The 144,179-nt window shown below is 49.0% G+C and overlaps 1 non-coding gene across 1 annotated transcript; it reads right to left on the reverse strand.

Moving 5' to 3' along the window:
- Window positions 1–33,160: 33,160 nt before the first annotated feature.
- TRNAE-UUC (transfer RNA glutamic acid (anticodon UUC)) lies at window positions 33,161–33,232 on the reverse strand. The gene has a single exon. It is a non-coding gene; the product is annotated as a tRNA-Glu (tRNA).
- Between the last annotated feature and the right edge of the window lie 110,947 nt (window positions 33,233–144,179).

Consider the following 144,179-nt stretch of genomic DNA (forward strand, 5'->3'; position numbering starts at 1 on the left):
GCCCGCCCACCTTCCTTATCCTTCAAAAACTACCTCAGATGCCTCCTCCACCACGAATCCTGTCTTGTCCTGCCCCTGGTAGAATTCATCACTCCGTCACCTCTGACTTCAACACATGCATATGTTTCCACCCAGCAGATCCTATTTTTAGGAATGTATCCCATAGAAACAAACGCTCCCCAGTACAAGGACATGTATTCCGAGATATTCATCACAGTGCTCGTCATGGTTGATTACAGTTGACCCCAGACTCTGAAAACAACCTATTGAAAATGCAGCAGATGCACACTATGAGCTGTTGGACAGCTAGTTCAGGATGTTGAGTGGGATCTCGATCTGTTGATCCAGAAAACGTCCATAGTATATTGAGGACTGAGAAAGCACAGTGCAGAGTAATTTATGTAGTAAAATCGTATTTTGGGGGGAACCCCGCCCCCTGCCCAGATCCTTACGAAGAGAGGTCAGGAAATCCCTATCAGTGTGTCTGAGTTTGGATGTGAGTCTGGGAGTGTGTAGGAAGTTGCGGAAGGATACACGTTTTATTCAGCTGTTCACTGGGAGTGGAGCAGGGAGGGGGGGAAGGAGACAGGGAGTAGGGGGTGAACACTGGAGCAGACGTGGAAAGGAGGGAGGTGTGGCGGAATATTGGGAGAGGATTGTGGACAGAGTCCACCTGTGTGTGAAAACGGACATGATCACGGAGACGCACCCTGTTGGTTAGGGTGTGGCTGGGTTGACCATCTATCTGTACCTTGACTTATGCAGTTATTGTGATAGAGTTTCAGTAATAAAGGTAATGAGTAAACAAAGAAACTGATAAATAATTAGAGGCGCCTTGGTAGGGACCCTCAGGACCCACATGACAGGCACAGTTGGTGTTGAGGGGTTTCCCAAGTCAGTGTTACGGAGGGGGAAGGTTTTCAGGCCCCTGGGGAGCTGGGAACAGAGGTGCCGTCGGCCCCTCCGAACCTGTGAGTTCAGCCAACCTTGGATAGAACCCGTGGATGTGGAGGACGGTCTGCAGAAATTTGAGCATGCTGGGATTCTGCGGAGGGTCCTGGAACAAATGCCCCGAAGATACAGAGGGATGTCTGTATCGGAACCCTCGAACACCAGGAGGCCAGCCCCCTCTGCAGGGACAGGGTTTGAGGACTCTGCCCTTTTTTGCCTGGGGTGGGGTTGGGGGCAGGGGCGGGGGAGGCCTGAGGTAGTTGAGGTGTCCTTGGGCTGCCTGTCTCCTTCTGGGCGGGGTGGGCAGCCAGCCAGCGAAAGGCCACATGCAAGGGGAACTTCAGGTGGGACAACAGTAGGTTTCAACCTATGACACGTGTGTGCTGACCTGTGGGGCCATGGTTACCAAACGGGGGTGTTGTCCCCTAAGAGGTGACGTCGGTGGCACAGCGATGGGCTATGTGCTACTGGTGTTCAGTGGGTGGAGGCTGGGGACACCAGGTGACCACAATACACAGGCCAGGCCCACACCCTGCAGAACTGTCTTGCATCTTGCATCAGTTTCAAAGGTTCCACTGGATGTTCGTGTGAAAAAACGCTATTTACAATGCTCTGGGTCCCCAGAGGAGAATCCATTCTACGTGGAAGCAATAATAATGCTTTTCGTATTGTTTTAACTTTGGGTTTGTTTGTTTGTTTGTTTATTTATTTATTTATTTATTTATGGTTGTGTTGGGTCTTCGTTTCTGTGCAAGGGCTTTCTCTAGTTGAGGCAAGCGGGGGCCACTCTTCATCGCGTTGCGCGGGCCTCTCACTGTCGCGGCCTCTCTTGTTGCGGAGCACAGGCTCCAGACGCACAGGCTCAGTAGTTGTGGCTCACGGGCCTAGTTGCTCCGCGGCATGTGGGATCTTCCCAGACCAGGGCTCGAACCCGTGTCCCCTGCATTGGCAGGCGGATTCTTAACCACTGTGCCACCAGGGAAGTCCTGCATTGTTTTAATATCCCCGAGTTTCCCGGGACAGCAACCATGGTGTAAATCAAGGGAGGCTTGTACTCGTTTCGCTGAGAAAGTTTGCCGGCGGTGGTTCATCCCTTTGAAGCACCACATCCCTCGCTCCGACATTTCAGATGTTAACGCTGCGCGCTAGATCCCAGTCTGCATTTACCGCTTCCTCGGTTCTTCTAGCGTGGTCATGCCAGAGCATTTGCATGTTGAAATATGCATTGCTTTATTGCAAATTACTGTACATAAATTACTTTTCTTATAGTTCTTTTTATATTACAGTTAGGGCATTAAGTTGAATTTTTAAAAAACATGTAGGTAAGGTTATATTATCTATGAATTTCGTTTCAAAATACCAATGTGGAAATTATAAAATATTTGTTTAAAAAAGGTGACATGGGGGCTGAGAGACTTGAGACCCACATTTTGAAAAATCAGCAAGTCTTCTCTTTCCCCAGGGAAGCTGCAGCCTCATTTAGAGACAATTTGGAGCTTTTTGTTAAATTTAGCTAGATTTTTTTTAACCACAGAAGAGGATCTTTTCTTTCCTTCCTATCCATCAAGGCTTCCTTTGCCAAGATCCCCCTTCATGAGTCAGCTGGAGACCAATGTAATTCTGATCCTTACATCCCTGGGAATCCTCCTCCTGGAATTGCCTCGACCAGGACAAGCAGGGCTGTTGGGCTCCAGTTTGCTGCGGACACGGCTGAGCCTTCTGCCAAAGTTAGGCCACTGCCCGGTGGGCAAATAATTTGTTCCTCTGTATGAGACACATCAATAATCAACAAACAAACACATTAAAAAAAAAAAAAAAAAAGCAGAAAGCTTAGTCATGCAAATCAGGGCGGAGGAGGGAGGGTAAAGAAAAGGACCTCATTCTTATTCTGCAGCTTCAGCAGGGCCCTGGCCCATCCGCCGGCTTCTATTAAAGCACTGGGCCCAGGACAGCCAACGCGCTGGCAAACTAATGCACAGTAATGAAGGGTTGTCCCAATTGGAGTAAACACCACCCGTTCCCAGGACACCGAGAAGCAGAAAATGAACCAGAGGTTAACTGGGTCATTGGCTGCGGCACAATGTGGGTCATTCTAGATGTAATTTAGTTCCCTTCAACTGGAGGCTCCAATACAGCCACCGGTTCTCACAGCGGGGACGGTGACTTAGCAGCAAGCCGAGGTCTCTTGGATACCAGGCCTGGAGCCGTTGCTGTGATTCATGGTGCCCCTGACATCACTGGGTGTTTTTGTGATGCAAAGTGACATGTTGTCTAAACACACAAGGGGCCCAGTGAGTCTCTGCGGTGCTTGCTGTATGGGTGTGCCCACCAGCGGGACACGCGGACGCACACAGGACTGAATGAGTAACTCGGTGTCTTTACAGTGTCTCCCACTCCTGTGAGCCGTGGTCCTATCACTGTTCCCGAGAGCGTCTCATACAAAGGTGCTCTTTAGCTGCGTGAATATTTGAGAAATTGCAGGGATAAAGTTAAACAAATCCATGTGTCATATTATGCCTTATGCATGTGTTCTGCCTTTACATCTTGTTTGGAAGGTATAAAAGCCAAACAGAGAACAAGAGGCTCAAACAGCCTGATTTCACATGGGCGGAACCAGAAGGGGATTAAAAGGGAGGGAACCCCCGTGTCAGTGTCACTGCCACCGGCACAGGGAAGCCCGTCACAGGCTGCTACCTGAGTCAGGAAATTTGGAGGCAGGTATTTGCAGTGACAGTCACACTTCCTGCGCCTCATTCTGAGATGCCCCAACCAGACGGTGGAGGCCTGATGAGGAAAGACCCAGCCTGGGCTGAGGCGGGCGGCTTAGGCGGCCTGGGCTTCCCCCAGGGTCATCAGAGGCATGTCCTCTACGTCCCCCACTCCCTCCCCGTCCACGCAGCCAGCCCTCCCTGCCCCACGTGGGAGTGTTCTCTGCCTGGAAAATATGCTTGAAGACACAGAGATGCTTCCAGAAGCGCAGGCCCTGAGGTCGAAGAGCAGGTTGGGGGGGCTGTCCACCCTTCCCCCCTCCTTCTCCTGGACTCACTGCCCTTCCTTCTGTGCCACTTACATGCCAGGTTCATCCCCACGCAGGGCCTTTGTCCTGGCCGTTCGTCCTGCTGGGAGGCTGTCCCTCGGCGAGCCCCTCCCGACCACCCTGCCCACAGCAGCCCCCTTCCCACTTGAGTGTGAGCTCCAAGGAGGCAGGAGCCTGCCTGTCCTAAGCCCTGTGTGCCCAGCACCTCCAGCTGCCCCTGGCACGGGGCTCTGCCCAGCAAGTGACTGGGGACGACCCAGTGGGTGAGCCTGGCCTCCGAAGTCCTGGGCTCACATCCCGGCCTGGCGGTTTACTGACCACGCGACTGTGGTCAGCGGTCCGCCACAGTCCTCCTCTCTGGGTCCAGGTTTCCTCCTCTGTGAGATGGGGCTGGTGCCAGAGTACTCACCTCTCACAACAGTTGCGAGGCTCAGAGACCTACATCAAAGTGCTCTGCCACTCAGAGAGCTACAGGAATGGACAGGACTGCATCACAGTTATTGCTCACACCGGATGGGGTCAGGGCTTAGGAAGAGCCCAGGGCTGCCCCCCCGGGAGTGCTGTGTGCACTGACCGTTGTTCAATTCTGAGTGCTCTCTCCCTAGCTACATGGATGAGTGCTTCCTGACTCTGGGCCAGGTTCTGTTCTGAATGTTTCACATAAATTAATTCACTTAATGCTCATAGCCATAACCACCTGTGGTTGTTATCATCTCCATTCTACAGATAAGGAAACTGAGGCACAGAGAGGCTAGGTTACCTTCCTGTGGTCACACAGCAGCCAGTGGTGGAGACCTGGCTTCCACGTAAGTGCGGCCCCAGCTGGAAGCAGACAAAGAAGGGGCTTGACCCTCTACAGGATATTTGTTTTAATTTCCCTTGCGCTGGGCCAGGCTTAGGTGGTCCTGTGGTGAGATCATCTATCTTGCCAAAGGCTTCTGAGCAGGATGCCTTCTGCCCCTCGATGTCCCTGCTCCCTTCTTTTATAGGGACAAAACCTCAGATTCTTACCTGGACACAGGGCTGCCCAGAACAGTCCCTCGGCTTGGGGTGGCGAGGGTCCAAGTTCTGGCCAATGGGATGAAAGAGAAACACCGGGTCTGAATTCCAGGCTGTGCCCCTCACAGTGAATCTTCCCCGTCTTTCTCTTCCCCTCCCCGCTGGCTGAAAGGTAGACCTGGTGCTGAGCCATCTTGGCCGTTGGCCTGAGAGCACCAGCCCAGGAAGATGTGACAACAAGATGTGACCATCTTGTGACCACAAAAGTGTGACCACTTTTAGTTTTGTTCAATTATAAAACTAACATGCAAGTAAATGACTGTAAAAAACCGCCCAGCAGAGCATGGTGTAAAGGAAAAGTGAAATTCTTCCTTTCCCAAAGGCTGTTTACTTCCTTATAACTTCTGCTGTTTCGGGGCTGTCTGGCGGTTATTACCACTATTCTAGATGATACCTATGCCGATTTCTAGGGTTGCCATCGCTAGATGATATACATTGGCTCTCCTGCTATGAAAAATGGAAATTTCCGTTCCTTTGTGGCAGCTCACCTTTCTTTCAGCATCCTGAGATGTATTAAGTGCACTTTTATTCTAAGTTCTTCTGTTGACCAACTTTACAACCTCGGTAAATGGAAACCCCCCCTCTCCCCTTCCATTAAGCTTAGACGCGAGGACCATGTGCCCACAGCTCCTGGCGGAGAAACTGGCATCTCCACGCAGTTCTTGGTCTTTCCTCAAATCCTCCCTCCGTGCCCCGCCCCCACCATTGTCGGCTACATGTTACTTTTAAGTCACCCAGGTTTATAAAATGCACACAACACAGGGTGTCTCTGTGCTCTGACCACGGGCTCCACGAAGGGAGAACCAGAAAGTGCATCGATGGGGCCAGGATCATCTGGGTGTGGGGCTCCCACTCACCTCCCTCCCTCCACTGCGAGCCTGGAGAGGTTGGGGCCGTGCTGTCGGTCACTTCCCCATCTCCAGGGCCATTGCAGCCCAGCAGCAGCTCAGTAAATACCTGCGGAAGGAGTGGGAGGACACAGGAGGGGTTTAGAGAAGTGAAGGAGGTCATGTCAGGGGCACCATGTAAAGGCGCCCACGTTTGACCACTCTGACCTTCAAAGTCCATTTGCTGTAAGTAAAGCCTGGCGCACAGAACTTGGCCCTTGGAGGCCCCAGAAACATGAACACCCCTGCTTCTCACTCTCACCTGGGCTGTGAAGTGACCAGGGGCCTCAGATTGGCTTGGACATAAACACGCTGCCTCCTGAGAGCTGTTAGGATGCGACCATCTTTCTCCCAACAGGAGGCAAGAACCACCCGTGAACTGTTGGCAGAAGTGCCTTTGGGTGGAAACATCCTCATGGCTGCACCCTCCTTGTGTCCTCTGTGCTCAGGACGACGGCACCAGTCCTACGGAGGGAGGGCAGGGGAGCAGGAGATGAAGAACAGGAGGAGGAGGGATGTTTACCACCAGGAGGTGGGTCTGTGAGCCCAGCTTGTCTGATCTGAGTCAGTCCCAGGACTTTTGCTGGAATACTGGGAAAGAGGCCTTTCTTTTTACTGTCCTTGCTGGACCAGTGGGATGGGACTCTGTTGCGCTGGGGCATCTTTGCCCCCTCATGAGAAACATGTGACCAAGAATGGAGCTGACCCAGGAGGAAGGGACCTGAAGGATGGGAGAGCCCACTTCCCGATGAAGTCATTTCGCCCCAGGACCCAGCCGCGCCTGCAGCCTGGTAGCGCTGGACCATGCCGTTTCTGCAGTGAGTAGATTTTTATTTCAGCTCATGTCAGTTTGCACGGTGTTCTGTCCCTTGTGATCCAGAGTCTTGGCTGACACACCTCAGCCCCCCTTTTAGTCTCAGAGATTTCTAGAGCTTTTGGGGTCTTTTGTGGGGAAGCCCAGGCTGGCAGAAGGAGGTTCCTGTGTGTCCTGTATTCTCGGGAAACCTCTGACCTGAGTCCAGACTGAGATGGCCTTGGAGGCTCTCATCAGCTTGCGGCCTGGTGCCAGGCCCCATGGGCACCTGAACCGGCCCTGAACCAAAGGTGAATGAGGGGCCCGCCTGGCAGGAGGCTGGCGACCCCCAGGCTGAGGATGCGGGATGAGAGCTGGGAGTCTGGACGGGCCAGGCAGGCAGACAGAAGGACAAGATCTAGAGAACAAGGCCAGGAATGACCCCGAGGATGGAGTCCTGTGCCATCCTCCACGGTAGCCACTGGCCACTTGTGGCTATTTAAGTTCATATGACTAAAACTAAGTAAATTAAAAAATTCAGCTCCTAAGTCACACTGGCCACATTTCAAGTGCCCTTAGTCACACGTGATGAATGGTCACATATTGGACAGCACGGATATGCGGCATTTTCATCTTCACAGAAAGCTCTCAGGGACAGCGCTGGCCAGACAGAGCAGGTGTGAGTCCAGCAAGTGATCAGGTTGGAAGGAGGTGCCAGGCAAGAAGGAAATGGGAAATAAACACCAGAGCTTTGACCAAAGGTCCACGCTCACCCACTCATGTGTTCACTCCTTCTGTCAGTCGTCTGAGTCATCCCACACTCGCTGAGCTCCTTCTGGGTACCGACCGCTGCCGTGGGCTCCAGGGAAACGAGAGAGAAGGAGGCAGATGCAGCCCGACCCCAGGGAGCTTGTGTTCTAGTCTGGGAGGCGGACAATAGAGAAAGAGGTAAATAAATCAACACCCAAGACAATTGGAGAAAATAACAAATGCCACAAGCAGAGAGAGCAGGTAATATAACAGTCGCGGGGTCTGCAGGGGGAGGGCCAGGCCTTAGTTCAGGGCAACATGTCATCTTTGGGCGACCCTAAATTACAGGGCCTGGAATAAGGTGAGGCCGCCCAAAGGGGAGGAGTGTGCTGCTCTAGGGACCCCTTGCTGCCAGGCTGGGAGAGGCCTGGGGCCCGTGGAGCGCCGAGTTCTACAATTAGAACGTGGACCCCGCCCCAAGGCCTGAAGTGGACAGGGGCCCCCAGAAAGCAGAGAAGCAGCGACCGCAGAAGCGGCCACGGGCCGTCAGCCGAGGTCATTCCGTGGACAGAAACAGAGGGGCTGTTAGGAGCAAGCCCACCCAGCCTCGGCCGGGACCTGACACGCGCAGTTTGTGCGGGTCGGTCCTTGAGGCAAGTCCCAGAGGCGTTTGCATCTCTCCTGTTGGCAGCCCTGCAGGGGACCATGTCTGGGCTCTCAGCTCATTTTGCCCCTTCAAGGAGGCAGCGGCTTCCACTTAACAAAGAGACAACCAAGACCCCTGCTCCTCGGAGCTCTGCAGACGGAGCTGCCCCGTCATCGCTGCCTTTTTAATCCCCAGAAATAGAGCTTTGGTGGTGGCGCGGGGGGAGCTGAGAGACCCGGGGAAGGGACGGGGCAGAGCCCTGGCTGCTGGGATGCAGGGAGGGGCCCCACGGAGCAGCTGCGACCGCAGCGCCTGACCTCCCGGCACAGGGGTCCGAGGTAGGCTTGCTCGCTCACAAACCTCAAAAATCAAGGTGCCTACAATTCCCTCTTCAAGTAAGAACACTCCATTTCTGCACACAGAGGGCACGATGATATTATTTAGGTTTTAAAACAGACCCGAGTGTGTTCTCCCGGCAAGAAGTGGGCAGAGCCAACCCCAGTTACGGTTCCCTGACAGTTCCCTGAATTCAGCCAATGGATGACTCCACGTGGCAGAGGGCAAGCGTCGCAGAGGAAAAGACTGAGCAGGTGTAAATGTCCTCCTGGTTTCTGGGCAGACTGGAAGTTTCCCAAGCGGCCAGGGAAGTCCCTGCCCCAAACGGACTCTTTTCCTGCAGGATTCTCTCGGTGACAAGGGACAGAGACCTGACTCGGGTGGCTCAGGCCGAGGGCATCAACAGGCTGGTGCACGGTGCTTGGTCTTCAGGCAGAGCCGGGTCTGCGTGTCACACGCCGCACCCTGGACTCAGCTGAGTGTCCCTGACCCCCACCATGGCGCTGGCTCCTGCCAGGCTCCGCTGGGGCCTGGGGCCTGCAGGCCCCATGCGGCTCCAACACAGGTCCTGCCCCGCACTCGCTCAGGTTCAAGTCCAGGGACAAGAGCAGGTGCCACGAGAGCCCCAAGTCACTGACTGGCCAGCTTAGGTCCCATCACTGAGCCCCCCGCTGGCCAGGCCTGGGGTCCTGCATCAGCCCACCCCAAACACGCGGACTGAGGTGAGAAGGCGAATTCTCAAATCATGATCAGGTCTGTTCATTCAAGAAGGGGAAGGGGACGCTGGAGGATGCACGGGGGACGCTCTCTCCACGAAGGGAACGTGCAGGTGTCCCACTTCCAGAGAGTCTTGAAGGATTCAGATGGCGGGCGCAGAAGAAGTTTCCCTAATTCTGGGTTTATTTTTGAAAGCTTCGGCTGACCTGGGAATTTATGCCTGTGAAGGGGGTCGCCGGGTGTCCCGTAATGCTGCATTCTGTCTCCATCCTAGGACAAGTGAGTCTGGGGATCCCCACTGCCGTGAACGCAGTTCCCAGGTGAGCGGACCTCAGGGCCGCGGTTCTCGAGGGCCAGCTGTGACCACTTCCAGCCAGGACTGAGCTCGGCTCTAACCCACCAGTTCCAGTGGCTTAACCCAGGGTGACTGGCCTGTTTCCGGCTCAGTGAGGCCAGGGGTAGGCGGTCCGGGCCTCGTGCAGGGCTGCACGATACACGAAGCGCGTCTCCTTCCGCCGTTCTGCTTCCCCCCTCGGCTTGTTCCTCTGCTGCAGGGTCCCTGTGGCTGGAGATGCCGCCGCTCCTCAGCCTCTTGTCTGCCCCCCGCCAGGAGGGAAGGAGGGGCGGCGAGAGGAGGAAGAGGCTGAACCGGGGCAGCCGTGCTTTCCCAGGGTCCCCAGCGGCCGCCGGCCTCCACCTCCGGGTGAGAACGGGGTCACACGGGCACAGCGGCTGGGGGGCTGGACAAGGCTTGGGGAGCGCGTGGCCATCAGGGTCCTGTTAGTGAGAAAGAAGGGCCCTGGATGCACACCTGGCGGTGTCGGTACAGTCCAGTTAACTGGCGAAAAGGGCTTGCATTTGTGTGCAGCTGTTTTCAATCAAAGGTACATCACTTGCATCTTCGCAAACACACAGTCCTGCTCTAGAGAAATGAAGACGCCCAGACCATGTGATTCTGCCTGCAGACGTTCCACCTGGCCTCTGAGTCACCCGTTCACCATCATGTGGCTCAAATTCAACAGAAATTTCCCAAATCTCCGCCCTCCGTGGGGAGCGTTTCTCTGCCCGGCGCAGGTCACCCCAACTCCCGGTCACCCCGGCAGGCGGAGCCTCGCTGTCCCCCCTCTGCAGACAGGCCGCCGAGGCATGAACAACGTCCCCCCGGCCAGAGCCTGGGATTGTCCTCCAGCAGCTCTGGCCTGGATGCCGTCCCGGAGATAAATCACATCTCTTTAAAAAGCTGCAGCGGCCCATTATTTCTGCTTGCAAATACCCCTGGATCTTCACTTGAGAGCTGGGTGACAGGCCCCGGCTGTCGTGCTCAGCTCTGCATAAAATCGCCGTCAGCCGGTGGACTCTGTGATGCACAAGCTGCTAGCTTCAGATGGAGGGTGAGTAAAATCCCTTCCGGGCGGGCGGGGCTTGGTCGAAGGTTCCAGAGTCCTGTCTGCGGAAGGAGCGGGAACGTGTACAGTCACAGCTCAGGCCTGGGGGAAATGCCCTGTTCCCACGAGTTAACGTGGGGAGGAGCCAAAATGACAGAACGGAGATTCCTGTTGTGCGTTTTGCAGTATCGTGCAATTCTTCCCCAAGTAAACAGCAATCACATAATAAACTGAGTACAATTAAACAATTATTATGGATATTTCAATCAGAATATGACGAACCGCCACGTACCCATCACCCAGATTCCGCAATTACTGGGACCCGCCCCACCCCCTCCAGCTCTTCCCCTCTTTCCCGCAACGTATTGAAAGCAAATCCCGGACGTCATGTGGATGTTTTCTAACATGGCTGCAACTTCCTCATCACCTCTGACGTTCAAGTCCCTCCAGTTGTCTCACAGATGCCGTTTTCTCATTGCTTTTCCAGAATCAGGATTCAAACAAGGGCTGCCAGGCATGTGGTGAGGTCTGTAAAGTCTCTTGGTTGACGTGACCCGCTTCCTTCAGTTGACTTTTCATGCCCTTCCCTTGCCGATTCCAGGATCGGTGGTCCCGTGGGTGCCCCCCTTTCTGGATTTGTCTGTCTGCTGCCTCTCGTGTCACACATCCGAATTCCCTCCACCCGGAAGGAGAAGTGGCTGCCACTGGGGTCAGGTTTCAACTAAACCCAGCCTGGGGGGTGGGAGCAACGGAGCCAGCTTCAAGCAATTGCTTGAGAAAGTGAATGTGTGTGATGTAAGAACATTTCACGGGTTATTGTTGAACTAGCAAAGCGGGTGTTTGCTCCCAGGCATCACCAGCTCGTTTGACATCAGCTCTGTTCCCGGTTGAGTTGCATGAATTAGCTGCCTGCCTTTCCCAGGTGAGACGTGGATTAGGACTCCTTGTCTAGCTTGGCCTCTAGTCCCCTCTTTAACCCACAGTTTATTTCCTGTAGAGCAGTTTCACCCTCTTTATCAATCTTGTTTTTTCTCACTTATTTGAAGGTTCTCTCTCTGAGGCCAAGGACCAGGTCAGGGCTGTCTTGCAGGACCTAGAACAGTGCCTGGCATGATATTTGCTCAGAAAATAATAAACAGGGACTTCCCTGGTGGTCCAGTGGTTAAGGCTCCATGCTTCCACTGCAGGGGGCATGGGTTCAATCCCTGGTTGGGGGACTCAGATCCCACATGCCACATGGCATGGCCAAAAAAAAAAAAAAAAGAAAATAATGAACAAATGAATGAAACAGAAGCCTCACGTACTGAGCCCTCAAAGGGCATCTGGGTCCTTGGCTGTTTGTATTTCTCTTGTGGTTAAATCCCAAATGGCCCCGGAAGAATCTTTATTTTCTTTCTATCCCTTTCTCACCACTGCCTACCTGAGGAGATGTTCTCAGGACTGATGAAATCACCGAGGGCTGAGTAGCAAAGTCTTTCCCCGGGCCTTGTGTTTGATTCCTGCCTCACCTGTGTATCAGACCAAGGAAAGGCAGCTTTATCTTCTGATTGAACCAGTTTCCTAGGGCAGCTGTAACCACCTCAGTGCCTGAGAGAAAAGAAAGCATTTCCTTTTCCCAACCTCAGCAAAGCTGCAGCCTCTCGCCTGGTTCTGGCTTCTTTGTCCCCAAGTGCTGCACAGTGACCACGCCCCACAGAATCCAATTTGGGGTCTGCCTCTCACGGTCACCAAGAGAGTAAACGTCAGTCCACGTGTCCCTGCCTTAGGAGAAATTAGGAGGGAGGCCATTACCAAAACAAACAGATGACAGCAACAGAAACAAGCTCTGGGCTGACACCCTCCTATTTCCTCGGGGATTGAGGGTCCTCAGATGTGTGTCAGGAGCTGTGACCCATCACTGGGGAGAGAAGGATCTGGAACCAGCTCTTCCCTCTGCCTGCAACACCCTGTCTCCACAAACCCCAGGCAGCCCCCTCCCCTCCTTCCAGCTTCAGCTCAGATGTCACCTCATCAGCCAGGCCCTCCCTGGCCTCCTGGCCAAACTGGAACCCACCCCTGCGCCCCCTCTCCTGTTATTCTGCATCGTCGTCTCCATGGCATCGACCTGCATCGGGTGCGGTGCCTGTTCCCCCTGTGATCTGTCACCGTCCCTCGTCCTGCCACAGTGTCAGCTCCACGGGACCAGGGCCACCTGCTCTGCTCAGGGCTGAGTCCCCAGTGCTCAGAGTGGGCACCAGGCGCACGCGTGCTGCGTGTTTGGGTGAATGAATGAATGAGATCGTGTGCTCACAGCAGGGCCACACTGCTCCCAGGGGGGCAAACTTGGTTTTTGGGCATGATAGGATCTTACTCTCTTTATATAAACACACAGATGTACCTACAGTACATAAACCATTGTCTAGTATTTCTGTGGTATTAAACTTGCATGAGGGGCAATTGAGAAAAAAATGTCTGAAGTGGCTCCTTAGGGGGTGATAATGAAATAGAGCTTGAGAAACACTGAATTAAAGGAAAATCAGTTGAAACTGCAACCTTTTCCTCCCACATTTTGCCAAAGCCCTGGTAGGAACTCGGAAGGCAAATCAAGATAAGTGAAAGTATGTAAAATAGTCATGGGCATTTTCCTGGTGGGGAAAAGAATAGAAGGAGGGCCTCGTTGCTTTGGGGAAACATTTTTTTTTTTCCTGCCAAGGGACAGACTTACAAAGGATGAAATTTACATTTTCCTGAAGCCTCTAATTTTCTCATTTATCATTTGTCAGAGCCCGAGGCCCTTCCACAGCATGTGGAATGTTTGCACACATCTAATGATCCCTTCTACCAAACAACGTCACAGTCACTGGGAGAAATTCGATACAGTTGCTGAGGCTGCTAATTTCATCCATGAATGCCACACTGTGTTGTCCTCGCAGGTGGGATCTTGGGGCGTCTCCTACCACCCTGAGCTCTGCGGCTCTTGACGAACCTGTTTCCCCCGAGCTCCGGCTCCTGTAAGACAAGGGAACCGTGGAAACCTTCCCGCAGCCCGTTCCTGAGAACGTGAGCAGAGCGGATTGCATGAGGGTGGATGTGGACCAGGGCTTCGGGAGTGAGGCCGGGGCTTCTGAACTCCTGAGCCCGCTTGCTGGATTCACCCAATGGGGACCTTCACGGAGGGGCTTTAGCCAGCCAGAGGGAAGGCAGAGCGGCTGGTGCCTCTGGCCCTAGGAGAGGTCTCCGGGCGCCAGGGAGGGCTTCCCCAGGGTCCCTGAGAACCCTCTTCCCTTTCCTCACCATCAGCTCACCCCAAGCTGCTGACGAAACACCAGCCTCTTCAGAGAAATTCAGTTCGACCCTCAGGGCAGTGGTTCCCGGGTTCCAGCTGCCCCTGTGGCACTGTCCCCACTTTACAGGTGAAGGACAGCCATGTATCATTTCCGGCGACACGCAGACGACGGAATGAAATGTTCACTGTGGCTGGAAAAGCAGTGTCTCGCCCTCAGCAAGCGTGACTTTCTGGGCAGGACGGGTCTTTGCGGTGGAGGCTGTCCTGAGCGTTGTGGGATGTTTAGCAGCATCCCTGACCTCTACCCGTGAGATCCCAGTAGCCTCCCTCCCTTAGTTGTGACAACCAAGAGTGTTTCCAGAAATTGCCCAATACGCCCTGAGGGCAACATCACCCCTGGCTGGAATCTCTGCTCTGAAGGTCTGGGCCCCGCCCGTGCCTGTGATTCCAGGCAGCATCATGGCCTAGTGACGATGCATCAGGCGGAGCCTGAACTGGTGGATCGCATCCTCCAGAAGCCGCAGCAGGTGTAATGAGCAGACGCCTGTCGTTTACCGCCTTGGTTGTGTGGGGGACGCCACGGGGACTCGTGCAAACCGGCAGCCCAGGGCCTGTTCCAGGCCAGCTCTCCACTGACTCAGAGCTCCTGAGGACTGGCCTCCTCTGAATTATTATAAAGCTATTAAAAACTAAAATCACTGATGGCGCAGAACTGACTCTACCTCTTCTTAATAGACTCACTAGCAAATTACAATAAAAATAACCTGGGGCTTATGAAGCTATTAGTAAAATGGGCCATTTACTGCTGAAACAATACAGTACATGTTACTGTACTGTTTCAGCATCAACATCTGAGATGAGGTCCATGGGAAAAGGTGACCAGAGATGCCACTGAGACAGTTAATTGGCCAAGATGTGTCACTCACCGAGTTGAAAGCAAAGTCACAACTACGGGTCTAACGTTGACCTAGGAATCCCTTGCAGAAGAGGCAGGAGTGGTCTACTGCAGTGCTGACTGTCCCCTGGGGTCAGAGCAGGCCTGTCCCCGCCCAACAGGCTGAGGCACGGGGAGAGCAGGGGGGCAGCCGTCTCTCTTCAAGCCAGTGCTGCCGGGACTGAGTCTGGAACCCCAGCGGAGGGACCAAGTCATTCACTCTAATGACTGGATTTCAGCATCATAAACCAGCAGGAGGGCCGATCCAGTGCAGCTCAGCGCAAGTGGCATAAAAACATCCGGCAGCTGCTTAGCAGGGATGCACGGATGTTTGTTTTCTCCTCCTGAGAACTGCCTCTCTGCCTCCTCAAAACAGCGTTCCTGCATTTCCTTTGTCAGCCTGGGGGTGGGTCCCTGGGCTGGAGGCCAGCTTTGGGCCCCTGCATGTGTCACAGTCCTGCTGCCCCTGGTCGGTAATCCTGGGGGTAAATCCCGAGTCTTCCCCCGGTCAGGAAACACACCCGAGACCTGGTTACACAAGATGCAGGAGGAACTCTGAGCAGAGATGAAATCTGGGGATCGTCCACGTTGTCATTCGTCATCCTGTCTCAGCAAGTTTGTTTTCAGAGAGTAACTTGACAGCCCTTTCAGAATTTGGAGCAGCTCAACGTCATGTGCCCTAGAGGGAGGTATTAATGGATGAGGCGTCAGCCCTGTGGTTCATTTAATTAAAATCACTTGTTCCTGCAATACTTACAGGTTAAACACTCATCCTGCAATTGCTGCGCCCAGAGCAGGTCTGGAGGGGGTCCTGGGCTCTCTCTGCAGGAGCTGTTTCACACTTGGGCTCCCCACATACTCGGGACACATGGTGCTTCAAGTCTCCGTGTTCACGCTTGCACGTGAGTGTGTTGTGCGCTGGGCGAGGATTCACAGGTACGTGCCGGCGGGGGGGTGCTGGCAGGGGGGTGGGCGGCGGGCGGTCTGGGAGGGTGCAGCGGCCCGAGTTCATGTGGTTCTCAACTCCAAGCCCTGAGGCTGGGAGACGATAAAGTTCCTTCTCTGCCATCGAGCAGAGCTCAAAGCCAGGCCCACGGACTTGGTCGTTCAGCTTTCCAATCCTTCCCTGTCCGGATTGGCAGAGAGAATTCCGTTCATGGAGGCGGCACGAGGAAGTCCGTTTGTGGCCCCAGGTCAAGCTGCCTTGTCCAAATCCGCCTCGGGAGAGACACCATGTGTCCTCGTCCCCCATGCGACCCTCGCATCTCTCCTTCTGGCTTCTGGACCAGGCGCGGGGGAGGCACGTGATTCCTTAGCGTCCACAGATCGCAACACACATTTTAAAAAGTTAAACACGATTCCCAGGTTCTTCTTAGAAGAGTTATTTATGTGATCAGTCCGAGTACAGTCTAGTGAGTGTCCGTGGTCTTCACAATGTGGGTGGTGGGATCTGGGAGGAGAGGCGTCTTATAGAGACAGTCCTCGTTGGGGAGGCGGAGACCCGGGGCGGCGGGAGCCCATCTCTGGGGCAGGAGAGCCTTTCTGGCGGGGCTGGGGGGAGCCACCGCTGCCTGGCTGGCTCCGCTCCCCGTCCCGGGTGGGATGTGGGGTCCTTGGGGACGTCAGTCAGGGGAGGGCAGCCCCCGAGCGGCAGGACAGAGGAACAGAGGCTGCACCACAGCTGAGCTTGACCCTCCCGTTCTCCGAGAGGCCCTTGCAGGCAGAGGTCTAAACACCCGCCTGCAGACGGAGAGAGGGAGGCACTCAGTGTAGAAAGAAACCCCTTGGAAATGTTGTCTGTGAAACTCAGCCTTTGTTGCAGAAATGCGTCCAGGCCTGAGCTAAACATGGCCACTCCTGGGCCCTGGGAGAGCCTGGCCCCGGCCCAGCGTCTGTCCTTCACTGAACAGAGTGGGCCGTGCCCAGATGGCGGAATAAGAGGCCACAGGGGAGGGCTTCCCTGGTGGCGCAGTGGTTGAGAATCCGCCTGCCAATGCAGGGGACACGGGTTCGAGCCCTGGTCTGGGAAGATCCCACATGCCGCGGATCAACTAGGCCCGTGAGCCACAACTACTGAGCCTGCGCGTCTGGAGCCTGTGCTCCGCAACAAGAGAGGCCGCGATAGTGAGAGGCCCGCGCACCGCGATGGAGAGTGGCCCCCGCTTGCCGCAACTGGAGAAAGCCCTCGCACAGAAACGAAGACCCAACACAGCCAAAAATAATAAATAAATAAACAAATAAATTAAAAAAAAAAAAAAAGATGATGCATTTTTCTCCTTAGATGCAGAGCCAGGGCCAGAGCAGCTTGTGAAAGAGGAAAAGACAACTTGTGAAAAGTCATTCACGGATAATTCCATAAAAGGGACAATTCAGTATTAAGCTCTCAGGCTGAAAGTTCAAGCTTTCATATTAAATCAAAATGAGCTTCAAAATATATGAGCTGGTTTCATAGAACAAAGAGCCTTACTGATATGTCAATTTTAAACTGGAGATGTCCAATATTCCACCATTCTTCTGTCTGCTACGAGCAAGTAGGAGAGGGAAGTGTCCCCGATGAGGCAGACGCCCCACTAGCGACTCTGAGGAGCCCCCTGTCTCCTCCATCCTCTCTCAGTGGAGACACAAGAGCCAGAGGCTTGTTTCTGCCTCAGTGGAGCTTCTGTTCTTGGGTGGAGCTCAGAGCCTCGTCGGTCTGCCCCCAAACAGACACTCTCTTATATTGAACTAGAAAATAAGAAGAACACCCCGAGATGCTCCATTTTAAAAAACAAATTTGCACCAGATTATTTAGAGTTTCCCGTGGCCCAGTGATTTGTGGACTGAAAAGTCAGGTCCAGCAGGCACCTGCACCCTGTGCTGGGCTTGCACTTGAGAAGCAGCCCCGGGTGATGTCCTGGGGGAGAACCCGGTGCCCAGGTGTGGCTCCTAGGTGGCCACAAGCATTTTCACACCCACCTTCCCCTCTGCTAACAGAGCCCTGAGAGTACCTGGGATTTATGTCCAGTGTGGGCTTCGGTTTTCCTTCTTCCTCATTCGGAACTTAAATTATCTCAAGAATGACTCAAGATTCCTAACTAAGGATGTTCACGGCCTTGTTAGTTATACTAACCCCAAACAAAAAAGATAAAGGAAATGCAAAAACCAACCTTACAGTCCAGCAATAGAGGAATCACTGTACATCTATGTGATGGAATATTTCATAGCTATTAACATTGATGTCTCTAAAGATGATTTTATGGTGCAGAGAAATGTATACAATATACTGTGAGGTAAGTCAAGGCAGGATCTGAAGACTGCATATTCAAACTAAATTCTAAATTTATAAACCAAGTAGACTGTATGTGCAGTAAATACTGGAGTTGAGTTCTATTTTATTTTATAAAAATAGTTTCTATTTTTATTATTTTATAAACTTTCTATTACCTTTTATATCAGAAAATAAAAGGACATCATCAAAAATAAAGGTATGATAAAGGCATAGAGCAGGCTTGAGCCATAATATGTCACTGTCTTTTCAGCTGGAACATTTTGAAATCGTGCTGTAATGATTAGTCAAATCCATTTCACCTGCCTTCACTAATCCAGGTCATTTTAAGACTGGCATGTCCTCCAAGCAGCATGTATCCTAAACAGTAAGATGTTTGCCTGCGTCGTTTTCCAGGAACTTGGAGTCAGCTCTGCATATTTTAAGCTGAGCTTGTTAAGACTGGATAAGACCACTGATCCACCAACTGGGCATGCGCCAATGTCCGTGCTCCGTGACCTTTTTTTAAAAATAATTTATTTATTTATTTATTTTTGGCTGCGTTGGGTCTTCGTTGCTGCGCGCGGGCTTTCTCTAGTTGTGGCGAGAGGGGGCTACTCTTTGTTGCAGTGAGAGGGCTTCTCATTACGGTGGCTTCGGAGCACAGGCTCTAGGCACACAGGCTTCTGTAGTTGTGGCGCACGGGCTCAGTAGTTGTGGCGCACGGTCTTAGTTGCTCCGCGGCATGTGGGATCTTCCCAGACCAAGGCTCGAACCCGTGTCCCCTGCATTGGCAGGCAGATTCTTAACCACTGCGCTACCAGGGAAGTCCCTCCATGACCTTTTGGTGTCAGAGGGCTGAAAACTCCACCCTCAGGTGGTGCAGAGACCGGTAGCTTAGTTACACCTGCACAGAATGATAATTACTGCACCTTTTTCCAGTCACCTTTCCCCACGCTCCCCACGCTCAGATCGCCCTCCTGCTTTATTCATTACCCCATAAATACCTCAAGCTCCTAGCCTTTGGGGAGGCAGATTTGAGATTTGTTCTCCTGTCTCTGTGCTTGACTGCCTTGTGACTGAACTCTTTTTGCTGCAGACCTCAGTGTCTTAGCATTTTGGCTTGCTGTGCATCGCGCAAAACGAACCTGTGTCGATAATAATTTTTTTTAGCCCCACAAACTGTCCCTTCCCCCTGGCAAGCCGCCAGGGCAGGGACCCTGTCTCCTTTCTGTCTTGGTGGTGCCGGGAACATAATCAGGGCTCAGTAAATAATTGATAATCACTAAGACCCCAAAAGGAGCCCATTCTCTTCCCCTGGGTGGTTTGTTAACCTTTCAAGGCATTCTCTTAAGTGCATTTCATTTCTTTTTAATTTTTCTCCAACTTAAATGGATGGAAACGAAAGTCAGGAGAGAGCTGCTGGCTTGCTGAGAGCCGGAAAAGAGAAAAATAAATGAATGAGAGCAGTCACTGCAGGGCCCCGCGTGGAGCCTGAACCGCAGGCAACTGCAGGGCTAAATGTCCCTTCTCAGGAGGGGGACGGGCCTTTCATGCCCTTCCCCACACAAGGGAAGCCACCTTCTAATTTCCTTTTTGAAAACGAGAGTTTTTTGCCCAGCAGTTCTCCGAGGCTCTATGATCTAAGAATCAATAAAGAAGTGGGTGATGTAGGAAACACCGTTCAAAATCAACAGGAGAAAGAGGGACCTGTGAAATTAGAGGGAAGGGCTCTGCCTCTGAGTCACTTACTAATAGGTATTTACTGAGCACCCGTCCCTGCTGGGCGCTGCTCTGGGTGCCGGGACAGGGCAGGGAACCAGACAAAGTCCCCACTCTCACGGAGGTCACTTCCTAGTCTGGAGGACAAGCAATAGCCATTGGACCAACCATTGTATGACATGTAGGGAGGTGACAGTTGCTGGTCAGGAAATAGAACTGATGGACAAAGTCGTATAAGTGGGCAGGGACGGCCACTCGGAGGAGGTGAGCAAGCCCTGGGAAGAGCACCCCAAGCAGAGGGAACAGCAGGTGCAAAGGGCCTGAGGCGGGAGAGACCTTGGTGGTCCTTGGTGAGGAGCAGCAAGGAGGCAGTGCAGCTGGAGCTGTGAAAGGGGGGGGTGAGGGCAGAGGAGCGGGGGCATCACGTCCACCCCACCCTGCAGGGCCCCGCAGGCGGGAGGGGGTCCCGAGTGAGGCAGAGAGGGACTCATGCCCCTGTCTCAGGTGGGCAGGCTTAGTGGAGAGCTGTGGTTCTCGGGGTGTCATTCCAAGGTTAGCAGCATCAGCCTCCCGGGACCCTGTTAGAATTGCCAATTCTCACGCATCACCCCAGACCCGCTGAATCAGAACCTCTGAGCTGGGACCGGCATCGGAGTTTTAACAAGCCCTCCATGGGGTCCAGAGTCTCGCTAGAGTCTGAGAAGCCCCAGTAGTGCTGGACCCGTGGCTCCAGTCTTCCCCCAGGAGACCAGGGGAGTTAGTGTTGAACCGCAGGAGGGGCCGAGGGTCACCCGTGAGCAGGATGGAAAATGGTCCCAGGAAAACAGTCAGGCGGAGGCTGCGCATTTGCTTGTCCTGAAACCTCCTTTAGGGGTTTCTCGGGTGGGAAGTGATGCTCTGGGTGGGGGGGCCTGATTAGAGCTTCTTAGTGACAGAAACTTGGAAAATCAACACAGAGCGACCCCCTGCCCAGGGCTGAGGGGCAGGACAGTGAGGAGGGTGGAGCCCAGGCACGTCCTGTGGGACCCCTGTCATCACTCCCCCGGCCCAGGGCCATGTCCCCACCCCTCCATCCTCGGTCTCTCAGCTTGGACCCCCCTGAGCCCTGCCATGTACCGGGTGTGGGCAACGCAGTGGGGAAGGGGCCCCGTCCCCTGGGCTTGTCCACAACGGAGCGTGACCCAGGGTGATGGTCCGGAGGCCCCAGGATGGTGTCCCCAACCTTGAGGAGCCCGGGAAGGGATCCCTGAGGAGGTGACATCTGAGCTGAGACCTGAGGGATGAGTAGCGATGAGCTGGGGACTTCAGGGGCTCTGGGACAGGAAATAAAGACCCAATCAAAGGAGCCATTGTCCGGGGTCAGAAGTTCCAATGCAGGAGGTGCCGGCTTGGGTTTCTGGGCAGCTTGGGGCCCAGGACCAGCTTCCCAGCCTCGCCTTCAGTTTCCACCTCCTGGTCACAGACTCAGCCTCAGCCTCAGGCACGGGGCATCCCGTGGGACCCTCTCACCAGGAAGGGGGACCTGCATGGGTGAACCAGTGGAAAACCCACATCTGCCATGACCCTGCGGTAATGACAGCCACCACAGCTGTCCCCTCTGTGCTCCAGACACAGCTCTCAACAGCTCTGGACATGCACTGTCTCACTACAAATTAGTCCAAGTGCCGGGTTATGGGAGATCAGGAAACCAAGGGACAGAACGTTTCTATGTCCTGTGCATGTTCACAGGGGGCAGAGCCGGCTTTGTCCCGAGGGCTCTGAAGCCAGGGGTAGTGATCATCCCAAGATTCTCACACCAGGACCCCAGTCTCCTTGAGTGAACTTGCAGGAAATGAAGGCGTTTCCCACCTTCACCTGCGTCCAACGCTACCTCATCTTCTACTTAGCCTTTATTAAATTAGAGTTGCCTAGTGGATGTGCTACTTTGCTGCATCATCCCTACGGTGATCAGATCTGCGTGTGTCTCAGAGTCTAGCAGGATCCTCAATCCTCCAGCAGGGACTCGTCATTATTTGCCTCATTTAATGGAATCGCATTATATTTCTTGGCACACTTCATCACACCTAACAGTGTTTTGCACAGACTAGTTGTTTAACAAATGCTTGCAGAATGACCACATGACCAATCCATTAGTTCCCTTTTAATTGAGCACTTACCTTTGTCCCTACAAGTGCATAAAATGAAATGACTGCAAAAGAGCTTTTATTTCCATACAACCATTATCCCAATTAAATGCTTCTCTAAGCTTCGGAGAGCAAGATAATTTGGTTCTTTTGATTTTAAGCTCAGATCTTTTCAGTTTTGATCAATGCAGGTCTGGAAACCTATGAAATTTGTCATGGGGTGGCTGCGAAAATGTGATGCTGGTGGCCAATCAAAAATTTCGTAAGGAGATTTGTACGCTTTAGAAATGATGGCAAGTTCTGGAATGGGACTCAACAGAGTCAGTTTTAGGGAATTTGTTTCAGGGAACTAACTGAAGAGCAGGCAGCCGAGCAGCCAACTTGGATGTTACACCCAAGAGACAAGCTCGCCTTGATGAATGGTGCAGAGCTCGGCAAGTGCCAAGTTCCCATCCCAGAGGGGCCGCCTATTTTCTGGCAATCGGCAGCTCTATCTGTTAGCTCCCCATGTGCTGTGGGACAAGGAAGAAAATTGTCTTCAGCCCTCAGAGAATATGGCAGTTGTCCTCTTGATTTCCACACGGTCCTGTTTCTAAGTGATCTTTTGGGATTCATCAGTGGTGAGATTCTAATCACACGCTGCTTTGATCTGAAACGAGGACTCTGTGGGAAATAGAGCTGAGGCAGGCGAAGACGGGGGATCACTTCTTCCCCGAGCCCGTTCTCCAAAGACGATGCCTTTGTGACAGTGTTTTGAAGGTGATATGTTGATGTGAGTGCAGGAAAGGCAGTGATGAAAGGGCTTTAGAGAGGGCAGCGTGAAATAAGCATCCCTGGCATCGTGCTAGAGATGGAGGTGACAGCTTTCTGTGTGCTCACTCATTCACCAGCCTCCAAAGGTGCAGGCACTACCCTGACCTCCCCCAGCTCACTCAGCCTCCGTTAGAATCAACCTGTGCCTCTGGATCTGATATAAACCAGAGCGAAAGACTGGGAGAATTCATGGCCCTTGCAGAGGAGGAAGATTTAGGGCTGTGAGAAACCCCTCCCCTCTGTCTTCAGTGATGGGTGTGGTTAACATCACAGCCCCTGCGGTGACTTCCAGAGCCCAAGCTCAGGACTCCATACCTCAGTCACTCGAGCTGCTTCTGAGCCAGGGTTTCGTCTCTCCTGCTGGGGGGCGGTGGGGGGCCGGGTGTGGGGTGCAGCACACCTACACTGTCCCAGGGCAGGCACTGAGAGGACCAGAAGAACTGCTCCTGCAAATCGCTCTGCAAAATCAACGACCAAGACATAGGTCTTTGAAGTGGGACCAATGCCATTCCTGCATCACCGAGAAACTTTTTAGCTGTCGCACCTCTGCACCCGAGAGATCAGCCAATGCTGATGAAGGCTTGTGGCCGTCTCATTCCGCACCAGGTGACAGCCATGCTCTAAAGCCAGCCTCACACTCATGTGGAAGGGGCAGCTGAGTTTTAGGTTTCAAAATCTCTCATTAAGGGGCTTAGTACTGTCCACTGATTGACGAGGGAATAAACAAATGTGGTATATCCATTCAATATAATATTCAGCCATGAAAAGGAATGAAGTGTTACAACATACATTAATCCTGAAAACATTACGCTAGGTGAAAGAAGCAAGTCAAAAAAGGCCACACATAGCGTGATTTCATATCCAGAATAGGTTTGTTCATAGAGACAGACAACAGATCAGTGGTTGCCAGGGGCTGGGGGGGCAGGAGATGGGAATAAGAAATGGTCTCGAATGGGTATGGGGTTTCTTTCTGGGGTGATTTAAATGTTCTGGAATGAAATAGAGGTGGTGGTTGTGCAACTTTGGGAAAATACTAAAAGTCATCAAACGTTACACCTTAAAATGATGAATTTTATGGTGTATGAATTCTACCTCAATTAAAAAAAATTACATGAGAAAAAGTAATCTAATGGCCCACAGTCAAGGCAGATATATTAAGTTAAAACAGAGGAAAAAAAGTCCCAGTTTCAGGCACTCATTGAAAAATGGTAAAATTGTAGAATGCAGGCCCGGGTTCTTCCAGAGCAAGTGGGCTGGAGCTGAGTGGCAAGTTCTCCTTTAGAGGGGGCCCGGGCCCCCCAGTTTGCCTCAGTCCCCTCCCCTCTCTGTGTTCATTTGTTCATGTTGTCACCTGGTCCCTGAGGGCACTGAGTTTCATGGGGTAACCATGTTGGAGGGCTCCAGCTGTACCACCGACATGGTACTCCATGGGAGCAGGGCCCATGGAGCTGTCCAAAAGGTGGTTACCCCTACTTTCTACCCTTCCTTGTCCCACCCCTAGAATCTCTTACAACAGTGCACACAGGCGGTCCGAGGACAGCCAGGAAGACCCAGCGATGGGGCCAGCCTGGATCTGTGTCCAGCTGGGGGGAAACCTATTTGTACTTTCTTCTCTTCCTTCCCTGCCTCATTCTCCTTTCCCCTCCCTCCTGCATCCTGGGATTGCCCTCCCCTATGCTTTAGCACATAAACTTTTTCCTCATCTCTGTTTCCTGGGAAAGTTGGGCTAAGACAATCATTACTAAGACAGTTATTATTGTTGGTTATTATTGTTGTTACAAGCAGACCTCGGAGATATTGTGGGTTTGGTTCCAGACCACCCTCAATAAAGTGAACGTTGCAATAAAGCGAGTCACATGAGTTTTTTGGTTTCCCAGTGCTTATAAAACTTGTGTTTACACTATATTGTAGTGTATTAAGTGTGCAATAGCATTATGTCTAAAAATAAGTACATACCTTAATTAGAAACTACTTTATTGCTAAAAAATGCCAGCCATCATCTGAGCTTTCAGCAAGTCGTAATCTTTTCCCTGGTGGAGGGTTTGAAATATTATGAGAATTACCAAAATGTGACACAGAGACAGGATGTAGCAATGCTCTTGGAAAAATGGTGCCAATAGACTTGCTCTACGCAGCGTTGCCACAAAACTTCAGTTAGTAAAAAAAAAATGCAATATCTGAGATGCACAGTAAAAAGAGGTATGCCTGTATTAACCAGGACCTTCTGTCTACACTGAAGCGGCATGATCGAAGAGACTCTAGCCCTGAAGTTTGGTGCATAGCCACGGTTTATTGGAAACAGCCCTGGACTGAGATTCAGAGGATGGGCAAGAGGTTCCTGTTTCTCCACTTAGTGGCTGTCTGTTTTGAAGGATGAATAAAGGTGATCTCACCAAGTGGCTCCGACTCTGGGATGCAGCCAGGGTTCTGGGGGTTTCACACCCTGCACCTGCATCACGACTCCTCTGTGAACCCCACTCCCCAGACCTCAAGATTCCTTCAGCTGTTCTTTGCTATAACCCAAGGGATGGATGCTAATCTTCCCATTTGTTTGATGGGAAGACTGAGCTCCAGGGACAGGAGAAAGCTTGAGCTGACCCCAAGCGGGGGCTGAGCTGCAGGTCCTGAGCACCAGGACGTCTGCAATCATCCGCTGCCTCCGTGCCCACCTGACCACTGGGCCAGTCCTTGTCCCCATCTGTGGGGAGGACCCCTGACAGGCCGAGGAAGACCCCAGGTCCAGATTTCAGCAGGTCCCTGGAGCAGTCAGAGCCACACCAGGGCACTAAATGTGGCTCACGTTAATCCCTCCGGAGCTGGAGCTCTGAGTCCCAGCACATCAGCCGTAGGAGAAATCAATACCCATCGCCTTCAGGACTTGAGTGACTAATATGTTTTTGAAGAGGCCTTGGGCTCGGCTGACTTTTGGCCCTCTCCCCGCTCCTCTCCACCGCACAATCATCTCTTCATAATCCAGTCAAGACTGGAGAAGATGGAGAGAGAAGCAGCGAGCATTTTTCTCTCTGATTGGGCTGCCTGGCCGTGACCCACTTCAGAAAGGCAGCATCTCCCCCTTTCTAGAGTGTTGACTTGAGAGAAATATCCACAGGTTGAGACATTTGCTCAGATGCCCCCAACTTTCAGTTTGGACAGGATTTTTTTTAAAATTTTTATTTATTTATTTATTTATGGCTGTGTTGGGTCTTCGTTTCTGTGCGAGGGCTTTCTCTAGTTGCAGAGAGCGGGGGCCACTCTTCATCGCAGTGCGCGGGCCTCTCACTGTCGCGGCCTCTCTTGTTGCGGAGCACAGGCTCCAGACGCGCAGGCTCAGTAGTTGTGGCTCACGGGCCCAGTTGCTCTGTGGCATGTGGGATCTTCCCAGACCAGGGCTCGAACCCGTGTCCCCTGCATTGGCAGGCAGACTCTCAACCACTGCGCCACCAGGAAAGCCCTGCATTCACGTATTATTGATTGCAGTCGACTAGGTGACTTTTGAGCAAATATGTACCACTTGGGGCGCTGCTGGCTTCTGCAGACTCGGGCTCCCGCCTTGTGCTGAGTTCCCTGGATCAGACAAGAGTCTCCGTGACTGATGGTCTTCAGGGCTCTGGTCCAACACTTTCTATTGGTCACAGCGCCGGCAGGAAAGAGAGGCTCGCTCTGGGGGGCTTCAAACAGAATTAAGGGAACTCTTCAGGGATGGAGGCACCAGGGAACAGCGGGAGAGGGGAGCTGCCTGTGCCCCTGGGTCTGACGGGGCGAGAGGAGAGAGGAGAGTGCTTGGGGAGCCCAGGGAGAGCTGGGCAGGGGACGGGCTGCCCACAGGGGCTACAGCTACTCTGGGCACAGCAGGTAGCCTGTGGGCAAGGGACATGGGACCTCCCTCTCCTCCTGCCCTCACCTCCAGCGTGCCTCCCACAGGCCGACCCTGACCAAACCCTAGAGGGCAGGGAGCTCAGGAGAGGGAGCTCTCAGGGGCCAGTTCCCAGGATACAGCATCACTGGGCCGGGAAGAGAAGAGGGGGGCCTGGGCGGAGGGCAGGGAAGATGCAGAGCGACCCGCTCATAGGACCTGTGAGTCTTCCCACATCTTGTGTTCTGGGGCCCCAACCCGCCGCCAGGAGTCCAGACAACAGTGTCCCTTCCAGGCCCACCCGGGCCTTGGGACCCAGCAGGGGAGATGGGGGCAGGCTTTGGGGAGCCTGGGAAAGCAGGTGGTGCTTTAAGAGGGAGATTTCAGGTGGTCTGGAGGTTAGTGAACAGGGCGGTGGGAAGAGGAGGGCAGTGATGTAGGAATGTTGACTTGGAAGCACGCTCAGCACCAACCAAACATGCGTCATTCTATGGTTCTCCTTTTTCTTTACTAATTTTCTCGGTCAGCTTACATCCTCTTGTTGCCAGGTCTGTACAGTATAAATGAAGGAGTTGGCAACTGCCTAGTTTACCCATGCCCACTGCCCGACAGCTCTTCTGGCCTCAGAGCTTCCCTTTGGAGCCTGGAATTTCTGCTCAGATCAATTCAGGATGGAGACATGTCTAAGAGCCTCTGTGTGTGTGTGTGTGTTTGTAGGGCCTCCAAATGTTCATATTGAAAGATTACTCCACTTTTTCCTGTACTTGAGACTACAAATCATTTCAGACTGTTAGGGACAGGGCCTTTTCAAGCAGCTGTGTATGCCCAGGCACAAATTGAGAGCCCGGCTCAAGTTTATATTCAGGTCACTCTTGGCTTCGACAGGAAACATACATCATATTTCACTCCTGGGTCTCATGCCTGAAAGTCATGTCAGCTTCTGAGAAAATATAACCCCTGTGCAAGGGAACATTACGATTCCGCCTGAAATGAAGACTTTTCCTCCTTTAAAACTCTTGCAGCCCACATGGAGGTCTGTCTTCTCGGGCTTTCTAGAATCGTTCATTAAGTTGTCGGCCAGAACTGACTGAGGACTTCTTATTCTTGGATTCAAGAGGCGGTAGATGCTTCTAAGACCATCACACATTAGACCCTGAAGTCGTAGCATCTGTGGTCCAGCTGGGGAAGCAAGGATACTTCATTAAAACACAGTTCACAATGGAAGCACTTTTCTGGAGGTCAGGCTCCGGGAAGCTGCATTTTTATGTTCCTCTGGCACAGGGACAACAGACACACACACATCCTTCTTGTAGATTTTAAAATCTCATCTTCATCTAAATCTTGTGGGTTCCCTGAAGAGAGAGGTTTCTCCTGTGTTTCTTTCATAACCCCTGAAATGTTCCCCGGACACTTATTAAATATTTCTTGACTCATTGAGATTCTGACAGGTGGCCAGAAAGACTCCCTTTCTCTGTCACCAGGAAAAGCTACAAAAGAAGAATCATTCTCAGAGAGCATCAGAGATTTGTTTGACCAGCAGGATTTGTTGTTTTTAGTCTCTTAGGGGATATGCTGAAAGTTGCTTTTCTACTGGTTCCAGAGCCCATATCTCTGCCTGGAGAGCTGAAAATTGGGCCATTTCTATACCAGTGACTCAGCACTGAAAAAGTTATCAGTCTCAGGTTTAAAATTAAGTGCAAAACGCAAAAGAGGCACTTCCACAGAGGGGGAAGGTAAGCAGTAAGCACATTTTGCAACATAAAAAAAAAAACAAAAACATTTTGGAATGTCAATCTGGAAATCTGGAAATGGGAGGCAAAAGCTGCGAATTTGGGGGTAGAAAATATTTTATAGCTTAAAACCCTTTAGGAATATTTTATCAAAAGATCCATTCCCTGTGATGTTATTTTGGGTAACTTTTATAACCAGCTGACACGCTTCCATTTAGCATTTTCCTGACTTGAAAAATCACAGCAGTCTAATTACAGCCTCTCACAAAAAGTGTAGTGGGTCTGTGAACAGCACCTAATGGATATGTTCATGTCTACACCCATCTCTGTCTTGTCTCAGATGATCAGGGTGAAAATGTTCCTGAGTTCTTTATTTTGGGAGCAAGGAGCGAGAAGATGGGAATGGAGTGGGCTGGGGAATATCCTCTCTCTCCTTGATCGTTTTCTTCTTGGGTCACCAGTGTAGGGGAAGGTCACTGGACACTGCCTGGCCCAAGGGAGATGGTTTGTGAACCTGGCTGACCTGCTTTGAGGTAGAAGGGTTGAGAAAACCGAGATGACCTGTAGTTTGTCCCATTGATGGCAAGAGCAAACCCTCCTGGTAAGGTGCCCACCGCCCAGGGCTTTTGTTTATTTGTGGTGGGAGGGACCAGTCTGGAGCCAGCTTCCAGGAAGGGCAGATGAGGAAAGGCCCATTTTCCAAGTAAGAAGTTATATTAACCAGTTTTTACCACTTCAGTGATGTGTAATGCACCAGCTCAAAATTCAGTGACTTATAAACCTTTATTTTCACACTCAAGGGTGTTCAGTGTTGACTGCGGTCTGGCTGATCTTGGCCAGCCTTGTCTGGTCATCTGTAGCTCAGGCTGCTGACCAGCTGGGCTTGGCTACAGGCAATGGGATGGTCTCAAGTCAGCCTCATCTGTCTGTTGCTCTGGGACTCTGGCCGTAAGAGGAGCCCCTGCCTGGACACGCTCATATGTGGAAGGGCAGAGTACAGGAGGCCACTGCAAGTCATGCAGATGTAGAACCTCTGCTCAGTCATGGGCTACATGAAGTCTGCCCACATGGGCCAAAGCAAGTTACACAGCCCAACTCAAAGCGAGTAGGTGGGGGATGTCCGCCCTACTCACGTGGGAAGACACTGCAGAGGTATTGGGTTGGCCAAAAAGTTCCTTCAGTTTTTCAGTAAAAATAAAAGACACATTTTTAAATTTTCACCAAGAACTTTATTGAACAACGTATTCAACATTTTGTTCTACTACCTTCTGCCATTTTCCAGGCAACTTCATAATTCCATCTTCCCAAAACTTTTTATCTTTTTGAGCAAAGAACTGTTCCAGGTGTCTTTTACAGTCTTCCAGGGAACTGACTTTTTTTCCACTAAGAGAATTTTGTAAAGGCTGAAATAAATGAAAATCCAAAGGTGCAATGGCTGGTGAATACGGCGGATGAATCAGAACTTCCCAGCCAAGCTGTAACAGTTTTTGCCTGGTCATCAGAGATACACGCGGTCTTGCAGTATCCTGATGGAAGATTATGCATTTTCTGTTAACTAATTCTGGATGCTTTTTGTCGAGTGCTGCTTTCAGTTGGTCTAATTGGGAGCAGTGCTTGTTGGAATTGTTTGGTTTTCCAGAAGGAGCTCATAATAGAGGACTCCATTCCAATCCCACCATGTACACAACATCACCTTCTTTGGATGAAGACTGGCCTTTGGTGTGGTTGGTGGTTGTTCATTTCGCTCGCCCCACTATCTCTTCCATTTCACATTGTTGTACAGTATCCACTTTTCATCACCCGTCACCATTTGTTTTAAAAAAGGAACATTTTCAGGACTTTCCTGGTGGTCCAGTGGTTAAGACTTCACCTTCCAGTGCAAGGGGTGCCGGTTGCATCCCTGGTTGGGGAGCTAAGATCCCACATGCCTTGCAGCAAAACATAGAACAGAAGCAATATGGTAACAAATTCAATAAAGACTTTAAAAATGGCCCACATCAAAAAAATCTTTAAAAAAAAAGATGTGAAAGAACTTTATAAAAAATAAAAATAAAAATGAAACATTTTTGTTACGTTTAAGTAGAGAATCACATGTGGAAATATGATCAAGAAGGTTTTTTGCACTTATCTTATGTGGAACCAAACAACAAAGCGATTTCATATATCCAAGCTGGTGCAAATGTTTTTCTACGCTTGATTTGGATATTTTGCGTATGTCGACGATCTCCCACGTGGTATAACATTGATTGCTCTCAGTTAATGTCTTGATTTGATTGCTATCAACTTCAACTGGTCTACCAGACCATGGGGCATCGTCCAGAGAGAAATCTCCAGCACGAAACTTTGAAACCCACTTCTGACATGTCTGATCAGTCACAGCAACTTCTCCATACACTGCACAAATCTTTTTTTTTTGCGTTTCAGTTGCGTTTTTACCTTTCTTGAAATAATAAATCATAATATGCCGAAAATGTTGCTTTTTTCTTCCATCTTCAATATTAAAATGTTACACAAAAATTCACCAGTTTTGATAAGTTTTCTTTTTAATGCACGCTGATGTGACAGCTGTCAAAATACAGTCTAACAAAATCATTTCAGATGAAGTTAAAGACAACTAAGCGCTACTAGAGCCATCTTACGGAAAAAAACGAGTGAACATATTGGCCAACCCAATATATGGGAGAAGGTGTCCGTGTGTAACCCTATTACAGAGGTATGCAGGATTGGAACCAATTATTGGATAAATCACAGAACCGCTCCCTCCCCCCACCTTAGTGTACCTTTAATTAGGTAACCCAAATAACCTCATAACTGACCCACTTCAGTGCTGACATCCCGGATGGTTCTCATTGCACTGAGGCAGTAGGTTCTCCCAGACAGCAACGCCTGAGACATCCGTTAAGGAGAATCCAACCTGGGAAGTGACTGCCATATTGGAATTTTAGGGCTCATCTGGGTTCAGGTGTTTCTGGCTAGTTGAGTTTCTAGAGTTAAGATTTTAAGTGATTACTCAAGAATGACTCAATAGAGTTAAAATTATAATCAGATTTCCTAAGGAGTCAAATTAAAATACGAAGTGAATATTTTGTCATAAAAATGTTTATGCCTAATAACCGTTTTTTTTCAACCAGTGTTTCTTTATGGATATTACTTATCCACTGTGACTTGGGAGATAACTTTAAGTATTATTTGGATAGGTTTTTTTAAAGATATGTATTTATCCTTACAGTTACCTTCAATTTATAGCAAGGGATGGTCGGTTTTCCTTTTAGAGGTGTGACATCAAGTCTTCTGTGTTTTTGTTTTTTTTTTTAAATTAATTTATTTATTTATTTTTGGCTGTGTTGGGTCTTCGTTGCTGTGCGAGGGCTTTCTCTAGTTGCGGCGAGCGGGGGCCGCTCTTCATCGCGGTGCGCGGGCCTCTCACAATCACGGCCTCTCTTGTTGCGGAGCACAGGCTCCAGATGCGCAAGCTCAGTAGTGGTGGCTCACGGGCCTAGTTGCTCCGCGGCATGTGTGATCTTCCCGGACCAGGGCTTGATACCGTGTCCCCTGCATTGGCAGGCAGATTCTCAACCACTGCGCCACCAGGGAAGCCCAAGTTTTCTGTTTGAATACATTTATTTATGCAAAAAAAGTGAGTCAAAAGAAATAAGCAAATCATAGTGTAAGTGGGATGTGGATAAGCCAACAAGTCTGAGGAAGTTTTGGAAACTCCTTCCTAACTCTCTACAAATGCAGCGTGGATTTAGACGACAAATACCCCCTCACCATGATACTGGTTATTGCTTTGTTTCTAGAAGCAGCCACACGATTCAAGCAGTTCCTTCTGTCCTCTTGGTCTTGCTCCATCATCCTCTTTACGGGTCTCCATGGTGACCATAAGAGTCCCTCAGACCATGCCATCGCTTTGTCCTAGGTCCTCTCTGGCAGCTAAGTGCTGGGCCATGTTCTCAGCACTGGAGATTCAGTCATGTGTCTGCTTCCAACAGCTGCACCCCCTTCTTTCTGGCTAACAGAATCCAAGGTTGCTAGATAAAATTCGGGGCCATGCGGTATTTGGTACCTACTTCGAGGAAAACTATGCATTGTTTAACTGGGTGGGCATCCTGTACTTTTATTTACTAATTCTGGCTGCCCAAACAGAGCCCCTTCCGACGTGACCACGTAGGCAGTGGATTGTTAATGGTCTGTACTCTGGAGTCAGTGTTCTGAGTTCAAGGCGAGGCAATACGACCCACCAGCTGGTCACACGGGTGCTCTGAGCTTCAGTTTTCTCCTGTTTGTGCTTGAAGTAGAAGATACTAGTATCTTCCTTGGAGGGTGTTGGAAGGAATAAGTGGGTTGATACCTCATATGCCCTTAGAAGAGTTTCTGGACACAGAGTCAATGCCCAGAATGATGTTGGGTTTTTTGGTCGGGGAACATGTTCTTTTCCTAAATTGAAGTATAGTTGATTTACAACATTGTGTTATTTTCAGGTGTACAGCAAAGTGATTCAGTTATATATACATATATTCTTTTTCAGATTCTTTTCCCTTATAGATTATTATAAGATACTGAGAGTAGTTCCCTGTGCTATACAGTAGGTCCTTGTTGGTTCTCTATTTTATAGATATATATATATAGTGTGTGTATGTGTTAATCCCAAACTCCTAATTTATCCCTCCCCCTAACATGATGTTGTTGGTTCAGGTTTCCTGATGTAGAGACCAGGCAGCATCCGCTCAACCTACAGTGCCATTTGGTGGCTCTATGAGAACCCAATCAGCATGGGGACACTCTGTCCTGTGCCTCACCTGTCCACCTGGTGAGCTTTGGGAGTCTTTGTGTCCTGGGTGCCCTCATACTACTGCTAACTTGTGACATAACCAATTTTTTTCTTGGCCGTGCTGTGAGGCTTGCAGGATCTTAGTTCCCCGACCAGGGATTGAACCCGGGCCTCAGCAGTGAAAATGCTGAGTCCTAACCACTGGACCACCAGGGAATTCCCTCACATACTCATTTTAAAAATAGTTTCTCCTAAGTAAGATCAAGTAAATCAATCAGAGGCTTTCTTTCAAATGACTTCTAGATCATTGAAGATTTTTTAAGCGTGCTTAAACTGTTCTATTGAGCTAAAAATTTGCAGGTTACCTCTTTTAGGAAAGGGAGGGAAAGCAGAGGCTGAGAATAGCCCTGAGTAAATGGTGAATACTTTGAAATAAACCAGCTCTGTGTTTGACCTCCAGTTTTGAACTGTACGTGTTCAACGTAGATGGGGGTAAAGTGAATCAACAGCAGAGAAAGCAAATTCTAACTCCCGGGGGATTTCTTTGTAAGGGGGCCACTCAGATGTGGTGCAGCTTGAGTCAAACCAGACCCTGCTGCATGGTGACGAAGCCAAATCAGGAAGAGGGAGCAATTTTTTACCTCCCTTTTACACATGCAGATGCATCAGAAAATTGAGGAAGAATTAAAAGATCATTAAAAAGCTCTTCCAAATGATGTGAGGTTCAGGGAATGCAGGCAGCCAGGAATGGGAGAGATTTAAAAAGTGCAAGACAAAGTCGTCTTGTGGAAGAAAGCGGTGGATATGTTTAGGTGGAAATTTTCTCCTGGGGGAGTTTGCTTTTCTCCCAAAGACGATCACACATTCTAACTGAAGCAAGTTCAATGTAAAACTCATGTCTATCTGAACTAAACTTCATCAGATAAGCCTGGAGGGCCCCTAGTTGCTTGAGGAATGAAGCTACGGATAGCATCTTCGCTTGGGTTTCCCCCATAAGCAGAGCTGGAGATGAAAGCTTGTAGGCAGGCAGGTTACTTAGGGAAGTGATTTGCGGACTGGAAAGAGTGAAGTGGGAAAAGAGGAAAAGCCAATCTTAGGATGCAAAACTGATTGCCATGTGTGGTAGTTTTAAAACATGACTGCACGTTTTTGGATGCTCCTCCCATGAGAGGTGGGTCTATTGTCCCTAAACTTGAATCTGAGGGCTGGTTTTGCTCTGTTACTTCCAAGGCTGGGTCATAAAAGGCCACGTGGGAACTGGTGATTATCTCTTCTCCTTCCATCCTGCGGCACAGCTCTTAAACAGCAAAGCCTTAAGCCTTCAAAAGTTCAAGTCCGGATACTTTTTCTGCAGTACAATGATCTTGAGCCATCAGAGTGTTCCATGCCCTTGGCCACAGAGATTGGATAAAGGATAAACACATGATTCAGTAAGACTCATTTCTGGGACTTCTGTTGAAACTGTGGGTAGAAAATCATTTTTCTCCCAGGGCTGCTGAGGGTGTGAATAGGTGCTAGGAAAGAAGAGTCTGCCAGAGAATGGGGCCTACAGAGGGAAAAGCAGAGCCAAGAGGTGGAAGGGGATCACTTCCTGATACCATTATTTGAGTACCTTGATCTAGCCATGCCTGAAGCTGTTGCCTTTGTACTTTTAAATGACGTGAGCTAATAACCCCTCCTCCCTGTTTTTATTTTTTTATTTTTTTTCCTTTTTTTAGTAATTTTTATCTGGATTCTGTCAGCTGCAATCAGGATAGTCTGACTCTTTCAAGACCAACTTAGTAAAGATCTGAGAAGTGCTGAGAGATGCTGACCTACTGGTTGGGCACTTCAACTACAAGACCCCTCAGAGGGCATCCTCTCTGGTCATCCCAAAATGTTCCCTTTTAGTGAGGGCTGATATAGTTTCTCATCTTAATGTTCTCACTGCAGCAAGATTCAGTTTGGGTCCTGGCATGCTGGACGTGCCCCCGATGCCATGGAAATCCAGCAGAGGCTTCCTGTGAAAATGGAGACTTCACAGGCTGACCCAAGGCTAAAATTCATTGCTCTTTATCATTTATCTTTTCCTATAAGACAAAGAAACACAATATGTGTAATTAATGTTTGGCAGAAAAAGATACATAAAATTAAAATTAACTTCTTGGAAACTTAAAAGTGAGTATTGTTTTGTCTGGACTTCCTTTTTACAGTCCAAATGTTTCCTTCTCATTCATTATGGAATCAAAAATGAACTCTAGTTCAGTTTTTAAATTCCTTCCTAAATATTGCTTTTAATTCCCTGATGGTCCCATGTCTAGTCAAGACATCTGAACATGATGCATTCAAGGTTTACAGTGATGCTTTAAATATTTTCTTAAGAAGTATTTTCATTTTGGCAAGATCCAGAATCCATAAACACATAATGTTCCGCATTCTCTTACTGTTTACATATTTCCTTAAAAAACAGAGACTTTCCTTCTGTTTCAGAGTTATGTTCATGTCCTTTCTTATTTGCCTCATAGTTCACAGCCATGAAACAAAACTGTGCTTTTAAAAAAGAATAATTCCTATCACCTTCCTCAGCAACCTCTAACAAATCTATTATATTATGAAATCTCTTTTTTTCTCGAAGGAACAAAATGGGTCTTGAAAATGCATACTGTTATGTGCATATCAGAGGGGAGGAATGCCTTCCAGCATTTCTATCTTTCCATCCAGGGCTGTTAGGAAGCAGAGTTGTGAGACCCAGTGTTGCAACCTTCCTGCAAGAGAAAGATGTAAGGCAGGGTCTCAGAAGAGGGTAGAAAAATGACTTCTTCACTGAAGCTGGGGCTCTGCTCAAAGCGAACAATGATGGTTCAGCGCTTTGTGTAAGTGTCCATGTGTAATAATCAAGGAAGCCCTACAGCATTCTCCATAATGCACTTTTTTGGTTGTAATTCCTTTTTGCCAGGGAACGTGTACAATGACTCCACAGCAAGGAGGCCTGAGGTTCTTACACACAGGCTGACTTTGGCTCCTGGATGATGGCGGGATGCATCTTGAGGACCAGCTGCCTGTGGCTGTGAGGAAGGATGCACCGCCAGAAGCAGCGTCCATCCTCCGCAGCTCTGACCCCGAGGCTGCAGGGCGGGCGGCTGCCTGGGGACAAGGGGGCGCGGCACCCGAGGGGGCAGCATGGGTCTCACCTGTGGGACTCCGTCCAGAAGTTGGACTCAGCCAGGAAAGCCAGTCCCGCTCAACTTGCAAACCCTCTACATCCAGGTCAGGTCCTCTGAAGACCAAGGCCAACCAGGAATGAAACCTCTGTTTTTCCAGAACATGAAACAGCTGAGTCCTCCAGGCCGCCTCTTTGGCGAGACGGGGGCGGGTAGACGGGGAGGTGCTGGGTTCCCATCCTGCTCCCCAGGCCACTGTCCGCCCGGGGAGGTCCTCCACATCCGGGCTTTCCTTCCCTGCCGGGAGCAGGGCCGAGGGCAGCTCCTCCGTCATGGGTCCTGGCAGGGCTGCCCCGGCTACAGGGCCCAGCTCCGCAAACAGCACAGGGCAGGGCCGTGCGGTCTGAGATGTGCTTACGCTGGCGATTATTATGACCAGAGGGGAGTTTCTGGTACTGATCTGAGGATGTTACCAATGTCCCCAAAAGGGAAATACAGACAAAGTTTGGGTTCATAGAAGGATATTTGTTTGCCCAAAACCCAACACGAAGCAGCACTAACGTCTCAGAAATTTAAACGAGCAAAACTGGCTGAATGTTTGGTGCCCGGTCAGCAGAGCATTTGAACAGACCCGAGGATCTTGGATTCCCATCCTGATGTCGAACAGCCTATTTCTCCTTTCTCACGTTTCCCTCCTTCCATCTTCCCTCCCTCCCTCTTTTCCTCTTCCTTTCTTTCAAATTGCCCTGAAAACATGCCTTATTGTATGAAATGAAGGCCCCGCGTCTTCTGAGAAGTAGAAGAGCCAGACAAATGAGAAATGTGTCCTTCATGAAGCCGAGCATCTGATATCTTGACATTTTCCTGCGGTTAAATTCATTCCCAGTTTGTAGCACAGGCTCCTGGAGGAGGCTGGTTGAGGAAGCGGCCTCGTTCAAGTCCAGTGGCAGCCGTGAAGCGCTCTGTTAGGACTGACCATCAGGGCTCCTCCGGCGGTGGTTTGGGGTCATGGAGGATGTGGGAGCGAAGCTCTTAGAAGGATCACGGGCCCCTCAGGGTTCCCTCTGTGAGGCCGGGCGGGGCTCTTTCCAGGCTGCCCTGGGCGCCGGGCTTCCTGCTGCCCCCCTGTCTGGGCCGGGTCCGTCCTCAGGCCGAGGTCGGTGCTGGTGACCTGTGCAGGGGTCCCTGTGTTCACAACCCTGCAGCTCCCGTGGCCCTGAGGGGGCTCCCCCAGCTGCTTGGGAGGCAGAGGCTCTCAGGCTCTCAGATCTGGCAAGTTCTCAGCGAAGCTCAGATGACCCAGTGCCCCCTTCTCAGTAAGTGACGCCTCCAAACGCCAGTCACTCGGGCCGGTGACCACCCACGTGTAGTCCTGGGGTTCCCCCTCTTTTTCCAGCTACAGTGAATGCACTAAATTCAAACATGTGCTGGTCTGTCCGCCCCTCTCCCCGCCCTGCTCTCACCTGAGTCAGCACCTCCCTCCTCCTGGGGTCACGGCAGTTGCCCCCCACAGTCCTCCTGCCCCCTCCTCTCTCCACCCCAAAATCTACCCTCTGCTCGCACCCAAAGGGAGAGTGAGCTATGTAAACACAAAGGAGACCCTGAGTAAATGTTGCAGTGACTTCCCACTGCACCCGGGAGAAAGGAGACCCCACCCCTCACTGGTCCCACAAGGCCCAGCTCCATTCCTGCAGTTTCCCCTGAACTCTGTCCCCCACTGCCCCCCTCACTCCCTTCATTCCAGCCCCACTGGCCTCCTGCTCCTCCTCCAGATCCCAGAGCCTTCCTGCCTCAGGGCCTTTGCACGTGCTGCCCCTCTTCTGGAATGCTCCTCCCCAGCTGCTCCTCCTCAGCTCTCCCCATGACCTTCCATTCTCTGCTCAGGGAACAACCCTGTTGCACCGTCTAAAGAAGTGTCTGCATCCCTGCGTCACGTCCTATCCCCTGCACAGAACTTGTCACCATCTGAACTTGATTTACTCATTTTATATCTTCTACGGTCATTTGCACCCACAGGAATGTCACCCACAGGAGAGAAGGAACATTGTCTGCTTGCTGTTGGATTCCTGCCCTAAGAACTGGCCCAACCACACAGTAAGTTCTTGATGTGCATTTGTTGAGTAACTGGATGAGTGAAAAGAATCAGAGAATGGACGCTTAAGAATTCTAAACTAAATATTTAAATCAGAGAACGTTCTAGTCAGACGGGGCCCTTGGAAATTGTTTAGTCAAACTCATTCGTTTTGTGGGCGGGTAAACGGAGGCTCAGGAGGAAAGGGGGTTTACTCACATATGAGGCTGAGGCTCCTGCGGTACTAGGAGGGGGACCCGCTTAGCGTGGTGTGTTTCGGGGTGATGGGTGGCTGTGGAAGCTTCTACCCTTTGACGCATTGCCGAGGAAAGCAGGGACAGAAGGCGCAGACATGCCAGAGGCTAAGTGACTCAGAGCAGCGGCTCAGAGGAGACAGAGCCGGCGGTGGGGCGGGCAGGGCCCTGGAAAGACTTCCCAAGGACGAGGAGGTCTGACGGGCGTGAAGAGCAGAGAACCCCCGAATTTGACGTCACCTCACGGGAGGGCCTGAGGCAAGAACTGGGTGAGGCAGATCCCTCAGGAATTGAACCTGGGGACAGAAACGTTACTGACTGCCTGTCACAGCCAGAAGGTCTTTAAAATGCTCATCAGATCAGGTGCTCCCTGCTGAGAACCTTGTGGAGGCTTCAGGATGAGTTTCTCAGGTCTGCCTTAATGAATTACCGCAAACTGGGTGGCTTCAGACAGTGGTAACCGGTGTCTCCCAGGTTAGGAGCCCGAAATCTGGAATCAAGGTGGGTGTGTCGGCTCCTGCTGGGGGCTCCGGGAGCATCCGTCCCGCCTCCCTCCCAGCTTCCGATGGCTCCCGGCAGCCCTGGCCTGCCTTGGCCGGGAGCTGCATGCCTCCCGTCTCTGCCTCATGGTCACATGAAGTTCTCCCTGCGCGTCTTCCCATGGCCTCGTACAAGGATGCTCGTCAGCGTATATTTAGGGCCCGTGCTGAGCCGGCGGGACCTCATCTTAACTGATTACACTTGCAAGCGCTGTCTTTCCAAAGAAGGTCACATTCGGAGGTTCCGGGGGGACGTGAATATTGGGGGGAGAGGTTACTCAGCCCCAGTACAGCTCCCCGTTGCTCCCACATTAAGACCCCTCCCCTCCCCAGACCGCGAGCCCGTGCAGGCTGCTGGTTAGAGCGAGGGCGCGGGGCGGGGCTTCCCGGGAGCGCGCGGCCCGGTCGGTCACCACCCCGACGTGCTCGTGCTCGGTGCGTCCTGGTTCCCAGCTCTTCAAAGGCCTCCCAACGATGCGGGGTGGCCAGGGGACCCGCTTTGGCCAATGGGGCCCTTGTGGGCTCGATGCAGTGAGAGGCTGTGAGTGCATTTGTGAGGTCTGGCTTGGTTCTTGGCTTCCGGAAGGTCCTGCCCCAGGGAACTTCCATTCTAAGGCGGGTGAGGGCTTTGCAGGACTGACTTGACCCTGGTCCCCAGCCTGAGGTCCAGCCCAGTAGCTCAGTGATCCTCAGCAGAGACGCCCAAAGGAGCCCAGCTCGGATCAGCTGAACCCAGAAGGCCTGCAGCCCTGTGAACTGAGATGTGGGGAGTCACTGAGTTTGGGGGTTTAGTTGTGGATCATTATTGGGACAATGGCTGAGAAATACAGACACGGGACACTGGGCACTGGGCTCATAGCAGTCAGGTGGTTGTGGAGAGTCAACGAGCTCCTGTGTGTGAAGCGGCTCCTGGTGAATATCAATGAGCATCAGCTGTGTTATCATCGCGAGGCCCCTCCCAGCTCGTTCTGCCCCCCACCCCGGGTCGCTGTGCTGGGAGGCCAGCCCTCCGCCCTGCTTCTGGAAAACTCTAAACCTTTGCCTCTTCCCCAGTCTTCACATGACGGGTTTTTCTTCACCTGATGGGTTTTCCTCGTTCTCCAGAGCTCAGCCCAGACGGGCCCCCCGCAGGAGTGCTTTCCCGAGGGCTCCACTGCGGCTGGTGCTGGTCCCCGCATGCTGGCTTGTTCGGTGCCCGTCCAGGCGCTGGAGGTCAGGGCAGCCACGAGGCAGGGCTCTTTGTCTCTTGTTCTCTGGTGCATCCCAGGACCTGACCTGGCCCAGCGTATAGCGGCTGCTCTGTTAATACTGTGAACTTGTTCTAGAAAGCGTGGTCAGAGCTTGCCCTTCGTGTGTGCATTCGTGCAGCCCGTCGTGTGGGACGCCTGCCCTGTGCGCAGCTCTCCTCTGGGCAGCGGGGAAGGACAGCCAGCCAGGTCCCTGTTCCTGGAGCTCACATGTCAGCGGGAGACAATGATCATGAAAACGGACGGCGTGTGGGTTCTGGAGGTGACGATTGCTGAGCGGAAAGTGCAGCAGGACGAGGAGGGAGTGACGGGCGGGGTGCGGGTCACACAGGCTGCTGGGGGGACTCGCTGAGACGGTGACAAGGGACAAGGGTCCTGGAGACAGGAGCCGGGGCTCGTGGATCGCGGGGGAGGTGGCTCCAGGCCGAGGGCACGGCCAGTGCGGGGCCTGCGTGTGAGGCGCAGCGAGGGCCGGAGTGGCTGCGAGGAGGTAACAAGGGGGCCGGTGGGGCTGAGGTCCGGGAGGGGACGGGGCCACATCTGTGTACGACCTTGTAGGCCCCTGCAGGGACGCTGGGTGTCGCTGTGCGTGACCAGAGCCTGGATGGGTCTGAGCAGAGGAGGGCCGTGCTCTGAGTGTGTTTTACAAGGACCCTCAGGCCGTGTGGGGAGACAGACTCTGGGACCGAGGGCACGGCAGCTGGACCCGTGAGGAAGCCATGCTGGGGGGGCGGGAAGGTACAGGGCGGGATCATCACGGCCCGGCTTTGGGATTCTTCTGTGAAGGTCGGGCTGATGGGATTCGCTGATGGAGGGAACAGAGCAGGTGAGAGGAAAGCAAACCAAGGTCAACTCCAAGGATTTGGCCTGAGCAGCTGGGAGAATGGAGGTGCTATAGAGTAAGGTGTGTGGGTCTCAGGAGGGGCAGGTGGGGGCCAAGGAGGGGCTGAGATGCAGAGAAACCTTCTGGAAAGGACAGAGGGGCCTGAGCCAACTTGCCCTGGGCTCCCGCGCTTCCTCTGTGAGAGCTGCAAGGATGACCACCTGTGTCATCAGAGAGCTGGTGCAGCCAGACTCTGCACTGTGTATCCCCCAGAGGCACAAAGGTCAATGTCACAGCAGTCTGCTCTGATGCTGGCTTCAAGCCAAGACCTTAATATTCAATGAGAAATCTGCATTGATGAAAATTTCATTAAAGAAACATTATCCCTTTCACTCCCCTCGTTATTCTTGGCTTTGAGTATTGGGCTGATTTGGGTTTGATTACCTGATGATCTGAAGATTGGAGCATTATTAAAAATTTAGATGAGCAGTGATGCGTCTAGCCTCCCTCTCGTCTCTCAGCCGGAGCACGAGGGGCTCTGCTAATGATCACGAGCAAGTCAGGCAGACCCGGCAATTAGAGAATTACCTATAGTTTGAGGGAGCCTCGACCCCTTTGCCTTCAATGGAAATTAGCTGCTTGGCTTCCAGGGCACACAGATTTAATTGATAAAATGCTCAAGAGGAAATTTCAGTCTTGGACCCAGTTTTAGGACTAACAAGCTGTATGTTTTCAGGTCCCCTTTTTGTGCCCCAAACGTGCCCCCATCTGTAGAGCAAGGAGGTTGGATCAGGGCAGGTGCTTAAAACTCGTGCCTGTGGGCTGAAACCAACTTCAAGAGGGAATCTGCAAATTGTTTTGTTTATGTTTGTAGTTAACACTTTCTCAGACTTATGATCTTGGGTTCTACATGTTTCATGTATATTAACTTGTCTGATTCTCCCATTCACCACCCCCATGAGAGAAATATTCTTTTCAGTCCCACTTGATAAACAGGGAAACTCTGACCAAGAGGGGTGAAATAACTTACCCTGGGTCACCTGCTTGGCAGGAGCAAAGGCAGGGTTCGATCCCCAGTGGTTTGATTTCCAAATCCATGCTTTAACACCTGTGCTACAATTTCTGAAATTTTTAATTCTTGAATATTTTTTCCAAGCACAGTGTCTCAAAAGTAATTAGGCAGTAAAATTTAAATCATTTGTATTTTTTCTATAAAAATAGAACTTATATATTAAAAGATTGGAAGCTCTGGCTAGATGTTCCTCAAGGGTGTCCATTTCTGGAATATCATTTGTGCTTCCATGAGACACTAGTTACTGGCATGATTTACCATGTTTCTGTTAGGAGAGATGGCAGTATTCAAAAAGAGAGCCCCATCTTTCAAGAAATCCAAGAGAAAAACTAGCTGTATACTAGGGGAAAAACCTATTTGAATACATCAGAGAGCAGCTTAGGCTGCCAGGACTTGAGGGGTCAACAGTGCAGACAGAAGGAAAATGCACTGAGGTGAGCCCTATTTTCTCCACCTCTTTTACCTTTGAGGAATTTGCCCATTTGTAAGCAGAGAGGGGCCAAGAGTCACAGAAACTGATAGCTTTTCAACAAGCTCATGGTTCTGGGGACATACAACTTGATATTTGGGGCTACCAAGGAAGCCAGGGTTTGAGGGCCCAAGATTTCAGAGAACCCCCTAGAAGTGGGTCTGCTTTTCTGCAGTACTTTCCCTCTTGAAGCATTTGCTGATTCCTAAGCTGTACCAAGGGGCTCAGAAGATAAGCAGAAAGTAAGTGGCGGAAAGGCTAAGAAACTAAGCGAAGTGTTCACCAATATCATGATGCCATAACAGCAGAACTTGGAGTTCAGTGATCACCAAATAGGTGGAGGCTTGGAAAATAAATGGTGGTTTGTGCTGAGTCCCTCAAAGAACTTGTCCTGGGAAGTAAGGACAAGCCAAAATAAACTGGACCCATAAAGTAGAAAAATCTGTCTTGAATCATTACAATCACAATAATCTGTCCTCACTATAGTGACTGCCAGAAAAAAAAAAAAAAGATAAATTAGAATTCTCTGGGGAAGTAGGACATCATCCATGGGCACTACAATGTTTCAAACAAAATGCCTTGCCAATGTTCAGAAAAATATTACCAGACATATCAGAAAGGAGACCTAATAACCAAAAACCAAGAGAAAAAAAATGATAAACAATAAGGAACAAACCTCACAGCTGATGGATTATCAGAGGCTATCAGAGATAAACTGCAAAATATTTATTATTAACATATTCAATAAAAAGATCAAACAATGGAGAAACTTATTAGAGAAATGGAATATCTAAAAAGGGCTCATGTGAATATTTGCCAACTGGAAAATATAAAAACTGAAATTAAAAATATAATTAATTGGCATAAGAGGAGATCAGACAAAGGTTTAGATAGGTTTGTTGAAAATATCCATGTTGAAGCATGGAGACCAAAAAGGATTGCATATACAGGCATACCTAGTTTTATTGTGCTTTGCAGATATTGCATTTTGTACAAATTGAAGTTTGGTGACAACCCTGCATTGAGCAAGTCTATTGGCGCCATTTTTCTGACAGTATTGGCTTACTTCATGTCTCTACGTCACATTTTGGTAATTCTTGCAATATTTCAAACTTTTTCACTATTAAGTTTGTTGTTGTGGTCTGCAGTGATCTTTGGTGTTATACTGTAGTTGTGTTAGGGCACCATGAACTGTGCCCATATAAGACGAGGAACTTGATAAATGTGTGTGTTCTGACTGCTCTACTGACTGGTGTTTCCCCTGATTCTCTCCCTCTCCTCGAGCCTTCCTCTTCCCTGAGACACAACAATATTGAAATTAGGCTGATTAATAAACCTACAACGGTCTCTAAGTGAAAAGAAGAGTTGCATGTCTCTCACTTTAAGTGAAAAGCTAGAAATGCTTAGTGAGGAAGGTGTGTTGAAAGCCAAAACAGGCCAAAAGCTAGGCCTCTTGTGTCAAACGGTTATCTAAGTTGCGGATGCAAATGAAAAGTTCTTGAAGGAAGGAAATTAAAAATGCTACTTCGGTGAACACATGAATAATAAGAAAATGAAATAGTCTTATGGCTGATGTGGAGAGAGTTTTAGTGGTCTGGATAGAAGATCAAACCAACCACAACGTTCCCTTTTTATACGCACTGGGAAACCAAAAATTTGTGTGACTTGCTTTATTGCGATATTCGCTTCACTGCGGTGGTCTGGAACAAAAGCTACAACATCTCTGAGGTATGCCTATACACAAAAGAGCATTAAGCCATATGGAGCATGGTAATAGTTCTAACGTACGCATAACTTAAATCCTAAAAAGAGAGGAAAGAGAAAATCACAAGTGCTATATGAAGATATACAACTGAGGATTCTTCAAAGTTGATGAGAGATTAATTCACAGTTTCAAGAACCCCTAGTATGCTAGACAGAAATACATACCTGAAAGAAAACAACTGCCAGTCTAGAACGTTATCTCATTAAAATTATCCTTTGAAAGTGAATATAAATAAATGTTTTCATAGAAGCAAAAGCAGATACTTCATTGTCAGCAGATCTTTCTCTTTCTGCCATTTTTGGAATTTTATAATTAATTTTTAATTATACAACTAGCAGATAGATGTACTTTCTGGGCCCCTGTGGATTTGCTTTAAAATAAATATTAAATGGAGTTCTTTTTTTTGAATTAATTAATTTTTCATACAGCAGATTCTTTTAGTTATCTATTTTATACATATTAGTGTATATATGTCAATCCCAATCTCCCAATTCACCCCCCCCCCCACTTTCCCCCCTTGGTGTCCATACGTTTGTTCTCTACATCTGTGTCTCTTAAATGGAGTTCTTGAAATAATTTTAAATGAAGACTACAGGAAAAATAAAGAGCAATAGAAAGGGTAGATACATTGGAAACTTTATTTTAACCATGACTATACAAAATAGCAATAATAATAACCTGTGGAGGTCTACAATATATGTAGAATTAAAGTACTTGCTGAGGATGACACAACAGCCAGAGGAGGTTAAATGGTTTTAAAGGGTTCTAAAGGTCTTCTGTTGTCCAAGTGGTAAAGATGTAATTTATTGTAGATTCTAATAAGTTGAGAATATATATTGACATCTACAGGATATCCACTAAAGAATGATGGAAGTAAAATTGACAACCTAACGGAAGGTTGCAAAATAGACTAATAATAATTGTTATTGATTAATACAAAATACTGCAGTAAAGAAGAGAAAAGGGGATGTGAATAGAAAACCAATACACGTATCCCCTGCTTTTAGAAAGTTTGCTTTATGCCACTCGGTTTTTACGAAAGACCTATATGAGTACCTGTTTTTACTTACTGAAAGAAATCCAAAGAGAATTTTCACTTTTATAAGAAAGGCGAAAAATTAAAATAGCTGAAACGCTATTTTCTGCAGCAAACCTTTATAGAGGCAGGGCACACCCAGAGCAGCGAGAGAGAAGCCCCGGAGCTACACTCAGCATCTTAGAATCGAGCCCTGTAGCCTTGAACTGTGTCTGTGAGCATCTGTGCTTTATCTCAATTTATTTTGCGCATCTGTTAGCAAGATGTGCTCTAAGGTAATTGCTTCTTCGCTTTGCACCATTTTGGCTTAGGAAAGGTCTCATAAGAAGGCTCTATTTTCGGAAAGTGGGGAAAACCTGTAGATCATAGGAATAATTGCATCAAATGTAAACAGATTAAATTCTCAGAGAGAAGGACCAGCTTTATTTTTCATGGGCAGAAAAACACAGATCTGTTTCTCACCTACTGCAAAGTGTTTCAGAGGTAGACGTGCTTGTGAATCACTTGAGGAGCTCATGGAAATGTCTGATGCCCTGGGCCCAACTTCGACATTTAGGGGTGGGATTTTAGGAGCTGTGTTTTTAATAAGCTCCAGACCTGTCTTTGAGAGACTATAACCTATTGTGTGGAATGGAAGGGGACAGGAATGAGGATAAATTGGAAGCATATAGTTTAGTTCTTGCAGAGCCTGGAGCTGAGCAGGGGAATAAGACAAGCACATGATAACCACAGTGAAGAATCTATACAATGATTGTCTCAGTGAGGACCTTTGCCCTCGTGCAAATGGCCCAGAGTCAGAGGTCGGCCCCCATCTTAACTATTCTGGTCTCAGCTACTCGGGATAGACCAGCTGTGAATAGGATCCAAAGCAGGCAGGCATCCATCCACATACTTGGATATTTATTTATGTGTGTAGCTCATCCAAAGAAACTTAACCCCGGGCTGGCTGCGTGGGGACCAGAGGCTGCATCTGGTCCAGGACGCCGGCTCCCCCAGGGCTGTCTGTGCACTGGGCCAAGGCCCTGCTGGACACAGGTCACAGATGGCGGAGGGGCTGTTCAAGGCCAACAGCAGCTGGCCTGTTCACTGGCTCCTGGTCTCCCTGAGGGTCCCAGCCCTTGACAAGCAAAGGTAAAATGGGGATTTTATCCCAAGGCAGGAGGGGTCCCGCAAGCTCTACGGTGAAGGGGGCTCTTTCTGTGACAGCCGCCGAGTGCTGGCTGTGCCTGGGGAGTCACAAACGGGGACCTGAAAGGTGTCACTGAGGCAGAAGCCACGCAGGGTGGGGAGCGCAGACCTGTCCTGCCTCAGGCTGCCTGGGGGACGTGCCCACAGCTGTGAGGCTCTCCTGGCAAGTCCGATGGGGTTGGAGGGGCTGCTCCAGAATCCCACCCGGGTTTCCCAGGTCTGACCCGGGGAGTTGATGGTGGTGGTGAATCCGGCCATGCTAACTTCACTTAACTCTACCAAAACAAAACAAAACAAAACTGATAGGATGTGACTTTCCCTTTATGTCATTTTTGGAATTTTACAATTGATTTTATTTACACAACTGATTCTTACTACTTGTTTTTCACATTAGAATGGTTTCTATTTTCCTGCCTGGACTCTAATTTGCACAAAAAAGTATGAGCATTCTTATTTTAATTTGACAGCTATTGCCAAGTACCTGCCAAAGCGCCTATTCCTGTTTATTTAGACCAATTGGAGTATCTGTTTACCCACAGCCTAGCAAGCTTGGCCTTGCCCATCTGATAAGTGAAAAAAAGGATATTTAATTGTCATTTTCCTTTGCCTAATCAAAGATCAAGTTCTAATCTTTTCATATGCTTATTAATCATTTGCATATCTCTTCTGTAAACTATCCATTCATATCCCTGTATCAATTTTTCTAGCAAACTATATTTTTCTTATTGCTTTATAGGAGCATATCAAATTAATCCTTTGCTATGTATAAGCCAGATACCTCCTCCTTGTCTTTGTTGAGGCAATCCTTTGTTACACAGACGTTATAAATTTTGATGTATTAAATTGTGAGAGAAACCTAACCCTAGCAAAACTAGCAAAAAGAAAATGTGTTGGCTCATATAATTGAATAACTCAAAGACAAAGCTTCAGGTGCAGTTGGATCCAGGGGCTCTAACAATGTCATTAGGATACTGCTCCAGCTTTATTCTTCTTCATAATAGTGTCATTCCAGGTCTCAATAGGGGAGCAACATGTCTCCCAGCAGCAAGTTTTACAAGATTGAATGTAACAAAATCTTGTCTTAAAGGGGGTTAATTATAAAGTTCTTTTTTTTTCTTTTTCCACACCAGAAGCCTGAATGTAGTTAGCTGTAAGAGTAATTGAGTAACTCCAAATGTAAGGGCTCCGAGTAGCTTTCTTTCTTTTGTTCTTTATTGTGAAAAAATGGCTGTCATATTTCCAAGCATTGTGTACTGATGCAACAACATCCAATAAAAGTAGGAAAGGAAACCTCTTGTCAAGCACAACTCTCTTTTTCCAGATCTGGCAAATCTCTCCCAGGAGCACTCTCCTTCCCCCGCAATAGATGCTCCCTGGGATCACTGGCTAGGACTGGGTCACGTGCCCACAACCCACTGCAAAGGAGGATGGGAAAGCAAGTAATGCATTCTCTGCCTCTAGACTGGGGGATGGGCTCTGCTGGCAGGCATAAGGGTGGGCAAGCTCTTGGGTGGACTTCCAGCTGTGCCTGCCCCAGAGAGCATCTCTCCTAGTCACTCACCCTCCAAGGAGAGGATTCACTTTGCTTGGACCAACTCTTGTCAGATGCTCGTCCTGAACCACTTCCAGGTGGGGGGGATCTGCCAGCTGATTGGCCAGGCTAGGTCACTCCTTAGACTCAGACCCTTAGACTCGGATATGGCGCTCATCCTGAACCCCATGGATGAAGAGTGGGAGCATGAATGTTTATTTATCAAGGTACAGTTACCAGAAGACGGGGTGGGGGGGGGGGAAATGTGTGCTCGAAACTCCAAATAGGAGGTTTACACTAAAGATACATGAACATATAATAATCATTATTTGTGGTAATGTCTATTTCTGTTTGTGAATTTCTGGCTAAAGGCTGGACAAATGCTCACTTTCTTGCCGTTCTTTCATCCCTCTGAGCAGTGAATGGTGAAAGGGACTTGTTAATGAGCTAGTTTTTTTTCTCTCTGGACTGCACATGCTTCCTCACCCCCAGCCATGCCTTATTATCACCCCTTTAGAAATGATTACCTTTTAAGTGGGGCTTCAGAGAACCCTAACCTTGACCAAGGTCACACTGACCAAGTTTAGTGTCCAATACAGATATCTTTAAAGAGTTTGCTGCCCAGCTTCTGGAGGTGTCATTAGGAAGGTTAATGATGATTCTTCAACTTCTGTTCAAATTTCCATTCCTGCCATCCTAAATGAAAGCCATCCAATCTCGCCTTCACTCTCCCCATGTACCCATTACCAGCTTATGCAGAATCCGCTGCACAAAGGCTCAAAATTGCTGTGTACTAGGGTAGACAGCTCAGAAGCAATTAGAATGTTCACGGCTTTAAAATGATTTGGCGGTCTGTCTATAACATGTCCTGTGGCCTGAAAGGGGATGAAAACACGTCCGCATACGTGAGCGATTAATTGATCTGCTGATGGAGCGCCGTTAACCTTTGTGACCAAATTGAGAGAACGGCTCAGACCTCAGCAATCAAACCAGCCATTAAGAATCCTGCCTGGTCCACAGGCCTGCTCCCTCTTGGGTTCCTGGGGAGAAAAATGAAAGAAAAGGGGTTAAGCCACAAACGCAGGGAACATGCAGACAGGCTGGACAAAAGTTGGCGAGGTTGGGGACTGTTCATTGTGCCGGTGGTTTGTGACTTTCCCTAACCCCCTCCTGGGTTAAATGCAGGGGAGCAAAATGCAAAGCGACACTGGGGCTCTGACACCCTGCAAGGTGATTGTCCTGCCATTTCCTGCAGCTGTGGATCTAAATGCAAGGGAGGGGGCATGTTTGCTGTTAGGGCAAGTACAGGGTGGGGATGGAGACGCCTGGGTTCATCTCTGCTCAGTAAGGGGGTCTCGTCTCTGTGAGCTCCTTCAGGCCAGGTCTGAGGGCTCTCCATCCCGGGCCAACAATTGTGCCGGATTCAACAAAAATGTCATGGGGAGAGCGGATGGCAGTTACCTGGAGCTTGTGTATTAAACTGAGAGGGATGGATTAGTAAGTGGTATTGTGTATTTAATCTCAGACATTTCAGAACTTCTCAATGGCATTTTCTTTAGCAGTTCATTTTCTCTCTTAAAAAAGAAAATGATCTTGTAGAAGGCATCCATTGTTTAAAAATCTAAATTTGATGAACACCCACACATAACAAAGAGATGTGGAGAAGGAGGGTTGTTGAAGCGTTGCTTGTTTTACAAAATCATCAGGAGATGTATCAGTTTCCTATTACTGTTGTAACAAATTACCCCAAACTTAGTGTCTTGAAGCACAAGTTTATTCTCTTACAGTTGTGGAGACCAGAAGTCTAAAGTGGGTTGGGACATATGTATACATATAGCTGATTCACTTCGTTGTACAGCAGAAACTAACACACCATTGTAAAGCAAATATACTCCAATAAAAAAATCAATAAATAAAGTGGGTTGGCTTGATGGGACCATCTGTTTCCTTGCCTTTTCTGGCTTCCAGAAGCCACCTGCCTTCCTTGACTCATGGCCCATCTGCCATCTTCACACCCAGCAGTGTAGCATTTTCCAATCTCTCTCTCTACCTCTGTGGTCACGTCGCCTGTTTTCTGACTCTGACCCTCCTTCCTCCCACTTGCAAGGACCCTTGAAATTACTTTGGGCCCATCTGAATAATCCAGGTTAATTTTCCTATTTCAAGACCCTTAATCACATCTGCAAAGACCCTTTTTCCATGGAAGGTAACATATTCACAAGTTCTGGGGCTTAGGATGTGAACAGCTTTTGGAGGGGTTCATTATTCGGTTGACCACAGAAGAATTTGCATCTGTCAGGACAGGCAAGATGCTGCTGCAGTAACAAATAACACCCAACCCTGTCCCACACCCACCTACCCCTGGGCTTAATTAAACAGGCAGAAAGCCTTCTCATCAACGTTGTTCTACTTTTACAACCTGGGGAGAGGCCACCACGGGCCACACATCTGCAGAGAGGACAGGTGAACTTCAACCCAGTCCTTGACCTGACTCCACAGCCGTGACTTTCCCCAAACCTGCTGCGTCCTTCCCACTCCCGCCCACGTTGCTCCATTGCTCTTGAAAAATAAGTAAATAACAGAGTCAGGCTGAGCTGGTTGGACGCCCTCTGCTCTATTTTCCAGCATCTGCCACAAACCGTTGGAGGTCCATGTTAGTTTTCCTTATTGCTGTTAACCTCACCTTCCAATTATGCAAAATGTTCCAGCAGAGCAGCCTTTATTACAGAGCCCGTCTTTGGCTGACATTTGGTGCTGTGGGTCTTGGCCTTGACTGACAAAGGCAGCGACTTCTCACGTTGGCCTCGTTTTCCCTAAAGTGCAAACGACCCCACGACCAGGCATCTGGGGGACCCAGGAGCTTCAGTGGCTGCTGGGCAGGCAAAGAAACGCTTATTAAAAAAAAAAAAACAAAACAGTCAAGGCTGATGAAAGTGTACTTACTTGGCTTCTTCCAAAAAACATAAAGATTGGGAGGTATTACACTTAAAAAGAAAAAAGGTTTCATAGAACCCTGTGGTTTTGGCTTTTTTTTTTTCTTATGGACACTTTAAAGTTCACGTAGCCTATTTCGCTTGGCATTTGGGGCTCCCATGACTGCTCTGTTTTGCCTGGTTTCCCAATGAAACCCTGGATCTCTTATTCATTCATTCATTCATTCAAGAAGTTATTGTCAGTTATGTGTCAGGCACTGTCCTGGGCTCCAGGTGTAAAGCAGGGGATCAGTGAAGCTCCTGACACTAGGGGTTCACCTCTGGTCAGGGACAATCAATAACAAGATACAATGTATCTGGAGGGAACCAGGAGGTGGCAGGTGCTAAGAAGGAAAGTGAGGAGGCAGGGGAGGGTGGGGTTGGGATGCAAGTGGGCTCCTCAGAGGACGCTGACATGGAGCAGAGACCTGAAAGCAGTGATGGAGGGAAACAGGCTAATATGTGGGGAGAGAGTGTATTCCAGGCAGAGGGAACAGCAAGTGCAAAGGCCCTGAGGCAGGAGCATGACTGGCATCTTTGAGTAGCAGAGCATGAACAGTGTGGCCACAGCAGAGTGAAGGAAGGAGACAGGTATACAGAAAAGGCCAGAGAGGTGGGGAGACCAGACCACACCTGTAGGCCACTGTGAGGATTTGGGTTTTATCTGAGTGAGGTGGTATGAGTTTATCCAGAGACATACAGATTTCCAAAGAATTAGTTTTGTGTTTGTGGAAGTAAAGGTAGACACCTTCTCCTGCTTTGTGGTTTCTTTAAAAAAAAACTCAGTATATTGTTTATGCCAGATGGACACGTTGTCCCAAGGGGATTCCAAATTGTCACCTGTTATTTAAACCGACATGAAAAAGAGTATGAGATCTCTTTTCGCATCATCAGAATTTTTTCAGCTATTGGTTCCTGAAAAGAAAAAACCTGCAGTGCAGGAGAATCAGCTACAGTGATTTGTGAAAAGGGACATAAGTAGGCCAGGAATTAGTTTGCCTAATAGACTTCAACTTGAATTAGATGGAAGACAGATGAGTGGGTTTAGGCTGTTATGGAGCAGAAAGAATCGCAGCGTCAGACAGAGCAATAAAGAGGCAAAAATTGAGCAGAAACACGTGTTCTGGAGATATTAGCTGTTAGGCACGTGCCTTTCTCTTGTTGAGGTCATCAGTATGAAATCCAGTAGTATCCCGGGGAAAGAAAATACGGCCACTCACTGTCGGGTGGCGAGGTATGTTCCAGTTCAACAAGTCCCCTTGGTAACCTGGCACGCAGCTTGTACTGCTCAGGTTGGCCAGAGAGACTGAACCTCTGCTTTCCCTCAAGTGACAAGTTTTGGAAAAGAGGCCAGCATCGGCGTGCTGGCCATTCAATACAGGCAGATCTTTGGCATATGTTCTGTATCTTTCCCAAAACAAAAACTCCTCGCTGCCCTGGGGACTGTCCTGTGGCAGGTGCAGCAGGGTCAGCACCGTCTGTCCTCCTCCCTGAGTGTGACCAGTGATGCCAAGTGGGGCTACTTGATTTAGGGCCTCCTAGACGACTTTTTAATATAGATGGTTTTGATCATGACAAATTAGATTGGGGTACCATTTTTCTCTTCCCTTACAGCAAAAATGCAAAAGTTTGACAATATTCCATGTTGATGAAGCTGCGGGGAAACAGGCATTCCCAGAAGTGGCTAGTGGGGGTGAAATGGTGCCGCCCCTTTGAGGACATTTTAGCGATATCTACAAAATGGACAAAGGCATTTACTCTTTGAGCCAGCCAATCCGAACCCTGGGGGTTTATGTTGCAAGTATTTGTGTGCAAATACTTAATGATCAAGGTTACAAATCACAATATTGTTTGCAAGAACCAAACAGAGGCACCAAGAGAAATTTGCCACTACAGGATACTCATTAAAAACAAAAACTTAAACAAACAAAAATGATGAACTGTCCACACACTGAAACATGGAATGGTTAAAATAAAGATACAGGATTATGGTATAAATATTGTTGGATATAAGATCTTGTAAACGGTAAAAAGCAAGATGCATAGCAATATATACAGAATGGTGTTTTTGTGTATATAAGGAGAGAATGTGAGGTTATGTACGTTTATAATGCTTGTGTTCGCATGAAGAACACTGAAGGCTACGTTGGAAACCAGGACAGTACGTACCTTTGAGCGACGTCGGGTACTCAGAGTGGGGTGAACCCATTAAATGCGTACCCTTTTATGTTATTTTGATGTTTAAGCCTTCTGAATATATTGCCTGGAAACAACATAGGTTGATGGTTTATAAAAGGGTCCTTTCTATTTTGCAGTCAAGGGTGGTATTAGGACCAAAAATGTAGCGGAGGTCAGTGGAGGGCAGGACACAGGAAGCCCTTGTGTGTCTGTAAATCAGGAAGCAAATGATGACGTGACCATCCTGACACCCCCAGTGATGCCCACTGCTGACCTCTTGGCCAGCCCTGCAGCCTGGTCCGGACAGCCTGGGGATCATGTGGAGATGACTTAACAATAGATAACAGGTTTGACTGTGTGGATAAGAAATCCCACCAAATTTCATTGAAGGCGCTGCAGAGGAAAGTCACGATAATGTTTCAATTTCAGAAGAAAAGTCGATGAGCATGGGAGGGTGACCCACCCCAATAATCTAAAAAAAAAAAAAAAAAAAGGTTCTGATGAACCTAGGGGCAGGACAGGAAAAAAGATGTAGACATAGAGAATGGACTTGAGGACAGGGGAAGAGGAAGGGTAAGCTGGGACGAAGTGAGAGAATAGCATTGACATATCTACACTACCAAATGTAAAATAGCTAGCTAGTGGGAAGCAGCTGCATCACACAGGGAGATCAGCTCGGTGCTTTGTGACCACCTAGAGGGGTGGGATAGGGAGGGTGGGAGGGAGATGCAAGAGGGAGGGGATATGGGGATATATGTATACATATAGTTGATTCACTTTGTTATACAGCAGAAACTAACACAACATTTTATAGGAATTATACTCCAATAAAGATGTTTTAAAAAAGAAAAAGATCACACAGCTAGTGAATGACCAAGCAGAAATGAGAAAAAAAAAAGAGCCGATCTGATCCAGAGAGGACGTGATGGGAAAGGTGGAGAGGGAGGCTGAGCCTTTTCTTTGCTCCATCCCCGCCGTCTTCCTGACCCAAGGATGACAGGTTTCCATCTCTAAGCCTCCTGGGCTGAAATTCTCATCGTAGAGGGACAGAAAGGAGCTCAAATATTAAACCACAGATGGCCTGCCATTTTTATTCGAAGTGCTGGAATTTTTCAGGAAATGCCAGAGGAAGGGAGGAGGTCAAGTCAGCTGTGCTCAGCAATCCGTCATCGCCAGGTTTTACTGAACAAAAGCAAACACGGAAAACGTGATCACAATTCAAAGGGGCAGCTGAGCAGATAGCTTTCACCTGTGGTCCCTCCTGCAGCATCTGCTGCTGCCATTGTGGTTTTAGGTGTTTATGTCTCTTACTAACACAGTGAATGCCTCTAGGAAGGCACCTGTGCCTTCATGCCTTATTCATCCTGGAATCCTCTGTGCCCAGCTTGGGGCCCGGCACTCAGGATGCTCGGTACTGAGGGTGAGCATATGTCCTGGTCTGAGTGGGGAAGTCCCCGTGTGGGCCTGTTTGCCTCCTTAATTTATTAATAGCAGCCTCTTTCACTCTCCAAAGTGACCCAATTTGAATAAAAAATTCTTTTGTCAACCTATCAATAAGGCACAGAACCACCCTCTGGCTGACTTAAACAGAAGACATGATTGTGGGGATGTAGAGTAGCTTTATCAAGAACAGGATTTCTTGTCTCCTGTGACTGAGAAGTCAGTCAAGAGTTTGCCCAGGACAGCCCTGATTTATGCCTGCTAATTAATCATTGTAATAATTACAAATAGTGCTCCCATTTATTTCCACAAGTCTCTTGGGTTGGACAGTAAGGTACATGGTCATTTTAGGCAGGTGTCAGTTACAGCTGGATTCAGCACTCAGATCAAGTCATCAGGACATGTTGGTATTGGTTCAGGGACCTGCTGTGGGCAAGAGGTCCCCAGTGTCTGCATCCTTGCATCCATTGAGATTCTCAGACAAAAGGGTGCTTGTTTTCCAGTAGCTTCCACAAAAGACCTGGGATTAATTCTGACTGGATCACCTTCGGTTATACCCATGGCTGATCCAAACTAAATAAGTGGGAGGAATGGAATCTCAGAGATGCTTGGATCAGAAAGATTTGCGTAGAGGGGCAGGAAGCTCACCCCCACCCCAGGGAAAATTCTGGAATATCTATAGTTTTTTCTAGTACCAAACAAGGTTCTGGTGTGCCTTGACACCTGACAACTTCTATAAACTTTATCCCTACTACATAAGCAAATCTCAACTTTAATTAAAGTTCCTTCCAGCTCTTGATTTCCTGATTCTATGATGCCTCTTAACAAATGCATAGGAAGGTTATCTGAAGGCTGACTTGTATCAATCTCAGAAAAATAACAGTGAAATCTCCAGGGTTTAGCACAGATGGCAACAGGCATCCCAGCAGGGGTAGCAAATTAAAATATATATCTATTCAAAAATTTGATGATCAGGAAATTACTTCTTGGATGAGCTCTTTAGTTACTGACTTCGACAAAGGATTTGTTAGTACGGTGAAATGAAAATTATACATTATAATTTGACATTTTCCATGCAAATGGAAAAAGTAGCAGAAAAATCTGTCATTTCAGTTCAAAAAAGAGTTCACCTGGAAAGAGAAGTACACACACTGTCACCTTAGTGGGTGGTTTGTTATGGGTGGTTGAAAGATAGAGATAAAGTTTCTTGAGGTTTACTTTACAAGTTACAGAGACGCTTCTTCCCAAGCCCCGTAATTTGGGGGGTTATTTTTCCTCAGGTCAAACAACTCTAGAGGTAGGCAGTCCTGGGATATTATAATGGCTCCATGATAATATCAGGGACCAGGCTCCTTTTGGCTTTCTACTCCTCTATCTTTAGTGTGAGTCCTGTCCTCATGGTCTCAATATGGCTGCCAGAGCTCCAGCCAACAAGACCAAATTTCAGAAGACAAACAATGGCAAAGGGCACTCGTCTGCTGACTTAGCTCCCTTTCAAGAATTTTCCTAGAGTTACCACCCTGTAGCTTATGTTTAGTAACCATTGGCTAGACCTGTATACCCAGGATGAAAGGGAACCTGGTAAATGTTTTTAGCTGGGAATACTGCTTCTTGAAATAAAAATAAGTCTTAAGTTAAAAAGAAAGAAGGAAAGAAGGAATATTGGACAGGCAAGCAAGCTCTTACACAAACCTAATCAATCGTGTCTCTGCTCAGTTTTCTCTAATCAGCACTTTTGATTTTTCCTTCCCTCTTCCTCTTTTCTTTTTTTTTTTTTTTGTAATGTCCTATCTTCCAGTAAAAGCAAACAAGCAGCTGCATATGTCCCTGCCTTACTTCTCTTACTCTTCCTTCTCTCCTTTAAATGTATAAAATGGGATCTGCATTACAGAGACCTGTGATCTTGTCCCTATGAAACACCATGGAACCAACATGAATACTGCAGGAGAACAAACCACCAGAGCTCTGCAATGGAAAACCCTGTATTATAAATCACAACCTCCATTTTTCCACCCCAAATTTTATTTTCCAAAAATTTTGAAATGTGACTACTTAGTATACATATTTAATTCTATGAATAAGTATTTTTTAGTCACCTGAATTAAACCAAACATCTAAATGAACTGTGCTAATTAACTAGACTGTCAATCACAGATTCAAAGCTAAATGTCAAACTTTCTTTCAAACCTCCCCCGCCAAACCTCAGCATCCAGCTCATTAAAGAATTGAATATGTATATTTTCTTTAAAGATTCAACTTTAACATGACAAGATCCATTCAAATATTCTTGAAAGATATATTTGGTCCAGATATATTTCTGAGTCCAGTAGCCCAGTTGAAACCAAATAAATCTTAAAATTTAAGCCACTGTTAATTCATGGTGTTTTAAAAAATGAAGACGCAGCTGACGAAGTGCCTGAGGCTGAAAAGTAAGTATCATGGCACTCAGCTTTCCAGCCTGCAACCGTTCCCATCTTGAGGTGTGCAGACGACTTGACTGGTTTGGAGCCCTGAGCCAGGGAAACCTGATAATAGACCAGCTGTGCCATGGTCAGTCCCTGGGCAGCAACAAGATGTATCAAAACTCCCAACCAGTGACCAACTGGGAATCCAGAGGAGGCGTTTGTATCTTGGAGATGGGGTGTGAATCTTAGGATCTGGGGCAGCAGAGATTGGCATAATGGACTAAGGAATAGAGTCTGGACACAGTAGGGCCAGTGAAAAGGATATGGTGAAGCCTCTTAGGGAGACCCATGGTTCATCCCATGACTCTGCTAGGGATAGAGGCATTACATTTTAGAACTATCGGGTGTTGTGTACAGATGGATGGATGATGGAATGACGGTTGATGAAGAATGGATAGATGAGTGAACGGAAGGATGGATGGATAGATAGACAGGTGAGTGCACCTTCCCTGTCTTGTTCTATGCTTGGCACATGGGAGAGACTCAATAAATACTACTGAATGAATGAACATTCATTCTTATCTTTCCTATTATCTTACCTTTCCTATTCTGAGAAAGCAAAATAGTGAGATAGGGAGACTTGAGCTCTGAAACCAGATGGCCTGTGTTTAAATCCTGGATCTGTCACGATTTGTTGTGTGACCTTAATCACTCAGGTCCCTGGACATCTCCGAGCCTCATAGTTCTCTTCTGTGATGGAGAATGCATTGTCGTATCTGTCACCATCCTCCTCCTCCTCCTCCTCATCAGAAAGATTTGAGAATGAATGTGGTAATGCATAGTAGTGGTTTAGCAGAGTGCCAGGCACCTACAACAAAGTCCCTCAATAAAGGTTACTGTTAGTTTGAACCAGGTGAAATTGTCATCATACTTATGATAATATTGTGATTAATTCTGTTTTCGTAAGAGGAAGGAAAATTCTGTTAGTACTACTACTTTTAATAGTAATAGCAATACCTATTGAATGATAAATATGTGATAGGAACTCTTTTGAGCACTTTATTAACCCATTTAATCCTCAAATTAATGCAGCGAGGTGGGCGCTATTATCATCCAGATTTTACAATTGAGGAAACTGGGGGATGGAAAGTTGAAGTCACTTGCCCAGGTCACATGGCTGGGAAGTAGAGGAGCTTCGATGGCAACCCCGGAACTCAGACTCCAGAGTCTGTGATTTTAGCCACATCCCATGATGTGAGGGTGATGGATCCATTATACAGATAAGGAGACTCAGAGACAGGTGAAGCCACTTGCCCAGGATCTCACAGCCTGGAAGAGGAGGAGCTGGGGTCAGACCCTAGCAGGCTAGCCCTAGTGGGTGCTTCCCTAACCCTTGTGTTGCGGAAGCCCTGGCCCTGAAGGATCTTGGCTAATAGTGGTCAATTGGACCAGCTTCATTTACATTTAAGATGTTCTGAGGGATGGAAACAGAGGATCAATAACAGTTCCCAAGTCCTTTCCATTCGTAGGCATGGCTCAGCTGTCTGATTCACGTCTATACAGCAATTCATAGTGTCAACAAGAGGACAAGAGGACTGTGTGTTTTAGTGACCGTGAATGTCTGGAAGGAATAGGAGCTCATTTCATTTCGTAAGTCTTTGATTCAGTAAGTCCTTTAATTCAGGGTGGCCTTGGCCTCAGGCTGAATTTTCTGATGTTCGTGTTCACAGCTCAAAGTCAGTGCCCAAATACCACCTTGGAAGCAAGAAGGGCTTGTATCCTACAATTTTATCCTCATCTCTGTTGTCATCTGTCATTGATCTTTCACCAGCTAAGGTTTCCCTTAGAGAGTCTCTGAGGTGCTTCGGAAAGAAATTAACACGTGTGCCAGTGTGGCCAGGAACCATGAGGCCTGCTGAGAGTCTGGTCGGCGTCCTCTGCGTTGCAAATAACATGAAAACCCAACTCAACAGAAGAGGAAGGTAATTGCTCTTGTTGCTAAGTGGTTCAGAGCTGAGTGGGTGCAGTAGATTGGATTCGTGTTCCCAGTCCCTTTCCTCTGCCATGTGGCCTCTTGGTGCTTCCCTGGAGAGTGGGCGGAGCTCCATCCTCATCTTAGGGACTTTGGTCTTGGTTATGTGACTTGACCAATGGGATATGAGTGGATGTGACGTGAGAAGACCCCTTAAGTATGTTTGTGTGGGATGCTTGGGCTGTTGTCCTTAAGGTAGGGCCATGAGAAGGACAGGCTCTGAGCAGCCTAGGAGCCCAGGATAAAGATGTGGAGCTGAACCTGACCTGACGTCTGAAGCAAAGATGCATCAGTTAACCTGCAGATTCACGAGTGAGAAAAATATAGATTAGCTTTTAATGACCCAGCAGGATTCTGGGACTATTCGTTACAGGGCTCTGTTAGGTTTCTATTCCTCTCTGAACTGAACAAGAGGCTGGGCAGAATGAAATAGGTTTCTGAACTAAGCCCATAATAATTCATTCCTGGAGCTGAGGGTAGAATCAATGCTTTCCAGTGTGGGCTGGGGATAGACCCCCAAGAAAGTAAAAGGGGTCATGATTTTATTAAAAGTTATGTGAATGAATGCTGGGGAGCAAAAACAACATTTATCTACTACACTGAGTTGATGCTTATAGTTTTAATGCTTCATACTCACAATTTTGGAACCTTCTCGCATTTATTCACAGCCTACTTATTATGGGAACAAAAGCAATCTACACTCCTTTGATTTCTGAGGCTGTGGTTAGTCCAGTCTCTTGTGTAGAATGTATTTTTTCTTACTGTCTCCTTCCTATTTCTTAAAAGATCCAAATAAAAAATATGCACCATAATGTGTATGATGGCAATTATTTAGCTCAAATAATTCCCAAATGGCACCAAGCACCTTAGTCCCGCAGGTTCATTCCTCCTGTTGTTTCATTTGAAATATAGACCTTGAAAGGTGTACATTTGGCTATTTTCAACTTTGGATCTCCATTGACAGAACCATTGAAGTGTCTGTTCTCAGTGACAGAGCGTTTAAATGCTCCTTTCCTTTTCATTGTGTTCAAGTTTGGGGGCAGCGTTTCCCGTTGGCTGAACTTAGCTGCTGTCTTGTCTGTAACCATTCTCTGTTTTTGTTTGGAGGAACTTGAGAACCAGTCTTAATTTGAGTCTAAGTTTAGGCGAAGTTGTGAGCTTTTAATGTCTCTATAACAGGAGACTGGGGTGCAGGATGCAGTCATGAGTCAGGATAGGCAAGGTGATGTTGCAATAACAACAGCAACATTTTGCACGACAAAACTCATTCTCTATGTTTAACAGGGTTGGTAGAGGGGCTCTGTTTATTATAAACTCTCAGGGATCTAGGCTGACAGAGGCTCCACCACATTATGATGTCACCATATCAGTATGTGTTCCCACGATCCCCATGGCACAGCCAGAGACTAAGGAGAATCATACATCAGATCTTTAATGATTCTACCTGCAAACAATGTCACTTCCTCTCAGATTCCATTGCCCATGCAAGATCATGTCTACACATCACTTCAAGATTTGAGAAAGTGTGACCCTCCCGTGGGGCTGGGAGGGGAGGGGAAGCCAGAAGGTGGATGAGGGCTGGTGCTGTCTACCCTAGTGGAGTATTAGTTGCGGAAAGGAAAGAATTAACTTAAAAACAACTTCACTAATGTGATGGTTTTCTCTTTGACACCTTGGATCTCGGCAAACAATTGGGTTTCTGAGAGGATGGATTAAACAGAAGTACCATTTGAGGTTGGGCTTTTTCTGCACTCAATCTCTTATAATCTTATTTTTGTCTGTATGAAGGCATTAGCATGCATTTTCTGGGCTCTGAGCTAGGATGACTCATTTTCTTTGCCTATTTCCTCATCTCCATGGTGCCCTGGTCTTTGCCAGAACCAAACAGCTGCCCCAGTGAGAAACTGCTGCAGGGATCCTGAATCCCCCAAGCCTGGTGCCTGGTCACGCCTGGTGCCTGGTCACCCCTCCTGCTCATTTGGTGAAGCCCACCCTTAACAAGCATCCCCCTTCCCTGCAGGGCGAGGTGCCAGGGACAATGCCACTTGGAATCTGAGAAGTAACACTTGGGGCCATGCCCAGATCAACTTTTCATCACCTTAGAAAAGAGATGGGCTTGGGACATTTCAATCTCCACTGGAACCCTCAGGCATGTCTTTGTTATTACTGGGTGGGATTATTGTAACTCTGCTGGAGGGATGCACCCCTCCCCCACCTTGGGCTGTGTGAGGATTAGAGAGGGTGAAAAAGCAAAATGAAAATGTCAGATTTCTATTGGGGATTAAGAGGCACTCAACTCTAGCCAAGTTTTTTCCCCTTAAAGAAGGGAAAAAAAAGAAAAAAGAAAACCCAATCCAATTTTCCCATCCGCTTCAACATTCCATAAAATCATAAGTTAAGGGGAAAAAGACATAATTCAGCTAACAAGTGAGGAACACTTTGCCTGAAATGTCACATTTTCCTATGAGTTTGAGGCCAGCAAAGCAAAAGAATTTCTGTTCATAACCATTGTGTGAACAAGGGCTATTTCCAGGAGAGAGATCTCTCCTAAAATTGGGAAACAGAAGAAAATGCAATCTGTTAATTATTCACAATTGCGTCTAACAACTCTCCAAAATTTTGTCAGACATGGTGTGTCGGGCAGCTTCTAAAATGACTCCCATCCTGGTATTATGTCCTTGTGTGATTTCCTCCTTGAGTGTGGGCTGGACCTGATTACTTGTTTCCAACAAGTAGAATACAGTGAAAGTAATGAATGTCACTCCTGAAATTGGGGTTGAACAAATTCAGCCCCATGGGGTTCAGCCTTTCTCACACTCTTTTGCCCTTTCAGCTACTCACGCTGAGGAAGCCAGCTGCCATGTTGTAAGCTCCCTTTGGGGAGGCCCATGCGGTAAAGAAGCAAGCCAGCAGCCAGCAAAGAGCAGAGGCCCTCAGATCAACAACCCGTGAGGAAAAAATCCTACCAACAACCACTAGAGTCAGCTTGGAAGCAGATCCCCAGTCTCAGGCGAACCTTTCGATGAGACCACAGCCCCAGCAGACACCTTGATTGTAGCCTGTGAGAAACCCAGAGTCAGAGGACAGAGCTAAGCCACACACAGATTCCTGACCCACAGAACTGTAGATAATAATGTGTGTTACCTTAAGCTGCTAAAATTTGGGATAACTTGTTCTACAGCAATAGACAACCAATACACAGGGGCCAACTTTAGTGGGCATATGGCCCTGACTAGAACAATATTTGACTGAATTGTTCTGCTGAAAATGACTGTTTTTTGTTTTTTGTTTTTTAAAGATTTATTGATTGATTGATTGCTATGTTGGGTCTTCGTTTCTGTGCGAGGGCTTTCTCTAGTTGCGGCAAGCGGGGGCCACTCTTCATCGCGGTGTGTGGGCCTCTCACTATCGCGGCCTCTCGTTGCGGAGCACAGGCTCCAGACGCGCAGGCTCAGTAGCTGTGGCTCACGGGCCTAGTTGATCCGCGGCATGTGGGATCCTCCCAGACCAGGGCTCGAACCCCTGTCCCCTGCATTGGCAGGCAGATTCTCAACCACTGCGCCACCAGGGAAGCCCCAAAATGACTGTTTTTAAAATGAAATGATCTCAATTTAGACTGAAGCAGCTATTCGCAAAATTGCTAGGTGTGAAGACTTTCTTCAAATGAAATCCTACAGAAAAATCCATTTGTTAAACAGAGCTGCTCTGGCTGAACTGGGGGTGGGTTTCCATTTAACACCCCTGCCCCACGTTATGCCCTCGGAGGACCCTCCTGTCAACCTTAAAGTCGCCATAAGAACCATAGGTCAGCCAGTTGGGGCAGCCTCTTCCCAAGAATACTTGGTGACAGGAGGCGACAGTAGCTATAGACTTTGAGATAAAGCAGTTCTCCCCCCGTTCCCCCTACCCCTCCCAGCATAGACTTGGGTAAGCGCCCAGGAAAGCCAGGAGGAGGGAAAGCTTGTGTGGGATCTTGAATGTACAGGCCTTTCTCCTTCCTCCCAACTCGCCCGACTCTGCCCTCTGTTCCACCCCCAGAGATAGACCCACGTCGCCCTCCAGAAGCCCCTGCTACAGTGTAGGGCAACATCACTCCACCCGCCATCCCACCAAGGAGAAGCGACTGGTAGAAAGCCAAAAGAGAAAAAGTCTCTGATGACGGAATTCCAGGCTCACAGCAGGCTGGGGGGAAGGAGGGGCGGAGATGGGTCCCCACCCGCCTCAATGAGGAAGATTTAGGATTCTGTCAGTCCAGGCCCGGAGATGGAGACAGGGTGGGGCACCAAGTCCCCCGCTGCATCTCTCCCTGTGAGTGTCAGACCTCCCCCCTCCCCACCGGCCTACTGCTGCCCAGACCTGCGGGCCCATGTAGATCCCAGCATGGATCAGACCTGACCATGATCTCCTGGTTCTGTGCAGCTGGACGATGTCCAGGTCCCTGCGGGGAGATGGCCGCGCCTGCAGTTCCTTCCTGAATCCTGATTGATGATCAATAGAGAAATTACAATGAGACAAGCGCCGTGGGCAGGAGGGCATCTTCACTCCCCAACAACACTGCAAAAAACTCCAAAGGGATCCTGAAAAGTGGAGGAGGGGTGAGCCTCCGCTAAGTGGGATCAGCGCGACAGCCCACGCCTCTGAGGTCGTCTAAAAAGATGTGCAGACTCACGGGGACGGAGATCATTTCAGGGCAGAGCAGACGAGACCCTGGGCGTGGGTTGAGTGCCCGTGGCTTCGTTCTTTTTTGTTGTTGTTGTGCCGTGCGGCTTGGGGGGATCTTAGTTCCCCCACCAGGGATTGAACCCAGGCCCTGGCCAGCAGTGAAAGTGGCAAGTCCTAACCACTGAACCGCCAGGGAATTCCCTCTTTTTTTTTTTTTTTTTTTTAAGTATTTGACGCATGTAGAAAAGCGTTAGGCAACAAACCACTCCACAAAAGACATCAAGCTTTACACATACAGCTGAAGCTTCTCATGTAACCATCCATCGTCACATTTCCCTCCCTCCCTCCCTCCGAGAACCACCCCCTGAATTTGGTATTTGCTATGCTCATGCTTATCTTTTCTACTTTATGGCATTTGCATGCACGCCTGCATTTCCTGTTTATTTTAACCTCTGTCTAGTATTTCATGCCATTGCCTCCCGCTGATGGACATCCACTGTCACAGATAAAGCTTCAGTGAATGTTCTGGAGCCTGGGTCCTTGTGCACGTGCTTAAGACTGGCTCTAAGGTGTATGTGGATAACGGGAAGGGAGTCACTTTTTCAGGCTATGTCTGTGCAAACCAAGAAGAGATGGAGAATAGAGGTGGGAAGCGAAAAGTGGTCAATGGTCAATCGTGGTTTACATCTAAAATATTTTCTTCCTTTCCTTTCCTTTCCCTTTCCTCCCCTCCCCTCCCTTTCCTTTCCTCCCTCCCTCCCTTTCTTCCTTCCTTCTTTCCTTCCTTCCTTCCTTTCTTTTTCTTTTTCCCTTTTGTTCTCAGGCCAGAATCTATGCCCTGAATCCCCTACCTTTTTTTTTGGATAACAGTACCTTGATTTTGTTTGAGGGAATTACTTTCTTCACCAACTGGGTGGCACCTTGGTGGGTCTGTGGATCAAGACTGCCTTCCCCTCTCCCACCCTGGCTACAGCTAGAAAAATCAAGCACTCTCTCACATGGGAATTGGATCTGAGGAGAAGAGACACACATTCCACTATTGGCTGGAACTCACTGTGGTGCCCTGAAAAGACTGCCCATCAGTTAATTTCCCCTAGAACTCCAGAGCTGACTCGGTTTTTATCTTTCTTGAAAATGTTTCTTCAGATTTTCCTTCCAGTCTGTGAAACTTCCATAACTTTGTTTCACTTAGGTTGGCCAGAGCTGGCTTCTGTTTCTTGTAACCAAAGGTCCCTGACTATGCATGGAAGATGTACCGAGGGGGCAGGTGGAGAAAAGGTGAAATTTGCTCACAGGGGAGGCTGGGTGCTGTGGACATTACCTCTCTGCCTCCCCACATTGCTTTCCCCTCATCGTGGGGAGATCACCTCTATACATTATCATTTGGAAAATCCACACTCCCATTCTCAATCTTGGTTAGTACACCATGTTAGGACCTTTTTGTTCCTTTCCACAGGGCAAACTCTCCTGTGTCCCAACACTAAGGGGATTTCTCTTTCCAAGGTCACAGGTACATAACTGGAGAAGTCAACCCAGGTAAATAGGTTCAGAAGGATAGTGAAACTTTGATTCTGTGCATCCCACTTTGGTTTATAAATCTGTTCAAGTCATACGATTTTTGTAATGAACATTTTGGAGGCTACCCAGAATCCATTGCACCACCTTTTGGTAAACAAACCCCAGTTTCCCTGGGAAACTATCCCGCAACTCTCACCCAAATGGCTTGGCCAACCCTTGGTGTCAGGTGGACTAAGACGGCAGGGCTTTCCTTTCCTGATGACTCTGATTCAGGGATGGACATGTAACAAACTCAGGACCAATGAGATGCAAAGAGACTGTTGTCGTGGCTTCTGGGACTGAGGCAGCGACCCTTTCCCACTGGACTTAGTCTGTCCTACAGCCATGACAAGAGATTCTCTAAGAATGGACCTAAGACATTATTTGAGCATCTGGATCCAGCTGTGCCTGAAACTAACAAACTACTCCTTGCACTTCTTAGTTATCTGATGTTATAAATTCCTTTAATTTAAAGTTATTTAACTTGAGTTTTCTGTTGCATGCAACCAAGTGTCCTGACTGATACAGTCTTTCAGTTATATGTTTACATTTAAAAAGGGGTGTCCAGTATCTCAGCCCAGAAGGAGCAGTGACCATAGGATTGCAGACACATGGCAATGGGTTGTAGAGGGTCTCTGATGACATATCGAATAGCTGGTCTCTAGATTCAGCTGGTTCTGCAAAAAGGATCCACAAGTTATCAATTCTTTCCCTTCATTCCTCCAGAAGGTGTCCTTCTGTCCCTTTAAGATAGAGGAATAAAGTAGCTTTGTGTGGTTTCAATTAGGTCTACAGTTAAGAAATTGCGAGGAAAAATTAAAGCCAGAACCATTGGAATGTGATGATACAGACCCTTAAGAATTTTCCAGGAGAAGCTGACCTCATTCAGGACTTTGATGCTGGATTAGGTGCTCTGGTACCACTCAGAGTTTAAGAATGCTGGATCCCTGATCTGCTAAGGCCTCAGACAAATGGGGAGGCAATTGCATGCAGAGAGAGAAAAGTATCTTTCTAGTCACAAAGAGATTTTTCATTGTTCTGCAATGGATGATTATCTAAATTGGAGTGTGGGTATTTTTGTTGTTGTTGTTGTCTTAAAGGAGTGAAGGTTCCCACCAGCCTTCAGGATTCACTAATCACCAGGTGAATGGACACGTGCAGGATGGCATCTGGGTCTGTCACAGCTTCATTGGATTACAGGTCATGCCCTTTGGTCTGGTTCACCAATTTTCCTGAGTTTCCAGGGCTGATGAATCTTGTTCTCTGGTCTCCATTAGCTGCACATGACATTTCTCTTGAAAAGACCTTCCTGTTTACATTCTTATTTAAATCAAATTTTGATGGACACCGGCTGGCTTATTGACCAGTGTCTCTGACCCTGGGTCAAAGCAGAAAATGGAATTGCCGAGAAATGTTACAGGGGTCCCGGCCTCCAGGATTAGTACCCTGAGCACAGAACCCCCATGGTCAAAGGGCTTTGGCCGGCAGCAGAATAAATCATGGTGGTAACTCCTGGGTCCTTTCTGAAGTCGTATACCAAGGAGAGAGTACAAGCTTGGCAGTTTTCAGAATTTGTTCCAAAAGGCAGAATTAAAATGCAGATCACGCAAAGGACTGAGGTTCTACAGGTGAAAAAAAAGCACAGTAACCAAAATAAAATGCACACAGTTGAACTCTTCAATTTACAGATTTAACAAGTTGTAAATGAAACTTTAACTAGTAAATGACTGTGTATTAGTCAGAATGGCCTAGCTTATGCTGCAGTAACAAAAGATCCCCAAATCTCAGTGGTTTAAAATAAGAAATAGTTAATTCTCATAAATGCTGCATTTCCACCTCTGTTAACAGCAGGGATTTCTGCACATTGTTTTCATTCAGGGACCCAGGCTTCATCTTGACAGGTGTTTCTATTAAACCACCATGGCTGGTGGATGATAATGTGGCTAAAGGGAATGACTCAAGAATAGCACACACCACTTCTATGCACGTGTCACAGGCAAAGCCAGTCACATGGCTGCACCAAACTTCAAATATGGTGGGGAAGTGCAATGCTATCCAGAGGAAGGATGCCCTTGTATATTTAGCAAATAGCTCTGATGACCATCACACCCCATCATAAGCAGCGATGTGTAGCTTTGCTGGGGCATGAATTTGACTGTCCTACAGCAAAGCTGGTGGGTGAGACAAGACCCCTTAGCTGGTGAATAAGGCTGACCCACCACTCAGCATCTGGAACCCGGAAAGGGCTGAATTTTTCTCCCATCTATGTTGTGTTCAAGTAAATAATAACTGATTAAAATTCAGATTCCTGGTGAACAATGATCTCTGAAAGGAAGTCCAACCTCCAGTCTGTTGCAACTTTGTTAATTTAACATTTGTTAAATAGAGTCCGGGGTGTTGGACGAAACAGATTCAACAGAAGACTGCCAGGGAAAGTGAAATACACAGGTTGATTACTCACAGGTCCTGGAGGTGGTACATGGTACATGGCACACCTGGAGGGGCCACCTGGGGAGGTCAAGGCAGGATGCAGACAGAGCGGGTACAGCAGGACCTGGGGCACGTGCCTTTATTAGGGTGCGCAGGTAGAGCGCTGTGGGGTTCCTAGACTAAGGCCAGATTGGTCAGTTTAAACAAAAAGAGCAGGGTTTTGGTAAGCTTCGGGGCTGTGAGGGGGTGGGGGGATTTGATCTAAACGGCGCATAAGAGGAAGGCTCTAGGCTGTGTTTATCATAAGGGTCGTTGGGGGAGTCGTATCAGGAACTTACATTTACTTGTGATTCTGCAGGCTGTCGTATAGGGCATGGGGGAGGGGCCAGTGTCCATCCAAGGCCCCTGAAGGCTGCTTGGCCTCACAAAATGGATGCTAAGGCAGCAATATTATGGAGCAGTTGATTTCTTATTCAATTTGTTACCTTTATAGTCTATAACTGTGTTCATCAGATAGTTTCCCATATTTAGATGAATATTTGTTCGGATGTTTTAATTTTTATTTTTCCATGATAAGACCTGGATCCTGGCTATTGTTTGGAAGAGGGACTATTTTATAGAGGTGCTGGTGACCACGTAAAATACTATATACACTTAGTAGATCTAATTAACAGAATAGTGTGATACCAAACGGAATAAATAATACCAGACGCGTGAACTTGAGTGTGAGAGCTAAAAAAGGCTTCTGTGATATTTGTGTATAATAATGTAGTCTTTCAGGGGATGTTCAGTATTATGGAGTAGTTTAGCTAAACTCTCAGCACAGCCTTTGAAGTTGGAGAAGTCTAAAAGATGAATGGTCTTAGCCAGGAAAGGGCTCTTTTGGAAAAAATGAAACAGTGAGATGCAAATGCAACAAGATGAATGAAATGGATGAGGCCACACATTACAGGCCGAATGGAAACAGAAAACAATTCATGAAACTGTTTCAGTGGGAAGGCAGCCTGTGACTAGCTGCATTTTAAGGGGACCTAATCTCGGCCACAGAACTATTTGCAAATATGGGAGTTCCCAGTGGTCTCTGGAAGTTGGGATTCACCCGCATGTTGAGAGACGAGTCTGTACAATCAGGTGGCCTGGGCACTTTGGGGCAGCTCAGGTAAAACAGATCTCTGTCCCTGTGGTCTTCAAATACATATGTAAATTTTAAAGTTTACTGTGAACAGAAGTCCCTAAGGGTTTAAAAATGTATTTTGGATTGAATTATCAGTAGTACTCAACTCATGAAAATAGTATAAATAAAGAGCAAAATGTGATGATTTTGAAACATTAAAAGAATATTTATATTGGAAATGCATCTCTTCAAAAGATGAATAGAGAGCATGGTGGAGTGTTGATGAGAGGGACCCTGGCCCACATGCCAGCGTGCTTAGTTGTCCCTTTTTTGATGCCTAGGAGGTAAGTACACCTAGAGGTAAAGCGCCATGGGAAGGGTTTTCATGGCTGGAAACTATGCCTTTCTTTTGCAAAATTCGAGAAGGAGTATTGTGAAGGGGGGATGGGAGAAGGGAACAGACTTGCTGACAACATAGCAAGAGTGTTCTCAGGCAGATCAGTTTAGGCAACAGGAACAGTTAGAAGCTTTTGAACCATCCCTGCCCATATATATACCCCTTGGAAAGCATGGTGGAGCCCTAGGTATGCCTTCCTCTGTCAGGTAATCTTTGCTCCACTCAAAAAATTATTGTTCTGGCTTCTTCTCTCTCTGCTCAAACTGTAAGTGTCGAAATTCTGTGAGCTGTATTTAACTCTTTCAGGATCATTGTCTTACTTGTGTCCTCATGGCAGTGCTGTGAGGTGCCCAGGGAAGGAACTGTGTGTTGCAGAGAAAGTCTAGTTTACTATGCCCCTGGCACTGAACTGTTCCTTCTTTCCTGCCTCCCTTCTCTCCATGACCCCATCTCTCCTCCACTTCCCTCTTCCTTCCCCTCCATCTTTCTATTTGTCTGCCACCTTGGTCATCTTCTCTCTCCCTGTCTTCTTTCTCCCTAAACATTTCCCCAGAATTGTCATGAAAGCTATTTGCATAAAACCATTACAAAGGGGGTGAGAGTGACATTTCTTTATGGGCCTGGGTCGATAGCTTTGACAAATGAGGCTGATATCAGGGAAAACAAATTGTTAGTGTTCTATGGAAATTTCGCTGTGGGTATTAAATATTTGCATGAGGTAACCAAGCACTCTAGGGGTTAGGCAGATGAATTCCATTCCAAAACCACTAAAATGAAAAGCCAACTGCAAATTAGGTTTGAAATGGACCTGCCTGTCCTCAGAGATTTCTCAGTGACGAATGGATTAGTCCCCAAGTGGAACACAAACCTACTTTGCTTTCATAGAAGCAAAGAAGACTAATAAAGGCTGTGTCTCTATGCAGCTCTGAGTCAACCGGGGCTCCGTCAACCTCTGTTTAATAGCCTGATGCTTCTCAGCTGAGCTTCTTAATTAAGTCGCAATAAGAGTTGGCCCTTAAGAAATCCCCAAACACCTGAGTTCTTGGCTTAATACCCTTTACTAGTGGTAGTGCCAACAAAGGCTTGGAAAGAGCATTCACCAGCCCCTGCGATCTCCACTAGGGCCCCACCAAGAAAAGATATGAAGTAAGAATAAAATAATCATTATAAAACTGTTTCATCTTAATTGTATTGACCTGAGACATACACTCCAAATAGAACCAGGATGCTCTGCTGAGGCATCTTCAAGACAAGTGTCCTCCACCCATCATTATAGCCCCTTATCAAACATATAGGGCTGGGGTTACTCTATAGTAACAACTGCCCCCAAATCTCAGTGGTAATCAATTCAAAAGTTTGTTTGTTGTGTATTAACTTCGATGCTTATTTTTTTTCTCATGTGAGGTTCACTGAAGGTCTAGGTGGCCCTCGAGGGCAGTGTCACTGAGTAGACTCAGCCATCCGGGGCTCCAGCTTGCAGCACCGGCTGCCCACATCATAGTGCAGGGCAGAGAGCCTCGGAGCTCCTGCGCCTGCCGTGAAATGCTTCGGTGAAGTGACACACGATGCCTCTTCCATCCACACCGACCATCTCGAGTGTGTCCCACCGCCCCACTTAGCTTCAAGGGCGCGGGGAAGCGTCATGCCTCTGTTTCTGGAAGTGAAACCGTGGGTAATCATTAGTCAAATCCATTTCACCTGCCTTCACTAATCAAGGACTTGCCTGTCCTCCAAGAGGCAAGTAGCCTAAACAATAAGACGTTTGCTCAGGGTGTTTTCCAGGAACTTGGAGTCAGCTGTGCTTAGTTTGAGCTGAGCTGGTTAAGATTAGACCACTGACCCTCCAACTGGGCATGCGCCAGTGTTCCCTTGATGACCTTCTGACGTCAGACGGCTGAAAGCTCCACCCTCGGATTATGCTGAGTGCCTTCATTTGTGAACACGAGTCCCACGAAGAGGCCCGTGGTTTAGTGACGCCTGCGCAGAAGGACATGATGCACCTTTTTCCAATCACCTTCCCCCATGCTCCTCGCACGCCCCAGGCTCAGCCCGCCCTGCTGCTTTATTCCCTGACCCATAAATACCCCAGCCCTTGGCCTTCGGGAGGTGGATTTGAGATTGGTTCTTTCGTCGTCATGTTTGGTTGTCTTGCAGATAAGCCATCTGCTGCAAACCTCGGCGTTTCAGGGTTTGGGATTGCTGCACATCAGGCATAAACGAACCTGGTGCGGCAGCGGGAGGGGAAAATGCTCATCGGCAATGAAAGCTTCTCTCAAATCCTTTTCAAGCCAAATAGTCCTTTGCTATAGAATTCCAGAGCCACTAATAGGGAACTGAACTTTTTTTTTTTTTTCAAAAGAAAACAATTTTTTGACTTTTTTTCTAAAAGCGATGCTAGGATGGGAGTGAACCCCTGGGTCAGTCTGTGACCACAGAGGCAGCCTGGGGTGTCCTGGAGAAGTCTGCCCCATGGCACCTCCACCGCTGTCTGCAGTGAGGAGACCAGAGTAGCTGACCCAACTGCGCTGGGAATCCCAGCTCAAGGCCCCACTCCCTCACCAAGCTGAGTGACTTGGGCCGCCTCATCTTCTATCTGTTGATACCTCGATTATTGCCTGGCTCCCCCACTAGGGCTTGTCTTCATCTCTTTTGCTGTACCCTCCATAAGTATCTTTTAAATGAGTGAGTTCCCCAAGCCTCAGTTTCCCTCTCTACCCCGTGTACATGCTATTAAGAAGAGTTGCCTTGACGGGAATTTAAAAATTTTTTAAAACGCTTTGCAAACAGAAGTCCTATGCAGGGGTGCGTTGGGATCACTCTTAACTCTGTGCGTGAGAGTTTGTGCAGACAAGTGATCTTGATTAGAAACCAGCTCATGTTTCCCTGCCCTCACATAATTTTGCTCAGGAAACAGATTCTTTTCAAGCTCTGCAGCTTTCAGAATCAACATTCCGTTTAATACCGAACCTAGCCCTTCCCTTTCTAACTGACTGTGGGAGAGTTCAACTTGTTACTGGGCTCAAATCCCAGGAATTTTTCTGCTTCTCTGTTCTTTGCTCTGTCCAACACCTCGTCCCTCACACCCACTGCTTATACCCTGCTCCCCGCTGGCCCCCATCACGGTAGCACCAGTGGCTGTCCCTGTCATTAGGGCCACATGGCGCTACATCCAAAGGAGAGCTCTTTTTGCCCCAACATTCCTAGCAATAAACCCCAAGTAGCTTTTCTAGGGGGATGGGCAGGTCACAGGCCCACTGCAAACTGAGCACTGTGGCCTGGGGTGAAACGCTTAAATTTACCTAGCTATGTAATCTACCCATTTATTGACCAAGTGTGTACTAAGGAGGTACTAAATTCTAGGCAGTGTTGTAAGTGTTGGCAAAACAGTAGTGGAAAAGAGTTAGAAATCCCGGTCCTTGTGAATTGGATGTTATAGTTGGTTGTTAGTTTTCTATGGCTGTTTTAACAACTCACTATAAGCTTAGTAGTTAAGACATCACACAGTGATCTCTTACAGTTCTGGGGGTCAGAAGTCCAGAATGAGTCTTCTCATAAAATCAACGTGTCAGTGGGGCTGTGCTCCTTTGCGAAGGTTCTAGGGGAGAAGCTGCTTCCTGCTCTTTTCCGGCTCCTGCATTTCTTGGCTCAGGGTCCCTCCTCCATCCTCAAAGCCAGCAGTGTGGGTTGGGTCCTCCCATTGCATCTCTGACCATGCTTTCGTCATCACGTGTTCTCTGCCACTCTTCTGCTTCCCTCCTCCGCTCTCAAGGACCCTGTGCTTCCATCGGGTCCACCTGGAAAATCCAGGACAATCTGCCCACTCCCAAAGTCAGTTGATTAGCAATTTCAGTTCCCCCTTGCCATGGAAGGTCACATACTCGCAGGTTCTGGGGATTGGATTGTGACATCTTTGGGGGGCGTTATCTGCCCACCTCGCTCCAGCACACTCACTCTGTGAGTCCTCAACCCCTTCTATATATCGACTTCAATCCTGCCAACAAGACTAGTCTCATTTGACAGATCAGGCAGGCGGAGGCGTATTTTGCCCGAGGTGACACGGTAGGCGGTAGCGTCTGCCCCAGAAGCCACAGGCTCGAGCTTGCCTCGTGCTGCCTTTGACTAAAGCAAACAAAACCTGCTTCCCATCACACCAGCAGTTTGAATTTCAGCAACTGTTTCAAGTTAAAGGGGTAAATCAGTGGGAATAATCTCCATTTGGAGGTTGTCCAGGAGGGAAAAAACAACTTGTCCAGCTCTGGTCCTATCTCTAGTACAAACCTGGGAGGGTACTTTGAATCCACCCATGTATTTGTTCATGTGACAGATACTTATGGAGCACTTATGTGGCAAGTACTGCTCTAAGCATAATGTGTCCTAACTTAAGTAACTTTCACCACAACGCTGGAGGCGGGTGTCCTGAGAAAGGTCCCTCCCCTTTTACAGAAGTGGAAACTGAGGCACAGAGAGGCGAACTCACTGCTTCTCTCCCCTCACCCACTCTGTGCTGGCTACACCTCCTCCCCGCCAATCACAGTACAAAGTCACGCCTGCCTCAGGGCCTTTGCACAGGCAATTTCCCCCTGCCTGGAATGTGCCTTCTCTGGGTCTTGGCCTGGCTCTCTATTTCTCATCAACTATGTGTTTGTGACAGGGCTGCTCAGAGAAACATTTCCCAGTGCCTTTCTTTTTTTTTTTTTTTTTTGCTGTCAACCTTATTTATTTATTTTTTTTAAAGCACTTTTCTTTTTTATAGCTACTTTATTTATTTATTTTATTTTATTTTTGGCTGTGTTGGGTCTTCGGTTCATGCGAGGGCTTTCTCTAGTTGAGGCAAGTGGGGGCCACTCTTCATTGCGGTGCGGGGACCGCTCTTCATTGCGGTGCGCGGGCCTTTCACTATCGCGGCCCCTCCCGTCGCGGGGCACAGGCTCCAGACGCGCAGGCTCAGTAGTTGTGGCTCACGGGCCCAGCTGCTCCGCGGCATGTGGGATCTTCCCAGACCAGGGCTCGAACCCGTGTCCCCTGCATTAGCAGGCAGATTCTCAACCACTGCGCCACCAGGGAAGCCCCCCAGTGCCTTTCTGAAATAACTCACCATACTCCTATCACAGTCACTATTACTGTTTTTATTTTTCTTTGGAAACACATAAACCAGCTGACAGTAGACTCTGTGTTTGCCTGTATATGGTCTGTCTCCCCCAGGAACTGTGAGCCCCATGACGAGGGCTGAGTAGGTTCTATTTATGTTCTGCTCTATGTGTCTGGCACATAGTAGTTACTCAGTGCACACCTGCAGCGGACAAAGGAAGGAGTGAGGGAAGGCAGGAAAGAAGGAAGGCCTAACCCCCCAATGTGATTGCATTTGGAGATGCGGCCTGGAAGGAGGTCGTAAGTGTGAGGCCCTCATCCCATAGGACTGGTGTCCTTATAAGAAGAGGAGGAGACACCAGAGCTCTCTTCCTCCTCATGCACAGAGGAAGGACCATGTTCCTTCTGGAAGGAATGCTCCTTCTGTTCCTGAGACAGGCAGGGTCCCTTGAAGGGGCAGTTCAAGACCTCCCTCTGATTTTTGCCATGTAGCAGAGAAAAAGCAGAACACTCCTCAAACAGCAGAAGAGAGGGGGCATTACGGTAAAAATGCAGACCTCCACGTTTCTGCCATCTTAGATGAAGAGGCAGAATTATCCGTCCTTGGAGAGGAAGAAAACCTTTTCTTTGTTCTCATCTGTTTTGGTGCGTGGAATAGCGGCCGCTCTTTCTTCCTCACCAGCTGGGGAGTTAGTGAGGGCGGGGATCTCTTAAGAGGGAAAAGTATTTCTCTCCATTCCTGGGAATCTCAGTCAAAAGGAAACTCCCCACTCCGAGGCCTGTTTCATACCTTCTCTTGTCCACACTCCGGGCCCTGGGCAGGCTTGGTCTCAGCACGGGTACCATCTAAGGGGCAGCCCCAGAACCATACCTACGAGAGTGACACCATTGCCTCCATCTGTGACCACGGACCTTCCGAAGTCTCAGTTTCCTCATCGGTAAAGAGAGACTGCTAATTCCTCATCTCCCGAGGTTGCCGGGAGGGTCAGTGGGACCTAGCAGGCCACGGGGGCCCAGCAGATGTCTCCCTACAGGAGTGAGGCCTCATGCAGCCAGATCTCCTTCTTTCTTGAAAGACAGCTTAGAAATCTGGGTGTTTTATCTGGAGTCTGCCAACTAATTTAAAAATTCAATAGCCCGTGGTCTGGGTTCAGCCTGGGGCTGTCAGTTTTCTGAACTGAGCGCAGGAAGAAAGAACGTGAACTAGGAGTTAAGATGCTTGTATCAGAGGCCCAGCTCTGCCACCTCCTAGCGGGGTAACTTTGCCTGTCACTTTGCCAAGACTCGGTTCTTTCCTGTGACTTGGGGATACTAATGACACATTTGTTCAATGGTCAATGGATTGCTGTGACATTCAAATGAAAGAATGTGAATGAATGGACTTTGTAAAGTGAAATTCATTCATTCACTCAGCAAGTAATTATTGAGGAGCTATTCTAGATCCCTGGGTGCCAAACAACGGAGGAATAATTGAAGGTGGGCACTCTGTACCCTACACATTTCCATGGGCCAAATCCTGGCTTCCTTACCCACTAACTCTGGGAGAGTTAATTAATAATAATACTTAAAGGGTTATTGCCAAATTTTAATGAGTTAATATTTGCACAGCATTTACATGCCCAGCATAGAAAAGTTGCTCTAGAAGCCTTTGGTAACAAAAGATTTCTTTGACATGAACAAACTAAGAAGTTGAATTGCCCTTTAAGGAGGCAGCTGAATATCTTACCTTAAAATATATCAGAAGAGGTAAAAGAACAGAGCAGTACACACCAGTATAACCAAATTCTTTAAATATAAAATGAAATTTTAGTCATTAATCATTAGCCATTGAAAACGCATATCTAGAATGCCTTAATTTACTAGGGTTACAGAGTAAAGGTTAATTCTACTGCCATCAGAGCATCTGAGGGTTCGTCTTATTAACTAATTACACAAGTGATATGTGCATATATTCCTTTATTAAAAAATAATGAAAACATTTAGATGAGGCTAAAGTTCCCGTTGATATCTGATGTAATTCTGCCATAACGTGTAAGGAAAAAACCCAAATCGCAGTAGCTTAAAGCAACGACGTTTATTATCTCTGCTCAAATCTACATCCACGACAAGGCAGTGGGCATCGCCACTCCACGAGACCCTCACTTACAGACCCAAGGTGGCAGTTTCTCAGTATCTAGAATGTGTCACCACGGCAAGAAAACAAAACACATCCTGGATCACGGTGACATCCCCCCCAGAGTGACACACACTTTCCGTCACATTCCACTGGCCAGAGCCAGGCACACGCCACCCCCAATTCACAGAGTGATGAAGGTCAATCCTATCATGTACTTGACCCACCACTTACCTTGGGAAAGTTGCTTAATTTCTCTGCGCCTCAGTTTCCACATTTGTAAAATGAGAACAGAGATACACGGGTAATGTAATGTAATATAATACTTATAATATGAAAATATACACACAAACCACACGTTTGTTTCCATGAAAACTCTGAGACACAGTTTTATCGCTTTTGGCCTGAGGCTACAGCACAATTTATAGAGCAACCAGGGGGTGGATACTAGGTATTTCCTCGTGCGAGCAAAAGAGGGGCTATTTGCAATGGGCAGTTCTGGCCCTTGTGCCCACTGACCCTGGCGATCTGGTGTCACAGGTGACATGAACCAGGGCGCTCAGATGCTTGAATGGTGACACGTCTGGAAACCCGGAGTCTTTCTTGGCCCATCTAGAATAAGCGCTGTTGCCTTCTCAAAAATTGCAGTTTACTTTCGTTCACTCCAAGAAACCGAGTATTAATTCATCCTTGAAGAGCACGTGTCTTTGGAATAGCCTCCCCAGCCACTAATATTCACTTCCCTTTTGATAACTTGTCTCTGCATTATTAACATGCAGCTCCATGCTCATCCAGCCCACCCCAAATCCCCATGACAGTCAATCATCATCTGATTGATTTGATTTTCTTTTTTTTAAAAATGAGCTTTAATTGAACCCCTAAAATGTGTTTACTCTGAATGCATTAAGGTTATACTTATCAAATCGGAACTATATTACCTCCTTAAATTACCTTGAAAACAAAATCAATAGTTTATTTAACCAGAGTCAAGAAAAGACAAAGAAAAGGGGAAAAAAATGCCCTGAGGAATTTATGTAATAAGTTTTACTTGGAAAGAAACAATGTGGATAAACTTGGGGAAAGAATTTCAGGGTAAAGCAAAGAATATGGTTAGCTTGGAGGAATAAACGGGCACCTAATTTAATATTGTTCATTTCTGTGCAGTTTCTTACAAATAGCTCACCAGGGTTTGTCAAGTATAGGTTGCTTTCTGAGCAAGCCATAGGAATAAACAACCTTGTGACATTTTTTAACAGTCACAGCAGTTGGATTTAACACAGGTATTTATAGCATTTCTTTAATCAAATATGAGATCATTAAAAAACTGGGCTTCTTATTAATGCCTCCAAATTGAACTCGGGGTGCGGGGGAAATTTGATCTAATTCAGATACCTCTACCTAAGCACCCTGTGTGTTTTACATTTACAGTTTCTCAGGGTTTTCTGTCCCAGGTCACAGCTCCTCTGTATTGAGGAAAAATGACAGTTCCCCGTAGAGTGACAGCCAATATCCTCTAAGACCTGAGCCTTTCCATCAACTAATCTGCTGGCACTTTGAAAATATCCTATGGCAAGCAGGAGGCACCTTCTTCCAGAAAAGCTGATGAACATCTCCTGGGGGATGGACGGGTGGATTGAGTCTAAACACAAGAGGAAACCAGAGGGATGGTTATTTCGCCAGCTTCCAAATGTCTCCAACTTTATTCCCTTTTGGATCTACATGTACTGGTCCTGCAAGTCCTAGAACTCTAGAGTTAGATGAGAATTAGGTGAGAATTGGGAATCCTGGAGCTCAACTCATCTTCATTTGCTCATTTGTATACTTTCTCATCAATCGTTTCCTGAGTGCTCCCCGGTGCCTGGCCTTGATCCGGGCTCTACGCTGGCAATGGAGTCAGTGAACAGAGTAGCTGTCGTCTCTGTCCAGCCTGAGAGACAGAAAAGAAAACAAAGGCCCCACAAACAGGTAATTTCAGGTGGTGATAAGTGCCACGAAGCAAGCAGGACCGCATATTGTGCTGCAGTCCCTAATATCCAGAGTCCTGAAGCTTCCATGGTTCCCCTCATTCCAAAAGCTAGATTCACAGACTTGTTTCACCTGATGGCCTTCCTTTATCTTTCCAATATAGCTCCTTCTTCTTCTTCTTTTTTTTTTTTTGCTTAAGTTAACTAGACCCAGTTTCTCCTGTTTGTGACCAAAGCGCCCAATGGATACAGAAATGGAGAGTGTTTGAGAAATAATCAAGAGTTCTTCCTGACAAGACTGTCCTCAGAAGAACTGCAAATATAGTTAAAATCAGAACACTGTGTGAGAGAAAGGTCAGGACTTTCCTGTTCAGAGGAGACATTTGACAGGGTTTTGACTGCCCTGCATGTCAACTGAAAAAAAGAAAAAGCACAACTTGAGAGTTGTGAATTGTTTTACTTGGGGCAAAAGGAGGACTATAGCCCCGGGGACAGCATCTCAGACAGCTCTGAGAAACGGCACTGAAGGAGGTCAGCATGTGTGTGATTTGGGGAAGGGGGATGCACGCAGTCAAGCACACGTGTTGTCAGAGACTTGCTGCTAGTCACAAGGAGCAAGTGTCTCAATGATTTTAGAGCTTTTCTAGATATGAGAAGACGAAAGAATCTGGGCTCATAAAATCTCCTCTTGAAAATACCTAATTATCTGAAGGCCTGTTCTGCCAGTTTTGCCCAGGGTACAGGGTACCTCATTCCTGATCTCCATCCTGAATTCCTCCCAGGGGGTGTTGAAGGTCAGCGACTGCAGTGGCTTGTGACTTAATCCTCCTAGAGGCAGATGGAACTTGGCACGCATATCTAAACACACTGCCTGTGTTTGGGGGAACTTCCCATCCTAGCCGCCATCCCATCGCGAAGGTGGAAGCTGGAAACCTGCAGCCTCTCCTGCAGGTAGAGCAGTCACATGCAACACCCACGTGGAGACTTCCCCCCGCCCCCAGGAGCTCCTGATGTAGAGAGCAGGGTTTGTGATGATTCTGTTCTGGGGATGGGGGCACCGTGACTTATTTCCAGAGGCAGCTGGGACCAAAGTGCTGGAATCCAGCTCTCGAATACAGTGCTCAGGGTCCACACTGCAGAGCTCCACAATGTGAGACATTATTCCCGGCTGCATAGACTCCGAGAAACCTGATTTGCTGTCCTTCCCAGAGAGTCGCGGAGCCGCTTATTAAATTCCTTTCCTGCTTAAATAGAGTGGACCCCAGCGACCAAGCCCCCTGACAGATGCGTGGTTAGGACCTTCTGCTCTACATGCCCATCCTTTCCAAGTCGGAACAGCTGGTGGCCCTCAGAGCCACCAGCCAAGTGTCTGATGGGGAAGAGCCTTTCCTTGTCGCCTGCCAGCAGCAGCTGACAGACTAACAGAGCAGAAAACGTTTTTTGCTTCACAATCTGAAAATTGGATTGTAAATCAACAGCGAGCCATCTGTGAACACGTTCCCACAAATGCTAAGTGTTCCAAGTTGGTGGACAGCAAGTCCTTGGAGAGTTCTCAGTATGGCTATTAATAACAACGAAGATGGATTCTCCGGGGTGGGGGCGGTGGCAAGGAGGGTGATGATAAAGTCTCTCCTTACAGGGATTAGGCTGAGTGGGATATATACATACAGATAAATAGATATTGCTTAGCCCAGTGCCTGGAAAATATAAGTGCTCGATAAACATAGAATTGTAACATTACTGTTTTGCTGTTGCTAATTGCAAAAGAGAGGATCTCAGGGTCTTTAAGCCAATTTCCTCTTTCTAAAAGTCCGGGAAGTCTTTCCCCCGACCTATTCAAATCCCATTCTGGTTTTGAGCTCTGGAAGTCTCTAGGAAATCTATTCTGACCCCAGCGATCTTCTCTTCTGACATCACGTTATTCCTTGTCATCAGGGTCTTTAAGAGGGCTGTCCTGGACATCTAGATCCTTATTTTTTTCCATCCCCTGATTTCCCAGCCACATGAAGGGCCCACATCAACATCTGACCCCTGGTGAATCCTCCGAATTCATCCCTTCCATTTCCTTTTGCATTTAAAAATCCACGTACCCCCTCTTACATTTTTAACACCTAATTTTTAAACATACATGTAAACCATTGCATCAGTAATATTTAATGTTCATATACTGAAAGAAAACTGTTAGATCACTTTTCAGGTATGTCCGGTGGAAACTCAGGACCATAGTGATTTGATATCCACCATCACGGATTTGAAAAGTACATGAGAAACTCGGCTCTACCTGGTGGAAATTTTACATTATTCTGTTTTCTTTCGAACTTGCCCTCTCCTTGCAGGATTTGATGGGGATGTGTCATATTTTTATGCTTGGAAATTTTTCATTGATCGTCACTAACACAAAAAACATTTACAAATGTCTGTGACCATCACACTTCAAATGTTTAATACATGACTATTACAATTGTGAGTAGTGCACAATTGATTAAAACAATAACTATTGTGGGTGGGGCTGTTTTTCAATTAATTCACGTATTCATGAATGAATACTGTTTTGTAAAGAGACAAGTTTCAGCATCAATGCTATCCTCCTTTAAAAAAATTTTTTTTTAGTTTGATTGATGTAAGCATGGTGAACCTTGATCATATAAATAGATGGGAATTGACGAACTTCTGTTATGTCACCCAACCCTTTGAATGCCTTCCACGGAAATAGGCTGCCTTGCTTTCTGGCTTTTGAATGAGTTTGCCAATGGGTAGGGAGAACCAGTGGGAGATGAGGAAGTGGGGGGGGGGTCTTCATTCCAGTGGATCCCCCGGTGGTGTAGCCCCAGCTGCCTGCATCCACACCAGGTTACAGCTCCTGGCTGGAGGCCCCACCCTAGAGAGCCCACCAGTCTTCAAATCCCAGATACCTCCCTCCGCTCACCTTGCCTGGGGCCCCACTCGTACCAGCCAGGGCCCTGCAATAGCCTTTGTAATTCCCCTCCATCCTGCTCACAAGTTTTAAATAGTACCTATGTGGAACTCCCCTCCAATTAGCCAGTGTGAGTGCCATCTGATTCCTGCTGGAATCCTGACCTATAAATCTTTCTTTTATAAAGTAAGAGAAGGGTATTTGTAAAAGAGGATGTGGAAAAGAAGAACCCACAGGGAACACACGTCAGTCGAGGGTCTGGAAATTGATTCTCTTAAAACCGTCTGTGCCTGTGAACCCTTACAAAGTCACCATGTGCCCCCGGGGGTCTGAGTACTCCAATTTGATGATCGCTGATCTAATATCTGACCATCTGCCCCCTCTCCTCGGCCCCATAATTACAAGAACCATGTTGAGAACCAAAAAGTCATTAAAGAAAGCTGGTAGGTGTTTCAGCATCCGGACTAAAGGATGCTGGGGGATGCTAGGTGGCCATGGTGTGTGTGCTCCCATCGACCTCATAGCAGGGAAGCCGCTTCCCTTCTTGAGATGATGTTGGCGGGGAGAGGTTGATCTCAGGAGGCCAGCCTCTCTGCAGCCTCTCCACCAGCCTCTCTGCAGCGCTGATTTAGAAATCCCAGAGAACCCATTGAGAGTTTTTATTGCAGCGGCGGGCAACTGATCTACAATAACATGTAAAAAGATAGGGGTCCCCAGTTAACGACAGCAGCTGCTGTTTAAGTTGAGATTAGAGTTAAAATGTGTGCTGGATCCACCTGCTAGCAGGAGAGGGGTAGTGGGGAAGGGGGACGGGGTGGTGATTCCACGCTTCACATCCCTGAAGGTGGCAAGAAACCCCAGGGTCATTGCCGAATAGTCTAGGTGTCCTCATCCCTAGGAGAGGGAAGGCTCCCGGCAATTGCTGTGGGTGTGTTTACGTTAGCTGCCAGTGGGTCTTTTCCCCCAGGGTCATTCAGATGTAAACCAACCTTCCTTCCTTCCTGTCCTGGATTTTGGTGCCCAATTCCTCACTTACACAAGGAGAGAGGCTCAGATCTCCATCCATCTGGGTTGTCACCTGGTCTTTGTAAGGGAAATGAAGTAATGGATGTCCACATTCTTATAGCACTTGGCTGGGAAGGCAGGAAATGGATCCAGCCTGTTTCCCAGCCCGTTTCTCCTGCTCTGCTCAGCTGCCTGACGTTCTCTGAGGCCAGGTTGCGGTGGGGTGAGTGGAAAGGAACCCTGAGTCCAGGCAGGAGCAGATGATCCTCCTGAATTAAATCAGGGGCTATATGGACTTAGCTACACTACCAAATGTAAAATAGCTAGCTAGTGGGAAGCAGCCGCATAGCACAGGGAGATCAGCTCGGTGCTCTGTGACCACCTAGAGGGGTGGGTTAGGGAAGGTGAGAGGGAGACTCAAGAGGGAGGAGATATGGGGATATATGTATATGTATAGCTGATCCACTTTGTTATAAAGCAGAAACTAACACACCACTGTAAAGCAATTATACTCCAATAAAGATGTTAAAAAAATAAAAATAAAAAATCAGGGGCTGTGGGGGAGAAAGCGGGGAGGGAGATGATACCCACCATGTCCCCTGCAGGGAATAGGTGTTCTCACCTCTTGCTTGGGTTAACTGGCTCAGTCACTTTGTGGTTGGCCTTGTTTCTGTTTTCAGAAAAAGAAACTGAGGCTCAGAGAGAGTCAATAACTCATCCAAGGTCACACAGCTTGCACAGGGCAAGAATAGAATTCACACACAAGAACGCTCTTCGATCCATTCAATGTTTGTTGAGCTTTTTAAAGGGACAGTCATTAGAGAAACAGCAATGAACAAAATCAACAAAGCCCTGCCCTAATGGGCTGTGTTAAGAAGACTGATGAGGAACAACACACAGCCCATCAGGTGGTGATCAGGGCGGTGGGGGAAAGGAAAACAGTAAAAGGTATCCTTGGGAGGGGTGTCCTTTTTAATCAGGTAGTCAGGGAAGTGACAGCCAAGCATCGACCTGAAGGAAGTGGAGGTATGAGCCAAGCTTTTATATGAGGAAAGAGAGCTCCAGGCAAAGGGCACAGCAAGTGCAAAGGGCCTGGGGCAGGACTATGTCTCACATGTTGGAGGAATAACAAGTAACTGCTATGTACTTCCTAAGAATCCCACAATTCAAGGGTATAGTAAGTAAGTGAGGGGTGGTGGACGGAGTCTGCCCCAGGTGTAGGCAGTAAGGCTCCTACCCACACCCCCATCTCTTAAAATGCTAGTGCCCACATTAGACCAGAAAACTTGGGAGGGCTGAGCTTGTCCTGTTCCTTGTTGCCTCCCCAGGACTTAACATCTTGGTGTAGAATCCAGCTTTTTTTAAATTGAAGTATAGTTGATGTACATTATTATGTTAGTTTTAGGCGTGTAAAAGTGATTTGACATTTAAGTACATTAAACGCTCACCACTGTAAGTCTACTAACCATCTGTCACCAAAGTCATTACAGTATTATTGACTATATTCCTTATACTGTGCATTACATCCCTGTGACTCATTTATTTTATAATTGGAAGTTTGTACCGCTTAATCGCCTTCACCTATTTCACTCATCCCCCTCCCCCTTCCCCTCTGGCTACCACCAATTTGTTCTCTGCATCTATGAATCTTTTCTGTTTTGTTTGTTCATTTGTTTTGGTTTTTAGATTTCACATATAAGTGAAATCGTACGGTATTTGTCTTTCTCTGACTTATTTCATGTATCATAATGCTCTCTAGGTCCAGCCATGTTGTCACAATGGCAAGATTTTATACTTTCTTATGGCTGAGTAATATTCATTGTGTATATATATATATATATACACCACATCTTTATCCAATCATCTGTTGATGGACACCTGGGTTGTTTCCATATCTTGGCTATTGTAAATAATACTTCAATGAACATAGGGATACATATATCTTTTCTAATTAGTGTTTTTATGTTCTTCAGGTAAATACCCAGAAGTGGAATTGCTGGATCATAAGGTAGTTCTATTTTTAATTTTTTGAGGAAACTCCTTACTCTTTTCCATAGCAGCTGCACCAATTCACATTCCCACCAACAGTGCACAAGGGTCCCCTTTACTCCAAATTCTCACCAACGCTTGTTATTTGTTGTCTCTTTGATAACATTCTGACGGTGTAAGGTGATATCTCACTGTGGTTTTGATTTGCATTTCCCTGATGATTAGCGATGTTGCACATTTTTCATATGCCTGTTGGGCATCTGCATGTCTTCTTTGGAAAAATGTCTATTCAGGTCTTCTGCCCATTTTTTAATTGGATTGTTAGGGTTTTTTGACGTTGACTTGTATGAGTTCTTCATATATTTTGAATGTTAACCCCTGATCGGATATACCATTTGCAAATATCTTCTCCCATTCAGTAGATTGCCTTTTCATTTTGTTGATGGTTTCCTTTGTTGTGCAAAAAGTTTTTAGTTTGAAGTAGTCCCATTTGTTTATTTTTGCTTTCTTCGTTACTGTTGCCTGAGGAGACATATCCAAAAAAATACAGCTAAGACTAATGTCAAAGAGGTTACTGCCTATGTTTTCTTGGAGTTTTATGGTTTCAGGTCTTACATTTAAGTCTTTAATCCATTTTGAGTTTATTTCTTGAGTATGGTATAAAAAAGGGGTCCATTTTGATTCTTTTGCATCTAGTGGTCCAATTTTCCCAACACCACGTATTGAAGAGGCTGTCTCTTCCTTGTTGTGTGTTCTTGCCTCCTTTATTGTAGATTAATTGACCAAGTAAGCATGGGTTTATTTCTGGGCTCTCTATTCTGTTCTATTGATCTATGTCTGTTTTTGTGCCGATACCATACTGTTCTGATTACCATATCAGAGAGCATGATACCCAACTTTGTTCTTCTTTCTCAGGATTGCTTTGGCTATTTGGGGTATTTTGGTTTCCATACAAACGTTAGGATTCTTTGTTCTAGTTCTATGAAAAGTGCCATTAGTATTTTGATAGCGATTGCATTGAATCTGTAGATTGCTTTGGGAGTATGTTCATTTTAACAATATTAATTTCTCCAGTCCACAAACACGGTATATCTTTCCATCTGTTTGTGTCATCTTCCATTTCTTTCATCAATGTCTTGTAGTTTTCAGAGCACAGGTCATTCACCTCCTCGGTTAAATTTATTCCTGGGTATTTTATTCTTTCTGATGCTAGAATTCCGCTTTTGTCGAAGGCATAAACACATAAGAAAAAGCCAGTTGTCCTCGGAGATCTGCGAGTATGTGGCCAAGTGTGAAGGAAGAGCTTGATGGAGAAGGAGAGCTTGATAATAAAATGCTGGACTCACCGGCAGGGTCCAGACAGGGCCACCTGCTGGGACTGGACTAGGACAGACGTGATGTGTATAGTGGGATCAGGGCCACTAGGCAGGCTGTCGCTGTGCCATGGTTCCCTCCCAGTGGGCTTTACAAAGCAAGTAGGTGTCCGTGCCTGCCCTGCTTGCTCCCACTCTGCTGTGCTGGACTCACAGAAAGCCTCTGAGCATAGACGCTCCAGCCCTGGTCTCTGTCCTGGGCGAAGTGCTGGTTTCTCCAGCTTACTGCCCACCTGATGTTGTGCTGGTGAGAACAGCCCCTCACTTGAGCAGCCAGCGAGGATAGACAACAAGCAGGGGCCTTGATATCCGGAGGCCAGGTTCAGGTCCAGGCTCCATCAGCAGCGAGCCGTATGACAGTGGCTGGGATGTGCCACTTCCTGAGCCTCATCTGTGACCCAAGGCTCTGGATACCTAGGAGGCATCTTTAACACTGATTTCACAGGAGTTCAGATATCTTTTTCCCCTAAAGACTACTCTGTTCTAGCACCGTTGGAAATTCAGAGCCTTGTGGGACACGGTCCTTATTCAGGTGATGGGAGTCATGGGCAGGCAAAGCTACACACTTATGTGCAGAGAACTCTTAAACCTCTGGTTAAACAGCTGCTGTGCTCTCTCCATCTGAGAAGAGTGGGAGGGGAAGCAGCAAAAGCAGTGACGACGTCTATTTGCTTTATAAACCGCCTGTCATTGTGATTCATTTGCCAACTCATTAAAGTCTCACAGCAGTGTAGGAGGTAGGTACTTTCATCCTGCATGATTCGCAGGTGGGGAAACTGAGGCACGCTGCCCCAAGTTCTTCGTAAGCTTCTCAGGAGCAGATTCTCACCATTCCTGGTTTCCCAGGTCTTTCTCCCAGGCCTCAGGGATGGTCCCTTACATTCCACCACCTCCCAGGAAGCTCAACCCTAAATACTAATTTTTTTTTTAACAAATCGACAAGAATGTATTATGCATCTGATTAATCTTGGACCCCACAGAGTGGTCTCCAGGAGGAATCATACTTATTCCAACAATGGAGTCATTACCAAGGTAATCATGGCCTCCTCCAGGATCCTCAGAGCTGGGGTGAGAACCACAGGAAAATCTGTCCCTTTATGCCACAGTCATATCTTACCTGGGTCTCTCCTGAGCTGAAGCACATTTCCTTCTCACTAACCGTGAACCTGAATCACCTCCAGACATTTATAAATGCTGAGCTCACCCTCCAGGACCAGCTGGATGGGCAGGCTACCTGCACAGTTTCACGGAGCCCCACACTCAGAAGGGCCCTTGCTCAGTTTAATGCTCTGCTATTACTGTCTTGAAATTCTTAAGAATTTTTGGACACAGGATTCTGCATTTTTATCTTGCATTGGGCCCCAAATGTGATGTAGCTGAACCTGCTGCCTTCCAAGAAGCAAGGTTTGCCCCCTCTCAGGTTTTGAGAAACACAGGCTCCCCAAGTGTCTGATCACTGGGTGTGTCACTGGAGGGTCCCACTCAGTGGGATTCACAAGCACCATTGACTTGGCTAAACAACACAAGTCTTACTACTGCTCAGCTCATACCCTGAGAGCCAAGTCATGATTTCAGTATCTGAGCCTGGTGAAAGATAGAACATCGTCAGAGAATGGCCAAGAGGCTCCTGATTAGTTTCTTCCGATCCCATCCATTTCTTCTGCTTCAGGATGGGTTTGATCAGGGTGTCACTGAGCACTGGCTGCTCTGTTGATAAGTTTGGGGCTAGGGCAGTTTCTGTTTAGTGCCCCCGATTTTGTCTATACTTGAGTAAAATGATGCCTCCCTCCTTTGGGGATGGACATCCAGGTTGGCTTTCCCTACAGTCTCATTCAGCTGAGGCCCCACTCATGACCCCAAGGCCGTCATCCTCAACCATCCAGGAGCTGCCATGAGAACCCACACCCTTCCACATCACAGACCCAGGAAGGTCCCCCAGGTTGCCCCCACCCTGAAAGTTTTGCGAGAAGGGTTTGAGCAACTGTAATGAGAGTGAGGAAGAGGTTTCTTAGCACAAAATGAAAATGCGGGGCCCCTTGTTCAAAGATTATTAGGAATTTTGAGACAGAATTAAACCAAACCCGAGCCCTTCTAAACCCGGGTTGTCCACCCTTGACGCCAACGCTGTTTCCAGGGTCCTGTAACTCATCACAAGGTAAAGCCAGGCTGTGGGTCTTTTGAAAGTAATTACAAGCCTCATTCTTCATTCATCTCTATTGCGTGAGTCCCAGACAGTCAGGCCACGTGTAGCTAATCAAAACCAGAGCCCAAGGCTGCCTGGTGTGATCTCAGAATGCATCCACGTGTGGAAATAAGAATAACTGCCCCCCAAAGATGTCCATGCTCTCATCCCCGGACCCTGGTAATACCATGAGATAATCCCGGGTTATTCGGGTGTACGCTATATAATCACATGAGCCTTTAAAAGCAGAAGAGGAAGACAGAGACTCAAAGTTCCAGAAGGATTCAAGGAAACTGAGGCCAGGGAGTTGCAGGGTCAGGTTAGTTAGAATCTTGGCCCTGGGGCTGCTCTGCTTTTATTAAATCAGCAGTCACATTAATCATCTCATAAGTGAATTTTCCTAGAAGGTGATTGTAAAACAAGATATGCTGTCACAGAGAGAAACCTAAATCGAATTGCGCTTATTGTCAAATGGACCCTGCTTTTCAAACCCACTAGAAAGCTATTATCCACCAAAGACCTACAAGCTGTACTTTGCCCATGGAGATTTGTAGCTGTGCTGCCCAGGGCGTTACTCTTTATAATACACAATTACATGTGCACTAATGCTTGCGTGTCTGTTTCATCACACAGTGAAATCCACATGTTTAATTTTCCTTGTCTGCTTATCCAAAGGAGGACTATTGGTGGGTAATAAAGCAAGCAAATTGCCACCTTTATCTATGATCTCAGAGCAGTGTCTTAACCGGTCATGGCCCTGTTTTCTTTCACTAGTGAGAATTTAGAGTAACCACCATCCCTATCTGAGGTCACACATAAAACACTTCATGGGTGACTATAATTAAACCAGTTCATAATTCTCCCCATCTCCCAAACTAACCCTCCCTTTATGAAGATACACTGTTAGGCACTGGGCGTTAGTATAAATCAGACTATACACTTAGGTGTAATTAAGGGGGGAAATGGGTACCGCACTGCAAAGATGAGCCCTATTTTGCTGAAATAATTCCATCTCTATGTCAGCATGCCAGCCCAGGGAGGCAGCATGAAATACAATTATCTTTCTTATGACTTAATGGGAGGTTATGCTGTTATTTTTCATTATCATAACTTCTCAAGTCATATAAACAGATTTTCTTTTTCCCTAATGCAATTACAGTCCTACATACGAGACAGCTTATGTCTAAATTAAAGCTCAGGCAAAGTTAACCATAAGAGTTTGTTTTAGATGATCCTGGCATTTCTATTTAAAACATGCACACAGTCCCCACTCCAGGAGCTGAGGAGTTTGAATCCAACCCTCTGAGGGTGACTGCAGCATCTTTTGCTCTTGAAAAGCAACTGGTACAGCCCCTTTGCTCCAGCTCTGTGCCCGTCCTCTCCTGAACGTCCATGCCAGGCTACAGCCGTTTCCCCTAGTTTTAACGTTTCTGTTGCATATGCCGATTTGTTTGACTTGGTGAAAGATTGACTTTTACAACCCTCATAAAATCCCTCCACTGCAACCCAAACTCGGCCAAAAAGTGCTTGGGCAAAAACAGCCCAGGTGTATTTCAGATCTTGATGGACATAAACACACACACACACACATACACACACACACACACAACAGGAATGATATTTTTTAAAAAACTGTTGTGTAGGAGTTCCTGAAATAGAAGAACATTCTGGCTCAGGCAGGTAGATAGAACCAGACGGGCGTTCTGCACAAAGGGAACTCACGGGAGGAGGAAAGGGGGCTTGTGGGTGTCAAGGGAAAGGTCCCCTGAGGTTAAACCAACAAGGAGGTGGGGAGTGGTGTGAGGAGCCTGAAAAGCCTGATTATCCAGCCAGGACCAGGACGATCACAGCGAGAGATGCCACCAGGGTGGGGAGGGACACGGAGGAGAAAGGCCATCCCAGGCGGTGTGGTTGGAGACCGGCAGGGACTGCAGAATCAGGAGGTGGAAGGTTCTGAGACTTATACTGAGGCCGCACCCAGGTCCCTGCTCAGTAATGGCTGAGTGACTTCCCAGGCTGGGGGACATCTGAGCTCCTGAGGCCCCTTGTGTTTCCCGGGGGGACCCTGAACTCCCGAAAGGAGCCAGGAGTCCGCACCTGCCTGCAGGAAACCTGGAAAACTTAGGCCAAATTCTCTGAATCAGAAGACCGTGGGTTTACTGAGAATTATGGGGAAAAAAACATGGCCAGAGAACACTTTGCAGACCCTCCAACCCCATGAGTGTCTGAGCTGGTGAGTTACGTCCTGACCTAAAGCTGGATCCACAGCGTCTGCCTGCAGTGGACACACACACAGGCTCACATGCACACATGCATGCCTGTTCTCACACACACGCTGCCATTGTTTGTACAGTAGTTCATCCATTCATTCTACAAGTGTTTATAGAGTGCTCCCTCTTGCCAGGTACTGCATTATGTTCCAGAAAAACTCAGACGAACAGAATCTATCAATAGTTGCTGAGCGCCCGAAACTCCTGGTCCACTTGGAGGGCAGCTGGGAGGAGAGATGCTGTCTAAAAGTAAGGAGACAGCCACAAATCCTAGTTTTGCCCAATGACCTCTGTCTGCAATTCCCCACCTGCCTAGAGACTGAAGACCACATCCCCTGCACACAGTAGGACAAGCCCATTTTGACAATCCCCTTTCTCCTCCCCCATCTTCCTGAAAGTTCTGAATCATTCCCTGCCCCCTCTCCTCTCTGGACAGCCTTTCCTGCCGCTTGTTTTAATCACTTTTTGAGTTAAAAGTCAATATTTAATTAACCAAGTCATTACATTCAGCTTACGTTTGACTCTGGGTATTTGTACATCTGTGCATGTCGGGACACCCTCCCACGTGCCCCTACATCTGTCCCCTGCCTCTTTTCCACAGTGCCGCTCTCCCTTCCTTTGGGGCAGAGAAAGAAAGGAGGCTGCTCTTGAGCGGGTTCCCTTGGGGTCAGAGAAGCAGGGAGGATGGGTTTTCCCTGGAGGACACCTGGCACCTCTCCATGGATCAGGAAGAGTTACTCTCATCTTGTAGTTAATAGCGAAGGGCATTTCTTACTGCATCTCCACTATCCATTACAGAACCACTGGAAGGTTTTAATTAAATCAAAGCCATTCATTCCATGTAGAAAGGGGGTGGGGAGGACAGACTGAAGACCACTCACCTGGTGAGAGAGGTTCTCCCAGCTGTGCTTGCCCCACGTGTGGAGGAGAGAACACATCACAACAGCCTGTCTGGGTGTGTAATTTAGTGTCCTCATAAGCAACTTGAGAGGAGATGGTGGCGGGAAGGCTTGGCTGATGGCACGTTGGACATTTGCACGTGAAGCATCTGCCTCCTTCAAGCCAAGTTTACAGACATAAATGCACGATGTTGGCAAAACTGCCATGGCTGAGGGGTAAGTGGGAAGGGCACACATGTATTTCATTTGAACTTAGGACTTTTTCCTGAAACTCTAATAGGATTCTAAGTATTGGCTGATCCACGAGTCGATTGTAAAGTGCCTGGCCTGGGGGAGGACAGCGTGTTCATGTGGTGTCCTGTGTGTCCATGTGTGTGCATGTCTGTGTGTCCATCTGCCCAGGATGCAACACACATTCAACCACCATCCCCAGGACCTGGGTCATGCAGAGCTGTAAAGCCAACCCCAGAGGATGCCCACGAGGCCTGGAGTGCACCTGCTGATTGGATTGTCATTTGTAGAGCACTTTGGATAATTATCTCAATAATATTTTACCATTCAGTGGCCTAATATTTGAAGGCACCAGGGACAGCCACTGTTAGGTGGTCCCTTTGTACCCATTATTAAGTGCCAAGCATCCCAGAATGTTTCCCAAGGAGTGGGTCAGGGGCTACTGAGAAACATAAGGATTAGAGAATCATCTCCACAATTTAGGGTAGTTCAGAGACCACATTAAATACCACTGAATCAGGCAGCTAAAAAGTCATCCTCTTTTCCACTCTCTGCCAGCCCTCCCAGAACTTCAGGTAGAAAGACCCATTGGCATGGGTCTTTACAGTGGCTTAAAGAAAGAGATTTAGAAAGAGAGAGACAGAGTTGGAGAAATGTTATCTGATTGGAATGTAATAATATTGTTTTTGTTTTGGGATTTTTAGAAAACTCTATTTTGAGATAATTTAGATTTGCAGGAAGTTGCAAATAATTGTTCATGGAGTCCCCCCATAAGCTTCACCCAGCTGCCCTGAATGGTAACATCTTGCATCACTATAGTACAATATCAAAAACCAGGAAATTGACATTGGTACAAGCTACAGAGTTTATTCAGACTACACCAGTTATAAATGCACTCATTTGTGTGTGTGTAAAGGGCTTCCCTGGTGGCACAGTGGTTGAGAATCTGCCTGCCAATGCAGGGGACACAGGTTTGAGCCCTGGTCTGGGAGCATTCCACATGCCGCGGAGCAACTAGGCCCGTGAGCCACAATTACTGAGCCTGCGCGTCTGGAGCCTGTGCTCCGCAACAAGAGAGGCCGTGACAGTGAGAGGCCCGCGCACTGTGATGAAGAGTGGCCCCCGCTTGCCACAACTAGAGAAAGCCCTCGCACAGAAACGAAGACCCAACACAGCCATAAATAAATAAATTTATTTTAAAAAATAATAAATAAATAAATAAATAAATTTTCATTCCTTTGGGATAAATGCCCAAGAGTGTAATTGCTGGGTCTATGGAAAGTCCATCTTTAGTTTTAAAAGAAACTGGTTATGGGTGATGGGACAATATGGTGTAGAGAAACTTTTCCTTGCTCTTTCTCTCTAAATTCAGCTGAATACCCTGGAAATAATTCAACAAACCCTCACAAAGGACTCGGAAATGTGGGAAAAAGCAGATGAATTGGCTAGGAACCTTAGGACTTGAATAATGACACCTCAGTTGAATTACCTGGGTTTTCTCTTTACGTCCCATATATCCTACACTGGGCTCTGGAGTGAGCTGCAACCCTAAACTGTCAATAGGCATAGACAAAAACAAGCACAAGATCAGGAAAGCGGCAGCTTAGTGGAGACTATACCCAGCGGCAGTGATGGGCTCTATCTGCCCCCAGAGCTCCTGGGGGTTGGCCTATCCCACACCCCACATCCACCTTCAGCATACAGGCCCTTCTGCTTACCATGGGAGGACCAGCAAATCTGGTATCTCCTGACCCTCCACCCAATGGCAGAGGGTAACTCAGACCTGGTGTCCCCCCAGCCCTCCATTCAACAATGGAAGGTGAGCCAGGCCCACCTTCTTCCAACCCTCTCCCCATGGCAGAGAGTCACCCAGACCCCACAGCTCCTGTTCTTCCACCCACCAGCAGAAAGAGGCTAGGTAGGAACTTCCCTTCCTGATGGCACCAGCAGAGATAGAGTTGAAAGCCCATTGGCTTGTCTATGTCTACCAAAAAACCTCCTGGGATTTTTAGTAGAAGTGGCATTCAACACATAAATCAACTAGGAGAGAATTGACATTTTCACTATGTTGAATCTTCCATGCTATAAAAGAGGTTCTTTCCAATTATTTAGTTCTTCTTTAATTTCTTTCATCAACATTTTGTAGTTTTCATCATGTAGATCTTGTGCATATTTTATTAATTTTATACTCAAGTATTTCATTTTATTTGGAGTAAGTATAACAAGACTGCAGCTTTAATTTCAGTTTCCATTTTTTCATTGCTAGTATATAGACATGCAATTGATTTATGTGTATTGGTCTTGTATCCTGTGACCTTTCTGAACTCACTAGTTGTAGGAGTTTTTTTGTAAATTCTTTGGGATTTTCTCTGTAGGAAATCACATCGTTTGCAAATAGAGACAGTTTTATTTCTTCTATCTGTATATGTTTTATTTCTTTTTCTTGCCTTACTGCACTGTCTAGAAATTCCAGTATCATGCTCAATAAAATTGGCGAAATGGACTTTCTTGCCTTCTTCCTGGTCTTAGAGGAAAAGCATACAGTCTTTCACCATCATGGATGACATTAACTATGGAGTTTTTGTGATGCTCTTTATGAGACTGAGGAAGTTACCCTCTATTCCTAGTTTGCTGGGTACCTTTATCATGAATGGATGCTATTTCTTCAACTAAAATGATTCTTCTTTTTTAGCTTGTTGATATGTTTGGATGATACTGATTTTTTTTTTTTTTTTTTTTGACTGTTGAACCAGTCTTGCATACCTGGAAAAAAATCCCACTTGCTTATGTTATAAAATTCTCTTTATACATTGTTGTATTCAATTTGCTAATATATTTGAAAAGTCTGTGTTTAAATTCATGAGAGATATTGGCCTGTAGTTTTCTATTTTTGTATTGTTTTTGTCTGATTTTGGTATCAAGGTAATACCAGCCTCATAAAATGAGCTGGCAAGTGTTTCCTCTTCCATTTTCTGGAACATCAGAAAACTTTTTGTGTAAATTTGATGTTAATTTTTTTTTAATGTTAAATAAAATCATCCAGTGAAACGATCTGGAGATTTCTTTTTCAGTAGCTTTTTAATTACAAAAGCAATTTCATAAATAGTTTTAGGACTATTCAGGTTACCTATTTCATCTTGATTGAGTCTGGTAGTTTGTGGTTTTGAACGATGGGTCCATTTCTCTAAAGTATGGGATTTATGAGCATAAAGTTTTTCATAGCATTCCCTTATTAGCCCATTAATGGCTATATGGTCTGTAGTGATACTCTGTTTTATTCCTGGTATTAATGATTTCTTTCTTCTCTCTTTTTATCTTTGTCAGTCTTGCCGAGAAGTTAGTCAATTTTATTGATCTTTTCAAAGAAGCTGTTCTTTGTTTCACTGATTTTTTTTTTCTGTTGTCTTTGTCTTCAATTTCATTGAATCCTACTCTTTTCTTTATTATTTTCTTCTTTCTGCTCACTTTGGGTTTACTTTGCTCATCTTTAGTTTCTTGAGGTAGGAACTTAGATTACTGATTTGAGATCTTTCCTTACTTCTAATGTACGCATTTAGTACTCTAAATTTCTCTCTCAGTATGACTTTAGCTGCAGCTCACAAATTTTGATATGTTGTAGTTTCATCTTCATTCAGTTCTATGCATTTTTAAAATTTCCTTTGAGACTTCCACTTTGACTCATGAGTTATACAGAAGTGCACTAATATTCATATGTTTGAAGATTTTCCTGTTGTCTTTCTGTTGTTGATTTCATTTCTAGTTTGATTCCATTATGGTGAGAAAATATACTATTTGTGATTTGAATTCTTTTAAATGTGTTAAGATTTGCTTTATAAACCAGGATATCATCTCCCTTGGTAAACGTTCCATGTGGGCTTGGAAGATGTGTATTCTGTTGTTGGATGAAGTAGTCTATAAATGTCAATTAGATCCAGTTGATTGATGGTGCTGTTCAGTTTAACTATATCCTCACTGATTTTCTGTCTGCTAGATATGGAAATTACTGAGATAGGGTGTCAAATACTGATATGTTAGATGTTGAAGTCTCCATCTATGATTGTGGATTTATCTGTTTCTCTCTTCAGTGTCATCAGTTTTTGCTTCCTGTAATTTGAAGCTCTGTTGTTTGGCACACATACATTTAGAATTATTATATCTTCTTGGTGGACTGATCTTCTTATCATTATACAATGTCCCTTGTCATCTCTAGTGATTTTCTTTGCTCTGACGTCTACTTAATCGAATACCAACATAGCCACTCCTGCTTTTATTAAAGTAATGTTTATATCACACTTTCTATTCTTTTACTTTCAGCCTACCTATGTTATGTTTGAAGTGAGTTTCTTGCACACTGCATGTATTTGATTGGTATTTTTTAATCCATTCTGCCTCTCTCTTTTAATTGATATATTTAGGCCATTTACACTTTAATTACTGATGGGTTAGGGCTAAAGCCTGCCATTTTATTTTTTATTTTCAATTTGTTCCCTCTGTTTCTCTTTTCTTGCCTTCCTGAGGGTTTTTGAATGTTTTTTAAAATTTCATTTTGATTTCTTTATAACGTTTTACTGTGTTTTATTTTTGTATATTTTTCTCAGTGGTTGCTTAGGTATTACAGTGTGCGTGTACACAACTTAACATAGTGCTATCAATGTTTTAACACTGCACGTTAAGTAAGAAGCCTTCCCTTTACCCTTCCCACTTTAAAAATACAATTGTCTGAACTGTTTCATATGAGTAGCACATCATTGATGTGATTATTTTTGCTTCAACCATCATATATGATTTAAGAAACTCATGAAGTGAAGAATAGTCTACTAACACCTATTTTTCACCCATCCCAATATTCTTTTTTCCTTGCTAAAGTTCCAAGAATTCTCCTGCTACTGGTTTCTTTCTGCCTCTCTAGTTATAGTTGAAGTGAGTTTCTTATAGACAGCATAAAATTGGGACATGTTTTTAAATGCACTCTGCCAATCCTTGTGTTTCAATTGGTGTATTTAGATCATCTACATTTAATGTAATTATTGATACGATAGGGCTTAAGTGTGACATTTTTTGTTTTCTTTGTTCTTTCTGGTTTCCATTTTTTTGATCTTCTTGTGGGTTACTTGAACAAGTTTTAGTATTTCATTTTGATTTATCTATGGTGTTTTTAAGTATAACTCCTTGTAGAGATTTCCTTAATGGTTGTTCTAGATATATTGATAACTTATCACAGTTTACTAGTATCATCACTTTACCAGTTTGAGCAGAGTGCCTGCCTCATAAAATCCAATGACATACTGCAAGTAGAGTGTTTAACACAGGAAATGGCAGTAATAAAATAACAATAATAATAATACCCAACCCTTATTGAGCGCCCATTATACAACCAGGCACTGTTCTAGGCACTTCCTATGTATTAGCTCATTGAATCATTACAATGATCCAATGAGGAAGAAAACATTATTGCACTCAATATACAATCAGGATGGTAAGGCGTAGAGGGATGATGTAACTTTCCCAGGATCACAGGGCTAGTAGCCCAGGGACTAGAAATTGAGGGAAACCCTCACTGGCCCTAGCCCTGAGGGAGCTAGGAACAGGCGAGTTACTGTAGGAGAGGGTTGCCATGTGGAGCTGAGGCCACAGGAAGAGGATCTCAGCCACTGCCACATCACGACCCAGAAAGGGGATCTGCCCACGCTGTCTCCTTCCTGTCTAAGCTGCTGCCTCTTCCTAAGGGCCAAACACAGCCAGAAACCACAGGGTAGGAGAGCAGGGGTGACCCGCCTGTGGAGGTGAGTCTCTCCCAAGGCACAGAGCAGCGCTGAGGAGGGGGAGGAGCAATGGGGCGGGAGAAGCAGGGCAACCACCCCGCCCTTGCTGTGGTTTTCCAAATGGTGCCCCTGCTGTTAGAGCTTCTGGTTCCAAGAACTTGTCCTTGGTGACCCATGGAGGGTGACCAGGGGAGGGAGGCCTCTGAGCTTCTAGACCCAGGTTATAGCACAGCCTTGAGGAGCCCAGCATCCCTCACTGGAGAACTCAAAGGACCTTAATAAAAATCTCCATTCCTTCAATTTATCTGAATATATATTTGGCACTGACTCTGTGCCAGGCACCGTGCAAGGTCCTGGGGATGGAGCTGTGAGTAACGCAGGCCCACTTCCTGCGCTGGTGGAGCTGACCCTCCCAAGGGGAGAACTGGGCAATAAATAAGGTAATTGCAGGTGTAGTAGGGACTATGAGGGAAATAAAACAGGTTATAAAACACAGAGAGTGCCTGGGGCGGGGGCGCCACCTCAGATAGGGCAGTCAGGGCAGGTGTCTCCAAGGAGGTGACATTTGTGCCAAGACTTGACAGAGAAGAAGGAGCCCATCAAACAGAATCTGGGGAAACATTCTTTCAGGTTTAAGGAAGAGGAAGTGCAAAGGCCCTGGGGCAGGAACAAGCTTGACTTGTCTAAGTGACAGAAAGAAGCCACAGGCCTGGAGAGCAATTGAGAGGACCGGGAAGAGGTGGGCAGGGGTCGGATCACACCCGCCCCATAGGGCTTGGTGGGGAGTCTGCATTTTGTACCCCAAGCCATGAGAAGCCAGGGGAGGGTCTGAGCAGGTGAATGACAGGGCTGGGACTCAGGTGAGCTGAGTGCCTTGCGCCTGTCCATCTGGAGTGGGTGCCCCTTCAAACCTGTGCCCTGAGCACCTCCCTGGTCTCACCTAGTCCAGGCCCTGTGAGTTGTATGTTTGGATTTGAATTTTAGAAAGATCCTGCTGGCTGCCCTGGGGAGAATGGAGGGTGGGGGCAGGAGGTTGGGGGTAAGTGAGGAGACTCCTTAGGTGGCCGTTGCCGTCCCTGGAATTTAAAACTAGCAATGATTTTTGTTATGGGATCTGTTGACAGGGGGCCCTCATACACATCCCCATTGGGTGGATGGTTCAGAGACAGGCTGATTATCTGACTTGGGTCTTGGGCTGCCACCAACACATCTAGCAGGGCCCTGAAGGAGAAATTCTGTCTATAGAAGTGGTCTCCAAAGACTTTTCTACCAGTCTATTGACCAAGAAAATTGCAAATATTTTTCTTCCGACTTCAGCAGAGCTAAGTCTTTGCTCCGCTGAAGCTTCAACTGTTCAAAGAAACTCTCATTGTTCATGCCGGAAGATGTTATATAAATCATTATCCGAGGGCTGGCATTGGGCCTGCCTTTGTGAAAATATCACCTGATTCTTTTCCTTTAGATCTGTGAATATAGAGGCAAGGGGAAACAGAAAGAAAACAACAAAACACAGCTCCCCCATCCTGAAAGAAGCAAGAGATCACCAAAGCACAGCCCCCTCCAGCTCCTGTTTTGCCTGCTCTCCACAACTGGAGATGCTGGATAGAAGTTCAGTGATTCTGGCAGGCTTCAGAGGAACTGTCTTTGCATGTGCAAAGGCCCTGGGGCAGAAATAAGAAGGCAGGTGTGGCTGGAGCATAGAGAGCCTGGGAAGGGAATTGAACATGAGATTGGAGAGACAGGTCCTAGAGGCTTTCATGGGTATGGTAAGAAGTGCCAGCCAGCCATCAGGTAGGGGGTGGGCCTTTAGCCTCTGTCCATTGTCAAAGGGCATTCAAGTTTAGAATATTGTTGCTGGTAGAAAATATAAAGATTTTCTAGGTAAGACTTTGCAATGAACTCTTAAATTGTGGTGATGATACAATTGCAAATCTGTGGTCTTTTAAGATTCATTATTAAAATCATGACTCAGTCTTCCAGCTGCCAAGAGTAGACGATGAGTATGAGGCCAAGGAGCTCCTCGTATAACAATCTGTATTAATGATCATGCATATAGATGTTTCCCAGGAAGCTTTCTAAAAGAATTTGCAGCTAGAAAGCAATCAGAGCCCAGGGCTTACATTGACAGTTTGGCACATGAGAACGTGGTGGCATTTAGAATGGGCTGCGTGGGGCCACGGGGGCAGGGAGGTTGTTTCCAGGCCATAAATACTGTGGTGGGAGTTTTGTTTCCAGGCAGAACTTTGCAAAGTGGATGTGACCTTAGAGAGGGCAGCAGGGGCCACGTTACGTGGGACCCCATGGGCTGTGGTAAGGTTTGGGTTTCATTTTAAGGGAAAGAGGCGTGGGTTAGGGGGTTTTAAGCAGAGGAGGGACATGCCTGTCTTAGGTTTCAACATGACTCCTCCATCTTCGCGTGGAGGAAGAACCGTCAGGGGTGAGAGCCGAAGCAGGGAACCTCGGAGGAAGCCAGGTCAACAATCAGAGAGGTGATGTTGGGGCCTGGTAGAGCCCGGGTGATGGTGAGAAGGGGCCAGGCTTGCTGTGTGTTTGGGGGATCAAGGTCTAGAGAAAGAGCGAGGGCATCTCCTAGAATTTTTACCTGAAATACCAGGTTGGTGATTGAACACCGAAACTTCTCTCTTGGGATCCATAAATGTTTGTTGGAGAATCTGTGGTCAAAATAGGCTAAATCTTAGGCTTGGGTTATAATTTTGCATTGATGACTGTTGATGGAAACGAACAAAATATGCTGGTCTAAGAAAGGGAGCTGTGGGTGTGATATAGACAAAGAGGAGAGCAGAACAAGAGAAATCGTGGATGGTTGAAAATATATCTGTGCATGTGTGTATACTTGTACATGATAGGCATATAGGTATATAAATTTCCATATGTATTGATTGGAAATGACAGAGCTCAGATTTGAACCCAAAACCCATGTTCTTAACCACCGCACTGTTTAACCAGTCTCTTGGTTTCATTGATATGGAGTTGTTTCCATATGAAAGATTATCTTTCACTGTTATGAGTAATGTTGCTGGGAATGTCTGTACTCATGCATCCCTGCACCCCGAGTAAGCGTTTCTGAAGCCAAATTCAGGGAGTAGATGCGTCTTAGAACCCCTCACTTCTGTGGCATCTGGCAGTCCACCCTTTAGATCAGTGCCTGAGAGCCTTTCCTGTTCCAGTAGAGCTGGGACTTCCTCTCCAGCAGCTGAACTGGCCTTTGAAGGCGGCCAAGCTCCTTCCAGGAGAGGGGGAATGGGAAGGGGGGATAGGCCTTCTGAACCTCTAAACAGACCCAGGTCAATTATGATGCCCTCCCACCAAAGGTCACATTTTCTCACAGCTGGGTAAGTCTGGCATGCAGAGGTGGAGGTCTGGGGAAAATTGTGTCACTGCTATTTTCTGCTTATCCATGCCACAGTTCTGATGGTTCTCTGGGCTGGAGACTTCTACATCAAGGTCACCCAGGCTTCCTTACAGTCCCAGGGGCAGGGGAACTGTCATTCCCCCTAATTTGGGGCTGGTTGGGGCGCAGCAAGAAGAGGGACTCCTCCTGTTTCCTAATTGTGATGGAGCAGTGGATGAAGTCTTCTTTCCCTGCGGAGAGAGTAACACGGGGAGGGTCCAGATCTTCGGTCCTTTGTCAGGAAGGCTGTGGCAGTGGTGGACTCTTCCGGGACACCAGTGGACAGGTATTACAGGCTTAATTCAACCCAGATGAATCTTTGGGGGCCAGCTCTTGGCCAGGCCTGGGATACTCAGAATGATTCACAGCTCTTGCCTTGAGGGACAACCAACATAGCTCTAGGTTCCCTACCATCAGCCAGGCACATGCAGTTGTGCTGGTTTTGCAATAACCCAGTGCCTCCTCTACCATTCAGACTTTTCTGGACTGGACTTTGTGTTTTTACGCTTAAATAATTTTGTTTTAAAATGGGTAGTATATCCTGACTGCGAAGAGGAAACCAATATCCACTGAAATAAGGAGAAGGTTGGTGTAAAACCAAGTACAATGAAAACAGTTATTAATCTTCAGCAAGTTCCTCCCTCCCATGATGGCTGATATGACTTTATTTATGAGAGTGAGAAGAAGAGAGGCATTAAAGATGCAGTCGCTCCTCTCTGAGACTTTCTCCTTGACCTAATCAGTAGGTTGGAGACGGGGAAAAGAAGAAATTTCTCAGGTGTGAGTCACAGGCTTTTAACGTTGCGACCACGCTTATATAGGCACCATATGGTGGTGGCTTTGGTGTCTATGGGTTAAGGATACACTCAGACCCCATACCCTAGAATATTCTGCATTGCTTCACCATGACTCATTTTTCCCGAGTGTCCACACCAGGTAGAAATCTTTCCTTTTAGAGATCCTCTTAGACTGCCAATTTCAAGTGGGGCCCCCGAAACTAGATTAACATCCCCCCAAACTCTTTGTCTTCGAGAATTTCCTTAAATGAGAACACTTCAATGTACATGGAAAGGCCACATACTAACTCTGTGACCCAGGCCTGGCCAATCACTCGTCCCCAAGTTCTCAGCTCTGGAGGCAGGGGAGTGAGGGCTGACATAAGGGCAGACCCACCGGCAAAGAAGGCATCAGGCAAGGCCTGGTGGGCCACGCAACAGGATTTGGACTCCATTCTAAGAACAACAGAAAGCCACTGACATTCTCTTAGCAGGTGAATCATATCTGCTTTGCGTTTTCAAAGGCTCCCTCTGGCTGCAGTTGGAAAGGGACCTGGGGACAAGATTGGAATCAGGGAGACCAGGTGTCCTAGTGGGAGATGATGAGGGTGCTGCAGAGGGAAGGGGGGGGGGGAATGGGCAGGTTCTGTTCTGAAGGTCAGCAAGGCTTGTTGATGGATTACAAGTGGGAGGGGCGGGAAGGAGAATCAAGGACGACTCTGAGGTTTTTGGCTGAGCTCTTGGCCAGAAGGTGGTGCCGGTTACAGATATGGGAGACTGGGGGAGGAGAGACAGATTGGGGCGGGGGGAGGATGGACAGTAAGGCATTGTCCACCGGGCCAGTGGCTGGTCAACTTCCCCCGAACTTGGAAACACCCTTTACAGGCTACGCCTCATTGAACAGAAATCCTGCTGCCGAGGACAGAGCTTTATTGAATCACAAGTGAGAGAGTCAGGAAAGGACAAGTTCTGGGTGGAGTCTCTCTCAAAGAGGAAATGGAAATGACCAGGACTACTGAGGGCCACTGTTATACCTGCGACCCGCCCTTCCCCAGGGCACCTCTCCTCGGTTGAGAAAGACTGGAGTAGAATATTCTCCCCGAAGCTTCTGCAACCAGAGCCAGCAGAAGGCAGAGGGAAAAAAAAAATTTACTGCATGACTTTTCTGATTTTTCAGTCCAATGTTCATTACTGAAATTCCAATACTGCCTCTTCGACATCTGCTTTAATTGATTTTGGGTTTAGGAACCAATTTCGAGCCTTGGCTTTTTGGTAGCTAAAACTGGCAGTTACATTTGACTTTATTTTGTAATAGCCAAGGGTTAGGGATGGTTCCCCCTTTGCCACCACCATGAGGAAACCTTGTCTGAGAAGCAGGTCCTGGGAATCCAGTGGATTTTTCTGGATTGAGTTGCAGGCACGGCAGTTGTTGCCAACTGACAGCAGTGAGCACGTTCCAACGTGAGGAGGGGCATCAAATGTAATTGCTCAGGAAACAATGGAGTCCATGGGCCCATATGTGGCCTCCAATTTCGACTGTTTGTCCCCCAGGCCTTTTGCCCTCCTGCTGGGGAGAGAGCTATTCGAGGCAGTCGGTCTGATGGGGTCCAGCCTCCTGTGGCCTTTAAACAGGTGTTGCCAAGAGCTGGCAGCTCACTATCTGATCCAATGACATTGTGGGCATTCCAGGAACACTTGGGGGCCAGATGAGGGCTGTCACTTAAATTCCAGCCTGGCAGGTGGACACCAGCGGCTGAAGGTTGGTACAAGACACACGTGCTTCCCCACCTGTGGCCCGAGCTCATGGCCCCCGACCCCCTGCCTGTCCAGTCTCTACCTGAAACTGCCCCAGCCCTGCAGCCTCTCTGCCTCCTGTGAACACGTGCAGGATTTATTTATCTGATCTCTTCAGCTGGAGCCAGAGGTTGCAAACTTTTTAGAGGCCAGGGGGTGGAGGTAATGTGAATTAGAGAACTGGGGACAACAGGGCCTGGGATGGAGTGGTGAGTATGTGCCCCGTCTAAAGCAGCCCTTGGTACACCTCCCCTAGCCATCCCATATGGGAAGGGGGATGCAGGAGACAGGTCTTCCAACTTTTCAAGCAAGGCCAGAAGTTTGCTTTGATGCAAAACTTCTCAGTTAAAAAAAAAGCTGACAGCTAATTTATAAATGTGTCTTGATAAAGACATACTTTAGCTCTCTCTAAACTCTATAAGAAGAAATATAACAACCCAAATATGGTGATCAAGGTCACTTAGCCTCAGAGTTGAAGAGGCAGTAGGGAGAGGTGGGGACTGCTGTAAATGGGAGAGTCCATGGCCCATCCAAAGGGCCTCACAGTTTCTCAGCTGATTGTGACCACACATCTCTTCAAGAGAAGACAGAGACCTAGACCTTTATGCAAACATCTTCTAATTTTTGAAATATGGGCAAGTAATTCCAGTTTCGAAAGCATCATAAAATCCTAACAAAATACTTCTTGGAGCCTCCAGACTGTCACCTCTTATTTAGTATTCAAAGTCGCCTGTGGTCCCTGCATTGAGAGTGGGTCCCTACCCCGCCCCGTCTGCTGGCACATCCCAGGCTCTCCCTGCTGAGCATTGTTCGTTAGCTAAGAGACATGTCTGCGGAGCCCCTGTCACCTTGGTTCTTACCCAGATTTCCTTGATTCCACTGACCCCTCCCCCAATATTCTTAATTACAAGAATAATACAATTACACTTTAAATAACACAAAGCCCTTCACTCGCCACCCACTGCTCTCTCCTCAGCCCAGGGGCTACGACCACTTTGTTTCATGTGTGTTCTCTGAGAACAGTCCCCTCATTTACTGACAGACAGACAGACAGACAGTAGAGGTAGTTGTATTATATACGTACTGAGAAGAGAAGCAAGCAGACTGAGTCATTAGACAGCGATGGGGGCTCTCCTGAATGGGGGGTCCAGGGAGGGCCTCTGTGAGGAGGGGACATCTGCAGAGACTGATGTGAGAGAACCAAGTCATGCAGATAATGGGGAATATCCGTCCAGGTAGTGGGACCAGCAAGTGCAAAGACCCTGAGGCCGGAGCGGCTTCCATGATTTTGAGAAGCAGCAAGGAGGCCTGTGCAGTTGGGGCAGAGGGAGTGAGGAGGGGGAGTGGTAGGAGTTGGGGTTGGAGAGAGGATGGGGTTGAGGGTGGTCACATCACGTAGGGCCTTATGGGCCATTGTGAAGACTTTGGCTTTTATTCTATGCAAGAGGTTAGGCCACTAGAGGATTCTGAGTGATGATCCCACTCAATGTATCTAAGGGCCCCTGGCTGCCAAGCGGAATACACAGGGTGATGGAGGCCCGAAGACCAGTTAGGAGACTTGGACAATAGTCCAGGTGAGAGATGACAGTGGCCAGACACAGATTTAAGTCAAACCCTGGGTTTACAGACTCTGGCTTTATTCTCACGGTTCCAACCTCCCTCCCTCTACCTTCCCAAAGAATTCCTGCCATCACAAAATCTAGTTATTTACCTATAATTAAAACCAAAACAAAACATACATGAGGAAATCATCTCAGTTCTCCATCCCCAGCAGTGCTCCTGAGCCTTCTCAGAAGGGGAGGCGCTGCAGGCATTTGGTCTGAAGGGGGCGCTGTGTGCAATGGCTCCCAGACACAATGGCTTCCATCTTTGAATCTTCCAAGTACCAGACATCCTCTGAGTCCCAGTCAGTACTGTTTGCTCTGAACTTTGGAGTATGGTGTCCATTCGGCATTCTCCAAGTGCACTGCAGGGACACACCAGTAGAACCTGGCATGCCCTCAAGTATCATTTATTCCACTATTTGTTCTTTAAAGTTTTAAAGAAAAATGTGTAAAACTAGCACATCAAATCCATGCTTCCACAGACAATATTGCTTGGTTGGAGGCTCAAATTTTACAGAGTGAGTCCATTTAAAGAAGAATATTAAATGATATTCCAAGTAGTACATTAAAATGGCCCCAAAACAACAATCATGAAGGGAGTGTGTATGAATGGATGACGCTTGGGAAATGCTGAGTTTCTGGCTAGCAGTATGGTTCTGGCATTGGCATTTAAGCCCCATCATTGTGGTTGGAGGGGGCCCTCCCCAGCTCATTAGAGTCACAGAGAGAGGTGTCAGGGTGACCTTACCCCCAGCCCAGCGTGGTGGGAAGGTTTGGTCATGGAAAGAAATTGGGTCTGTTTTTTTTTCCACACATCCTTAGGCGAATGCTGGAGAAAACAAGTTTTGGTTGGCTGGCCTGGTTTCATTAAAAATATTTAAAACTGGCTTCTTTCGCCCTTCATGGTGATGTCTTCCAGGTGCTTTACCTCTCATCTAAGCTGTCCTTCTGCTGCAGGGCGGGGCGGTGGGAGGAGATTAGATCATATATTTCTGTGTTAAAGATGTTGATATATAAAGCTTGGTAGTTACAGCATCTTAAATAAATCAGGTTAGTGTCCCAAGGGGCGGCTTACCATGTGCCGTTTATGCACGAATGCCTCTATCATTTAAGAGGCTGGTTAAACATTGTAGTTTAAGAGCAGATTAACAAAGCTCTCCACAGCCGGCAGATTTGGGCAGGAATGAGTGCACAAGCAGACACAGGGAGCTGCCGGGCAAGAACACCCAGCAGCTAATTGCCTCCGAAATTAGTAGGATGGGAAAGTAGGAGCTTCAGACCCTGGTTTGGAACAGATTGAAAATAAGAAACGGTTCCGCAGGCTGTTTTGCTTTTCGCCAACGCAGCATTTGGGGCTGCTGACTGCAGGTGAATTATTCACCAGGTGGTGGCCTCCTGCTCTCCAGGAGAAGTCCGACAGGTTGGGTGGGCGGCCAGCTTTGTCCTTTTTACCACATAAGGTGCCGGAGAGAGGATTCAGCCTCCCTGACGACCTAGCAAAGCCTTTAGCAAGCAGTGATTGGTTCTGGTGTCTGAGGACCCCACGGCTGGCTCATCGGGGTCCAGCAAAGCTTTCCCTTCCATCAGCCAGTCAGAGGGACACCAGTCTAGGCCCTAAGACTTTCCTTCTTCTCCTTTCTGACTTACTTTGTCTGGACTCTGCCATCCAAGCCCCAAGTACCTCTTACAGACAACAAAAACCCAAACTCAAGACTAGGACCGTTTCAGATCACAAGAAGTGACATGGAGAAATGAGTCACAGGCTGGTAGGGACAGAAAGGGAATGGGAGGAGGTGGTTTACCTTAGATCAGATGCTCAAGGAAGATTTCTTGGAGGAGGTGACATTTGAGAAGAGACCTATATGAACTTAGGGAGTCACTTACAGTGATATCTGGGGAAGGCTGTTCCAGGCAAAGGGAACAGCAAGAAACAAGAGCCCTGATGCTGGATGAGTCTGGAAATGAAAAAGTTCCCGTGGGGCTGAGGTGCAGTGGGAGGGGGCTGGATCCTGCAGGACCTCATAGACCAGTGTGAGGAACCTGAACTTGACCTTGAAGGCCACGAGGAGACATTAAGGAGCTTTTGGTGAGGAGGTGACATGGCTTGTTGTCCATATTAGAAATTCGCACCCTCCTGTTACCTAGGAGATGGAGGGAGTGACAGGGGAGGTGGGGAAGTAGACAGAAATAGAAGGGGTGACAGGAGGGAGGGGGAGGAGGTAAAGGGGGGGTGGAGGGGGTGACAGGAAATGGAGAGGTGGGTCTGACCAGATGTAGTAAGGGGCACTTCCTCCTCATACCAGTTAATCATTAACTCTCTTTACTGAGCCCTAATTATGGGTGAGGCATTCTTCCAAGTCCCCATCACAAATCACCTTGTTTGATCCTTAAACAGCCCTCTAAGGCAGGGACTATTATTATCTCCAATTTATGCAAGAGGGGACAGACGTGGAGTAATTTGCCTGAGATCTTTTAGTAAGTGTCATTGTCAGGATTTGAACCAAGGTCCTCTTGCTGTCCTCTCCTCCAAGGAGCCACAGCCACCTGAAATCCGAGACTGAGGATCCCCATAATTCAATATTCAGGACCCTGGGGGGCTAACCAGAAGCTAGTTGCTAAGCAACCTACTTGTTCTCAGTAGATCATGGGGATAGAGTCGGAGCAAAGTCGTTGGTGGTCCCGGTTATCACATGGTCAGGATCTGACCAATTAGAGTATCCCATTCCCCTGACTATAGTGATTGGCTTAGAGTTGTACATGTGACTCAGGATGGTCCAGATGGAGTCAGTTCCAGGACTTTGACATCAGTGTTCAGATAGGTACCCTGGTTCCATCGGGTGGCGGAGATGAGAGGCCATTCCTTAAACTCCTGGAAAATGGCAGGCTGAGGGTGAAGCTGACAGAGGCAAGGTGAGTTCTGACAAAATTCTGAGAGTGCCAGGATTGAGCTGAGCTTTATTGAGCTAATATAAATTCTCTTTTTCTGTTAAGCCAGTTTGAGTGGATTTTCCCATCACTTTCAACCCAAAAGTGCCACGGCTGGAAGTGCTCTTATCTGGGCCGGCTTCCCAAGCAGGATCCCCTGTGCTCCAGGCTTGGATCACTCCCACAGAGCCAGGCAACCCCAGAGAAAGGAGTGCCTCTCTTTCCCTCTAGTTCCAGCTAATGTCCCCAGCATGTCTGCATTGGACCAACTTGGGCACATGCCCGTGTCTGAGAGCCATGGTGACACCCTTGGCTCCAGCCACGGCGGAACACACAGAGCGGCCAAGCCTGGACACCTGGTAACCTCAGGCACCAGGAGCGTATGGCCAGCCCCTCTGAATCACATGCAGAGAATACTTGCCAAGAGACTGGGCAGTGGGAAAGTAATAGTTAACATGGGAGCTACAGACCATGGGCATCCTGGAAGAGGCTAGGAGTAGGCGGGCTTCCTGAAGCAAGAGCTGGGAAGGGTGGGAGAGTGGGCAGGATTTGGTGGACAGAGGCAGGCTCTGCCCTCTCTAAGCACCAGTGGTCACACACGGAGTCCTGTCCCCATTTGACCTGCCATACTGGGGAGAAAGGTCTTTTCTCCTGGCAGAGAAGAGGCAAGACGGGCCCTGGAGGGAGTTTCGGTGTGGGAACTGGGAGACCTGGCCTCTCATCCCCAGCCCAGACGGACTTGGGAACATCATAGTTTTACCTTTCTGAGCCTCAGTTTTCTCGTTTGCAAAATGGGAGCAATCGGCCCCTCTCTGGACCTCAGGCTTCCCTCTTCTGTCAAACGGGGTGGGGGGGGGGATGCGGTTGGAGAACCTGGCTGGTCCTGAAAGTCTCTCGGGGCATCCAGACCAGCCTGGCAGGGAGACCCCTCCGGAACCCATGTCAGCAATTCTGAGTCTGTGGAAGCCTCAGGAAGCTTCTCAGCTCCCTGTTGGAAGAAGGTAATGAGCTGTGTTAACAGCCTGATTATGGGGGCTGCGTTTGGGTGCCTGCCGCCCCAGAGGAAGAGGGGAGATTCTCAGCTGGAGAACTGCTAATGTGATGATGTGGTGGCTTTACGAGCGCATCTCACAAACAAGCTGTGCACGTAGCACGACACATGAGGGAAGAGTAAATATCCACGGTGAGCGGAGGAGGGGAGGAGAGCACACCCGTGGGGCTCCAGGGAATCTTTCAGAAAGAGGGAGGAGTGAACAGTAAGAAGCCCCTGCCCCGCCCATGACTTGACTGCCTGGGACACGGGGAGTTCAGGAGGTGTTGGTCCCCGTACCCTACAAGGCTGCCCATTATCTCTCTGCATCTCCGGATGGGAAGTCTCCAGCTGCTACTGGACAGCCCCGCTTGGCAGTCTGTGGACACCTCAGATTGAGCACGTCCCAGACTGAGCGCTGATAGTCCCCACAATGACCCTGCTCCTCCCGCAGGTGTCTCCTTTGCAGTTGATGGCGAGTGCCCAAGAGAATGGGAGAGAAGAGCCTTAGCTAAGATGCTAAGGCCACGGTGAGCGCTAAGGCGGTGCCCAGTGGAAAACATTATCCACAATATTTAAAACAACCTGTTATAGCAGAGGGCGGGATAAATAGATAGAGCACAAAGGATTTTTAGGGCATTGAAACTGCTCTGTGTAATACTATAATGGTAGATACATGTCACCATGCATCGTCCAGACCCTTAAACATACAACACCAAGAGTGAACCCTAATGTAAACTGCGGACTTTGGGTGACAATGATGTGTCAGTGTAGGTTCATGGATTGTAATAAATGTCCCGCTCTGACAGGGTAAGAGAGTGTCATGGACATATATACACTACCAAATGTAAAATAGATAACTAGTGGGAAGCAGCCGCATAGCACAGGGAGATCAGCTCGGTGCTTTGTGACCACCTAGAGGGGTGGGATGGGGAGGGTGGGAGGGAGGGAGATGCAAGAGGGAAGAGAAATGGGAACATATTGTATATGTATAACTGATTCACTTTGTTATAAAGCAGAAGCTAACACACCATTGTAAGGCAATTATACTTCAATAAAGATGTTTAAAAAAAAAAAAAAAATGTCCCGCTCTGGTAGGGGATGTTGATAATGGGAGAGGCGGTGCATGTGTAGGGACAGAGGGTAGATGGGAATTCTCTGTACTTTCTGCTCAATTTTGCTGTGAACCTAAAATGTTCTAAAAATATAAAGTTTACTAACTTTTTAAAAAGTAACTGATTTAGAAGGATACACTCTAAATTCATAATTGTCTCCAAGGTGAGGAAATGGGACATTCTGGGAAATAAAAGGGACTTTATCTTTAATTCTTATCGCCTTTATTAAAAAAGAACTAGAGGCACACGTTGGATAAAATGTTCATAATCGTCCATTCTGGGTACGTTGATCCACATGCATTTGTTCTTGATCTTTGTACTTTTATATCTATCAGCCACTTCTCATATAAAAATATGACAAAATAAATAACCTGTCACGGCAGTGGGCCCAGAGAACCCAGGAGATGGGTGGGAGGCCTGAACCAGGGTGAGGGTCTGGCAGTGGGACACAGCGGGTGGGTGGAAACAGACAACACTTTTATCCAGAAGGTCGGGGAAGAGATGTGAGCTGACCTCGAGGTACAGACTGGCGGCCAGTGGGGGACATGGAGCTGCTCCCTGAAAGCCTGTCATTTGGTTCATCTTCCTGAGGAGGGAAGGCTCTGTGCAGGTGGCAGACTCTTAGTAAAAACTATGGGGGACCATGGGTTCCTAACCCCATGAGTTAGTGCCTGTGGGCCCATCCAGGTGAGGGACGGTGATTTCAGCTGCCTAAAGAACTGGCCCCTGTCCCCAAGACAATACTCACTGCTTCCTGAGAAAAACAAGGGAGAGAAGTGCAGTTTCAGGCTCCCTGGGAGCCTTACGTGCCACAAATCTGCTGAACCAGAGGCCCCAGCAGGAGGTGATGCAGTGAGGTTTCTCTTTCTTTTCCTTCTCGTCACCCCCCCAGGTGCTGATGCCCCGAGTTGGAGTCGTTCCTCACTCCCTCCATCCCTGTCTCCTCCTTGGTGGGTGGCCCTAGGATGCCCATTCCTGAGCCTCCTCACTTCCATTCTTCTGTCTGCAAAATGGGTTGCAGTCTGCAAAGCAGGCTGGGAAAATCCCCACGATGCTGTGAGATGTGACCCCCGTCCCAAACGCTCCATAAACAATTCGGGATACAAAGTAAATACTCCGATCTCCTTTGGGATAATTAGATCCTGGTCACTGATTTATAATAAATAGGAACAACAACAGTAATAATGCAATTTTTTAGAAAAATTGCCAGCACCTGGCAGGAATATTAATGTTTCATCTCTCCTGGGAGTTTATTCTGGAGTCAGTATGCTGTTGTGCTAGATTCAGTTTGATTATTCTGCAATCTGGACCACATCGACTTGCTCACAGAGGCTCTGAAACCTAGCAGCCACCCCCGCTTCAATCCCTATTCCTCCTTCCTTCTCAGGTTTTCTTGGCTGTTCTTGAGCCTGTATTTCTGCACTGGAATTTGAAGATGATTTTACCCTGGAGTTGTTCTGCCTGAGTTCAAATCTTGCTTCCAATATCTCACAACCTGGGTCACTCACTGCCCACCTTGGGCCTCAGTTTCCCCATCTATAAATGGTGGGCGGGAAAAATACTACTGAATCGGACTTTCAGGGATGGAGCTTGAGTGAGATCTCGTGTATTCAGGTAGTTGGAATAGTGCCGGGCATGTGGTAATTGACAATAAATGGTAGCTATTTTATTATCATCATTATTACAAAAATTAATGTGAGACTGGAGGACTCCAGTCCTGTTTGCCTCAGACAGACTTCTTTGGGGCTGGTGAGTGTCATCCCTTGAGATCAGACGCCCCATATAATCCCTGTGCACAGGCTGTGATCCTGCAATATCTAGGCTCCACCCCCATGTACACAAAGGGCAGCAAAGCCCAGCCCACTCTGGCCCATGCACGCCCTGCTCGTGCACACACTTGCACACCCAGTGCACGTGTAGTCTGCTAAAATATCCCAGCCCCTGGGGTCGCAGTAAGTCCTAGCACCACCACCTCCCTGCCCTGGGTAAGCCCTGGACAGAGGTATTTGCTCGCCTTCAGGCTCCTGGGGCTGGGTTTGAGCCTCCTCGGTGCTCTCACCCCGGGCCTCCTGGAGTGGCCATCCTCCCAGCATAAAGCCCAGCCCTCGGGATGGCCCTGACTTCTCACCCCACAACCTGCCCTCCCTCAGGTGTGCAAGCACAATTGGGGGCGAGGTGTGGATTTGTACCCAGGCGTGATGGAGGGATCTCAGGGCCCTGGAGGAGCTCTGAGGGAAGCCGACATCCTCCCTTCCCTCATCCCCACCCCCCTCCCCACACTCCTTGCCCTGCAGCTTCTCCTCCTCCTCCTGCTGTGTCCCTGCGGGTCCTCTCAGCTAGGGAGGAAGAAAGCAGCCTGACGGATGAGTCTGCATTAGATGCTGCTCATTTGTATTCGCCAAGCTGGGGGTGGAGCACTAGTGGGGTGTCAGCAGCCCCTGGGGAGGAGGGCGGGCTTCCTGGGGTCGCTAATCTGTCACAGGTTGCTTTTCGGGGTGTGCACAGGAGGCTTGCCCTCATGAGACAAGGGGTGCGTTCTGGAGAGAGGCCTCCACCCATGACCCCGTGCCTCCTGGGAACTTCACAGGTGTCATGGATGGAAAAGAATGAGGATGCCACTCCCCCAGGCACCACTGCATGTGAAATCCTAAGCTGAAAACCCTCCTCTGGATGGTTGGAGCATCTTGACCTTGGCTGAGGCATGTCCCACCTCTCAGACTCACTCTCCTGCTCTGAGATAAGGAACCTCAGTGACATCCATGATTTCTGTGTTTAAGTGTCCATCCCTGTCCACCTTTGATTTCCCTCTGTGGACCAGGCCTCCCTCACACTGAGCCACTGTGTGAACTGGGCAGGGCTGACCCCAACCCCCAACACCGGGGTGGGCGTGTGACCTAGGAGTGGCCAAGCAGACCCATCCAGCCTCTTGGACACTCAGATTGGCTGTGGGATGGACGTGTGACCCAAAATGGGCCAATGAGGGCCTGCCCTGGGGCTTTTGCTGGATCTGGTGGGAAGAGACTCTCTCTGTGCGATGGGGCTGCTGGGCTGGTGGGACAGAAGCTGGGAGCTGCTGACGGTCACCTTGGTCACTCCATGGAGACAACCTGCTTGAGAGTGAAGCCAACCCAGAGAAAAGCAGAGCCCAGACACGGAGAGAGACTGAGTCGTGACTGAATTGTTGGAGTCCCTGGATCCAGCTGGGTCAGAAGCCCAATACACCTGACTTTTATTACCTGAGACAGTACATTTTCTTTTTTCATTTAAGCCCATTTGGATCGAGTTCTGCCCCTGGCAACCAGAAGAATCCAACTACTAGAACCCAGAGTTTGCTCTGGGGACATCTAAGTGGTGGGTCCAAGCAGACCCGCAGAAGGGAGCTGCTGCAGGAGGGCTGTGTCCCGGGTGTCTGGGAGCAGGCATGAGGATGGGGCAGTGCTGAGTTCTCTCCCCCACCCCAGGATGGCCCCGGGCTCAGGGGGCCATGGGGAGCTGAGCAGCCAGCTCACAGCCCTCTTTCCATGGACCACACGGGTCCTGCCCAGTTGACGCTGCCAAGCGCAGTCAGGTGGTTCTGGACAAAGAGAGTCAGAGGAGGCTTCCTGGAGAGCAGAATCTGAGTGGGATGAGGAAGGAAAGGTACACGGGACACGTGCCCGCTTGAAAAATGGATGGCTGCCCCATCTGACGCTGCCACCCGTCCTCTGTCCTGCTTTCTTTTCTCCACAGCTCTGTGGTCATGATTACATGTAACTAGTAAATTCATGGACTTCTGTTTTGTCTCTTCCCCCAAACTAGGCTGGAAGTTCCATGAGGGCAGGGATCTCGGTCCACGGTCTTCACTGCACAGCCCTAGCGCTTTATAGAAATATGTTAATGGGAGAAATGAACTCTCCCTTCTGGGCACAGCACCCTGATTGTCCTTTGGGGAACCTCCATCCTGCACTCTCTGCTCATGAGCTTTGAGTGGGGGGAGCCCCACACCCATTGCATGCGGGTCCATGACCCAGGCCTGGCAATCGGCATATCCAGGACCACTGGCTACACCTGGGCAGGTGGTACCTGCGGAAGGGGCTGAAATTCCTGCCCCCCAAGCCTGTGTCCTCACAGGACATAGGGCTTCTTCTTCCAAGAGAAAGGGGCACCCTTTCTAACTGATGCCAAGGTACCTCAGGGGGTAATCCTGGCCATGAACAAATCCCCTTGACCCCAGTGTTTGGGTCAGAGATGGGCATGTGACCAAGTTGGTCCAACCAGGTGAATTCTGAGAAATCTGCAGATGCCACCAGGAAGAGAAGGTCTTCCCTCTGAGGTTGCTGCGTTGGCAGGTGGCATCTCCCCCGAGTGAGCGAAGAGGGAAAGAACAGTCCTGGAAGGCTGGGAGAAACTGACTAGAGTCCCCGCATCCAGCCCTACCTGAGGCCCACCCCATCCCTGGGGCTTTTTAGTTCTATGAACCCATACATTTTCTTTTTGCTTACATCTCTTGGAGTTGAGTTTTCTGTCCTTGCAACTTTAGGACCCTGTCCGACCTTGGGCCAGAGTAGTGGTACCCACAGGGTAGCCGTGAAAATTGGATGAGAGCTGCCTTTGAAAAGCACTTTGTTGTTTTTAAACACTTTATGCGTATGAAGGGCTGCTGGAGGTGCTGGTGGCTCCGACCTCCCATTCCCTAGTGCTACCCACCCCCCCCCCCCCGCACAGGAGTCCAGACCCCTTCCCAAGACAGCCTTTGTCCCCTCCCCAAAGGGGGTTTCAGTTACTCACAGCAGCTCTCTTTCAAATGAGTGATTTTCTCCTTTCCTATTTTTCATCTTGAAAAAGGACAAATTGAAGCACTTAATTTTCCTCCTCCAAACCAATTAATGTGGACGTGCTCAGCGCCAGTGCTGGGCTGTGAAAGACAAGTCATTTATATCAATTAGCAAAACACACATGAACTTTATGGCTGTGTGCAGACTCCAGGGGAAGCTGTCCTTTGAGAAGGGAAGCCCAGTGGGGAAGCCAGGGGTGAAGACCTCATCAGGAGCACGTGGAAGGTGTAGGATTTGGGGGCCATTAGGGTTGTGTTGTGATGGCATTTGGGTCCAGCCACTTCTCCTTCCCTCAAAGTCCCCACGGAATTTCCAGACACAGCCATACCTCACTGTTAGCAGAGGTTTTGTTCCCAGACCTCAAGGTGGACTCCATATAGACAGGCTGGAATGTCAAGTCTATCTCCAAAGTGTGCCTGAACGCTTATATGCCTTCCTAGGCCAAGCCCCATCATCTGTCACGGTGCTCCCGGATAATCACAACAGCTCCCGCCCTGGGCTGTGCTGTGCACTCTGGCCTGCCTCAATCCATGCCCACCCCCTGCAGTCAGAACAAACTTTTAAAAGTATAAATCAAATCATGTCACTCTTATACTCTGAAGCCTTCAGTAGCTCCCTATGGCTCTTAGAATAAAATCCAAACTCCCGGGCTTCCCTGGTGGCGCAGTGGTTGAGAATCTGCCTGCCAATGCAGGGGACATGGGTTCGAGCCCTGGTCTGGGAAGATCCCACATGCCGTGGAGCAACTAGGCCCGTGAGCCACAACTGCTGAGCCTGCGTGTCTGGAGCCTGTGCTCCGCAACAAGAGAGGCCACGATAGTGAGAGGCCCACACACCGTGATGAAGAGTGGTCCCCACTTGCCGCAACTAGAGAAAGCCCTAGCACAGAAACGAAGACCCAACATAGCAATCAATCAATCAATAAATAAATCTTTAAAAAAAAAAAAGAAAAAAAAAATCCAAACTCCCCATTGTGGCCCCCAGCATTTTTCATGGTCTGGCCCTTGCTGCCCTCTCACACTCATCTCCCCCTCCTCTCCCCAGTTCACCCCCTCCCCTGCAACCACACTGACCTCCTTGCTGTTCCTCCGACTCACCATGCTCGGTCTTGCCCCAGGCCCTTTGCACTTGCCATTTCCACATCCCTTCCTGGTGGCTCTTTCTCATCCTTCCTGTCTCAGTTTAAATGTAACTCTCCCCCTGCCCCAGGCTGAAGTCCCTCTCCTTAGCTGCTACTTATCCCTTCTGCATCCATTCAAACAAACATTTAGGGAGCACCACCGCATAGCAGCTACTGTTCTACGTGCTGATATTACAGAAGTAAGCAAGGTAAACACAACTGCCTGCCCTCCTAGCACTGTCCTTGGCACTCTGGGGACTGGACGGGACATGGGAGAGATTTGTTGTCTCAAGGAACTTCGGGTTTCTAACTGGAACTCCGTTTCCTCAAATGAAGTCCTTATAGAATTAAGTATGGGTGAGTCAGGCAGAGAAACAATGTTCACAGAAATTAAATTAAACAAAGAGGACAACTGGAGCCAGCCGCTAAGGCCTGACCTGGGCCCTGTTGACAGAGTCTTGGCAGGAAAGGGGCAGACACCACACCTGGCCCGGAGAACATGCTGAGGGAAGGCTTCTGCTTTGGGTGTTTGGTTTCTGTTTTAATTGATGTGAAAGGGATTCCAGGCAGGGACTAGAAAAAAACTCCCTGCCCTCTTGAGCTGACGTTCTACTTGAGAGGAAGACAAACAGCAATGGAGGTATGTAAGAAAGATGTCAGACAGTACAAGGTCTATGGGGAAAAAAATAAAGGACAGAAGAGGGTGAGGCTGTGTTACCAAGTCCAAGTTCATACTGCTCACCGCATGACAGGCCAATAAATCAGGAGACAGTTGCTGGGGCAAGGAATAGCAACTTGATTCGGAAAGTCAGCAGACCAAGATAGCGGACTAGTGTCCCAAATAACCATCTTATCCGAGTTAGAATTCAGGCTTCTTTTATACTAAAAGGGGGTGTGGTTGGTTGTTGCAGACTTCTTGGGGCTGGAATCCTTTGTTCTTGCGATCAGGTCACGATGTTCCTATAAACCTCCAACAAGACAAATGTTACTCTTTGTTTTGCAACTTTTATCTCTAAATGAATGAAAAAGTGTTACACCTTTAAAGGTCAGAGCCTTGAGAATGGGCTAGACTGTATATTTCAGGCTCTAGGCAACATTCTTAACTTGTAGCGAAAGCAAAAGAATACAAAGGTTAAAGTAAAAGAAAGATCCAATAAGGAGTCTGATTTGTTCTTCCCTATTACAGCTGCAGTGACAAAGTGGGAGATCAGGGCGGGCTTCACAGAGGGGGAGACATGTAAGCAAAGACCTGACAGAGCTGATGGAGGGAGCCAGAGGATACTGGGGAAGACCTTTCCAGGCAGAGGGAAGAACAAGGACAAACCTTCCAAAGGGGGAGCATGTCTGGTGCATGGGAGGAAATGTGACTGGAACAGAGGGAGCGAGGGGAGCGTTCCAGGAGCTGGAATCAAAGGGGCAGGGGCATGGGGCAGGATGTGCGGGCCCTGCGGGCCCTTGTGGGGACTTGGCTTTTGTTGTGAGTGAGGTGGGAGCCATGGAGGGCTCTGAGCAGGGGAGGCATAGCCTGACTTGGATTTTCGGTAGATTCCTGTGGCTGTGAGTAGAGCATAAACTGTAGGGGGTGGGGAGGGCAGAATTAGGCAGAATGTTGGTGGGGTTACCACAATTATCCAGGCAAAATGCTTTAGGAAGGAGGTTTGGGGTGGGTACGGATGAGGTGTCTTGACCTTGATCCTGAATTATTCTTGGGAATTAGAAAGTAGGTAGGGGGAGGTAGAAAGAGGCCTGGACTCTCTATGAGTTTTGAAAAGCCCTCATGGGATCCCTGCTTGGGGTGGTGTGTGTCTGTTTCTGCATTTACTCATTCTTTCACGTTGGAATTCATCCATTTATTCCAGACCTATGGGAGGCTTTGAATCCAGACGGGCCTGAGTTCAATTCCTGCCTCCACCACTCCCTAGTCGGGTGTCTCTGACCTCCCCGGGCCTCAGTTTCCACATCTGTAAAATGGGGAGCACGCAGTACTTGCACCTAATGGGTTGCTGGGAACTCCCAGTGAGATAGTGCATGAGGAATGCGTTTATCCCAGCAGGGAGCAAACCTTTAACACAATGGAGCTTATTTTTCCTTCCTCTCTCCCACCCTCCCAAATGTCCATCTTTCCTTCCTCCCTCTTGTCTTTACCTCACTCGATTAGGCTATAGATTCCAAGAGTGCAGTGATTTTTATCTGTCCTGCTGTTGTTGTTCAGTGTTTTATCCCCAGTGCCTGGAACCTTGCTTGGCACAGAGCAGGTGCTCCATAAACATCTGGTGAATGGATGGATTCCCTTCAGTCCTGAGCAGATGGGAAGCACCCCTGGAGGGAGAGCGGCAGGGTAAAGTCTAAATTCCAGAAAAGCAAATCAGAGTGGGGGCGACAGACAAGTCTACGGGGACCTTGTTCTAAAGTCTCAGAACCCCTACAAACGAGCGTTGATGAAATATTTAATGTCTTCTTCAGCTCATGTGCAAGCTGTAGGTCAAATTTATGGGCCAGAGAGAGTTGTATTTTTAATCTGCTCTATGTAATTTTTATTACCTTAGGGCCCATTGTGTAATCAATATACTCTTTATATAAATATATGTCCAGGAGCATATTTTTATTGTTTCTGATATTTATGAAGATCTACCAAGGCCTCTGTGCCTGGGAGTGTGGCAGTGCCGGGGGGTTGGGGGGAGCTCCCTGGAGTGGGACAATCACAGCCAAGTTAACAGGAAGGCTTCTGATTTAAGGAGCATCCACGGGGTCCTGAGTCAGCCCCCCACATGTGTGATGTGATTTCACTGAATCCTCAGGGCAACCCCAGGGGGAGGATCCTGCTACTATTTCCTTTTTTTTAATTTGAGAAAATTTTACTTTTTATTATCATTAAAATTAAAACAGCTGCTACTATTTCCATTTCCTCCAGTGGAGGAAGCTGAAGAGCAGAGGCTCTGATGATCTTCCCAGGGTCACGTAGCCCTTAAGATCAAACCTGGACCTGACCCCAGACACACCCTGACTTACTCCAAAGCCCAGGCTTTGAATCAGCTTTTGTCACGCTCTTGGGCCAGATAACTCATTCCAAACAACCTCCCAAACTCTAGAAAGACAAGGATTTATCCACGTGAGTAAAAGGTTTAAGGTCTGTTCCGGCCCGTACGTTAATTGTGCATCATATTTATGGTTCCAGAGAGTTATCTTTTTAATGTATATGTGTATATTTTTATCATACCCGGGGGCCCTTGATACAATAAGTGTTTTATAAGACTTGGAGGATAATTTTATTCCTTTTCAATATTTACAGAGGTTCAAAGTTGTAGCTTTGCCTTTAAGTTATATTGTGACATAACGTGCTCCTATCTGCGACTTGTTTGATGCTAAGCCCTTGGTTGGGAAACAACCCCCAAGAAGAACGTTGGGCCTTTGGTGGGTGCGAGTAGTGTTCTGATGACCCTAGAGGGAGGCGGTGTCCAAGGGCAGAGCCTGGGGAGGAGGGAGGACATTTAAGTGGAAATACAGCCTCAGTGAGTGGGCCAGCAGGGCTGCCTCGGGGCTCAGAGAAGACCCCCGTTCCTGCGAACCAGGAACTGCAGAGCAGACTTGGGGGAAGAGGCAGCACAGGGCCGGGCCTTGAAGGGCAAGTGGGGCCTCAGGAGATGGAGGAGCTGGGGGCAGAGCTTCCCCAGGGAACCATGTGACAGTTGCCATCGTGGAAAGGTTTCCTTCCCTCCCAAGATGCTCTGGTTGATGTCCCCGAGCTCTCAGGAACTCAGGTTTCACTCTGTTATTTCTTCCATAAATCTTCCCCAGACATTCTTGGATTGGAGACTGAAAGGACAGAGCATAAATCCATGGAGGGATGGCGATGCTCTTTGCCCAGAGGAGGGAGAGTCTAATGAAGCCCTTGTTCTAACTCAGCAGGTGTCAGCGGGGGACCAGGGTGGGCACTGGCTCCTGGCTGGCTCTGGTGGAAGCTACTACCAGGGAACTGTGTCCTATAATCGGACAAAAGATTCCCACCGTCAGGCAAGGAGGCCAGAGGGGGCGTACGTGTGTATGGACGTCTGTGTGGGCATGAATGTGTGTGTGTTTGTGCAGGCTATATATTCATCAAGTCTTTGATTTTTTTCGGGCAATATTTACCAAATACCTACTGTGTACTTAGGATTGCACTAGATCCTTAGGATTCAGTGGTTAAAATGGCAGACAAGAGACAGACAACACTAAGTAGAATCGTCTAATAAGGTATAAAGTTAATTTTAGGATGTCATGAGTAAGGAGGGAAATTAACCAGGCAGTCTTTTGAAGGTTAACGAGGGAGCGGGGGCACCTACCCATAGACGGGAGGGTTGTGGAGGCTGTGATGATGCTGGAGGATGCAAACCCGTCCAGATGTTTACCTTCAGCTCAGACCCTTCTCATAGCTCTGGGCGCTGAGCTCCAGACACCAACTCAACATCTCCCCCGAGGTCCATTCTGACCCCAGGACCATGTGGCTGAAGGGAAGCTCCTGTTTCTCTTGCTCTCAAAACTGCCCTTCCCCCCGACCCCCGCAGTCTTCCCCAGCTCAGTCTGTGGCCCCACTATTTACTAAAAGATGGAAGGAGCTAGCATGGGAAGAGCCAGGGAAGAAGCATCCCAGATACGGTGTGCAGTAAGTGCAAAGGCCCTGGGGCAGGCAAGACCTTCCTGGAGTGGAAGAATAGAGAGGAGGTCAGGCACAGCCAGGCCAAGGTGACCCCCCTGGGAGGGAGGGAGCCAGGCAAACCACCACCCTCCCCGTCCTGCTGGCCTCCTGCTGGGGCTCCCCACTAGCGGACCAGACACGAAGCCAGAGCAAGAGCCCGGTGGTGTGGGCCACCTCAACCGGCCTTGCGGGTCACAGAGCAGGGGGAGGAGGGGAGAGTGGACGTGGAGGACAAAGGGACCACGGGTGGCACAGGCCTGCAGCCAAGGCCAGGGCCCTGGCATTTATTCTGAGTTAGGTGGGGAGCCACACGGCGCAGTGAGCGGAGAGATGACAAGGTCGGATTTGCATGTTTGAAGTGTCATCTCACCACTGTGGGGACAGTGGACTATAGAGGGCCACTGAGGCCGGTGGGGAGGCGTCTGCAGGGTCCAGGGAGAGGTGACGGTGGCTCGGACTACCTGGGGGCTGGGAGGGGGGCCTGTCCTGGAGTCAAAGCAGAAAGGCCACACTGAGGGCTTCCCGGTGGCACAAGGACCAGGGATGGGCTCAGGCTCGTCTGGAACGTGAGTGGCGGCTCAGTCGTGCAGAGAAGCAGCCTGGACGCCTGAGCAGATGGGGGCGGGGTTGCGACGTCACGAGACGGTGGGAGTCAGAGCCGGAGCCTGACCGAGAGCCCCTCTCGCCCTGTGCCTCCCGCGAAAGTCCACCTCTGGCCTCGGAAGGAGCGAAAGCAGAGGGTGAGGCGCCCCCCGACGGCTGCGCCGGGGCAGCGCTGCCCTCACGTTTATCCCGCCGTCCAGCGGGAGGACACGCGCTGGGGCGAGAGCAGGCGTCCTGCTGGAGCAGCGACGGCTCCTGAGAGGTCGCCTTTGCCTCCCGCCCCTGCCTGAGAGTCACCAGAACTGGCCTGGACCAAGCAAGACTCCACCTGCGGAGGGACCGCAGGCGGACCTAGGTCCTCCCTACGGGGCCGCACTGGCAGGGCCCCCGCTCAGCCCCAGGGCCCGGCAGCCTCGCCGAGGGCCGCCCCGCCCTGCAGGAAGGTGACCCGCTGCAGCGTGGACTGGAGCCGCACCGTCCGCCTGACTCGGGTTCAAACCCCAGCCCCACCCCTTGCCGCCGTGTGACCCGGAGGAGTCGCCTCCCCTCTGAGGACTCAGTCTCCCCATCTGTAAAAAGATGCATCTCATACTTTATCGTCAGAGCCTCAGAGTCACTTTGTCAACGTGTGAGCGAGCCGCGTCCGCCGCGCGGGTCCAGTCTCCTTGTCTGGAGTCTCTCCGGTGGAGCTTATGGGGAGGGGGAGCCCCCAAACGCTGCCCTCACAGCCTCACCGCAACCTTCCCTGGGCCCACAGCCCCCCTGGGGACGAGCCTGGCCTCCCACTCAAACCCGGAGGAGACGCTGGGCGGAGATGCGAGCAGAGCCGGGATTTAGCTCCGAACACACCTGAGCGCGTGGCCTCCCTCTGGCACTCACTGGCTGTGTGACCCGGGGTGGCTGTGTGACCCCCCCTCCAAGCCTCGGGGTGCTGCTCTGTGAAACGGGGATGATGGGAACATCGACCCCACAGGGTGGAGGGGGCCGATGTGTATAAAAGCGCCTGGTACACAGCAGGCACTTAGAAACAAGCGGGTGTCCTGGTCCTTCCCTCCTGCCAGGAGCCCCCGTGGAGGCAGAAATGAGAGCAGAGTCTGCATCTGCCCTTGGTCAGTTACACGAGGTGACACAGGAGAGTGAAATGCACCTCCTGGCGGTATTAAGGGCTCAATAAGAGTGTTATTCAGAAGGAGATAAAGTGGCTTGGTCGCACGCTGCAGCAGTGAAGGAGGTGAGAAGAGAGTGAATTCGGGGTACGTTCAGAAGGAGGGCCGCGTGATTGGACGGAATGTGGAATGTGTGAGAAATGGGGAGTCGCTGGTGGGATGTGACAAGCCAGAAACATACCTGCTCGCTTTACTTTTGTCGTTGACAACTCCCAGAACTGTACTAGCCCTGAGCAAGAGCCCCAGGGGGGTCGGGGTTGGGGTCCCGGCAGGGGCAGGATGCATTTCCTGCTCACCCAGCTGTATGGACCTGCGTTCAACCCACAGCCTGACTTACGCTCATACCTGTGGGACAGGACTGTCACTAGGGTGGGGACAGAGTCCCTTTCTTCCTTGCGTCCCCAGCACCCAGCCCAGCCCCAGCCCCGGGGTGCACACACACTGTCTCCACGTGGCACATCCCAGTGAGGGGTCTGCAGGCCACATCCCCCCAACCCCAAGACTGAGAGGTGGCGCCACCCCACCCCCGGCAGCTGCCTGGGGCCCAACAGCTGCCAGGTAATTCCTCAGCCCCAGGCATGTGTCTGCCCAGACTCCACAATCCCTGACCTTTGGGGGCTCAAGTGTCAGTTGTGCCTGATCAGAGAGGGAGGTGGGGGAGGGCAGAGTGAGAAAGAGAAGATGGGCAGAAAACCCTCGGAGGCCCTGGAGAAGGCCCCCCTTCAGCAGGTGTTGGGGCCCGTGGTGCCCCATGACAGGCCTCACCACCAACTCAATTACATTTACCGAATGCCCGATGTTCAGGGGTCACGGCTGGGCATCCCAGGGGCAAATCTAACCCTCGGGTGTGCGAGGGGTGAAGGATATTCAACACTCAGACAACAGGTAAAGACCCAGACACGGCAGATCAGGACAGATGCCAGCCATAAATAAGTGACAGGTCCAGGCAGGTGTGCCCAGGTAACAGCGGCTCTGGGCGTGTGCAGCCCTGGTGTGGAACACCTAGGGCTTCACACATGGCATCACTTGCCAGATTTTTAAAGTCAGGAGATTTTGGGTCCAGTAAGTAACTCTCAATTCATTTTCCTGCCCAGCAATGATTGACTGAAGCTGAGGGGTCATGATGGGACACTTGGCCCCTAGCCTCCCCCACCCCAGCTTCACTTGTTCTTATAACCTGCAGGTGCCTGTGGGTATTTGACTTGGGATCCCTGGCCTATAAGGGGCTCAGTCTGATGGGGCATCTAGAAACGGACAATTCAGGGAGTGTGATCAGTGCTGGAAGGGGCTGGGCAGGGGGCTGTGGGGCACAATGAGGTATCTAATCTAGCTTGGGGAAATCAAGGGGTGCTTCCTGGAGGAGGTGTTGTCAGTGCTGTCTAAAAAGAAGAGTAGCAGTGGGGGATGTATCGGGGAGAGTGCATTTGGCTGCAGGCACAGGATTCTTCACCAACAGAGCCTGAACTATAAATGAATGAGATGACTGATCCTATGTCATAAGGAGGACAGAGGTGGGTTCCCGGGACCCCTGAGCTCCTCCACTGCCACCAGCAGCATGTACCCTCGTCTCCCCAACATCCACCACCAGGACTGAATGAGTGGTTGGAGTCACAGGCTAATGAGGGAAAGGCCTTTGTTTCCAATTTTGTTCTAACTCCAGCCCTGGGATCTCCCTTCTCCACAGAGAGCACCCCCCCCCTCACCCCCCCCCCCCCTCAGGATGCCTGATTTACAAGTGAGCTTTCCCAGAGCGGGGACCAGGTGCTTGGGACAAGACTTGGCAGATAGAAGGTATTCAGTGAATTTTAATGATAATAACAACTAGGGGACACAAAACACTGACCTTAGGCTGGGCCCTGTTTTAAACATCTTGCATGTAATGACTCACTAATCCTCGAAACAACCCTATGAGTCAGATGCTGGTAGCACCCCATTTTACAGCTGGGCTAAATGAGGCACAGAGAGGTGAAGTTCAAGGTCATCTAGCCGGTAAGTGGTGAACCCACACTTTGAACTCAGCCATCTGGCTCCAGAGTCCTGGTCCTAACCCCTTCAGCCATTAATAGGGGAGCACAGAATGGAGAGTGAGGGCCTCATTTGTCTACAGCACCTGGGAAGCCCTTGTCAGAGCCACTTTCAGAGATCTGTGTCCACCCACCTGCCAGGGCATCCAGGAAGCCAGGTCCCCAGTGTCCCTGCCTGTCACAGCCCTTGCCCTAAGTGCCCAGTTCTGGGAAGCAGTCCCCTGCTGGGAAGCTTCAGCTGACAGAGTATTGATCAGAGTACTGGTCGATGGGAGCCTTAAACTGCCCAGGCTTCCTGCTAGACCTCTGTGACCCTCTGCTCCAGGAGACCGTCCTCTCAGGGCCAGGGGAGCATTCTGGAGGCTTCTGTAGGAGGCAGGTGGGCACAGGAAGAGGACCCCAGGGGAGTCAAGACCTGGGATTCTGCCCTGCCACCATCTGGGCCCCAAAGGTTGGCATTCTTACTTTTCAATCTTTATTATAAGTAACGAATAGGAGCAGCAGTTTACTCTCTGTGCTTTACAAATGCCTGGAGTCCAGGGACAGGAACTCGCAGGTCCTGGATCTCAAGCTGCTGAGGCTGCAGCCCACACCACGGTCGCCTCCCTCTGCCTGTGCCCTCCCTCCGCCTGTGCCCTCCCTCCGCTGCCCTGCTAATACCCAGGTTCTGTCTGGAGCCACATGCAGGGGATCACGAGGGGCTCAACCAGTCACAGGCGCCACCCCAGGTCTGTGATTGGTGGGCAGTGACCACACTTGACCAATGAGTGTAAAGGGCATCCTCCGGTTCTGGGACACATTTGTCTTGTAAGGAGAAAAAGGATACAAAACAAAACAAGAACCCACGAGCGCTTTTTTTCTCTCTTTGCCCCAACCTCTTTGTTCCTTCTGTACACACTGTCATCCGCCCCCGTGTCCCAGCGCCCCGCCTCTGCCCTGGCCCATCCCCATCATTCCCTTGAACCCTGCAGTGGCTCCTCCGGGGCTCCCCGCCTCCACCTCCCCATGACCCGAGGGAAACTTAACCCCCGTCCCCCACCCAGGTCCCTCCTGTGCCGGGATATCCCAGCTCCCATCTTGATCAGAGTAAAAGCCAAACCCCTCAGGACGCCCCAGGAGCCGACCTCACCTCTCCCACTCTGCCCACCTGGTACCTGACACCTGGCCCTGCAGCTCCTCTGCCTGTCCAGGCGGTGCCACCCGGCCCTTTGCCCTTGCCCTGCCCTCTGCCTGGAGCCCCCGCTCCTGCATCCGCCCAGCTCCCCTCAACTCCCCCAGGTCTCTGCTCCTGGGTCACCTTCCCCAGGTCCCCGCCGACCTCTGTTGCTGAAATAGCACCCCTGTTACTCCCCGCTCCCTGCCCCGACATATTTTTTAAGATTTATCCCAATCTGACATTTTATATGCAATTGTTTACTTGTTAAATGTCTGTCTCCTGTCATTGAAATATAAACTCCAAGAGGGCAGGAACTTAAGGCTCTTTTTCCCCACTGCTGTATTCACACAGTGCCTAGAATCAGCACCTGATACTTAGTAGGAGGTCAGAGACAACTGTGGAACAAGTGAAGGGAAGAAAATGAATAGAGAGGGAGCAGGCTGCCGGTGGGCAGCATTGGCTTTGTTGAAAGATAAACCGAGGCATATAAAGCTTTCGAGAGTTTATTTGAGCAAACATGGATTAAATGCATCAGCCCCAAACCCAAGAGTAGTTAGGAGCGCATTCTCCACAAACAGGAGCTGGGAGGGGTTTTTATAGGAAAGACTCAGAAGCAAAGCAAGAAAGTGATTTGATTGGCTGTGGCTTAAGCAGTTGCAGCATTTGAAAGCCTAGTTGGCTGTTGTGATTGGTTGTTCTTAGGTTTCATTTTTCTCAGATTCCAAGCTCACTGACTCTGGCTTACGTTTTCGTTTGGTACATGGGTGACAAGACATCGAAGTCACTTCAGGCTAAGGGCCTCCTTGTTTAATTACTTTACCAGCATCCTAACACTTGTATGGATCCTATTATGTGCAGGCACCTCCCTGAGGGCTCTACATCTTATTCATTCATTCACTATCCATTCATTCATTGATTAGTTCACCCAGATAAGTCTTTACTGAGCACCTCCTATGTGCCAGCAATTTTTATGGGTTCTAGAGGTAAAGCAATGAGCAAAACAGGCAAAAATCCATTTATTCAGGGACTTTACATGTTCGTGGTGGAAGCCAGACAAAGAGCAAGAGAGAAAGAAGTACAACACAGTGTGTCCAATGGGGGTCAGGGCCGTGGAGAGAACTGAGTCGGGGAGGGGGGAAGAAGTATCAAGGGGCAGGTTTGGGACTTTAAATGGGGTGGCCAGGGACAGTCTCGCTCAGAAGTGATTTTTGAGTCAAGACCTCAAGGAGGCTGTTGGCTCCTTCCAACAACCCTATGAGGGAGAGACCACCATCATCCTTATTTTCCACGGGAGGAAAGTGAGGCTCAGAGGGGGTCAGTTACTATCCCACAGCCACACAGCCGCTGAGGGACAGAGCCGGTTCCAGCCCCTGCAGACTGGCTGTGACTCTGCTCCTCCCCTGTCTCCCTCAGGCCCTCGGGGTGCTCCGGGTCCGGGGGTGTCCTGGGCTGCGTCTCCCCCCTCCCCAGCTCTGGGGCGCTGCAGCAGCTGCCAGGAAGGAGCGGAGGACCCCGCACGCTTCCCCCTGGGGCTCCCCTCCCGCCATCCCCCCAGTTTTCTAACAAGCAGGGAGGAAAGATGTGGGAGAGCACAGCTAGACTTCATTTCAGTACGAATTCTGGAACCTCATTTTCAGCAGATAATTAAATTACTTTTTAATTACAAACAGAATATGTGTGCATTCCCCTGAGCGGGCTCAGGCGGGTGTGGAGGGGAGAGAAATGAAGACAGCTAAGCAGGAAGGGGCCAGGCTGGCATTTCCCGGCCACTTTCCTGCACGTCAGAATCAACACGGGCCGCCCTGCTGGGGCCCAGCGAGAACGGTCCCTTCCTCCGTCATGTCTGAAGGTCGTGAGCGTGTCCAGGTGCCCCTCCTGCCGGTCACCAGTCAGACCCCTCAGATCTTCCCTCGGGCTCTGCTCCACGTGGCAACACATCCTCCCCGCAGCCCGCCTCCTGCTAAGGCCTGCAACAGCTCCAGAGGGAGCACCGCCGAGTTTCAGCTGAAACAGGGAAAAGCAACCACTCTGAGGCCGGCGCTGTCAGATGGGCTCAGGCTCCGGCCCAGAGGGGCGTCCACAGTGAGGGAGCGGGTCATCCTGACCCAGGGGCGTCTGAAGCCAGTGGGGAGCCCGCCCCAGTGTGCAGAGTCCCTGCAGAGAGAGGGACCGCAGACCTTCCTTCCCGGAGACGCGGGTCTGCAGTGGCGCTGGCAGAGGACGGACCGTCCCCTCCCGCTCGCTCCCTGGGAGAGCCCCTCCCTGCGCCCTTGACCTGGGCCGCCCCTGGCTGGAGTGTCCAGGCTCCAGGCCAGGTCAGTGCCGGAGGGAGACTCCCAGGGGGGCAGCCAGCAAGTGCTTCCTGGGGACTGTCCCCAGCTCTGGCCACCACGTGACGGAGGCAGGATGGCCTGGTGGGCAGACCGTGCAGCCAGAGGGAGCCTGTGCAGATCCTGGCTCCGTGGCTGCCCCCTGAGACGGGCTGAGCAGCCCCTGCATCGGAGCAGCCTGGCCCTGGGCGGGGAGGGGACATCTGAGCGGGGCTGGGCCCAGAACCACCTGGGAGGGACGGGCACAGATGGTGACAGCGGCCCCGAGGGGCCCCGCCCCTGAGAGCCACCCTCGTCCCTGAAAGCGCCTTCTGTCGGCTTCCTCGTCATCCTCGACCCTCCGCCCTTGTGGTGGGACCTGGGGTCTCAGCACAATGTGCTCCACCAGCAGATGGCAGCCCCCAGTCCCCGTGGCACGTCCCGCCTGCCTTTCACATGAAAATGGGGGGAGACAGCCAGACAGATGTCCACCAAGCTGGCCTGGCCGGGCAGTGGGGACCCGAGGCCACGTCCACACCGGGTGCCTGGAGGGGCCCCTGGACAAATGGCCTCTGGTCGGTGCTTCTCCTGCCCGTGGCCTCGCTCCCTCCCAGCCCTGTCCATCCTCTACCCAGGAAAATCACACCTGTTTCCTCCCCCTCCCCCACCCCCAGCCCCGCCTCTGAGGCCACAGGATGGGATCACGCAGTGGGCAGGACTGGCTGGGGCCCGGTGAGTGTGAGCAGGGCCTCCCATTGTGAGGGGATACCCAGTGCCCCCGACATAGTGAAGAGCAGAGCGGGCATCTCTGCTGGAGCAGAAACAGCCCCCAAGGAGGGACTCCCGCCCGAGCCCATCACAAGCCCCCGGGGCAGCGGAGAAGGGGGTCACCCCACTGTTCATTCGTTCATTCATTCATTCTATCATTCATTCATTCAACAAGTGCTACGGGGGCTCCCCAACCAGAAGGGGAGGAGGACAACAGTCCCCACGTGGAGGCCCGGCCTGTGTTCCCAGAGAGCCCTCAAAGTCACTCACCCCCAGAGTGTCTGCAGCGTAACGGGGCCCCCCCTTCCTGGTGCAGGGTTCTCCTCACGCAGGGTCCAGCTCCCTCCTCAGCGCAGGGCCAGGTCTGGTCACAGCCATCCCGGGTTAAGAGGTGCTGCAGGATGCTTCTTGTCTAAGAATTTCCCCAGAGCTTCGTGCCGGCTCTATGCGAAGGAGAAGAGAGTTCATTCTACTCCCCCAAATCTCCAGACTCTGTGTAGAGAGGTGAAAAAGCAAAAGACGGGATCCCTGCCCTGAAGGAGCCTTAGTTTTCTCATCCGCTAAACAGGCTTAGGGAGAAGACAAGGGTCACTCAAGAGCAATGAGAGAATTCTGCTGGGCTTGTGCGCCTGGAGGTCAGTGAGGATGGGGCTTCCCTGCCCCCCTCGGGAAAGTCACCCGCAACCCCCATCATTAGTCCCTGTTTTCTCGCCCTGTGATGAAGCCCTTATCCCTGCCCGCCCATTTCCTCTACCTTATGTCTCCAGATCACTGTGAAATTACCTTTTTTTATTTGTTTATTTACTTATTCTCTATTTTCCCCCCAAAATGTGAGTCCCTGAGAGCAGGGAACTTGCTTGTCCTGTCCACTGATGGATTTCCAGGGTCCAGATCAGCAAGTGCCTGGCACATAGTAGGGCTTCAGAAATATTTGTTGAGTGAATGAATGAATTGGGAGGTGAGTGAATGAATAAGTGGGCTTTATGTGACCTTGGCCCTGATCCCTCTCTGGACTCACTGCTCGGCACTTTTCTTCTAAGTCACTCTGGCCACACCAGTCTTTGCAGTTTCTCAAATGCCCAGAAATGCTCCTGCCTCAGGACCTTTGCTCTTGCTCTTCCCTCTGCCTGGAAAGTTATTCCCCTAGTTATTTCTCATGGCTCCTACCCTCACCTCCTTCAGGTCTCTGTATATAAATGTCACCAACTGACTACCTACCTAAACCAGCAACTGGCCCCACCTCCTGGCATTTCCTCCCCTCCCCTCCATCTTTTTGCTTTGTTTCCTCCATAGCACTTGCCATCTTCTAATGCACTAATTTCTCTATTTTGCTTATTGCCCCTTACTCCTCACAGGCAGGCCTGAGTGCCTGGCACATAGCCGGTGCTCAGTAAATATTTATTTACTGCATGAATGAGGCCATTGGAGGTCAGACAAAGGAGCATTCCCTGCAGGTTGGGATAAGCAGAGAGGGCTTCCTGGAGGAGGGGACTTGAAATGGGGCTGATAGGACTAAGAGAGGCAGAGTCTAGATGGGAGAAAATTCCAGATAGAACCAACGAAATACTAAAAACCAAATGCAGTTTCTGGGGCCATGAATAAGGGTACCACAGGCCCAGTCTCAGGTTATTTTGTGCTTTCTAAGGGGCTCAGATCTCATGCAGGCTGGTGACAGTTCTTTGGCAATTAATTCAATGTTTTATTCATCCTTGAATTCTTTAAAGCTGCAAATCAAACAGTCACTGGGTGCTTTGCTAACCATGTTCCAGGCTCTTGTGTTGCAAGTAACTGTGCTCTTTTGCATACCAAGCAGACCTTTCTCTGTCCCCGGAAAATGAACTTCTCCTGGTGTTCATCACTCTAATTGCATCCACAGCGAGCCAGACCAAATATGTTTCCATCCCGATTCGCATTATGCAAAACCTTAATCTCCCCAAGTTTCCTAAATTGCTGTGAATGATTCACAACCTCCCAATACCTGGAAATGCACTGTTTGATCTGCCAATCCATACAAATTAGATTTATTGGAGGGAAATAAAGGAGCCTGGATACCATAAACTATCAGGAAATAATCACCCATGTGCACGTGTACCCCATAAATTAGCTACCTAGGAGGAAAATGGGGCAGCTGACCAAGCGCATGTTGCTGAATTTATGTCCTCAGTGCAATTATCAAAATAAGGAGGATGATAGACTTCTGTCTTCACAGAATTATGTGCAATCGAGTGGGAGGGGGGCAGTCAACCCTCACATTCCCTGAACTGGGGGTAATTGGCCTAAGGAAGGCCCTGGAAAGACAGCAGGGATGCAGGATGCTCAGGGCTGTGGCATGACCCCAGCATAAGGAATGTCGGCTCTGTGCTCTATTTGCTGTGTGACTTTGAGGAAGTTATGTACCTTCTCTGAGCTTTAGTTTCTTCACCTGCCAGTGTGGAGATCACAACATAACAGACCATGGTTGTGAGGAAAAGATGAGGTCCTGGATGGAATCATTTTGGGGTGTCTTCTCTGTGCCAGGCTCTGGCCCATGCTCTTGGAGGCAGTGGAGGAAAAAGGCAGGTTAGGCCCCCACCTTCAGAGCTTAGAGAAAGCAGACCGGGGAGCAAATTCACAGCCTGAAGGAGCTCAGACAATAAAAAGTGAGGTGGTGCATTGTCTTTATCCTATTACCCACTTCTAGTTGGATTTTCTATTACTTGCAGCCCTAAGCACTCCACCTGCGATAGTCAGAACTACTTTGCCCTTGTGCACAGTCCCTTCCATTAGGTGAGCAAAGACTTTGTAATTTACAAAGCACCAGGACTTGGTATGTCTGAACCCCTGTGAGGTGTGGGTTATGATCCCCATTTACAGACAGGAACACTGAGGCCAAGGAGGAGCCAGAAGGACTTGCCCAGTGTCAGATGCACATCAACGGCTAAGCTGGGACAGCCCTGGTCCTGTGCTGAACCCCTGTGCAGAGCTCCTCCACCATCCCACACTGCATCTGAGAAGTCTCCTCACTTCTGTGATTTGATGCCTCTTCCAGGCCTCCATGCCCTAAATATCCACACCCCCCCGCCATTGCCATCATTTTACATTCTCATTATTAAGGTGACTTCCTGGGGTTAAAGAACTACATCCCTGGGCATTCCTTATTGATATCTACATGTGTTACCTAGAGAGAAATGGGACACATCCATTGGCACAAAGCTGTTCTTCAGATTAGGTCTAGAGGTGGTAGGATTTGGAAGAAATGAGACAGGTCACTTTTGGGCAGAGTCTAATCATGGTGCCAGGGTGCACTTTCATTCATTTATTTATTCATTCATTCAACAACCACGTGTGCCCTAGTTACTGAACACTGATGTGTGCCACAGCAGAGGACCAGCCATGGCTCCTGCCCTCATGGAGCTGGTGAGTAGACAGAAGACAGCAATCGTATAAACAAGATGATTCGAGATTTGATATGAGCTATGATGTAATAACCCCAGGGAATGTGACAGAGAGTGACTGGTGAACGGGCGAGATCATCGAGTTTGGGTTCCCTAGAAGAAGACATCAGGCAAAGATTCCAGGGCAAGGGTGGTTTATTTGGAAGGTGATCCAGGCAGCACAGGGAAGGGAGTGGGGAAGCAGGGAACTCTGGGGAACGCACACACAGGCGAGTAGAACACACACCTCTGAGTTCCCAGCGGAGGGGAGGGACCGGGGCTATTCGTTCAAGAACTGCTGAGAGTCGTTACTGAGAGCTGCTCTGCTGCGTGGTAAGTCTCTGGCATTTCCAGCCTTCAGAAAAGACAGAAGTGCCTTCCACAGTTCTGGGGGCAGAGGGAGGTAGCTGGACGTCTGTAGTGCACACTCAAAGTTCTGAGCTTTATGAGAAGGGTACTAGTATCTTCCATGGGGATCTATATCAGATATCCTGGGCCAGGTGCAGGGTCAGTCTTCATTCATTCATTCATTTGTTCACTCAGTGAATACTTATTAAGTGCACCCTCTGGCCTAGATGCTGTGCTACGTCTTGGAGTCCCAGCCTTGGGCCAGCCACAGTTCCACCCTCACAGAGCTGGCCTTCAAGTGGGAGATGGTCAAGAGTCACGTGAGTAGGATCACAGATTTGATAAACCCCATGAAGAAAATGGTACAGCCTGACGGAACAGGAAGAGACTCCGCAGGAGACAGGGGCTTCCTTAGACAAGTTGGTCAGGGAGATCCCAGATGGAGGAGCTAAGACCCACCTAATGGGCAGGCCCCTCTCCCATGTCAAGGTGGGCCTCTGAGAATGGCCTCTTGTGCCCAGGGAGCCTGGCCTGAGGAATGAACGGGTGATGCCAGGCAGAGGGGGAAGCCGGATATAAAGGGTGACACAGGAGGCCAGAGATGAGCCCCCTCCTCTACACTTCCACGAGGGGCTTGAAATTTGGGAGCACTGAGGGGTCAGGAAGGAGCACCAGAGCAACCCAGAGCCAGGCTGAACTGTCTCTGCTCTGGAATTTTCTGCACCCAAGCTGGCATCTCCAGTGTGCAGAGTGGAGCCAGAGATTCACTGTCCAAAGTGAGGAGGAATAAGAAACGTCTACACGGGGCTCCTTTACCACGTCTGCTCTCGGGGCTCTTGTGTGTGTTTAATCGGGCCTCCGAGAGCCAGGGGCACTGATGAGAGGCAGGGGTTGTGCAAGCTCGGAAGGCTTGTGAAAGTCTCAACGCACACCCCCATATGTACACACACACACACACACACACACACACACAGCCATGAGCGAGACTATTTATTAATTGCTGTAATTAAAACAGAAGCTCTTTCTGCAGCAAACACTTCTCTTTGGGAACTGACATGTAGACAGAGCATGATTCCTGCAGAATCAAACAAATCCTGTTTTTGCCTCCTCACAAGGTTAGCTTTTTGACATTACAGGGATTATCCAGGAGGGGAGACCTGAGGGAGAATCAGCTACAGGCCACGCTGCGCTCCACTGAGGCGTCTGTTGTTGAACCCGCCGCACGAGTGAGGAGAAGGAGGTGGAGCCCCCGCTGCCCTCCTCGGCTCGCCCTGATGGAGCAGGACCGCACCGCCTACCGCTGGGCGTGCTCTTGCAGGGAGCTACCAAGTTCTAGTTCCCAGGGAAGCTGGAAGTCAGTGGCGCGGTCCCCACTCCGGGCACACACAGGGCTGCACTTCCTGGTCCCCTGTGACTGTGGCCATGGGACTCCTTCTGGCCAGTGAGCTGTGAGCAGTGATCACGTCGCCCACAGGCGGGGGCGCTTAACTGCCAGGGTGAGACTCCTCCCCCAAGCTCGTCTTCCTCCCGCCAAGGCAGTGGCGACGCTGGAGAGGGCAGCTGCCCCTTCACCCTGGGTCACGAGGAGGAGATTGAGCACGGCCCCAGCCGCCCCTCTGGGGACCTGCAGTTTGAGCAAGAAATCAGCCTTGATGGTTCAGGCCTTCTAGCTCGGGAGGCTGTTTGTTATGCGGCATAACCCAGCCCACCTGACTGGGTATCGCGTGTTCAGACGGATCCACCCCCCCAAGAGGAGAACCGTCCCCATTTGCTGAGCCCTCCACAGGGTGCAGACACTGTGCTCGGTCATATAATGGATATAATATGTATGGCAAATATTGGCGTGGTAATTAGTCTTCTCCATTTTACAAAGGAGGAAATAACAATAACAGCCCACAACCACGGAGCAGTGACGACGTGGCAGGGACTTGCTACGCACTTTAACAGAACTTCTTCAAGCCTCACGATAGGCCTGGGAGGGAAGTGCTTTTATTTGTTCCCATTTTACAGAGGAGGGAACTGAGGCTCAGAATGGTCATGCGTGTACCTAGGACCACAGAGCCAGTAAGTAGCAGAGCTGGACTCTGAACCAAGGCCCATCTGACTCCTCATTTCTGGTTCCTGCTGAAGTCACCCTGGGGCACTGGAGGTGACCTGAGGGCTGGGGCAGTCTGTAGGGTGCAGATGCCCAGGGGCTGTGTGTTCTACACCCTCTGCCACATCCAACCCTGAGGGTGCCCACCAGGAGCAGCACAGGCTTGAATCTTGCAGTTCCTGGCGACTGGAAGGAGGTGACACCCATGGGCAGGGGGCTGTGTGGTCAGCACAACCCTTCACCCACTTTGCATTCAGCCAAGCGGTGTTTCTCCACTAATCTCCACGCCTCTTGGTCTGGAATGGACCTCTCCTTTGAGTTAACCTCACTGATTCCTCCTAATTAGCTCCTCAAATGAAATCATGGGTTATTTTGGGAGCAGCAACCTCACAAATGTTTCCCTGGAGCATTCAGGTGGAAAATGCAGATAAACACACCTCTTTGTAAAATAAATGAATGCAATTAGTCCCCAGGGCCCAAGCCTATCCCAGGCCCTGGGCTTCACTTTCACAAAAGGCTTGAATCGTAGACTTTTGGAGTTGCCTCCAAATGAGGCTGCATCTTGTGTCAAAGAGAAACAAACTGTGGGCTGTGCGGCTGAATAACCATCGCAGTTTCCTGGGCAGTTCCTGTGACCCAGCGCTGCTGAGGCTTTACCTGTGCTCACTCAGCCAAGACCCACACCAGCCCCGTGAGGAACACGCTGCTGTGAGCCCATGCTACAGATGGGGAGACTGAGGCACAGAAGGTCAAGCCACTTACCCAGGAATTTGAACCCAGGAAGTCTGGCCAGGAAGCTCATGCACTACATCAAGAGGCCCCATCTTACCTCTTCACCTGTCCCTCCATCCCCGTCCTCATGCCTGAGCGCACCTGAAATTAGTGTGGTTGTTTTTAATCAACGTAGTTCTTATATTGTGAACAGCACCATGAAAAATGTTCATTTGTTCACTTCAGCATTTCAACCAAACAGCCAATGGTTTTCACAATCCTGTTTTGCCATTTCTTCATTTTTTTCATATACCAGGAGGCCCCCAGAAGAGAATCACCATTAGGAATCCCTCTCTGATGGACCCTGTGCTCAGCAGCAGCGACTCTCATTCTATGAGCGGTGGGTGGGCATGAGGATAGGGAGCGAGGATGCCATGTACCCAGACCCCACCTCTGATGCTCCTGAACCTTGTGACTCTGAATGAACTCTCCACCTCCTCCTCCACCTCCTCCACCACCTCCTCCACCTCCTCCTCCACCTCCTCCTCCACCTCCTCCTCCACCTCCTCCACCTCCTCCTCCACCTCCTCCTCCACCTCCTCCACCTCCTCCTCCACCTCCTCCTCCACCTCCTCCACCTCCTCCTCCACCTCCTCCTCCTCCACCTCCTCCTTCACCTCCTCCTCCACCACCTCCTCCTCCTCCTTCTCCACAACAGGAGGCTGGTGATCACGGTGCCCCTCCCATGGGTGGAATCATGTAAATGACATGCACATGTGAGCACCATGCCCATCACATAGTTGCTGTTCAATGAACACTGCACATCACATATACTCTCTAGTCTGAGACAGCCTCCGGATCCGCTCCTCTGTTAATTGGGAGGACAGAGGCTAGATTTCCTCTGATGCCCATCAGGCTTGGTCAGACATTCTGGGCCATCGCCATTGAGTTGGACCCAGTTGGGACAGTGAAGCGGTTCATGGGTGAGGGAGGCACCGTGGCCTGGGCCCCTTCTTACAGCTGAGGCTCTGCCCACAGGACCCTGGTCTGGCTTGGCCCCTGCCAGGACACAGGCTTGGCAGCCCTTCCCACGGCCCCCCAGGCGACGGCGGCCAGGACCCCTGCCAGCTCCCCGACAGCGGGTGGCACGATGGATGGCGGGGCAGCCCCGCCGCCCGCACCTGCGCTCCCCCCGCCCCGGCTCCTGGCGGGCTGGTCCCCAGGGGCCTGTAGCTCCACCGTCCTCCAGTGTCAGCCACACACCATGGAAGCAAGTCCCACCTGCCACGGTCACCCCGTGTTCTTTTCCTAAGAGCTGTTTGGGCCAAAAGCCAAGAAAGAGAGTGGCAAGTCTGTGCAGGCCCCCAGGGCTGGCCTTCCTCCAGCCTGTTGGCCTGCAGTTTCCTGTCCCCGGAGCGGCCCATCCCCCGCCCTGTCATGGTGTCTGAAAGACCCCCATTTGTCACTCCCACAGTCAAGGGGGGCTCTGGTGAGGCACAGATAGGTAACTGGGGGCAGCGCCCCGTTACCCATGGGGCCCTGTGCGCTGTGATGTACGTGTCCCTCAGCAGGGCCAGAGGGAGGGGGACAGAGGATGGATAGGCTTTGACTGGAGAGAGGGTGACATGGCCAAAAGCATCTGGAAAGATCTGGAGGCCAAACCCAGGGCAGCAGGGATGGACCCCATGGTGGGGATTCTGGGGCAGCTCTGTCCTGGGAACCTGGGCCTGGAAAGTGCTGGAAGGCAAACAGCAGGGAGGACAGGGCAGTGCCCTCCCCACATGCTGGGCAGAGGCTGGCTAAGGCCTGCCCAGGAGGGGAGTGACTTGTGGGACCGGGCCCCTCACTGGGGCCCCTCGGGACTTCTGGGCAGGAAGGCAGAAGGGCTGACCACTGCTGCACGGATTCAGGGAGAGGAGCCTCCGACCTCCCCCCGCCACTTACACCCCAGGACCTGCCCCTGGGCCACGCCCCAACCGACCTCCCCCGCCCCTTACACCCCAGGACCTGTCCCTGGGCCACGCCCCAACCGACCTCCCCCCGCCCCTTACACCCCAGGACCTGCCCCTGGGCCACACCCCAACCGGAACCCTGGGCTCAAATCCCAGCCACTGTGCCTGTGAGAGGACTTCAGCGGCAATAACAGGAGATGAAACTGGTGAAGGTGCTGACCCCCTGCACTTCCTCACCTCCATCAAGGAGAATCTGGAACACGAGGGCCATGGCTGGCAGGAGCTCTGCTGAGTCATCGGGGTCCCCGCCCAGGCTCCCCATTCAGCTCTGCCTGACTCCTGAACAGAGACCTGAAGGAGCGGGGGAGGGAGCCGAGGGGATTCCTGGGGAAGAGCATTCCCAGCAGAGAGAACAGCTTGTGCAAAGGCCCTGAGACAGCTGCCTGGTGATTTCAGCGAGGCCAGAGTGGCTGGAACAGAGTGAGGGGGAGAGAAGCAGGGCAGAAGGTCAGGGAGGGGGTGGGACAGGGGTCGAGTGGGGTCTTGTAGGGGATGGGGGGTTGGGTTCTCACTCAGAGTGAGATGGGAAGTCCCTGGAGGGTCTGAGTGAGGAGGGACATGGCCTGACTTAGACTTAACAGGATCCCTCTGGCTGCAGTGGGGGTGATGGGTGAGCGTGGCAGCAGGGGTACCAGTGAGGAGACTGGAATATTCTAGGCAAAAATGATAGTTTAGATCAGAGTGGTAGCAGTAGATGTGGACAGAAGTATCCAAGTGTCCAATATCCAAAGCAGGAAGGCACAGGCATGGGGAGAAAAGAAACATTCCTTATGAGCCCCATCTTTCCAGGGAGAAAAGATTTTCCCAGAATCCCCCAGAGCATGACCCTTACACCTTATTTGTCAGAAGTGGGTCAACGTCTACCAATTACAGGCAAAGGGGCGGGATCCCATGATTGGCTTAGGACTCTCTCTGGGATGAGTTCCAGAAAAACTGAGCGTTTCCAGCAGAGGAAGGGCTGTGGGGAGGTGATCACTCATGTTAGCCATAAGCAGTCACCCGAGCGAGGCCCCGGTACGTAAGTTTTTGTGCCTGTGTTTGTCCATAAAAATGGACAAAGAATCGTTGGAAAGTTTAAATGAGAAGATGCATGTGGAGAGCTTAGAACAGTGTCTGTCATAGCTTAAGAGCTCAATCAGTGTCAGCTAGTATTATTCTTTTGTCTTCTAAGGACCCAGATCCATCTCTTTCCCAATCTAATGGTGTCACATAATTGTAACCACAGTATTCTTGTAGAATTTCTCCTCCCCTCACCCTGTCACAGTGTCTGAAGTTCCTCTATTAGTCACACATCTACCAGAAGGACCACGGATACCCAATTTTGTAGTTCATTTCAGAGACAGCTATGGAGAATAGAGGGGAAAAATGTCTATATCATCATAGCTCTACAGAATTCATGAAATTCGGACAATAAGGTATTTGCCATACCTACAAGCACAATAGAGAGAACTTCCTGTATCATTGGTGTGAATATCACATTGGCCACGGCACCTGCAGTGAACACCTGGTGTGCCCCCTCCACGTCTACTCCCCCTTCTCCTGATCAGGGCATGAGTGTTGTCCCAGAGACCGCTTTCCTCTCTCTGCCACAGGTGGAGCTGGCCTCCACTCCCCTGGTCGTTGACATAATACCTAAGACTAGCTAATCAGAGAACTGCATCATTCCCTTAACCATCATGATTGGTCCATAACTCAAGGCTATCCAATCAGATTCAAAGAAGGTGATTCCAAGCCTTTCCCTGTAGGGATTAGAAAAAAGGCTCTCTCCTTCTTGCTGAGTTTAAAGCTGGAATTAATCACGAGTCTGGAGCTAGTGGCGCCTGTCTTGCCACCCCACGGTGCCTGACACTGCAGCCAACACAGAAGGAGTCAGAACTGAACTAGGAAAGAGACCTAGTCCTAATACCATTGTTTGGGGTTCTAGATGCAGCCATGCCTGAAGTGAGACAACACAACGTCTGACTTTTCCTTTTAGCTGAAGCCAGTTGGGGATGGCTTCCTGCCACTGGCAACCAAATGAGTCGTAACCTACACACTGTAACCTGTCACCCTCTGCAGGCCTGTCACTGTCTCCACCTCCCTCCTCATTGAATGAGAGTCCGCCACACCAAAGGGCCAGTCTGGAGCAGTGGTCAGAAGCCAGACTGTCTGGACACGATATTCGTTGCTCTGTGCCTCAGTTTCCTCATGTGAACAAACAGGGATAACAGTACCTACTCTGGGGTCTTGTGATGGAATGAATTAACACAATCTAAAGTGCTTGGCACGATGCCAGGCAAATAGTAAGTGTTGTGTGTTTTTAAAGAATTAACCCTAAGCTGCAGAAGTCTCCCTGAAGCAAGCCTCAGTCTTACTGCAAGTGGAAGGCAGCCTGGGAGCCAGTGGTAAGAGGAGTGGCGTGTGGGCCTGCAGGAGAGACCCTGTCCTGGGCATCTCATGTGCCAGAAAGAGCTTATGGGAGCAAACTTCTGGGGGGCCTTAACACCAAGTGTGAAAGTGCTGGGTGGCACCTTCCACCGGCATTCAAAGCACAAATGCCAGAGTCAGGTGGGAAATGGGTATAAAAATACAGAACAGAATCACATCATTGGAGGATTAAATGAGATAACATATGTGAAGCCCTAGGAGTCTGTGACTGGCACAGACTGGATGTTCTCTGGGTATTGCTTATTATTATAATTATTATCCCCTTGCTAAAATATTATTGTCTGGGGTAAGCCTATTCTTAGTGAATTAATTCTTAGTGAATGAATCAATCCCCTCCCCCGCAAATGGTCATCGAGCATGTGCTGTGTGCCGGTCATGGTTAGAGATGCAAGGGAGAGCTCAGTGCGTTAGACTGACAGGTCCTTGTCTCCCAGATCTGACGTTCAGACCCAACAAGGAATCAAACAGATAAGAAAGGTCAAGCAGTATGAAGTGCTCTGAAGATGATGACATGATCACGTGACCACAGGGCTGTGCTCAGTAGGGTGCTTGGGGAAGGCCTCCCAGGAAGATGTTGCTATGGGCTGAGAATCTGTGTCCTTCAAAATTCATATGTTGAAACTTAGTCCCCCAATGTGATGGTATTAGGAATTGAGACCTTTGGGAGGTGATTAAGTCACGAGGGTGGAGCCCTCATGAATGGGGTTAGTGTCCTTATAAAAGAGACTCCAGAGAACTCTCTCCCCCCTTCTGCCATGTGAAGACACAAGGAAAAGAGGGCCATCTATGAACCAGAAAGTGGGCTGGTGCTTTGATCTTGGACTCCTCAGCCTCCAGCCACTCAGTCTATGATATTTTGTTATAGCAGCCAGAATGGACTAAAACAGGTCCTATTTGAGCTGAGCCCTGAAGGAGCAGGAAGAGCCAGCCATGGGACCACTGGGCAGAGGGACCAGCAGGGACAAAGGCCCTCTGTGGGAATAAGCTGGGTCATGACACCAGTGTGCAGTCAGGGGCTAGGGCAGAAGGTTGGGGTTGGGGGGAAGACGGAGGTGGTTTGGGAACCCAGGTCTTGGGGAAGTGGGGCAGCAGATGTGGACGCGGCTCCCGAGTCCTTTCCCATGACCTTCCCCCAGCACTGTCCATGGGCTGCATTCCAGGCAGATTTATGAGAAATCAGAGAATTGGCCATTGAAGCTGGGAGGCCATTAATATGGACTTTGGCTAAGTGGCCTTCTGGGAGCCATGAGGCAGAAGGAGGGAGGGATGAGGTCCGGGGGTGGCAGCAAAACAGTGTCCACAAGGCCAGACGGTGGTGGCCTGGGAGTCATAAATCCCTCCAGGCCGGAAGGGAAGAGGCACAGCTGGGGAGGATGCTGGTTCCTGGTTGGGACCAGATGGTGAGGAGCTGGAGGGGCCTGGGGCGGGCAGGATGGGCAGCTATCCTGAGAATCCTTCCAGCCTGGGGCCGTCTGCATAAAGTCTATCTTCCACCTCCAGAGAGAGGCCCTGGGGGTTTTGAAAGGAAGAGTATTTTTAGAGGAATTTGAGAGAAGCTGACATGACCCAGGCCTTGACTTTGGAAGTCCTTGCTTCAGACCCACTTTGCATTGGATGTGGAGCAGGAGACTGTCACCCTGAGTGAGTTGGGCAGACTGTGGGATGCTGGGTCCCTGCACCCCACTGGACAGACAAAACTCCTTGGTGTCTCTGGGCCCCACTTTCCCATCTGGAAAATGGGGATAATGATAGTACTTAACTCCTAGGCCTGTGAACATTCGTACAATTAATTCATTCCAGAAACATGCCAGTCCTTGTTTGAAGCACTGATAATGAGAGTTAATATTCACTGAGAGCTGCCTGCACGCCAAGTCCTGGGCTAAGAGCTTTCCATCTTTCACTCACGGAATCCACCCCACAGCCCTGGACAGTGAGTACTGAGCTTTCCAAGGAGGCTCAGAGTGGTGCAATACCTGCCCAAGAGGCAGAGCAGGGATTTGAACCTGGGCCACCGGTCCCAGAGACCACACCACACATCCTCACACTTAGCTGTACTCTCATGTCTACTCTGGGTGCAGGATGGGCGGCTGTTAGGAATCCCATTTAACACATGGGGAAACTGAGTCCCCCGAAGATCAGCGACTTGACTGATGCTGCACGGTGACCAATCCCCGGGCTTTTTCATTCCACAGGAATGGTGGGAGGAGGGGTGTCCGTGTCACTTCTCCTGAAGCCACTCCAAGGTACATGTTCCTGGGGCAGGATCTTCCCTGGACGTACCTGCCCCTGCTCCCGAGGGAAGCCCCACCGGTGACCGTGCTGTGCTCACCTGATCCTTCTTCCTGGAACTGGTGCTGAATGTCTACGCAATGCCTTGCAGCCCTACTCACAAAACTTCCTCTGCAAAAAGAGTCTGGTAAAGTCATTCACATAACCAGTAACAGCATATTGTGGAACCGTCCATTCATCCATCCACACATCCATACCTCCTGTCAATCCATCCACACATCCATACCTCCTGTCAATCCATCCATTCATCCATCCATCCGTCCATTTGTCCGTTTGTCTGCCTGTCCCTGGAGCTCTCTGGGAACAGCAAGGCAGCCAGACTGAGTCAGGGAGATGGTGGTGAGAGATGAAGTTGGACATGTGCCCGCAAGTAGATCAGTGGCCCCGGTAAAAACTCTTCACAAAGTAAGGTTTGATTAGATTCCTAAGCCTCAGAGCAAGACCCTCCCAGAATCTCTCAACAGACCCAGCCCCCGGCACTCCTGGGGCTACAGCAGATGCAAGAGTGGGCGGGTTGGCTGGCAGCTGACTAGGGTGGGGGTGGGGTGGGAAAGGAGGCTCTGTCCCAAGCAGAGAAGAGACTCCGTCGCCCACTCACAGGCCCATCTGTCAGCCCTGTGCACCTCGCCTGCATCAGCACCCGTGTGATCCACACTGCCCGCCCCGGGAAGGTCAAGACGGCCCAGCGCAGTGAGGGATGCTCCGAGGGGGGCATCCTGCTCTGTTCTTCCCAGCTGCAAACGCCCCCCTGGGGAGGAGCTGGCCTTGGTTCCTAGGATCCCGGACTCAGAGGAGGGGAGGGGCCAGCAGGGAAGGCTCACCAGCTGGAGGCCTGGTGTCTCCTCCTACCCCCCCCACCCCCGCCACTGCTTACCACTTAACACCTTAGTGTACTCATCCCTAAAATGGACGTAATAACACCTCCCTCCTTGGGTTATGGGGACGTGACACAAATGAAATACTTAAATAAGTGCCTGACACACACATAGACAGCCCTTCATATCCTATTGATCCATCAATTAGAAAGAATTCTGGGATGGCAGAGCAAGTACCACCTCCAAAAACCCACTCCTCCACAAAAGCAGTGAGAACACTGACCCAAAAAACTCCCCAGATCAACTTTTTCAGAACTCTGGATAGTAACTAAATGCTTACAACTACAGGCTTGTTTAGTCAAGAAAAATGGCGGACTCTCTGAAAGAACAGCAAACTTTGTGCAATTGTAACTTGCCCTCATCCTCCCTCCCTCTCCCCAGCTCTGTTATAGCCTTGAAAACCCACAGCCTCACAGCTTCAGCAGCTGTGAACATCAGCGGCCCAGCAGCCACTGGAGAGAGAAGAGCAGCCATTTCTCCAAAGAAGCCACACAAATAACCAAAAAGAAACGTTAGGGAAATACAAATCGAAGCCACAAGGAGATGTTATTTCACACACACTAGGATGCCTCAAATCAAAAAGAGACCAACAAGTGTTGGTGAAGATGTGGAGAAATTGGAAGCCTCATACATTGCTAGGGGAAACGTTAAGTGATGCAGCCGCTTTGGAAAACAGTCTTGCAGTTCCTCAAAAATTTCAACCCAGAGTTACCATACAACCCAGCAATTCCATTCCTAGGTATATCCCCAAGAGAATGAAAAGCATATATCCACACACAGACTTGCACGTGAATGTTCACAGTAGCATTATTCATTGTAGCAAAAGTGGAAGTAATCCTAATGTCCATCAACTGAGGAATGGATCAATGAAAATATGCAGTATACACATACCATGGAATATTATTCCACCATAAAAAGGTTCCAGTACCAGCACAGGTGACAACATGGGTGAGCCCTGAAAACATGATGCTCAGTAAGCCAGTCACAAAAGACCGCATGTTATATGATTCCATTTACATGAAATGTCTAGAATAGGCAAATCCATAGAGACAGAAAGTAGATTAGCGGTTGCCTAAGGATGGGGGTTGGGGTGTGGAGTGCTTGCTAAGGGGTGTAGGGTTTCTTTGGGGGGTGATGAAAATGTTCTGGAATTAGATAGTGGTGATGGTCACACAACTCTGAAAGTCTACTAAAAACACTACACTGTATGCCTTACAAGGGTGACCATCACAATATGCAAATTATATCTCAAAAAAGCTGTTATTCAACAAATTCTACTAACCTCTGGCCCAAGCACCATCATTTCACCTCTGGACCATCGCCGGGGCCTCCTCAGGGCCTTTCTGCTGCCACTCTGCCCCCTCCAAGCCATGCGCCCCTCAGTGGGCATAGCGGTTTTCTTAAAGTCAGAAATGTGAGCTTGTCTCTCCCATTTAAACGCCCTCCATCTCTCGCTTCCTCACGCTGACACTTCTCTCTTGATCCTAGGTCTTAGCAGGTGCTATTCCATGTCGGATGGGCTCTTCCCTACTCTCTCCCTGGCTAAGTCCTGTCCACTCTTCAGGACTCAGCCAAATGTCACCTCTTCCTCGA

The sequence above is a fragment of the Balaenoptera ricei genome, chromosome 15 (genome assembly GCF_028023285.1).
Source record: "Balaenoptera ricei isolate mBalRic1 chromosome 15, mBalRic1.hap2, whole genome shotgun sequence".
In the NCBI taxonomy this organism is placed as follows: Eukaryota; Metazoa; Chordata; class Mammalia; order Artiodactyla; family Balaenopteridae; genus Balaenoptera; species Balaenoptera ricei.